This window comes from Arachis hypogaea, chromosome 13 (assembly GCF_003086295.3).
Source record: "Arachis hypogaea cultivar Tifrunner chromosome 13, arahy.Tifrunner.gnm2.J5K5, whole genome shotgun sequence".
Lineage (NCBI taxonomy): Eukaryota > Viridiplantae > Streptophyta > Magnoliopsida > Fabales > Fabaceae > Arachis > Arachis hypogaea.
Genome location: NC_092048.1, coordinates 5925668 through 6063906, shown reverse-complemented (window position 1 = coordinate 6063906; position 138239 = coordinate 5925668). Strand labels below are relative to the sequence as shown.

The following is a 138239-nucleotide window of genomic DNA, read 5'->3' as shown; positions in this document are numbered from 1 at the left end:
CTTTTAAGTTCCTGACCTTCACAAAACTTGGACGGATCAGTCCCTGATGGAGGCATTTGGACGGAGGGACTAATCCGTCCAAATTTTATAAAGGTCAGGGACTTAAAAGTATTTTTTAGTGGTCAGAGACAAAAATATCCGTGGGACAAAACGTCAGAGACCTATTTGTCCTTTTCTCTTTTATTTAATATTTATTAATTATTATTATGAATATTAAATAAGGTAAGTTTTAGATTTTTTTCTCTAATATTATTATTATTATTTAATTTGCTCATAAAAATTAAATTATTTATGTTCATGTCTATATATATATATATATATACTAAAGAAGAAAAAAAAGTTAGAATTTGTTTTATTCAATATTCATTAATTATTGTTAAAATTAAAAAATATTAAATAAAATAAATTTTAATTGTTTTTGATTAATTTTTTATTATATTACCAAATATTTATGATAACTTTTATGATGAAAGTAAAAGAATTGTTTTTACAGTCATTTTGAAGTTATCTGTATTAAAAACTTTCTAGTATAAACAATAGGTTTAGCGAGGGTTGATGAAAACGGTATATGAAAGATTATTTATGAATTAATTTGGTTTTTAATGAGAGATTTTAATGTCTTTAAATTTGTTCATTTTGTTAACTCGCGTTATTAAAGTATTGTGTGGTACTTAATGTTGACACGTTAATAAAATGTATTAGTAGATAAAGAACTAATTTGACTCGCATAGATATCTTTTAAAAACCAAATAAATTGAAGTGTTAATTTTTTTAGGAACTAAATCAACGGTGTATTGTTTTAAAAAGTAATTTAAATATTAAATTATTAACTAATAAATAATAATTTATAATTTTAATTTTAAAAGTTTGTGATTATTTGAAAAAGTTGTGTGTAAAATTAAATAAATTAAAAAAAAAAGAGAGAATGAGCGAGATTCATATCTTGAAGATATTTTTTAGTGGACAGATTTACACCAGGCATATTATTGTGAAATATATATTTGAACAAATTTATTTATTTAGTTTATTTTTGTCAAAATAACATTGCTGAGAAAATTTAAGGGTATGGTACGGTTGAAAACTGGAATCTTGAAAAAGCTGTAGAAGCAAGTCAAGCTACTCTCTTCTATTAAAAAACAGCTGTTTAATTTTCAGCTTAGCAAAATAAGTTGATAACTTAATATAATTTTTTTTCTTGAAAGACATAATGTAATTTTTTTTTTCAGAAATTTTATATATCATTGTGAAGAGAAATCTGTTATTTTAAATATTTTATAAGTTTATTGTTAAAGTAATTTAAATATTAGGGTTAATAACTGTTTTCGTCCCTAAGGTTTGGGGTAAAAATCAAATTCGTCTTCGATATTTTTTTGTTATTAAAATCATCCTTAACGTTACAAAATATTTTAAAATCATCTTTTTATTCATAAACAAAATTTTTTGGACAATTTTATCCTTTAAATAAAAATAAAAAATATTAAAAAAAATCACCCCACCCCACCCCTTATCACTACCTAAAATAGAAAAAAAAAAAGCAAAAGACAAACGAAAGAAGAGAGAAACAGAGGGGAAGAAGAAAGAAAAGGAAAGGAAGAAAAGGGAGGTGACAGCGGAAAAGAGTGCGGCCGCCGCCGTTGCTGTCGTCATTGTGTCGTAACTAGAGAGAGAGACAAAACGAGGAGATGAGAGAGAGAACGAGAGAAGAGAGGAATAGAAGGAGAAGAAAGGAAAGGAAGAAGGAGGAGGTGACGGCAGGGAAGAGTGACGGCGGAGTAAAGCTGCTCTGTCGGCGTCGGTTCCATCACCGTCATTGAGCTTTTGGTGGTGAGGGACTCTCCTCTTCCTCTTTGCTCGATCTATCCTCTCCTCAACCACAACTGCGACGGTGGCGGCGACGGCAACTTTGCGGTGGTAGTAGCTTCCATGCCGTCGCTTCTTCCTCCTCTTTCCTTCAACCGCGATAGCGACGGACGGCAACAACACCACCCCTCTTCTCTGAGTTTTCTGCTTCTCTCTTTTTTCTCTCTTCTGTCTTCTCTCTTTTCTGTGTTCTCTCTCTTGAGTTTGAATTATTGGAATTTGAAATTTTCTGTCTTGAATTTTGAAGGATTGCTATTATTATTGATGAATTTTTTAATCTGAATATATTGTTGTTGATTCTGTGTTAGTTTTGTTTGATTTTCCCTTTGTGTTCATCAACATTATTATTGTTTGTTTGTTCATCAACATTATTATTTCTCCATTACTGTCTTAGATTTAATTACTGTCTTGGATCTATATAAGGCTTGCAATTCTTTCTCTCATGTTGCATTTAATTGTTTATTTTATTACAAATTGGTTGATGAATATATAGTGAAATTTTAGCTTAATGATTATATAATATTGTTTTGTCAAATTTTTTTAGCTTAATTTTTAGTTTAATTGAGTTGTTGCTATCAAGTTTTTTTTTTCTCTTTTTTCACTTTAAAATTGAGTTGCTTTGTTATTGTTGGTGTTGTGATGGGTTTAAGGTAAATGGATGGATGAAAAATGGTGTGGTGGTGGTAATAGTGATGACTGATGATGCAGGGGATAGTGGTGATAATGGGGGAGGATTTTTTTTTATTTTTGTTTAAGAGTAAAATTGTCCGAAAAATTTTATTTATGGACAAAAGGATGATTTTATAACGTTTTGTAATGTTGGGATGATTTTAATAACAAAAAAAGGTAGGGGACGAATTTGATTTTCACCCCAAATCTTAGGGACGAAAACAGTACTTAACTCTAAATATTATTATTTTTGTATGAATAGATATCATGATACCATTTATCAATAAAAAAAACAATATGAATATTTTTTTATTTTTTTTGTATTAATTTTTTTTTGGTTCACCAAGATATATAGAGTCAAATTTTAGATATATTAGATACAGAATTTTTTTGGTGACATTAGATACAGAATTTTGATATCATATTATATAATACTATTTATTCTAAAAATTTAAAATTAATAAAAAAATAATATGAACGGTTATATCCCTAACAATAAATTTGTTGATGATGTATAACTTGTCTGATTTAAAAATAAAATTGTCTTCACCTAAAAAAATGATATGCGTTAACTTTATAAGAACACGACAGTATTAAATGCTTGCAAAATTATTCTGATGTTCAAACAAAAAATATATAAATGAGTCAAGTATATTCTGAATAATAAATAATTTATATTTTTTTCTTAAAATTTTATTATATTTTGCAGGGATATCAAAATTAGTTATTAGTAAATTTGCTGTCATGATTAATTATATTGTGTTATATCAAATACAATATAAAAACTTATATAATTTAATCTTTGTCTCTCTCAACTTCTGTTTTCTAATATTAATTTTTTAGTCACCGTTTTCCATTCAAACACAATCTTACTTAATACTAAAATTACTCAATTTTTTCTTTCTAACTTTCTCTCTACTAGTCACTAGGCACATCACTTCTATCTAAAGTTTCATCACATCGTCTGATACGTAACACAATAATTTATCAATTAATTATGCAGCCATGTTCATTCATAACGAGATCTCATAATTTTTGTCTGAAAGACTCCTACCATACAAACTCTTTATGATGCAATTAAATTCTGATTATATGGGATTGAAAACTATTTGGCACAATTTTCACCTTTATAATAGGGAAATGGGAGCATATTTTCGACATTATTCAATTTATTGTTGCTTTATAATATTTTTCAATTTAAATTATTAGATACCACTTTGAATTGTATATTTGAACTATTATTATTACTGTCCACACTTCACACGTTGTGAAATGTAAGAATTGAAGCATGTGCCAATAAACGAATTAGCAGGCTAACTTGCTACGGAATTTCAATTCGACAAGATTGTGTTTGTTGGTTTCCACGTGGCACAATATGGAGTTATGGACCATCTTATTCTGTCGTTGGTTTTTTATGGCTGCTGCTGCTGCTGCTAGTGCTATCACGTTTTTACTATTTTAAGCATGTGACATTGTGACAATATCTTTTACTGTTTTATTAAAAATATAATTATTCTTATATTTTTTTATTTAATTAATTTAAAAAAATAATTTTATAATATTGTATTAAAACTTTATTATTAGAGATTTAGTATTCGATCTTTATTAATTTAAAAAAAAATCACTATAAATCCAATAATAAAAAAATTTATGCAATTTCAAAAAAAAATTATGTAAAATAATGTATTAGAGATATAATTTTTTATGTATTTTTTTATTAACTTAAACTTCTAAAAGAAATAATTTTATGACAAATTTTATTTATTAATAATTTATTTTCTTTAATATTAAAATTTTCTTCTATTTTTAACTATACTTTCAAATATTAATAGAATTTTATAACCATCACCACCTATCTTATAAGCATTTTATATATACTCAAGACTGGGACTATCAATTGATGTGAAATCAAACATGTCACGTATAATAAACGTGGATTAACCAAAAATCTAAGAATGAAGATGGCTCACTTCACCCAAATAATTAAATAAATACAATAAAACGAACGGATAGCAAACCTATGGTGGAGTATGGCCTTTCATCGTTGATATATTTTCCCCCAGCTCACATAGTCAAGAGAACATGTGTGTATATAATTTTTTTATGATATATTTGCCTCCGATAGATATATGATGGAAACATCTATATTAATATTATAGAAGGATAAAGTATTAAATTGGTCCCTGGTTTTTAAGATTTAAAGTGTCTTATTTGAATTAAAAAAAAGTTTCATTTAGCTTTAATATAGTCCAACAGTGAAGTCAAAGTTAAATAATTAACGGAATGTCTTACATGACCGCAATACAAGAACAAAGTCGATAATTTGGAGAATAAATACAAGTTCTAGAGGCACAAAATCAACCGTGAATACATCAATACATTTATTTATTATTTTTCTTACAATTTAAATGAAATATTTTCTATAGAACTAAGGAGAATGATAAATAAATGTATTGATGTATTTAGGATTGATTTTGTGCCTTTGGAGCTTATATTGTTCTCCAGATTATCGACCTTGTTCTTGTACTTCTGTCATGTAGGACATTCTGTTAATTATTTAACTTTGACCTCACGGTAGGACTACATTGAAGTTAAATGAAACTTTTTTAGATTCAAATAGAATACTTTAAACCTTAAGGACTGATGCGTGAGCATCTTTCCTATCTTTTCCTAGTGAATTTGCATCTAACTTATTGAGTTTAATTAAGAATTAATTATATTTTACCCACTATGGATGCTATTTTGAGTTTTGTGCAATTTTATTCATTTTAGGTAGCATTCGGATGGATTTGATGAAGTTTCTGCAGAGAAAGAGAAGAAACCAAGGAGATGACCAGCGAATACCGACGCAGACGCATGGCTCACGCGACCGCGTGGAATGGAGGAAATCGCAATGACGCGATCGCGTGCCTGACGCGATCGCGTGCCTGACGCGAACGCGTGGACTGGAATCTGTACAAATGACGCGAACGCGAGACCGACGCGTACGCGTGACATCCGCCACATGCAGAAAACACAGAAAAACGCTGGGGGCGATTTCTGGACTGTTTTGACCCAGTTCTTAGCACAGAAATCACAGATTAGAAGCTGCAGAAGGGACAAATCAAGTGGTCCCCACCCATCAGCTGAAGACTTGTTAATTAATTCGAATTTAAATTCAAATCTTATTTTAGGAAAAGATATTATTTTAATTTTAATTTTAGAAATTTGATTTTTAAATTATTAGGATTAGTTATAAAAGGGATCCCAATAGGGTGGTTTCATAAGAACATTCCACAACATTATTCCATACAAATTTACATTCCATATTTCATGAGCAACTAATCCTCCATTGTTAAGGTTAGGAGCTCTGTCTATTGCATGGATTGATAATATTATTTTTCTATTTTAATTTATGTTTTGATTTATATTTCAATAATTGTTTTCGTTCTTTATTTTATGAATTTAGGTGGAACGGAAGTATGACCCATGTTCTATTTGAGTTCTTGTATAACTTGGAAAAGCTCTTTACTTGAACAATAGCTTGAAAACATATTATCCTGAATTTCTAATTGTTCGTATTTAACGGGATACGTGACATATAATCCCTTTATTTTTGGATAATTAGGATTCTTGTGGCATATAAACTAGAATTTGATCATCACCCTCTAATTGGAATTAATTGACTAAGGAATTGGCAGTTGATGAATTTTAGAGGAGACTAGGAAGGTCTAAGGAATTAGGGTCTAGTCACAAATAGTTTGCCATAAATTAAATCTTACATGATTAAAATTAGTTAATAAGAAAAGTCAATCCAGAAAATAGATAACTCTGAAACCTTAACTGCTTTTTCAATATTTTATTCCTCACCTATTCACCTGCCTATCTTCAAACTCTTCTTTATTGTTTAATGTTTTTGAACTCTCAATTACTCTTTTCTGTTTGTCTAACTAAGCCTATCAAATACTATTGTTACTTAATCCATCAATCCTCGTGGGATCGACCCTTACCCACGTAAGGTATTACTTGGTACGACCCGATGCACTTGCCGGTAAGTTAGTAAGTTACAAATACCGCACCAAGTTTTTGACGCCGTTGTCGGGAATTGACTGTGATTAACAACTATTAGTTGTTTGATTGTTTAGATTAGGCGTTTTAATTTTAATTTTATTTAAATATTATTTTCTTATTTTTCGAAAAAAAATTCCCTTATTTTCTTTTTTTTTTCCCCCCTCTGTTCGTTTATTTTTTTTACTTTTAAAGATTTTTTTTCTTCTTTAGTCCGTTTTAATTTTTTATTTATTTTATTTTATTTTTATTTTATTTTATTTTATTTTTTATTATTTTATTTTATTTTTATTTTATTATTTTACACAGGTTACCTCACAGGGACTTCTCTGCACTCTGACGTAGAGAGTCCCATTTTTTCTTGTTTTCTGCTTGTGTATGCGCAGGAACAGAGACAAAGAACATCTTTTAGACTTTGATCCTGAACCTGAAAGAACTTTCAGGCGACGTTTACAACAAGCAAGACTTTGTAAGACTGCAGAATCCACTATGGCAAATAATAACGCTAATGCCAATGTGGTAAATCCGAATGGGGATGATCAACAGAGGAGAGTGCTTGGCTCTTATTCTGCTCCTACTGCAGATCTTTATGGAAAGAGCATTGTGGTGCCTCCTATAACTGCAAACAACTTTGAGTTGAAGCCACAATTGGTCACCCTGGTGCAACAAAATTGCCAGTATCATGGTCTTCCTCACGAAAATCCGAATCAATTTATATCTGATTTTCTACAGATATGTGATACTGTGAAGACAAATGGAGTGAACCCAGAGGTGTACAAACTCATGCTTTTTCCGTTTGCTCTGAGGAATAAAGCAAAGCTATGACTAGATTCACAACCAAAGGAGAGTCTGAATACTTGGGACAAGGTTGTTACAGAGTTTCTCAATAAATTTTTCCCACCAAAGAAGCTGACTAAGCTTAGGTTAGAGGTTCAGACCTTCAGACAGAAGGAGGGAGAAACACTTTATGAAGCCTGGGAGAGATACAAGCTACTGACTAGGCAATACCCTCCGGACATGTTCTCCAAATGGACCCAACTTGATATCTTTTATGAAGGCTTGGGTGAGATGTCCAAGATGAGCTTAGATACCTCTGCAGGTGGTTCATTGCACAAGAAGAAGACACCAGAGGAGACTATTGAGCTGATTGAATTGGTTGCAAGCAACCAATATTTATACTCATCTAACAGGAAATCTGTGAACTCTGAGACCCCCAAAAGAGAGGCGTGTTGGAAGTAGAAACTGTTAATGCTCTTTTTGCTCAGAACAAGCTGATGTCTCAGTAAATAAATCTACTTACTCAACAGATGGGTGGCATGCAAGTCTCAGATATCAACACCCAAAATCCACCACAGGAAGTCTCCTATGACATGGCAGGTAACTTTATGCAAAATGATAATTATGATTAGGCTCAACCCTCTTCTGAATAGGTGAATTACATGGGGAGTGGTCCGAGGAATCCCAACAATGATCCATATTCCAAGACATACAATCAGGGGTGGAGAAATCACCCAAATTTTGGGTGGAGAGATCAACCTCAGAGACCTCAGAACTTCAACAATAGTTCTCAGGGCGGTTTTCAACAGAACAACTATAATAACAGCCAATTTCAGTCTCAGCAACAACAACCACCTCAGCAGGCAAGTTCTAAATCCCAAGAAGATTCTAAATGGGAGATGATGATGAGTTTCATACAAGAAACCAGAGCCTCCATTAAAAACTTGGAGGTGCAAATGGGTCAAATGAGCAAGCAATTACCTGAAAGGTCTTCAAATACATTCCCTGGTGATACAGTGGTGAACCCAAGAGAAGATTGCAAGGCTATTCAATTGAGAAGTGGTAAGGTAGCTGGTTTTGAGACCAAGGTCAATGAAGATCTAGTTGAAAAGGAAACTCCAGAGGAGAAGAAGGAAGAAGTAGAGCACGCCCCTCCTAAGCGTGCAGACAACCCGTTTTCTGACTCTCTTGACACTTATCCCACCTTACCAAAGGCCCCTGAATACAAGCCAAAAATGCCATATCCTCAGAGGCTTCAGAAGGCGTCCAAAGAAAAGCAATTCTCTAAATTTTTAGATGTTTTCAAGAAGCTGCAGATCAACATTTCTTTTGCAGAGGCTCTGGAGCAAATGCCTCTCTACGCTAAATTTATGAAAGAGTTGTTGACGCACAAGAGGAATTGGAAGGAGCAAGAAACCGTGGTGTTAACCAAGGAATGCAGTGCTATTATTCAACACGCCCTTCCTAAGAAGATGCCAGACCCAAGAAGCTTTGTCATTCCTTGCACCATTGGAGAAGTCGGCATTCAGAGAGCTTTATGTGATCTTGGAGCTAGCATCAACCTCATGCCACTTTCAGTGATAAAAAAGCTTCAAATTGAGGAGGTAAAACCTACTTGTATTTCTCTTCAACTTGCTGATCTTTCTATTAAATTACCTGTGGGTGTGGTTGAAGATTTACTTGTTAAAGTAGGACTATTTATTTTCCCTGTTGATTTTGTTATATTAGACATGGAAGAGGAGATAAAACCCTCTATTATACTTGGTAGACCATTTTTAGCTACAGGTAGAGCTCTAATTGATGTGCAAAAGGGTGAATTAACCTTGAGGGTCAATGAAGAACAGGTGGTCCTAAATGTTTTTGAAGCCCTCAAGCACCCCAATGATTCTGAGGGGTGTATGAAAATAGATGTTATTGAACCACTTGTTCAAGAAGTACTGGAAACTGAGGTACTTAATGATGTTCTAGATCCTATTTCTAAGTGTGACTTAGTTGAAGTTGACAATTCACCACCCCAAAAGGAGCTGATGAACACGCCAATCAAGGAGGAGAAAGCCCCCAAGCTTGAGCTCAAACCCTTACCCCCTTCTCTGAAATATGTGTTCTTGGGTGGAAATGATTCATATCCAGTAATTATTAGCTCTTCCCTGAAGCCTGAAGAGGAAGAGGCACTTGTTTAGTGCTCAAGAGCCATAAAACAGCTCTTGGGTGGACCATTAGTGACTTGAAAGGGATTAGTCCAACCAAGTGTATGCACAAGATCCTCCTTGAAGATGATACCAAACCAGTTGTGCAACCACAAAGGAGACTCAATCCAACTATGAAAGAGGTGGTCCAAAAAGAGGTAATGAAGTTATGGGAAGCAGGTATTATTTACCCTATTTCTGACAGTTCTTGGGTAAGTCCTGTGCAGGTAGTTCCTAAGAAAGGAGGGATGACAATAATCAAGAATGAAAAGAATGAGCTTATTCCTACAAGAACAGTCATAGGATAGAGAATGTGCATAGATTACAGAAGGCTCAACACTGCTACAAGGAAGGATCATTTCCCCCTCCCTTTCATTGATCAGATGCTTGAGAGGTTAGCTGGTCATGCTTTTTATTATTTTCTAGATGGATATTCTGGATATAATCAAATTGCAGTGGACCCTCAAGATCAAGAGAAGACAGCATTCACATGCCCCTTTGGAGTATTTGCCTACAGGAGAATGCCATTTGGACTTTGCAATGCTCCAGCAACTTTTCAGAGGTATATGCTTTCAATTTTTTCTGATATGGTTGAAAAGTTTATTGAGATATTTATGGATGACTTTTCTGTTTTTGGTAATTCTTTTGAATCCTGTCTTAAACATTTATCTCTTGTCTTGAAACGGTGTCAAGAATCAAACCTTGTTTTAAATTGGGAAAATGCCATTTTATGGTTACAGAAGGCATTATTCTTGGACACCGGATTTCAAGTAAGGGGATTGAGGTTGACAGAGCAAAGGTGGAGGTAATTGAAAAATTTCCACCACCAACTAATGTTAAGGCAATTAGGAGTTTCTTGGGTCATGCAGGATTTTATAGAAGATTTATAAAGGATTTTTCTAAAATTGCTAAACCATTGAGCAACCTGTTGGTTGTTGATGTTCTTTTTGTCTTTGATTCTGATTGTCTGCATGCTTTTGAAACTCTGAAAGCAAAATTTACCTCTGCTCCCATTATAGCTCCCCCTGACTGGGATTTACCATTTGAATTAATGTGTGATGCTAGTGATTTTGCTATAGGAGCTGTTTTAGGACAGAGGCATGGTAAGCTTGTACATGTCATTTATTATGCCAGTCGTGTGTTAAATGATGCTCAAAAGAATTACACAACTACAGAAAAGGAATTATTAGCTGTTGTGTATGCTGTTGATAAGTTTAGGTCCTATTTACTTGGTTCTAAGGTTATTGTTTATACTGACCATGCTGCTTTGAAGTACCTTCTAACTAAGCAGGATTCTAAACCAAGATTAATCAGATGGGTGTTGCTCCTTCAAGAGTTTGATATTGAGATAAAAGACAGGAAAGGGTCAGAAAATCAAGTAGCTGACCATCTCTCCAGAATTGAACCTGAAGTAGGAGTACAACCACCCACAGCTGTAACTGAGACATTTCTGGATGAGCAATTGTTCCTCATTCAGCAGGCTCCATGGTTTACAGACATTGCAAATTATAAAGCCATGAATTTTATCCCAAGGGAGTATAGTAGGCAACAAGTGAAGAAGCTATTGACTGATGCAAAGTACTACATTTGGGAGGAACCATACCTTTTTAAAAGGTGTTCAGATGGAATTATCCGGAGGTGTGTTCCAGATGAAGAAAAACAGCAGATTCTTTGGCACTGTCATGGTTCTGAGTATGGAGGCCACTTTGGTGGTGAAAGGACAGCTACAAAGGTCCTTCAGAGCGGGTTTTACTGGCCGACTCTCTTCAGAGACTCAAGAGCATTTGTAAAGCACTGTGACAGATGTGAAAAAGCCACGAATCTCCCTGCCAACCATGAAATGCCACAGCAGGATATTCTTGAGGTTGAGTTGTCTGATGTGTGGGGTATTGATTTCATGGGACCTTTTCCACCCTCACATTCAAACAACTATATTCTAGTGGCAGTTGATTATGTGTCCAAGTGGGTGGAAGCTGTGGCTCTACCTACTAATGATGCCAAGGTGGTAATGAGCTTTCTTCAGAGGTATATCTTTAGCCGATTTGGCGTTCCAAGGACACTCATTAGTGATGGAGGAAGTCACTTTTGTAACAGACAGCTGGATTCTCTTCTGCACAGATATGGAGTCCGTCATAAGGTGGCAACCCCCTATCACCCTCAGACGAGTAGACAGGTTGAAGTTTCCAACATGGAACTTAAGAGAATTCTAGAGAAGACCGTCAGCATTTCAAGAAAGGACTGGTCTAGGAAGCTTGATGATGCTCTCTGGGCATACTGGACAGCGTACAAGACTCCAATTGGCATGTCCCCTTATCAGTTGGTCTATGGTAAAGCCTGTCACTTGCCAGTTGAGTTAGAGTACAAGGCTTACTAGGCAATCAGATATCTGAATCTTGATTCAGAAGCTGCGGGAATTAAGTGGAGGCTTCAGTTGAATGAGCTTGATGAATTCAGATATTCAGCTTATGAGAATGCCAATCTCTATAAGGAAAGAACCAAGTTACTGCATGACAAGAAGATTGCCATCAGAATCTTTGAGCCAGGACAGAGAGTGCTTCTATACAATTCAAGGCTCAAATTCTTTCCCAGGAAGCTGAAATCCCGGTGGTTAGGACCATTTGTGGTTACCAGAGCTTCACCGTATGGTCATGTGGAAATACAGGAAGAGAATTCTGACAGAAAATTTACAGTGAATGGCCAGAGGTTGAAGCACTATCTTGGAGGCGAGATTGATCGCCAGAGGTCCACTCATCTGCTGAACTAGCAGAGCTGACCGTCAAGCTAGTGACGTTAAAGAAGCGCTTGTCGGGAGGCAGCCCGATAATTTCGTATCCTTAGTTATTTTTTGTAGTAGTAGTTTTCTTACTTATTTAATTTTTATTAAGTTCTCACTAATTTTCTGATCATGCAGCTATGTTATTCCAGGAACCGAACACCTCAAGCTATATTTCAAAAAAAAAAAAAAAGCGGGGGAGGTACACGACGCGCAAGCGTCATTGACGCGAACGCGTCAATCATGTGTCTGTAAAAAATAAAAATTGACAGAGAGTTGCGCGGGAGTGGCGCTGGACTCATGCCTTTCGCACGCGAACACGTACCTCAGGCGTTCGCGTCGTTTGTGATTTTTGCTTTGCACGCGGGCGCATCACCCACGCGGACGCGTGACCCGAAAAATCAACGTAAAAGGTGTCTGGACAGAGAGTTATGCTGGCTTGGGGATGGAAGTATGCTAAAAGCACAAATTTTGTCACGACGCGTGACTGACGCGTTTGCGTCAGTTGCACATATGGCTATCCACGCAAGCGCGTGCACGACGCGAACGCGTCGTATGAAAATTTGGCTCCCAAACCATGCGAACAGAAAGTCACGCGGGCGCGCAGCTGGCTTCGCGCGAATTGCACAAAATCCAGGGCACGCGAACGCGTGCCTGACGCTAACGCGTCATTATGAAGAATGTGCGACGTACGCGGTCGCGTGCTGTACGCGAACGCGTCATTTGCGCCGCCTCTTTCTCTCTCTCTCCCAATCCCTATTCTCTCTTGTTCTTTTATCCTTTCCTTTTTCTTTCATAAAAATATTTGTCTCTTTCTATTTTCAGTTCTTCTTTGCTTGAGGACAAGCAAACCTTTAAGTTTGGTGTTGACGCTTTGCTTAAGGGTTTTCTGTTTATTCCTATGGCACCAAAAGGGAGGCGAATCATCTTCACAAAGGAGCACAACCTGAAGAATAAAATGACCGCTCAGATAACTAAGGTGGTTGAGTTCCTTTCATTTTTTTTCCTTCCCACTTTTATTATATATGTTCCGGTTTTCTGCTAGTTTGCTTTGTTTGCTGCATGATCCTTTATTAGTAGATTCATAGGTTATAGTTTAATTTTTCTGTTAAGTGCTTTAATTCTAAAAGATGTCTCATGTATTGCCCACTAAGCTTGAAATCAAAAAGAAAGAAGAACAGATGTAGTGCATGAGAATTTGAATCTAATTTTTAGAATAGTCTCACTTACTTAGATGTGGTGGTATTTTCTGTGATTCTGAATGAATGCTCGAACAGTGCATATTTTTTATAGTGAAGTTTATGAATGTTAAAATTGTTGGCTCTTGAAAGAATGATGAAAAAGAGAAATGTTATTGATAATCTGAAAAATCATAAAATTGATTCTTGAAGCAAGAAAAAACAGTGAAAAACACAAAGCTTGCAGAAAAAAAAATAATAATAAAATAAAGAAAAAAAAAAGAAAAAGCAAGCAGAAAAAGCCAATAACCCTTTTAACTAAAAGGCAAGGGTAAAAAGGATCTAAGGCTTTGAGCATTAATGGATAGGAGGGCCCAAAGGAATAAAATCCTGGCCTAAGCGGCTAAATCAAGCTGTCCCTAACTATGTGCTTGTGGCGTGAAGGTGTCAAGTGAAAAGCTTGAGACTGAGCGGTTAAAGTCGTGATCCAAAGCAAAAAGAGTGTGCTTAAGAACTCTGGGAACCTCTAACTGGGGACTCCAGCAAAGCTGAGTCATGATCTGAAAAGGTTCACCCATTTATGTGTCTGTGGCATTTATGTATCCGGTGGTAATACTGGAAAACAAAATACTTAGGGTCATGGCCAAGACTCATAAAGTAGCTGTGTTCAAGAATCAACATACTGAACTAGGAGAATCAATAACACTATTTGGATTCTGAGTTCCTATGGATGCCAATCATTCTGAACTTCAAAGGATAAAGTGAGATGCCAAAACTATTCAGGATTGCAGTTGTAAACCCCACTATAAGAAGAGACATGAGCTTAATCGAACTCTCATTCTCATGCAAATTCACATCCTAAGCTTATATTAGTTTTTGGTTGCTTGAGGACAAGCAACAGTTTAAGTTTGGTGTTGTGATGCGTGAGCATCTTTCCTATCTTTTTCTAGTGAATTTGGATCTAACTTGTTGAGTTTAATTAAGAATTAATTATATTTTACCCACTATGGATGCTATTTTGAGTTTTGTGCAATTTTATTCATTTTAGGTAGCATTTGGATGGATTTGATGAAGTTTCTGCAGAGAAAGAGAAGAAACCAAGGAGATGACCAGCGAATACCGACGCGGACACATGGCTCATGCGACCGCGCGGAATGGAGGAAATCGCAATGACGCGATCGCGTGCCTGACGCGAACGCGTGGATTGGAATCTGCACAAATGACGCGAACGCGTGACCGACGCGTACGCGTGACATGCGCCACGTGCAGAAAACACAGAAAAATGCTGGGGGCGATTTCTGGGCTATTTTGACCCAGTTCTTAGCCCAGAAATCACAAATTAGAAGCTGCAGAAGGGACAAATCAAGTGGTCCCCACCCATCAGCTGAAGACTTGTTAATTAATTCGAATTTAAATTCACATCTTATTTTAGGAAAAGATATTATTTTAATTTTAATTTTAGAAATTTGATTTTTAAATTATTAGAATTAATTATAAAAGGGATCCCAATAGGGTGGTTCCAGAAGAACATTCCACAACATTATTCTATACAAATTTACATTCCATATTCCATGAGCAACTAATCCTCCATTATTAAGGTTAGGAGCTCTGTCTATTGCATGGATTGATAATATTATTTTTCTATTTTAATTCATATTTTGATTTATATTTCAATAATTGTTTTTGTTCTTTATTTTATGAATTTGGGTGGAACGGAAGTATGACCCATGTTCTATTTGAGTTCTTGTATAACTTGGAAAAGCTCTTTACTTGAACAATAGCTTGAAAACATATTATCCTGAATTTCTAATTGTTTGTATTTAACGGGAAACGTGACATATAATCCCTTTATTTTTGGATAATTAGGATTCTTGTGGCATATAAACTAGAATTTGATCATCATCCTCTAATTGGAATTAATTGACCAAGGAATTGGCAGTTGATGAATTTTAGAGAAGACTAGGAAGGTCTAAGGAATTAGGGTCTAGTCACAAATAGTTTGCCATGAATTAAATCTTACATGATTAAAATTAGTTAATAAGAAAAGTCAATCCAGAAAATAGATAACTCTGAAGCCTTAACTGCTTTCTCAATATTTTATTCCTCACCTATTCACCTGCCTGTCTTCAAACTCTTCTTTATTGTTTAATGCTTTTGAACTCTCAATTACTCTTTTCTGTTTGTCTAACTAAACCTATCAAATACTATTGTTGCTTAATCCATCAATCCTCGTGGGATCGACCCTTACCCACGTAAGGTATTACTTGGTACGACCCGGTGCACTTGCCGGTAAGTTAGTGGGTTACAAATACCGCACCAAGGACCAAAACGGGATTATGTCCAAATGTAGAGGACCAATTTAGTACTTTACTCTATTATAGAAATTATGTACCATATTGAAATAAGATAATTGGTTGGAACTAAGATTGAGCTAATTATCTCTCGTAGTTAATTTTTTTAATAGAAATATTATGAGATTATATTTTTTTTTATTAATATTAGTCAATATTTTTTTGGGTTTTTCATGGTATCTTTTAACTTGGAATTCGTCGCAGATCGAAACTCCATTTAAAGATTTGTCATTGACCAATGGATTACTGTATGCACAAGGCGAAATTTGAATTCTGGACATTTACTTAAACGAACTAATGAACTAATCACTAAACCAACCTAACTTGGTTATATTAATCAATACTTTTTTTTTGTCAAGGTCCTGGCCAACAGACAAGCCCAAATCACAGCAAACCGATCCCCAATCTTATTAACCGACCCGGCGTTGGAAGAGCTCTCCTTCCCCAATCTGCAGCTGTAGCTCCTTACCGGTACCTTATCCCGTTTCTGAAGACTCATTCCACGCCGTCGCCATTCTTTCCTCCGTCTCCTGCATCGGCACTTTAGCCTGGATCTTTGCCGGCGGACCTGCTGCTCTCCCCATCGTTCTCGCCTTGCTTTAGTTGCCAAGAGGGAAGTGCAGCGCCTTCACTTCAGACTTCGCTGCCAAGGATTTGTATATGAAGCATGCGATTCACGCCGCCGTCGCCCACTTCGTTGCCTTCGCCTACCACTTCGACGTCGCCTGCGTCACTATCGTCGGCCATAACCTCACCCGCGCCTGTGTCATGGTGCTTGCCTTCCATGCCGCCATCACCTGCACCTCTGTTTTCGCCCGCAGCGCCGTCGTAGCCTGAATCACCGTTGTTGCTTGATGCCTGAACTTGCCGACATTGAAGAGGTCTTCGCCGGATGGTATCTGTCGTCATCAGTTCTTCTGAAATGCTTGCTGCGATGCCCACAACATATTCTTCCATTGTCGCCCCTGTTGAAGGCATCTTGCAGTCGAGTTTCAATGAAGCTTCTTGCTCATCGCCCGGCCTGAACGAAGTGATTTGCTCCCTCTCTTCCTGCGCCGCCAAACTTTGCATTGCGTGAGGTCTTCTTCCGTTTTCAAAATTCACCTGTCCTGCCAACCCCGGACCAGTCCGCTGCCATCCTCTTCTGTCTCCGACGGCCAGATTTTTTGTCTTTTGCTGTATTAGTTGGCCCTCGGTTCGACCCCGATGGATACAACTATTCAAGCCCCGAGCCTCTAAAAATGCAATTTGTTTTAGATCTCCCTTCAAATTCCATGTCCAATCTGCCGTTAGTTCATCCTTCAAGCACTTCTTCGCTACTTGATGTGCCAAAAAATTTCCTTCCCTTGAAATCCATGTGAAACCACTTTTTGGAATTTCTGAAGCGAAGCATTGAATATCTTTAAGAATTCGTTCTATCTCCCCAATCCTGGCCTTCGGTTTCACAGCTTGGACTAAGGTGAGACTATCAGATTCTATTATTACTTGCTCTATTTGAAGATTTTTTTTGCCAAAATTAGTGCTCCTCTAACTGCATGTGCCTCTGCTGCTAGACTAGACGAGACCTTGATCTTCTCTGTTGTTCCGGTGATGATTCTTCTTGTGTGATCTCTGACTACTACCACTAACGCACCCTCTCCTATTTGCTTTTGGTATGCTGCATCAACATTTGCTTTTATCCATTCTCCTTTAGGTGGTCTCCAGGTAGCTTTCTTATCCCTTCGTCTTGATTGAACTGTTGTTTTGGCTTGAGTTGTTTCTTCTGTTCTGTTGGCTGCTCTGAATTCTGATTCCATCATATTTACTTTTATAATTGTTACTTGTGGGTTGATTTCTGCCTGTTGAAAAGTTGCATTATTTCTTGCTTTCCATATCTCCCAGCACATGAATCCAATCCTAGCCATCCTGATTTCATTGTCCTCTTTGCCCTGTGTCTTTATTTTTCTAAACATCTCCATTAGCCATGTCCCAAAGCTTGTCACTGATTCTTTGGTTGGAAACAGTGAGATTGTCCCCCGAACTATACTATTCTTGTCCATGGACAGAGCAGCAGAGCATGCTCAGTCGTTTCCACTTCTTCCATGCAAATTTGACATTTAGGATCCTTAGCAATTCTCTTTTTACATAAATTATAATTGACAGGAATAATATTATGTACTGCTCTCCATAGGAATAATTTAATTTTTTGTGGGATCTAAAGATTCCATATATCTTTCCATAATTCTCTAAATTCTGTACTGGTTGACGAAACATCCCCCTCTTATTCTGTTAGTTCTTTTTTGCTGCATAGTAACCCGTTTTAATTGTGTACATTCCATCCCATCTGTAAGGCCATATAAGTGTGTCTCCACTATTAGTTAGGCTGATTGGAGTTTGCAAAATCTTTTTCTTTATCTCGTGTGGAAATATCTCACTAATCTTTTGTTCATTCCACCGTACATCTTCTGTTAAAAGATCTCTCACTAAGTGAGAGTTAGGATTCCTTCTACATTGAATTCTGTCTAGCCCTAATATCCACTTGTCTTCCCAAATTTTGACCCTGGAACCTTTCCCAATGCTCCATCTTCCTTGTCTCTTTAAGAAACCCCTTCCGATTAAAATGCTCTTCCAAGCCCAAGATGCCTCTCTTATACTTTTAGTCTCCCAAAAATCCTTCTTCTCACAATATTTAGTTTTTAGAATCTGCACCCATAATGCTTCTGGATTCTCTATAATCCTCCATGCTTGTTTGACAAGATGCGCAATATTTTGACATTGAAAATTCCGGAAGCCGAGCCCCCATCAGCCTTACTTTTACTAATTCTACTCCAACTTTTCCAATGTATGTTCCTATCCTTATCTCCTGATGTCCACCAAAACTTTGCAATTATAGCACTTAATCTTCTACAAAAATCCTTTGGGAACAACACCACATTCATTGCATAAGTTGGGATAGCTTGAATGACCGACTTGATTAAAACTTCCTTCCCTGCTTGATTTAACAGTCTCTCCTTCCATCCATCCATTTTAGCTCTAACTTTTTCTTTAATCCACGCTAAAGTTTTATTCTTTGACCTTTCCCATTGTGCTGGAAGTCCTAAATATTTTTTCGGATAATCCCAAGCCATTATACCCATGATGTCTTCTATGTCCATTCTGGTTTGAATAGGCACTTGTCGTCCAAAGGTGATTCCTGATTTGTCTAAGTTGATCCTCTGCCCTGAAGCCTCAGTGTATTTATTCAAAATAAGAATAGTTTGATAAATTTTCTCCTCCTTTACTTCATTAAATATAATACAGTCATCTGCAAATTAAATAGAAGGTGGGTAATGACGGGGTTTAAATCAACACTTTGGCATAAATATTTATTATGAGTCCATATTTTTTAGTAGATAATAAATTTTATTGGATTGGGCCACAAACTTTGGCATTTCTCCATATATCTATTACACTTGTTATTTTCTTGGACAAAATGTATTACACTTATCACTTTTTTTTTTTTACGCGGTATGGACCTGACAAAATTCTGAACTAGAATCTTTTTTTTTTTTTTGGTGAACTCTGAACTAGAATCTTTGATTCTTGAGGATGTTAGTAGGGTCTTAAGACCCATTAGCTAGTTTTTCTTCTCTTTGGACTTAGGCCCCATTGGTATAAAAAGAAATTACTGATTGGGTGTACCGTGTATGCCATAGAGAAATTAAACAAATCATTGAATGTTTTACCAAAAAAAAAAGTCAATGAATTGTGATTCAGATCCCTTAACTTAAAAATTATCTTGGTGCCCCGTCCCAAAAAAAAAAAAAAATTATCTTGGTGTGATACCAACTAATCAACTATGATACAATTACTTCTCTCTTTCTTAAGGTGTCTATTAAATTAAATTATATAAAATCGTGTCGCTAATTAATTAGGGGATGGATCATCTTGGTAAGTGAAAATGAACTGTATTTGGATTTCTCTATTTAACGGAACAATTAGCACTGCACTCCAATTTATGTAAACTGTAGATTTTCCCCAGAAAAGAAAAAGGAAAAGAAAATGTTGCCAACACAAGTGCCTGTGCCACACCGACCAAAATCCTAGCCTCGGGTTCATGTCCCAAAAAATAAAAAAGAACATAGACATAAATAAGTAACTGATCCACTCGAAATTATTAGATATTCATGAAACACTAATGCTTAGTGGAAACCATCTGGTGCATAATGCTCCTATATTAGGTTAGTCAAATCAAAAAATAAATATATAATTATTTTAAATTAAAATAATAAATTTCATTTATCATAACCCTCTTTTTATTTATTACTTATATTTGGATATAATTATATAAAAATATTTTTTTTGTTTATTTATTACATAAAAAATATTTTTAAAATTTTTAAAAAAAATATATAAATTATAATTTCTTAAAAAAAGATATATATTTTTTATTTTTTAGTATTTTTATTTTTACTACTAAAAATTTACTAAATATACTAAAAAATAAAAAAAATTATCAACTCAATGACACCCAAACAAATACTTAATCTCTCACTTATCACTTTACCAATTTTTTTATTTTAATTTTTCCTCCATACAATATTTAATAGTATAAAATTAATAACTAGAAAAAAATTACTGAATTGGTGCGAGGAAACACCAAAGACCAAACATATAGATGTAGATGATTCTAGTAAAGTAGTACTCAAATAGTCGGATAGTATTTTATTTGAAACCCTTATCATTTATTAATTATTATAGTGAATTACTATTTTATATGTGAAAATTTGGAACGATAATAAGTTTATTTTAAATAAATTATTATAATAATGTGAATATTCAAAATATTAATAAATCTTCTTATAAATAAAATTAATGTTAAAATACTTCTGTGAATTTGTCACATCATAATTATTTTCTGAGTACAAAATTAATTTTATTTATTTATAAATAAAATTATTAATATTATGAAATTTTAAGATGAGAATAATACTTTATTCTAATTAGTTTTGTTTTTATCCCCAATATTTGGGATAAAGTCTAAAGTTGTCCCTAACGTTTAAATCGACCTATTTAAGTTACTAACGTTTCAAAATTAGTTCAATATTGTTCTGTGTTAGAGATCTGTTAACAGAATTGAGGGTGGGACAAAATTGAGACGATTTTAAAACGTTAGGAACTTAAATAAGACGAAAACATTGAGGGACAAAAATGATATATAGAAATAAATTTTAATTTTATCCTTTAATAATATCAATTTTTTACTGTACATAGTTATTAAATTATTTTTTAATCACACATAAGTAAATTACATTTAATTACATTACTTTCATTCTAAATAATTTTTTTTTATAATTTTACTCTTAAAGATGTTTACTCATCATGAAATGTTTGTAGAATGATTAGTACATAAACTTACAAAAAAATAATATATATACAATAAAGTATAAATGGTATCTTTTGTCTCTAATGTATCGAAATTCTTTAATGTTTAATTTAGTTAAATTTTATTTTTAATAATTTTAATATTTTCTTCAATAATTTTAATTTTTTTTACGATAATAATTATTTAATTTATTTTTTAATTTTGCTCTTAATAAAAAATAAATTCACTTAGAAAAAATAATATGATTAAGAATAAAATTTATAAAATAATTGAATAATTATCTACCGTAAAAATTTGATATTATTGAAGAATAAAATTAAAAATAAAGTTTAACTAATATTTTAAAATCATCTCAATTTTGTTCCGTCCGTTAATTCTGTTAATAAATCCCTAACAATAACACTAAACTAATTTTAAAACGTTAGATACTTAAATATGACGATTTAAATGTTAGAGACAATTTTGGAACTTACTCCAAACAATAATTTACTCTTCTAATTATTATATGTACATTTAGTTGGGAGACTTTTTCTATTTGGCATAAAAAATATAATTAATATTATATTTATTATTTCTAAAAAATATAATTATTAAAATAAAAATTAAATTAATACTACTCAAATACGATAAATACAGAGAAAACAATTTTAAATGCTTAATCAATTAAGAAGCATATAATAATTTGACATGAGCTGATCCAGGTCCATTTTTTAAGGTGCTGAGATAGATTCAGTTTTCACAGTATTTTATTATTAACATGTCGTTCATAAATCATAATTCATAATCATATTCATATATTCATACTCTGTTTTTACCTAACGTCCAAAACCGTACCATACTTATGTTAATGTGACTAAGCACCATAACCTCATAATTAATCACTTTTTTTTCTTGATATTGTTCTATATTATTACTTGGTTTTACACCTCACTGAAGAAGAAGAAGAAGAAGAAGAAGAAGCAGCAGCTTGTGAAGGTTACTTAATAGAGTGGTGTAACGTGTGAGTGTGAACTTCTTAACTAACACACGCGAGCGATACTCCTTCGTTTCGGTTCAAGGTTTGGTCTTGCATTTTTATTTTATTATATTATTTTCAAGTATATTTGGTTTGGTTTGAGTTGTTGTACAAACAAGAAGCCATGATTTTGTGACTTGACATTAATAGTGGTAGTTAAAGCTGCTGAATGCCATGTTTCTTTTTATTTATATTTTTTCTTTTTTTTTTTCTTTCTTCCCCTCATTTTCTTTTCTTGTAGTTTTCAACTTAAATTGGAGTGCTTAGTTGTGTTGCTGATTTTCTTTTTGATCTTTTTTTTTCTTGTATTTTTGTAATGTGTTAGGTTAGATCTGTGATCCTACAACTTTGAGGGTTAACCATTTTTGTAACATTGCCTAAAACTTTAAATTAAGAACCATTAAATTTTTTTTTTTTTTTTTTCACCTTGTCTTGTTGGTTTGATTTTTACTGCCTTTTCTGGTTGCTGAGAAATTGGGTCCATTTTGGAAACAAGCATTTATGATGCATAAGACTGATCTATGATTCACCCATCCATGTGAAAAAATTTAACACAAAAGGACATAAAAAATTCAAGTCTTGCTTTGCTTCTTCATTCTGTAATGCCACATGCATGATTTGAATGAAGTTTTATTTTGAGATAATAAGATTCAGTGTGTATATACATTTCAAGGTTTGAATTTTCTGGCTCTTCCAACTCTGAAGGTGATTGATTGTGCATTGTTACCGTTCTACTTGCATGTGTTTATTTCTTTCTCTTTGTGCTTAATCACCTTAAGAAAGATCATAGGATTATAAATTCATAATCAATTTCCATGTTTCTTATGGTAGTTACTTCTGAAATCCCCAAATTGATCATGCTTGTTATTTGTTAACTGTAGATAGTATTGTGATAAAGGGAAGAAGAAAATGCAGAAGCCGGGGCAGGCTGTTGATTTCGCCCTGAAGGAGACATATCCGAAGATAGGAGCAGGGGCAGTAACAGGTGACAAGCTATCGTGCACCTATGATCTTGTTGAACAGATGCAATATTTGTATGTTAGAGTTGTGAAAGCCAAGGATTTGCCTTCAAAGGATGTAACTGGTGGTGTTGATCCCTATGTTGAAGTGAAGCTTGGAAACTACAAGGGAATTACCAAGCATTTTGAGAAGAAGTCCAATCCTGAATGGAACCAGTGCTTTGCATTCTCCAAGGACAGGATTCAAGCCTCAGTCTTGGAGGTTGTTGTCAAAGACAAGGATGTTGTTGTTGATGATTTTGTTGGGAGGGTTTGGTTTGATCTGAATGAGATCCCCAAACGCGTTCCGCCGGATAGTCCTCTGGCTCCACAGTGGTACAGATTGGAGACTAGAAAGGGCGAAAAGGCGAAAGGAGAGTTGATGCTAGCGGTTTGGATGGGGACTCAAGCGGATGAGGCTTTTCCTGATTCATGGCATTCTGATGCAGCAATGGTTGGAACTGAATCTGTTGCAAACATAAGATCAAAGGTTTATCTCTCACCAAAGCTTTGGTATGTTAGAGTGAATGTGATTGAGGCTCAGGACTTGGTACCTGGTGATAAAACCAGGTACCCTGAAGTTTATGTGAAGGCTAATCTAGGACATCAGATGCTAAGGACTAGGGTGTCTCAAATTAAGACAATCAATCCAATGTGGAATGAGGATTTGATGTTTGTTGCTGCTGAGCCATTTGAGGAGCCTTTGGTTTTGACAGTGGAAGACAGAGTTGGACCAAACAAAGATGAAACCTTAGGAAGGTGTTTGATTCCTCTGCACCAAGTGCAAAGGAGGCTAGATCACAAGCCTGTGAACACAAGATGGTTCAATCTTGAGAAGCATATTGGTGCCGAAGGGGAGAAAAAGGAGACGAAATTTGCAAGCCGGATTCATTTAAGGGTGTGTTTGGATGGAGGGTACCATGTGTTGGATGAATCAACTCATTATAGTAGTGATCTTAGACCAACTGCCAAACAGCTTTGGAAGCCTAGTATTGGAATTCTTGAAGTTGGGATCATAAGTGCACAAGGGCTAATGCCAATGAAGACAAGAGATGGTAGAGGAACTACTGATGCTTATTGTGTGGCGAAATATGGCCAGAAATGGATCCGAACTCGGACAATTGCAGATAGCTTTGCACCAAAGTGGAATGAGCAATACACTTGGGAGGTTTTTGATCTATCTACTGTTATCACTGTAGGTGTCTTTGATAATGGTCATTTACATGGCGGTGGCGACAAATCCGGTGGATCGAAAGATTCTAGGATAGGGAAGGTGAGGATTAGGCTATCAACTCTTGAATCTGATAGAGTTTATACTCACTCTTACCCTCTTCTAGTGCTGCATAATTCTGGTGTGAAGAAAACTGGTGAAGTTCAATTGGCTGTTAGGTTCACAAGCTCATCTTTCATAAACATGATGTATCTTTATTCCCAGCCTTTGTTGCCAAAGATGCATTACATCCACCCTCTCTCTGTGATCCAGCTGGACAATCTGCGGCACCAGGCAACGCAGATTGTGTCGATGAGGCTGAGCCGGGCCGAGCCAGCTCTAAGGAAAGAGGTTGTGGAATACATGCTTGATGTGGATTCACATATGTGGAGCATGAGGAGAAGCAAGGCTAATTTCTTCAGAATAATGAAAGTTCTTGGTGGTTTAATAGCATTTGGGAGATGGTTTGATCAGATATGCAATTGGAAAAACCCCATCACAACAATACTAATCCATATCCTTTTCATAATCTTGGTTCTTTATCCTGAACTAATCCTCCCTACAATCTTCTTGTATCTCTTCTTGATTGGGATTTGGAACTTTCGATGGCGGCCGCGACACCCTCCCCATATGGACACAAGGCTCTCACATGCTGATGCTGCTCACCCTGATGAACTTGATGAAGAGTTTGATTCATTTCCAACTTCAAGAACATCAGATATTGTTAGAATGAGGTATGATCGGTTAAGGAGCATTGGAGGGAGAGTGCAAACTGTGGTAGGAGACTTGGCCACACAAGGAGAAAGGTTTCAAAGTTTGTTAAGTTGGAGAGATCCAAGGGCTACAACATTGTTTGTGACATTCTGTCTTGTTGCTGCTATAGTTCTTTATGTTACTCCTTTTCAGGTTGTGTGCCTTCTCAGTGGATTCTATGTTCTGAGACATCCAAGGTTTCGCCATAAGCTTCCATCAGTCCCAATCAACTTCTTTAGGAGATTGCCAGCAAGATCAGATAGCATGTTGTAAGCAAAATGGAATAGTGCTATTGACACTGCATTCAAATTACCTTAGACATTGTTAAATGACATTATCATTGTGTAAATTTTGTCCACATAAAGTGGGAATATTATTTCATGGTGTTGCAGTTGTTTCTTTGGAATTTCATATGATAATAATGGCATGTCCTTTTGATATATAACAAAGACAAAAAAAAAATGTTATATATACGTTAAAAACCAGCCATCAAATTAGTAGTTATGTATTTATATATATATTTTTATAAAATATCAAATACGTATTTTTTTATACAATAAATAGATAATAACTTATAATAAATTATAGTTCAAATGATATAATTTTTCAAATTTAAACGTACTCTAGTATGATAGTACTGCATGGTTTCATGATCACACTACTAAAGTAATTGATTGATTTTGGCATTTAGCTAACAAGCTCTAGTCTAGTAGCAGGTGCTATAAAATGCCAATTTTGTTATGATTATTACAAAGAAAGAAAAAAGAAAGAAAAGAAAAAGAGACACCTTTTTCGTATTTGAATGTGCAAATTGATTCGGTGGTCCAATAGTATATGATGCAATAAATGAATAAATACAAGTATTCATACAAATTTTCAGAGTTAAAAATTATTATTCAATTGTCAATTCAGTTAAAGAACCAGTATACTGACTGATTTTACTTGCCTAAAAAGTTTTTTGTTTTTTATTTTTTATTATTTTCCGGTGCTGCTGAGAATTAGACTGGATACATAGTTAACTGTCTCAAAATCATTCCAAATACAATGAGAAAATTCGAGTATAAACATAATAAAAATATATCAAAAACACTTCATTCCGATATTAAAATGCATACTATATATAGTGAATTAAACTCCAAAATGGTCATGAAATTGTCTATGAGATTCCAATTGCACCAATTACGTCCCTGAAATTGAAAAAAGTATACTATATTAGTTCCTGGCTCATTTTTCATTAACGATATAATGACATAACTTGATGATGTGGACTGTAAGTGACACGTGTCGCTCCATGATTTGGCTACATGTAATAATATAATGATGTGATGACCAGTGACACGTGGCATACTGATGTGGATGATTGTGCCACGTGTCACAATATTATTTGGCCACATGTCCGTTTGTAACACGTGTCGCAATAGTATTCGTCCACGTGTCGTCCATTATGTCATCATTGTAGATATACCAAATTAGTCCCTCACTTTGCATTAAGTGACTCATTTTAGTCTCTAAAATTGAATGTCGTGCACCAAACTAGTCTATTCACCTATTTTTTCTCATTTTTTTTAAATTTAAAATTTTCAATATCTTGAATACACTAATTTCATTTCTATTTTTTCATATATCGTTTAAATACACGTGCTTTCATAAAAAGTTTTAAGATTTTAGTTTTAATTATATAATTTTTTTAATAATTTAACATTGGTAAATTTTGTAATATATAAGTATGTTATTATAGAAAAAATAATTATATGATTGATTAGACACATTTTTTTCATCAAAAAATATGTGTAAAACAAGAAATCAATAATTAAAATAAACTTCTTTTTTGTTCTTATGAAATACACGTTTTCATTATATGTAAATGTGTTAGATTGAAGGTACTTTAAGCACCCTCATTATCATCTCCGACCTCTGCAGTCTAGACGAAAGAAGTCGAAGATGGTAATGAGGGAAGCTTGAAATGCCTTCACATCAACTCCAAAACGGCGGTTAAGGGTATCCACAAGAGAAAAAATATTTTATAAAAGCACTAAAAGAGGTCGGAGATGGTAGTGAAGGTGCTTGAAATGCCTTCACGGCTTCACCTCAACTCCAAGTCAACGGTTAGGATATTCGCAAGAGAAAAAATATTTTATAAAAGCACTTTTATTTGATTAACATGTGAAAAAATAGAATTGAAATTAATGCATTCAAAAATATTGAGAATTTTGAATTTATAGAAAAAAATGAGAAAAAACTGGTGAAAGGACTAGTTTGGTGCACGACATTCAATTTCAGGACTAAAATGAGTCACTTAATGCAAAGTGATGGACTAATTTGGTGCATCTACAATGATGATATAATGGATGACACGTGAACGAATACTGTTGCGACACGTGACACAAACGGACAGTGACCAAATAACATTGTGACACGTGGTACAACCATTCACATCAGCATGTCATGTGTTACTAGTCACCACATCATCATATCATTACACGTGACCAAATCATAGAGTGACACGTGTCACTTACAGTCCACGTTATCAAATTATGTCATCACGTTGTTAATGGAAAATGGGTCAGAGACTAATATGGTGCATTTTTATCAATCTCAAAGACGTAATTAGTGTAATTGAAATTTCAGGAACGATTTTAGTACATGATACCAATCTCAAAAACCATTTTAGAGTTTAACTCTATACATAGGAGATAAAATGTACTCCCCATAGTACTCTAATTCTTACCTATACTAAGTTATTTTATCCCCCTCATGAGATTTTGCTATACACCTTCATTTCTCAAAAAATATGTATAAAGTTGATAGAGTTTGTTATTTAGATATCTAAAAGGAAATTCAACAATTTATTTCCTTCAAAGTTAAGTCTCTATTGTGATTTTACATTCTTCAATTGTCATTTCATCAAGCATTGGTTAGATGTTTTTGTTCCTAATTTCTCAAGAGGTCCCAAAACTTCCTCAAGTAGAAACTGGACTATGATTTCAACATCTTTAATGATAGCCATCAATTAAGAATCTGTACCAGGGCCTCTTCTTTCTGCTTCTAATTTTTTATTTAAGGCTAATAGGGTCGAAAAAAAATTGAAAATTAATTTTTCTTTTTTTTTTAATAAATATTCAGTTAACTAACATTATTGTTTTTTTTTTTTTCTCTCCTTTTATAATAAAAATTCTAGACAAGTTCGAGTGTTCCACACATGTATTAATCTACCATAATTAAGACATGCCTTCAAGCTTAATGAATAGTTACAAAAATATTTACAAATTATTTACAAAAGAGTTTTCAATTTTTAAGATGATAAGAAATCAAAATCAATTTTAGTTTGTCTACAAATTGGAAATAATGATACAAGTTAGATAAAGAAAAATATTATTACAAGGTGTATAAGTTACAAAGTTTAATTATATTCAAAGGTAAAAGAAAAAAAAAGTTACTTGGTCAAAGATTTTAAATCAACTTACACCCTATGAACTATGCAAATTAATAATATACCACAAGTTGTCATGTTTATAATATAATTTAACTACATATGAATTAGTACAAATAAGTAGTTTAACTAGCCTAATTTAATATGATAAATGAAAGTTATTAAATAGAGAAAAATCCAAAACAGCCCTAACAATTATTTTGAAAGACAACGAGGCTCTTGACAAAAAAAAAAATTAATCCGGGCCCTGACAATTACCTTGAAAGGACAACGAGGCCCCTGTGCTAGAAAAAAGTCAATGTTGTTTTTTTTGGTACAGGGGCTAATCTGTCGCAAAAAAAAAGGCGAGGGGTTGGATTGGATGTTTTTTTTTTCTTGGGGACCTTGTTGTCCTTTCGAGATAATTGTCAGGAGTCGGATGGAATATTCACCCTATTAAATAATATAATAAGTGTTAGAGAGAAAATTATAAAATTTGTTGTATGTATACAGTGTCTGTATATTTATTTTGTAAACTGAGTCATTAATAACTTTTTTTTAGTTAGAGAAGATTGATATTGTACTTTGTGGTATCTTTGTATTTTTATTGAGTGTTTACATAATTTAATTGAGTATTTTATAGGTATTGTATGTAAATGTAATTGAAATTTGATTTCTTAGATGTAGAATATCACAAATTACCATTTTGTATTTTTATATCAAGAATGTAGTTTGATCAAAGTGGTTATCTTTTCTTTTGAAAGAATTTATTTAAAATAAAATATTTTTTCCAATTACCACTTCATATCCTATTAGATACTTGATTAGACTAAAGTGGATATTCAATTTTATAATTTTATTATATTATATTTTTTAATAAAATATTTAGCATTTTTTATACAAATTTTACACTTTTGTTCACACATACACTGTGTTTTTTAATAGAAGAGAATTCTAATATAAATTCTAAATACTAAATTTATCTATGAAATTTATTATTTTTATTAATATTTAACTAATTTTAAATATTAAATATTAAATTTTAAATTTTAATAATATAAAAATAAAATATTAACTAATATTAGAGAAATTCTCCACATACAAGTATTTTTTTTATACAAGTCTTTACAAGTTATCTATATTAACACGCTTCGAACTGTTTTCAGTGTACCTCCTCTTTTTGCTGCACGTTCTTCTTCCTCTTCCTCTTCCTCTTCTTTTTCTTTTCTTTCGTTTCTTGCTTTCTCTTTCTTCTTCTTTAATTTTACTGCATCATCTTCTTCTTCTTGCTGCACGTTCTTCTTCTTCTTCTTCTTCTTCTTCTTCTTCTTTTCTTTCGTTGCTTGCCTTCTCTTTTTCCTTCTTCATTTACGTGCTTTTCTCTCTGTTTTCTTTTTTCGTTATTCTCGATTTTCATTGTTTTTTGACATCAAGCTCTGAAATCGTTTTTGAAGAAAAAGAAGCAGTAGAAGATAAGGAGGAAAAAGAGAAAGAGTTCTGAATTATGCATAAGGTATACTTCAACGAATTTTGGGTGTATTTCTTAAATCCTTTGGGTGTAGTTTTTGTAATCCTTTGAGTGTATTTCTATAATCATTTGGGTGAATTTCTATAACCGTTTGAGTGTATTTCTGTAATCCTTTAAGTGTATTTCTGTAATTTTTTGGGTGTATTTCTGTATTTCTGTGTAGTAGGCCTCTATTAACTAATATTAATTAAAAATATTAGCCCCCTAATATTTTTCACTAGATATTAGAATTTGTGCATCCATTGTTTTCACCAACACCATTGTATTGTATGTAGGGCTGGAAGTGAGCCGAGCTGAGTTGAGCTAGACCAAGCTCAAGCTCGGCTCACGAAAATTGAGCTTGACTCACGACTCGACTCATTAACAATTGAGCTTATTTCTTAAGCTCAAGTTCGACTCACCAAAAGCTTACGAGCTGGCTCGAGCTCACGAGCTGACTCAAATAAGAGAAACATAAATACATAATCTATAATTTTATATCAATAAAATATAACTTATATATTTTTAAAAATATTTGAAAAGATCAATTTTATATATTGTTTATCTATCAATAAATTATAAATTTTTTATTTATGTCCTATATTAAAATTATATGTAAAAAATAAATATAAATATTAAATAATTAAGATTGTTATATATATAATCGAGCCAGCTCACGAGCTAATGAGCTGAGCTTATCCAAGCTCAAGCTCGCTCATTTAATTTATGAGCTCAATTTCAGGCTCAAGCTTGGCTCACTAGCTCACGAGCTTAGCTTATCGAGCTCGAACTGGCTCATGAGCTGGCTTGACTCACTTCCAACCCTAATTGTATGTATATAATACGATCACATCAAAATTAAACAAGATAAATGAATAACAAAAAATCAAAGGGTAAAAACTCAAGTGTAGTTAACTTTATGTAAAATTGATAACTGAAAATTGTTAGATGATAATTTAGTCAAATCTATCAAATTAATTAACAGTCATTTATCAATTTCATATCAAGTTAATTGTAGTGCTGCACATGATAATTTAGTGCTGCACCTGAATTTCCACCAAATCAAAGACATAGACTTGTTGGAAGTTCCGCTTGATAACTATTATGCACCTCGAAGAGGCAGCAATTATTCGCGGTGATTCGTATCAAGAAAAAGCATAATCCCACTCTTGCAATTAAATTACTACTTGTGCTCTTTCATTGCAAGCTAATAACCTAATAATAAGCTGCATTTGAGTGTAATTGTGCGTGTGTCCCTTTGTGAAACCCTCAAGATTATGGTCTGCATGCAAAAAATAATGTTACGTATATAAATACAATACTATATATACTATAAAATATATATGATACTTCGACGGTTGTTTTTATCTTTTTCTTTTTACAAGAATGTTTAAACGTTACTATTGAAATTACATGGATGGATATACATGAAAATTATAATACTAAGTCGTTGGTATTTCTTCAATTCACATGATGAAGACGGATTCTTAAATGTGTTAATGGGGAATCTATGGAGGAATATTCGTATGTTCCTTTATGTGGAGACAAACGGTGATTGTATTCTTGGAATCATCGTTATTAAAATTGAGACAAAAACATATATAACATATCAAATTTGTCAAAACTCTAAAAAAGATTTTGTCAAACTTATTTGGACCCTTGTTTTGTTTCATATATATATAAATTAAAGAGCAATACAGTGTAACGAGTTCAGTATCTTCTACTCTGACACTTTTACACTTCCCTCATTAGACATTTAGAAAACTTAAATGTGTTACGTTGCATTGCATGCAAATCACTCAAGGTATAGGTCTATATATATATATATATATATATATATATATATATATATATATAGCTTTTCTTTTAAGCTTTTCATGCATGCACATGTTGTTCAAGATCAAAGAGTTTGTGCTGACAATGACATTGTAATTAATACAGTTAAGTGTTCTCCAAGCTGATCAATACTAGAAGATTGATAGTAGAACATTGCATACTTCTTAGTTCTTACCACTAAGGGATGTCAACTTTATTAAGACTCTGATTTAATTTTGTCTGTGTTGTCAATCTTCTAATAAGTTCTAACCATAATGTAGCTCGCTAGTATATACTTGTGATAATGTGAATTAGTTTGAGTTGATCTTCTTTTAAATGATTTTGATATGTGTTAAATACTCATACTACATATTTGTGCCGATTAAGGACTAAATAAGCATTTTTAGTTTTTGATATTGCATCTTTTTGCAATTGTTTGAAGGCAGTTTTGAACTAAGTTGGTTCAAGAAACATGGATCCTAAAGTACCAATAGAGGACCAATTTTCCAAGTTGCACCCTTCCTTCCCAGAAGGCATAAGAATTGGAATAGTTGGTGGTGGTCCAAGTGGCTTATCAGCAGCTTATGCACTTGCCAGGCTTGGTTACAAGAATGTCACAGTCTTGGAGAAGCATCACACAGTTGGTGGCATGTGTGAATCAGTAGACATTGAAGGTAATATTTATAGTTATAATATATATCTCACAAGTCACAATAAAAATACAAACCTTCTGAAAAAAAAACAAATAATTTTTATGTCACTGTTCTGAGACAATATTTGTCTATTTTTCTATTCATAGACACTTACTAAGTAAACATTGCCTAAGTGACAATTTTGACTATATTTAAATATGTACACAGGAAAAGTATATGATCTAGGTGGGCAAGTTCTTGCTGCAAGCAGTGCTCCAATCATTTTTCACTTGGCAAAAGAGACAGGCTCAGCACTAGAAGAATTAGACTCTCACAAGCTTGCTATTATCAACCCTTCCAATGGAGAATATCAAGATATTAAAGTTGCTGATGATTATGTATCTGTTATGTCACTTACATTGGAAATTCAGGTTAGTTTGTTGTCTCTAATCTCTACTGTTAGTTAAAAACTATTGAGTGAAACTATGCTTTTGCTTCTAAAATATTTTCATTTATCACTTTGAAGATTAAGATATATAGATGTCAATCTTCAAAAGATTAAAGTATCTTTCAAAGATTTTAGTGCTAAATGAATATTATTGAAGACTAAAGTCTATACATTTTATCTTTCAAGGAATATAGAATATATTTCAGGATCTAAGAATGGATTTACTTAAAAATAATATGTAGTACTTTAACTTGAAAATTAAAAAGTAATGTTTTTACTTCTCCTTGTGAAACCAGGAAAAGGTGAAGAATTCTGGTAGAATTGGGGTGCATGGAGTGAGTGACATTGCTCCAGAGTTGGCTCCAGAATATCTTGAATGTCATGGACTCAAATCTGTTCCTAAATCTGTGGCTTATGGCTACACTGCCTCAGGATATGGCTTTGTTCAAGATATTCCTTATGCATACCTTCATGAGTTCACTAGAACCTCCATGGCTGGAAAAATCCGAAGGTTTCGAGACGGATATACAAGTCTTTGGCAGAAGATTGCTCAATCACTTCCTTTGAAACTTTGCTGCAACACTGAAGTATTGACACTTAGAAGGAACTCTGATGGTGTCACAGTTAATGTCAAGAACTTAAATGGAGTTGAAACTTTGGTATTTGATAAGATCATAATCTCTGGTTCATTTCCATTGAAATATGGAAGAACTTATAGATCATTGCCTTCAACTTGCACAGGTTTGTAGAGTTCTCACATTTTCCATGAGTAACATTGTTTGTTTCTTTATCTGATATAGTAACTAAGTAAACAAATCTTGTGGCAGATTGTGAACCTGAAGTAATGGATACAAGTGATCTTGAAAAAGATTTGTTCAGCAAAGTAGAAACAAATGACTACTACACTACTGTTTTGAAGATTAACAGACTTGATCATTTGCCTGTTGGATTTTATTATTTCAATGAATACATGGAAGATCCTAGCACAATTGGACATCCGGTTGCAATTCAAAAATTTTATGCAGACACTAACATATTCTTGCTTTGGTCCTATGGCAACTCTACTGATATTAAAGGACCTGCCGTCACAAAGCTTGCAATCAAGACAGTAGAATCCATGGGGGGAGAGGTTCAGAAAGTCGTTCTTCAACGGCGCTTTAAGTATTTTCCTCATGTTAGTAGCCAAGGTATTTTGTTTATTTGATTTCTTAATTCACTTTCCTTAGCCTAACAAGAATTCTAAATCATGGAGTTTTGAATGCAGCTATGAAAGATGGATTCTATGAAAAGTTGGAATCAGGACTTCAAGGTTCAAGGAATACTTACTATGTAGGTGGCCTTATGGCATTTGAGCTTACAGAGAGGAATTCATCTTATGCCATGGCTTTAATATGCAAGAACTTTGCAAATAGCAGTGATTTGCCAATGTATCCTTATACTAAGGTAAATTACCATTTATGTACATTATGACCAATCAAATTTTTATTTTTATTTCTTTTCCAAATAGAGCTGCACTTACAAGAAGATTGTTTTATGCAGAGTTTGTTTCCATTGAGAACTGAGTGCCAAGAAATGGATCCTAAAGAGTTAAGTGAATTGCCAGGAGTGCATTTTCCTAATTTGCCTACTTTGGATGGCTATTTAAGGCAATGGGGAACTCATCCTATCACTCAAGACAGAACACTTTACACTTGGATTAATGAAGAAGGCGCACCGGTAGGCCAGAGGACTTATGCAGAACAACATCTTAATGCATCCTGCATTGCTCATAAGCTCTTAACATGCCAAAAGCCGGTTATCAAGCCTGGGGACAAGGTTCTTCTTGTTTATGTGCCTGGTCTAGACTTCATCGACGCCTTCTTTGGATGCCTAAGAGCTAGAGTCATACCAGTTCCAGTTCTTCCTCCGGATCCAATGCAAAGAAGTGGACAAGCACTAACAAAAATTGAAAACATTGCCAAGTCCTGCAGCATTGTGGCAATTTTGTCAACAGCTGCTTATCACTCGGCCGTCCGGGCAGGTTCATTGAAAAATTTTATCTCATTAACTGGGAAAAGTGGGAAGTCCTCAGCTCGCTGGCCGAATCTTCCATGGCTGCACACTGATACTTGGGTCAAGAATTCAAAAAGTTTGGCCTTGAATGGTCTAGATGATCAATGTGAAGAAGCTCAGCCTGGTGATATTTGTTTCTTGCAATTCACGTCTGGTTCGACCGGTGATGCTAAAGGAGTTATGATCACTCATGGTGGCCTTATTCACAATGTGAAGTTAATGAGAAGTAGATACAGGAGCACATCAAGAACAGTCCTAGTGAGTTGGCTCCCTCAGTATCATGACATGGGACTGATTGGGGGACTTTTTACATCTCTTGTCAGTGGTGGATCGGCGATTTTGTTTTCGCCAATGACATTTATCAAGAAACCACTCTTATGGCTTGAAACTATGAGCAAATATCAAGCAACTCACAGTGCTGGCCCAAACTTTGCATTTGAGTTGGTGATTAGAAGGTTGGAGTCTGACAAAGACAAGCTTTGGAATTTAGACCTTTCATCCATGATTTTTCTTATGGTTGCTGCTGAACCGGTGAGACAAAAGACTTTGAAAAGATTTGTTGAGCTGACTAATCCTTTTGGATTATCCGAAAAGGTGATAGCTCCTGGATATGGCTTGGCAGAAAACTGTGTCTTTGTTAGTTGCGCATTCGGGGAACGAAAGCCTATCATTGTTGATTGGCAAGGAAGAGTTTGTTGTGGATATACTCAGCAAGAGAATGAAGATATTGACATAAGAATAGTTGATCCGGAGACATGTGAAGAGCTTCAAGAGGATGGAAAGGAGGGAGAGATTTGGTTTAGTAGCCCAAGTGCTGGAATAGGATACTGGGGAAGGGAAGAATTGAGTCAGAATACTTTCAAGAACAAACTTCGCAATCATCCTGGCCGTTACTACACAAAAACAGGAGACTTGGGAAGAATCATAGATGGAAAACTGTTCATCACTGGAAGAATCAAAGATCTCATCATTGTTGCTGGAAGGAACATCTACTCTGCAGATGTTGAGAAGACAGTTGAGACTTCCTCAGAATTGCTTCGGCCTGGTTGTTGTGCTGTCATTGGTGTCCCGGAGGAAATCTTATCTGCAAAGGGGATTTCCATGCCAGATGGCTCTGATCAGGTTGGCTTGGTTGTGATTGCAGAGGTTAGAGATGGAAAACCAGTTGGCAAAGATGTTATTGAGAAGATTCGGACTCGTGTGGTTGAAGAACATGGAGTTGGTGTTGCTTCTGTTAAGCTGGTCAGGCCTAGAACAATCAGCAAAACAACATCTGGAAAAATCAAGAGATTTGAATGTATCAAGCAGTTTGCAGATGAATCTCTGAACTTGGTTCCACAAGGTCCACAGACTCTATTGAAGAAAACTTTGCTGAGATCATATACTACCGGAACATGTGGCGAAGGGAATACTCCGAGGCCCCGGCTAGTAAGAAGAACACTTGCAGCCAGCAAAAGGATCAGTAAGAATGACATTGTGGAATTCTTGAAGGGCCTTATTTCTGAGCAAACTGGAATTCCAATCAACAACATCTCAGTTACAGATAACCTAACATCCTATGGAATTGATTCGATTGGTGTGGTTAAAGCAACTCAAAAGCTCTCGGATTTCCTTGGAACACCAGTTGCAGCCATTGATGTTTTCACTGCAACAAACATTCTAGAATTGGCAAACTTCTCTGAGGATCTGCTATCCAAGATTCAGCCTCAGCTTTCAAGCAATCCAACCAATGTTCCAGAAGCTGAAACTTTTTCTACTGAACTGGTTGAAGAGGTATCTACATCTAAGCGATTTGGTATCCATTTACTTCAAGTTATAGCACTTGTTTATATTTCCATCATGCTAGCCTCACCAGCTTATATATCCATCAATGCTTTCCTAAGCTTCATCCCAAGTTTCAGTATATCAGTAGATGGAATACCCTGGTCAAATTATTTGGTTTCCCTTGCTTTAGCACCTATTGCTTGGATTCTTTGCATTGCTGTTACTTGCATTTGCATTTCATTATTTGGAAATTCTTTCTTGAGGCCAAACTATGCTCTTGTCTCCGAAATCTCCTTGTATTCAATGGACTTTGTCAAATGGTGGGCATTATATAAGGTCCAAGAGATTTCTTCTAAAGTTCTAGCAGTTCACCTCAGAGGAACTGTGTTTTTGAAGTACTGGTTTGAGATGCTTGGTGCAAGGATTGGATCCTCAGTGTTGCTTGATACAGTTGACATTACCGATCCGAGTCTTGTTTCGATTGGAGATGAAGCTGTCATTGCAGAAGGTGTTTTGGTTCAAAGTCATGAGGTAAAAAGCAGAATTCTAAGTCTCCGTGCTATCAAGATTGGCAGAAGTTCCTCAATTGGACCTTATGCAGTTATTCAAAAAGGAAGTGTTATTGAAGAAGGTGCTGAGGTACAGGCCTTGCAAAAGGTTGAAGGAGGCCAGCCTGTGCTCAAATCTGCTAAGCTTAGTGATGTTGATAAGGTATGTTCTAATAAGACCCTGCTTACAAAAATACCTTATAGTACTCTTCAAGTATGCATTTTCTATAATGTTTTCTCTTATTTTCTTGGGAATACAAAATGATGATCAATTGTCACACACTAATATCTATAACAATTTTCATATTGAATTTCAGAATGCAGAAGTTCCTAGCTTTTACCACTTTATTGGGATCTATCTTGTTAGCTTTCTCAGTTCACTAGCTGCAGCTATTACCTACTTCATGTATATATGGTTCTCCAAGAAATCTCCATCATTCCTACACTTTTCATTTGTTTGCCTATGTGGTGCATTCCACTGGATCCCCTTCACCATTATTGCATATGCTACCATGTTTTCTGATGTACCATCAAATCCAATAACCTTTGCCATTTCATTTGCCGGCGCCTACTTACTTCATGGTCTTGTGCTCATAGCTCTCAGCAGCGCTTTCTCCCATCTCCTCATCATGTCCGGTATAAAGCAAAACCAATACAGAACTTGGCTTAAGCAACAAGTCACCATGTCATGCCACCTTAGATTCGCGAAGCTTCTCTCAGGAACAGGAGCCTTCTGTATTTATCTACGACTCTTGGGTGCGAAAATTGGCAAGCATTGTTCCATTAGAGCAATCAATCCCATTTCAAAGCCAGAATTAATGACAATCGGTGATGGTGTCCATCTAGGAGATTTCAGCAAGATAATTACTGGTTTTTACTCTTCCAGTGGATATACTTCTGGAAAAGTTGAAGTTCGGCATAATTCAGTTGTTGGCAGTCAAAGCCTAATTCTCCCAGGTTCTATTGTCCAAAAGAATGTCATTCTAGGTGCACTTTCAGTTGCTCCAATGTACTCTATACTCCAAGAGGGTGGTGTTTATATTGGATCACAATCCCAACCAGTTATCAGAAACACAATGAATAATTCTGATAAAAATATAGAAGAGATGGACACTGAATGTAACGAGAATGCTAACAATTTGGCGACAACATTGCATAAAAAGGACTCAGATAAAGTTACCTTGACCAGAACATGGTATCAAAGTTTCTCAGTACTCTTCATTCAACCCTTGATGCAAACATTTTTGCCTTATTTTGTGGTTGGTTTATCAGTTTTTGCACCTTTGGACCTTATTGTTCACAAAAAGAATGCCATGAATCTCTCGTTGCATTGGTTTTTCCCTATGGTTTGGGTTCTCTCTGGCACTCTAGCTGCATTGGCATGTGTTATAGCCAAAAGGGTTCTTGTAGGAAAGAACAAATCTGGAGAAAAAGTTCCCATATGGAGCACAAGGATCACCATGGACAGCACTTGGCAAGCCATAAGAACACTTGTTGGAGACTTTTTCATGGACATGACAAATGGCTCATATTTTCTTGTGTTGTATATGAAGCTGATGGGTGCAGATGTTGAAACGGATCACGAAGTTTATGTGGATAGCAATGGAGCATTGTTGAATCCTGAAATGGTGAAGATTGAAAGAGGTGGCTGTGTGGGAAAAGAAGCATTGCTGTTTGGACACATATATGAAGGGGAAGAAGGAGGAATGGTGAAGTTTGGAGATATCAAAATTGGAGAAGATGGTTTTGTTGGTAGCAGGGCTGTTGCCATGCCTGGTGTGCAGTTGGAGAATGAGGGAAATCTTGGTGCTCTATCTCTTGCCATGAAAGAAGAGATCATAAGGTCAAGGTGAAATATTAGTACTGTCACAGTTGTCCACTTTCACTTGGTAATTTGTGCAAACAGTTGGTGCTCGTATTTAGAGCTACCTTAGTCATGAGATTCTACAATAAACAATTTGGGGATTTCTAACTTAGGAACTTGTTTGTATAAGTAATTTACATTATGTACCACTGTTTAATTGAGAGTTGATACATTATAGAGTGATTCCAATCGGGATCACATTGTACTATTAAGTTTGTAAGAATCTCAATAATGCTTCACCCTTCAATATATGCCAGTCCTATTCTACTTTGAAAAATAGTTTATTGTTAGCAATGAATTAAACCTCATATTGTAACTTGTAAGTAGTGTTATTTCGCCAACTAAAATAATATTATGGATTAAACTAAGAGTTTATCTAATATATAATAAAAAAATACACGTTAATATTATTACTATTATTTTTATTTTTACTTTAAATTTTAATATATGTTTTTAAGATGAGAAATTCTAGGGACCAATTATAGTATAAGCCAACTCAGTTAACTCTTCTTTGTTTTTAATTTTGAAATCCCAGAAAATAGGAGTAGTGGGAAGTTGTTTTATTTTTTTTTGTAACTAGTATAAAATATATGTTAAAATATAAATACATATTAAAAATAAATTAAATTATATATATATTTATACAGAAATACATTGATAACTGATTTTAGTATATGAATAATATTTTTTTAACTAATTAATTATAATTGATTATACTATAAGTTGGTTCCTTAGCAGAATCTTTTTAAGATACATGTTAATTAAAATTTGAAATTAATATTAACTTTTTTAATTTTTAAGTTTTTTATTTTTATTTTCCAATAAACGTATTATTTTAAAACTAAGAAAATCATTTGTTAGTTTTAATCATTACTACTGTTAGTTAACTGTTATTCTTAAGTATAAAATTCAGAAGAAAAACTAATTCAGTTAAAATAAAATAGCATCATGCAATTTATCGCATGTGACATGTATCCATTGCTAGTTGGAAGCTAGAGCATTGGGTTGAAGAAATTTATCAAAAAAGACAAACATATACTCTTATGTAATAAAAATTTAATTTTAATATATTAATAGTATAAAATATTTTATATAGTCATATAATTTTATTTTTTTTAATAATCATTTATATAATTAATATAAAAATAATTAAATAATTAAATATATATGTAAAATGTATCAAAATTAAATTCATATGATAATTTAAAAAAAAGGCGTTGGCCATTTGAAGGGTTCAACTTCAAAGAGAGAGCGAGAGACACATAATAGAAGAAAAAGGAGTAGCAGCACGGCAATGGCGTGATGAAACTGGGCCCACCCAAAATGATTGGAGGTGGGCCCACACTAGAACAAACCAAGCCTTTCTAGCCTTCTTACCAATAGAAAAGAGCCACGTGTCCGTTCATTTCACGCCGCCAACAATCCTTCGAGGATGTCCTTCCGACACGTACCTGACTGTCAAACGTCCCGTATTACCTAGGAATAGTGTTCAGCCGCGTAGCAACTAAAAATGACACGTGGCCCAAAGTTTTCCAATTTTACCCCTAAAAAAATATCTCTTTCAATTTGTAATTTTGGAACATCAAGAGACCTAAAACCGTAAATTCACCTCCAATCACTGTGGAAAACACTAATTTCTACAGAACCCATTTTGCCCCCGTTCCTTACACAGTATCAACATCACATCCCTGAAAACTGAAAAGCATCCCCTTATTTTTTGCCCCAAAGAAAGGGAATAAAAAAAGAGGTTTAAAAAGGAGGAATTTTCAAAAAAGACACAACAAAAAAAAAAACCTTCATTTGTTCTGTGCTGTCTAGTAGTAACGTTTGCTACTACTACCACCACTTTGAAGAGGTTGTGTCTCTTCTCATAAAAAACAATGTCTACAAACATGGCGATGATCCTCACTTTGGTGATTTTTTTACTCTTTGCTCAACCCTCTACCTCAAGTGAGTTCAACAACCACTACTCACTCTTCACTCTTCACTCTTTTTTTTTTTCTTTTCAGGGTTTGTTATGGTTAAAAAATAATTATTGTTTGATATTCAGGTCGTGTATATGGAGCAAACTTGGCAGGAGGCAAGACCATATCAACAAGCATAGAGGTAAAAAAATACATATATGCAATGATGATTTTAAACTTTCAAATTTTTGAACACCTTGGCCATAATTTTTTAATTATTATTATTATTTAGGTTGGAAGATTTGGGAATAATGGAGCTGATCCTAGTGTTGGAAGAGTAGTAGAAGATTCAACAAGAAAAGTCCCAACGGGACCTGACCCTCTTCATCACAACAACAACCCTTTACGCCCTTAATTAAAGTTAGCTACTAATTTTTTATTAAGTAAAAGCTTAACTTTGTTATATATCTCTCTTTGATGGTGAACACTACTGATTATTATTATTATTATATTATTATTATTCTACTTGATGTACATTTTGCTGAATGGCTTCTAAGGCATGTTTTGTGCAATATGCTTAGCTTGCTTGCTATTGTAAATAATCAGAAATAGATATATATATATATATATATCTTTAGTATTGTAGAACACATGAAAAGAATATTAATTAGTAATTAAAACCAATGAATGATACTATTAGTATTAATTGTTTTTTTTTCTGGAATAGGTATGGACTGAGAATGATTAGTGATGTTGCGTGGGTTGTACAGTGAATAGGAATAGTAGTGGAAATTAAAAGGTCACCTGCAAATTAGTACAGTTCTCAGAATTGTTCTTTTGTTTCTTTCATTTTTTGTGAAATATCATGTTCTGGATTTGGTCCAGCTTTTCCACCGCCATCAAATACAAATGACAAATTACAACATCATTTCCTTCAATTTCCAAAACTTTTTTTTTTCCAAAAAATATATATATATATTTTACTACCTAAAATTAATTCAAAATCATATTAACTAAAATTTTTATTTAACTCTTATAATTTTTTAATATTATAATTTTAAATTAATTAACTGATTTTTAAAAAAATATATACTCTGATAATTTTGTAGTTTATATTTTGTTATAAATTGACACGTGAAAATAGTATATGTTACGAATTGTTAGGTAATTTGATATGTTTGGTTAAATATATTTGACTAATCAATTAACAATTCATAATATTTTTATATAAAATATTTTTATAAAATCAAATACTTTGTTATAATTTTATATTTTATGTGTTTAATTTATTCTTTTAATAATTTTATGTAAAATTTTGATTTTTTCAACCTTTGTTATAATTTTATATTGTGTGTTCAAATATGTACAACGTATTCATGAAGATTTAATTGTTGTCACTCATGAAGTTATGATAACACTATTACTATATATATGGAATATTTATTTCTGGAGAAAATATATATTGTACGGACCCTTTTGATTTATGAACAATACGTGAAAAATCTTGGACGAGATCGAAGACGGAGTTTTGATATCTTGAAGAAAGCAACAGCCTCTTACAAAATATATCGTTTTGGTAATCATGTAAATGATATTTATTAGGAAAAGTATAAGGCATCATCATATTATCTGTCAATTTATTGTTAATAATAATTAATTATTATATTTTAAAGATATATATAAAAAATATATTTAAAAAATATATTTATTAAATACAGTTATAAAAAAAGATATTTTAATTAGACATATCTATAAAAATACTTTTATTAAATATAAATATAAATAAAAGTGGGCAGAAATACTGTTAGTAACATAGCAGTAAGATTGTATTTATTATTATCTGCATATATAACATGAATAATAATCAAATATCGGCAGAGTTTTTTGCTTTCTTTAGTAGTATTATTGTACAAAAGAAAAAGACACATCACTCATGAATGTGATTCATTCATTCGCTAATAATGAATGAGTAATAAATGGACACCGTGTCCCGTATTGTGTTCTCCACTACCTTAATATTGCAATGCTAGCATTTCGACAAAAATAAGAAAATAACACCAAATAAGAAAATATCTTTGTACCTGAAAATAATAATAATAATAATAATAATAATAATAATAATAATAATAATCTTGAATAGACTAGGCCATCAAACTGGTGACGGTGCTAAAATTTATTAAAGTGATACTACAATATACACATAATAGTCTTAATTGAATATTAGTATAATAAATTTATGAAATTAGATCAAATTAAAATCTAAGTGAAGGAATAACTTGAGGTATTAGAATTTCTCAATTTGAAGTTGATTTAATTTAATTTTATAAATTTATCATGTTAACTGCCAATTAGAACTACTAGATATGTGTTGCGACTTGTGATGTCACTTAAAAAATGTCATATCAACAAATTTCGATGTCATTTGCAATGGAAGTGACGGAAGAATTAAAGTGACTAATTTAAAATATTTGAAGGAAAAATTTGATTAAAAAATATTTCAAAAACTAATTTAAAAAAATGAGTAATATTTTGGGAACTAATTTAACCATTTATTCAAGCTAACTCATTTATCCTTTTATTCTATTTTTTAAAAATAATATTTTAATAAAAATATTATTTTTAAATAAAAATTTTAAACAAATAGTATCTTTTTAGTTGATAAATTAAATTTTCAGGACCAAATCATGAAAAATATTGGCTGAAAGTTTTTTTTTAATTATAAAAAGAATTAAATGAATTACCCGTTTAATTTGTTATTTTTTGAATTAGTTAGTTTTTTTTAATTTGAAAGAATTAAATGAATCACCGGTTTAATTTGTTATTTTTTGAATTAGTTAGATTAAATATATTTAATTTAAAATTTAAATAAACTTAATTTTAAAGATAAAATTTACTTATTTAAATAAATAAATGGACTCACCTAACAAATTTAGTCTATCTTAACCTCGGTTCTCAAGAATTAAAGTATGTCTTGCTAGAAAGTTCATTCGAATTCAAATCCTAAATAGACTAAATAATTGTGATATAAAACCTATAGGAAAAAAAAAGGGATGGTGTGTCTTCAACGCACAGAAAAACAAAACAAAAACAAAAATATCTCCATTTCCACTATTCATAGGAAAAAGTAGAGGAAAAAAATATCTCTCCATCTCCACCAATTTATTTGTACGATAAAAATTAAATTAATTATTAACGTAAAGATATTTTACATGAATATTTATATTATTATATTAATAAAACGATTATATTTCATATTTATCAGTTGGATCATTATTTAAAAGAAATAACTTTATTAAAATATTTATATTTTAAGTAATCAATATAAAAAATTATTATCTTTTATGATATAATATTATATGGTGAAAACTCAGATGCAGTCGACTTCACGTAAAGTTGATATCTGAGAGTCGTTAGATGATTTGACTGATTTAACTAAATTTTCATCTAACGGCTCTTAGATATCAACTTCACATGAAGTCGATTTAACCTGAGATTTTACCATATTATATAATTAAATATACATGTAAAACTATTTTAACGATACATTAAAATTAAATTATTATATATTATTATATTAATATACACAAATATTTTATTAAAAACATTATATACACAAAAATCAACATATTTGATATATATATACATAAATTATTTATTTTTATATTTTAATATATATTTTATACATATTATTAATTTAAAATTGATTTTTTATGTAAACTAACATGAATTTTTTATTGAAAAACAGTGTGAAATTTTTTTATAAGATTTTTTTGGTGAGTATAAGATGAGATTATATAAGAGTGTCAATAAATAATTTAGAATAATTAAGATTTATGAGTCTTAAGATACTTAGAGAAATATCTCAAAGTTGTGTCCAAATATCAATCACTTTTTGGTACACTCAGACACACCACAACACTCCTATAAAAACCACGCGCCGGAGCTTTTCTCTCCACCGCGTCGCCGCCGCAGACTATGTCGTCAACCACCACCCCTCACGGTGGAGACTTCGACACGCCGACACTGGACATGGAGTCAGCGGAGCTCCTCCAAACCATATCGGAGCACGGCGGCTACGCCTACGTGAGAATGGCATCGCTGGCGGCGACCGGTGACGTCCGGGCCGCGGAGGCGGCGCTGGAGATGGCGTGGGAGCAGCTGCACTCAGGTCCGTGGCAGTCGGTGCTTCCGGTGTGGCGCGACGCGTACTCGATGGCATGCCTCCACGTGGCAAGGCACCACAACGGTAACGGCGAGTTCAAGGAGGCGCTTAGGGTTCTTGACATGGGGATCATCATGGGAGGGACGCTTCTCAGAAAGGATTTGGACTCTGCGATCGAGAAGGTTTCAGAGAGAGCCAAGAGTTCCCGTAGGGTTTCTGAGGGAAGCTTCCAAGAAGGTTCGGTCAACAACTCCGAGCAACGAAGCCTTGTTCATCCGCAATTTCATGTGTCTCAGGTGAGGTCCTTCCTCCAATTTTTATTTATTTTTATCATGTTCTTGCAAATGTGCAGTATTTTAGTATTTGAGAATCTAAAATGATCAATGTAGCCCTAAAACTATTTTGCAGCTAAAATAACTGCCAAATACAACTTAAGCAATGTAAAAAAATAAATAACAAAATAAAAAATGGTGCCAGAATAGTGGTAGTTTACACAACGACACATCGTGCTATTTATTTTTGTAATGTGAAATTGGTCTCCCCTGAACCCCTTCAAGGGGAAGTTACTATTATGTTTATAGGATGTTTAGTGCTATATTTACAAACATATAGGTCCCTAGAGTATTATTGCCTAAATTTTAGGAAAAGTCGATGTATATTTTTGGAGATAGAGAGGAGAGTAGGGTTGAATTTCACCAAATCTTAGTGGAATTGAGTGTAATAATTTGCGCTTACGTATATAGTGTGAGCAATTGAATACAAATCTTGGATACTAATCCTTTAGTTTGAATACAAATTTCGAAATTTGGCTTTACATTTGTGATATGGCTTTTCTAATGTTTATGTTATAGCATTTTACTCTGTAGGTGCTCCAACTTTTACCTATCAAGTCCCTTTCTTCTAAGATTGTGGAGAAGAGATCTGGTTTGTCGCTGGACAAGTTCTTGAAAGATCATTACCTGGCTGGTTCACCGGTTATCATCAGTGATTGTATGGTTCACTGGCCGGCCAAGACGAAATGGAACAACATAGACTATTTACTGAGAGTTGCTGGTGATCGTACAGTTCCCGTCGAGGTAATTGCTCATCTTCCATTTATAGGTAAACTAAAATAAATATCTTGTTGATGATCCTTTGTACCCACTAGGAATTTTCATGCAAATAATCTATGTGCATTGCATATGGTCCATTTGTATACTCTGTTTTTCTAGGTCCCAAATTGCCTTGTTCAAAATTTCTAGGACCATTTTCAAAGTTCCCTGTTATGCATCTCATGCTACATGCATCTCAAACTAGACTGTTGAAGTTATTTAGCTGTCTACAGGAATTCCACAGCCAAACATGTAAACACACAGAGGGTGGGGGTTTGGAGTGGAACTTATGTATGTATCATACATATTTTTTTCAATATCCATAAATATTGAAAGAAAAAGGGTAAATGCAAAATTCTTTGTAGGTTGGCAAGAACTATTTATGTACAGACTGGAAGCAAGAGCTAATCACATTTTCAGAGTTGCTTCAGCGTATAAAATCCAATGGTGGTTCTCCAGGGGGTCCTACATATCTTGCCCAGCATCCATTATTTGATCAAGTACTTATAGATGAATTTAGATTGTTTCCAATTCAGACTTTTGCCATATTGCATACTAATAATGAAAGTAAATGACATTATTGAAATGGCAGATAAATGAGCTTCGGAAAGATATCTTTATTCCTGACTATTGTTTTGCCGGGGGAGGGGAGCTAAGATCTCTCAATGCTTGGTTTGGTCCAGCTGGAACAGTAACGCCATTACACCATGATCCACATCATAACATACTAGCTCAGGTAACTTATTATGTCATTTATATACTTGCATTACTAAGGTGATGTTTGTGATCTGTGAGATTTGCTTTTCGTGGGTAAAAGAGGGAAGGGAAGGTCTTGATTTTCACTCTTCAAACTCTTCAAACTCTTCCCTTCCCTTCCCTTCTGAACTCCAACTAGAATCACACCCTAAATAAAGTTGTCTTCTGGTCTTCTGGATCGTTGGGATGGACTTCTTGATGTGCCTCTCGCTAGTTAAAGTATGATTTTTAGACTTACTATGGTTCATTTTAAGAAAAACCTTTAATATATGTGGATGATATCGGGGTTTATGTAATATCCTTGTTATTTAAATTGTTTGAGGAAATGTTCCTTTTTATTAATGGAAAAGAGAAAATTGCCTCATCTATAATTCATACTAATAGACATATTGTTCCAAGGATTACTGCGCACCACTTTGAATGTATTTATTGTCATGCTCTATGCTTTCAGGTTGTTGGAAAGAAGTACGTTAGGCTTTACTCAGCATCTTTGTCTGAGGAACTTTATCCCTACTCGGAGACAATGCGTACCAATTCCAGCCAGGTATTTTGTTTGTTGAACTATATGACTGATTGACCTTCCATGCAGTCTGCTTATGACTTTTGCTTGGAAGCATAGCACTATGACTGCATCCCAATCTGAATGGCTGAAAACTCTAGAAGTATTTCATTAATGTAATTCTCTTCTTTTTTGTCCTAACTTTTCTTTTTCTCTTCTTTCTCTGTTCTCACATTATGTGTCTGAGCTTTTATCCTTGCACAGGCCACAGATTGCCCTGGCAGTCAAGTGATGTACTTGCATTTTTTAACCGCAGATCTACTATGAAAATGGATAATTGTGAATGAAAATATTCCTTTTGTAAATCCGATGCTTATTATTCATTAGACTTCTGCTACGAAAAAGTAATATAGAATTTGGATTGGATGGGGTTGTAGTATAAAGAAGGATTTCCATGTTGATTTCCAGTCAATCGTGCTAAATGTGTGTATGGAAAATAAATTTTGTCCATGAATCTTCTATGTTGCACAATGGATACAAATATATCAGGTGTTGATAATTCTTTTTCTTATAATTTTATTTGTGTTTATTATTGTTGCTATTTCGAAAAATGTCTCCCCATGTTGATTGGAATTATCTCTTTGTTTGAAGGTTGACTTAGATGACATAGATGAAAGGAAGTTTCCTAAAGTGCAAGACTTGGAATTTGTAGACTGTATTTTAGAGGAAGGTGATATGTTATATATCCCACCAAAGTGGTGGCACTATGTGCGGTCCCTAACTACAAGTTTCTCAGTTAGCTTCTGGTGGAGTGAGGGTGAATGTTCAGATGCACCCTAATTTGGCCTCACTTTGATGTTCTAGAATTTCATTCTTTCTTAGTGTAAGAACTGAGCTTGTTCCTCATGCATAGACATTTTTTGGCACTTGGTTCTGGTTCTCATCTTAATGATGAGAAATATTTGAACAATTGACTTTGCATCAAATGCTGGGTTGAGTCACCATTGAAAGATGCAAAGTGAATATGCCTATGATTGCACCAATGATATAGTATTAAAGGACAAACGTGTAATAGAGGTCCCCAATTGGGTGTTATGCACTCTAATGCCCTTAAATTATTGATCATGAAAGTGTGTGAAACGCTGTACCAAACCTAAACTAATCTAATATTTTATTGATTGACGTTAATCATACTCTCCATCTGTACTTAAAGCAACTAGTTCGTAGTATTAAATTCCTAAACTAATCAAGCTTTGGCTTTTGCTGCAACATCGCTTCTGGCTATGTTGTTTCTGTTAGGAACTTTGGAAAGCTTCTTTTTATTTGATGATGGGAAAAGATAATAATGAAACACGTCGAATTCTGAGTTCCACGTGAATCACAGATGATTTTTCCACTTTATTTTTAAGGAAGTGTTTGTTTCATTAATTTTTACCCAGGAAATTTTTTTTTTAGTCGTATAACTGAAAATCCAAAATTACTGTGTTGAGAAAACTTGAGAAGTGAAAAATAAATGAAGTTTGATCATCACATTCAGTTTCCTAACATGGTTATTGTACATTCTTTATGACAGAAGTGTATACAGTAATATACTAATATGACATACATTTGACTGAATATTAAATCAATTTGAACAAACCATTACTTATACATTTAGCTACAGTTACTGAAAATGACAGAGATTAAATAAAAAAGCAAGGGGAAAAAAAATTCAATGTGAAAACAAAAACTATTTCCAAACTGTTAACTTAGGCTACAGATTTGTACCTGCAAATAACTTTACACCTCAAGACCCTATCCTGAACAAAAAACCCTGGCATCACCATGATCTTAACCCTGCTTGGACCCTGAGATCTTGGACACATATCTTCCATGTAATGAGGATCAAAGTTTCTATTCTCTTCAACCCTCAAAATTCCCAATGGTGGATTGAAAGAAAATGCAAGCAAATGCATCAACCACATGCATTTTGCTGCCACAAAGAAAGATTGAAGGAGTTGTTCAGGCCAAGGTCTAGTCCAATTTAGAGTTGTGTTAATACAACTCATTTTTTGGTCACAGAACTTGCTAAACTCTTCACTGTAGTACTTTGTTCCCTTTCTTAGAACTTCATTCCAGCTCAAGTTCCTAAGGGAAACAAATGATGAGAACTGCACTCGCTGATCCTGCTGCGGATCCAGCAGTTTTGGGCAGCCATTCTTTTGGAACACGCAATTCTCGAAGTCTTGGTAGAGACATTGGTTTATGAAAGCTTCAAAGTGGTATAATACTGCCTTGGAATACTTGGCACTCAAGGAAAGCTTATATGGTTGAAGAAGCAAGTTCAAATGTTGTGTCAAAGATTGATCAGTTTCGTCGATGTTGTTTATAAGAGTCTTACAGAACTGCTTTACTGATAATCTTGACTCTGATACTATCTGCAAGAATCCTTCTACCATTGCTTCCTCGCTCACTGGCATCAAATTTCCTCCCTTTTTATCAAACTTTTTCTCCGTTTGAGGATTATTGAGCTGTTGTTCACAAAGATGCTGAGAATCCCTTGCTTGCATTGCTTGCCTTAAGGCTTTCTTAAGCTCCTCACAATAACCCTCCAAGTACTCCAGTTTCTGTTTCAGCTCGCCGAGCGAAGACCTCATCTCAGAAACCTCCATTAAGGCCACATCTCTATTCTCATTTGCTTCCATCAACTCTTTCTTCAATGACTCAATAGACATGATTCCCAAGTCCTTAAGAACCTGAGAAACATCCTCAGATTCTGCGCGACTCGGGGAATTCTCATTCTTATTAGTCTTCTTCTTTAGCCGAGGAAACAACCAAGAAATCATCCCCTTGCTTTTCTGTTGAGATTGAATAGACGAATGAGAATCCGTGACCGGGACAACACTAGTGGAACTCTTGCTGGTCCTTGCAGTCTCAAATTCGCTTGTTATGACAGCCGGCTTACATTGATTGCACGACGATACAGAATTGAAGTCCTCCAAGCTGTTCCTTCTACACTGCAAGTATTCATTGGCAGGTGATGATGCTTGAAGAACAGTTATGTGATTTGCACAAGAACTGGTTGCAGATTTGCTATCATCAGCGCCTGCGCATATGTGAGATTCTATGTTGGCAAAACCAGAAGGAAGTCCCTTTCTTGAACTTGATTTCTCCTTGTAATATGGTACAATTGCTTCCATGGTGTGTTCTAGAACATTCTCATCCCAACTATCTGAAATTGTCAGGCTTTTCAAGTGGTTCTGATTATTATAAGCTGGTAGTGGATCATCCTCATAGCTCTGTCAATGATTTTTCCAAATTTAGAAACCCATCATCAAAATTGAAAAAAAGGAGAACAAAAGAAAGAGGATATTAATTTTGAAATTACACTAATTATCTCATAGATATTAAATTAGAAAAAAAAAAAAGAAAAGAAAAAGCGAAGTAAGGATTATGTATATAACTACCACAACAGTGGCATGTTCTTTTATCAACATCACAAGTGACATAGTTCAAGTCTTCAAGAGAAAAGAGAATGATAAGTAGTAATAAATTATAAAACCAAAACAAAAACGAAATCTGGTTTATAATTATTGCTAATTCCACAAATTCTAACACGAAGAACAGAACAAACACATTTCGAAAACACTGTCAAATTACTTTGAACAAAATATCTTTGATAGCATGAATTTGTGCATACCCAATTGAGAAAAAGAAGAGAAGAACAAAAAAAGAAGGCAACTTTACGAATTGGAACATACTGGGGTGAAAACAGGGTAATCTTGAGCAGAGAAATGAGAAACAGGGCGTGAAACAGGGGAAGGTGAAGGGAATCTAGCATTGGATGTGGTGTTCCCTCTCATCAAAGTTGCATGAAGTGCTCTTAGCTCCACAGCTTTGGCTATGGCGTTCTGAATTTCCTGCCTTGACAATTCAGGGTTTCCATTCTTGTCGTTGAAAGCAGTTGAAGCCATCAAAACAGAACACAACAGAGTGGAACATGTACAAATTCTCACAAAGATAATAATATTAATATGTTATTTATATGTGTGCACAAGATAATAATAACAATTTATTGAGGAGCAAAAAGAACAAAAGTGGGGTTATTAAGTGTTAAATAACGGTTGGATTTTACTTTAAAGGCTGTATCAAATTTCGATTCGAGAAATTATTAGGAAAAAGATATTGATACTCTTATTTTTAATAATAGTATTCTACACATGATATTTTTTGTATTATATACTTACATGAATTTATTACACTATCTGTGGATTGGACAAATTGATAAAAAGAAGTGTTTTATCTAAGTGTATTTTTTCAGTGATCAATAATTTTCTTAACGATGTGTTTCATTGATTAGTAACTGTACTATTTGTGTTAAGTTGTAATTTTTGTTGTGTAAAAATAAATAATAAATTTTGAGAGCTAGGTCCTAAAGTTAGAACCTTGGAGAGCCAGAAAAAATGAGATATAGAAGAGGGGGTTACCCCAAAAGTCCAACCAAATTTTGTCTTGGTTGTAAATGGAAAGTGAGCATGTGAAGAGTAAAAGAAAAGGAATTTTAAGACTACTTATTATGTGGAGTGTAGCAAAGTGTACCAAATTGTCCACATATTCCCAAAAAAATAGATGAAATTACAACTTTAGGAGGAGGAGGTGGTGGTGGTACCACTGTTTCACATGATTGCTTTTTGGTACTAAGCATATGAAATTCCATGCCACTATGTTCCACACCACCACCACCACCATATCCCTTTGCTCAAGTAATTTCAGCTTTTAATTTTATTAGGATATTGTGAACCAGATATTTGTTTTGGTGCTCTTCTTATGTACTTGTGTAATCATCACACTGAATGTCATTTAAGTTTATGCAATAGTTTTGTCTTCTAGAACTTTGTTCACTTATTCTTCAATGTAGATTCACTACTTTTTCTTTTTTTTTTCTATTTCATTAGTGAAATATTTTTCTAATAGTTAATTTTTTGTGTATATATTTATAATATTAATAATAAATTATATAATTTGTTCATTCTATTTTCATTTATGTATTTTCAAGTATTTTTGTTCTTGTTTTTTTTTTTTTTTGGTGACAGTATTTTTGTTCTTGTGTATCAATTACTTCGTCCTTGAATTTTCCTCTCTATTATTCAAATGATGCCTAATGCACAATGTAAATGTAAGATCTTAAATAATCCATTATTTGAGAAGCTTGAAAGAAGAAAATAACTTATTTTGATTTTCTTTTTTAATTCATGGATTTGAATTGAACTCAAACTAGACAATAATAAAAGCTTTTAGTTCACTCAAATTGCAAAGGTAACTTTCTTCTTTATTTTTTCCCCACTTTTGCGAATCCCAAATTTAATTATGAAGGTTACTTTGGATGTGGTCAACATTGTCTAATAAAAAAAGAGAGTAAGAATAACAATGAAGCGTGCAAGGTGCAGTTTTTTTCGGCAAAAAAGAAAAAATAAATGAAACGTTCCAAAATGTTGACACTTATCAATTTATTCAATTATCATAGATAGGAGACAGAGTGTAAAAGAAGGGATCAAGTGTTCAAGTGGGCACTCCCTACTATGTTTTAAATTTACATAAAAGCCCGTCACATGCCATATACAAATAACTAACTTCCTTAAGGGTACTTTTGAAATCGGAGAATCTTCAAACTTTTTTCAAATAAAAATAAAAAATTTAAAATTCAGTTCTTCACTATGCATTTTTTTAGTTAGTCTTCATCACTATGTATTCTAGTATCTTTAAACAATTGTTATTTTTTTTTTTTTTGACTTAAATCAACTAAACAAAGAAAAAGAAAAGAAAAATAAAGGAATTACAGTATCGTTTAAAACTACTCTTAAACTTCTCCCAAAAAGAAAGAAGTTCTACGTGATGAAATTGTAACCTCATCGTCATTTTTGCTTTGTCACCGTGTTTGCATCTCTCAACACGCCAATTCCAATGCATGATATCCCTTATTTTGAGTACCAACAGATTAATAAATCCAAAACTATCTTGGTGATTCCGTCTCACAAATAACATCTCGCTGACGCACATCCAAGGCTGAGAGATATCTTCTCCAAATAGCAAATAATTCCCCTTGAAGAATACTATTACTTTCAATCATTCCCAAATATCCCCTTTGCCAACTCCTATTACAATCTCTAATAATGCAAGCAAAACCAACACTATCACCCGAACCAGGATAACTAGTATCACAATTAATGTTAAAAGTACTAATAGATGGGGGATTCCAAAAACCATTTAGAATAGAGGGAAGGGACGTAGGTTGTAATTGAAAAGTATTCCTAAGCTTTGTTTCTGAAGATAATGTCAGACAAATCACTTTTTTCGGAGGCCAAGTCTTCATGAGAATCAAAGATGTCATTATTCCTTGCTTGCCATATTTACCAAAGTCCTGAAAAAAACCTGAATGGAACCAGTTCTTCAAGTCTAGGGGATGACAAGAAATATACAACCTATGCCATACAAGCCGAGCTTTTGGAGTATTTTTTGAAAGAATAATTATAGAAAATTAATTTTTTTTATAAATTATTTTTTTAACATTTTTAGTTAAACTCTAAATGCTTGACAATTTTTTTTTTTTAACTTATAACATTTAGTTTAAATAATCTCTATGCAAGATGATCAGAAATAAAAAAATTGAATCGACAAAAAAATATTTTATAAAAAGTGATTTAATGATATAATGAGATTAGTCAATTCCAGGTTAAATGCTTGACATGAGAATATGAGATCTTATTTGTTTATTTGATAAAGAATTCTTTACCACTCTTCTTACATGTGAAAGTCATACATAATATTATGGGAAACCAAGATCCCTCAGCCAGAGCTTAGGTGGAGTTCAGTAAGATTTTTCAAACTACCACATGATAAGTGTCTTTTCTTGCTTGATTTATAGCATTTGTGGACAATGCTTGAATTAAATTTTGTTTTTATTATGTACAGTGATAGTGATATTGATAGGGCTCAAAGAATGTCACAACTTATTGAACAACTCTTACAAGTATAGGTAGTTTAAAAGCCAACTCATTAGGACATTGATGTTTTTGGTTCTAACTGTAAAAAAGGATCAATGAAGTGATTGAGATGTTTTAGTCTTCTTCTAACAGATTAAATAATTTTGATCCTCCCACCAAACAGATAATATGATTCTTTCTCTATTGTTTAATAATTTTCTATTTATTTACTCTTCAAAATGTTCATCATTTTATTGTTGCCTAAATTATTATCATAAAATTAGTCAATGCTTTTTGGATTTAGTTACTACTTGCACAGAATAAATTAAAACTTTCCTCAACAATGTATTTCAGACAAACTTGCATAGGAGAATAAATGACAAATATTAACATATTAAGATAGACCTCTCTTAAAATAATAAATGTCCCCTAAATAAGGAAGAAATTAAAGAAGACTATGCAAGCATGCATAACTACCTATAAGGCTATAAAACCAATAATAAATGATATTCTGATCATAATTTGATATCTACCCTTTATTCTATAAGTAGTTCCATCTTAATTACAAATCAATATAATCTGAAATTCTGAAGGGAAATAGTCAAAATATAATACTGCATTCTCATTTTATAAATTATGTTATTATTATGGATATATAAAAAATCAGCTACTAAATCAACTATTCAATATAAATAAAATACATGTTGAAATATAAAATACACATTTTTTTTTTAAAGATAATAGGTTATATTTCATTAATTATTAAAAAATGAAATACAAAGATGTCCAAAAGCAGGACAGCATAATAAAAGGTGGGGATTTTCCAAAAACACTATATAATTTAAGGAGTCACTCAGATAAAGACGCCTAAAACGTGTTTTTTAAAGATGTTTTTCAGTAATTAAAATTTAACATATATAATCGATTAAATCATGTTATTTTTGTCAAAATTAGGCTAGACAAATTGATTTAACCGAAAAAATGGTGAATCAAATCTTGAATTGGTCTAAATTAATATTATTTTTTTATAAAAAATTACTACAATACCTTTATTATAGAAAATGATTAAAATACTCTAATTATATATATATATATATATATATATATATATATATTTATTTATTTATTAATTTTAAAAATTCTAAATCCTAACCCTACAATAGAAAAATAAAGGACTAAAATTTAAGATTCTCAAAATTAATATATATAATAGAAGTATTTTAGTCATTTTCTATAATAGGGTATTGTAGTCATTTTCTATAAAAAATAATATTAATTTAGACCAGTTCAAGATTTGATTCACCATTTTTCGGTCAAATCAATTTGTCTAGTCTAATTTTGACAAAAATAACACGATTTAATTGATTATATGTGTTAAATTTTAATTATTAAAAAATATTTTTATAAAAAGACATTTTCAGCGTCTTTATCTGAGTGGCTCCGTATAATCTATATATGCTTAAATGACAAATATTGTAAATGTATAGTAGTGCTAATCTAAGGTTGAATACACTATAAGTCACCTTATGAAAGAGTTTAATTTAGGGAAACTTTTCCCTTGATATCATGTGTTTCTGTCTTTATCAAAGGGGGACCAACATTTATGTGTTACTTCCTCTATCAAATGGGACCAAAATAAGATACATCATTGTAAATAGGGATCAATTTAGGTGTAAGGTTTTTCTCAAGGAAAGCTATATTTATGTCTGTTCTTCCAATAATTTATTTCATTGGCAAGGAGAGTAGGGGACACCAAACAAACCCTTAAATAATAAGTTGGATGAGGGAAGCCCTATGATCCCACACTAATCAAATTCAAACAAAACAAATCCCTTAACTTCTCTTCATAATTCAACTCATCATGCATACAACTTTACTTAATTTTGCTATCATAGCCTTTGCATGGTTATGAATTATATCAAAGTTAGCCCCTCTTTGGAGAAACAAGGACAAATAAATATGGGACCAAATTGTCCACAGCTATTAAACAAAATGTGGCATTGTACTAGAAATAACTATTTGATGTTATAACATGAATTAGAAAAATCTTTCTTAAACGCTTATTAAATTAGGTGATATTGGAGAATCGTTAAGTGATTTGACAAGTTTAACTAAATTATTATCTAATGATTTTTAACTATCAACTTTATACAAAAACAACAGCATTAAATAGTCAAACTGTTATTTTTCATTTTAAATTATACCATGTTCAATTAGTATAATGTTATTGTTAACTAAGTCTAATCAAATTGGTCTAACATCAATAAAAATCAATTATAGGTAACATTATTCCAAGTCTTATTGTTTAACTTAGTTAGATTTGGGTTCATAAAATGACTTGGATGTGTAACATTACTCAGTTCAATTAACACTTTTAGATGTTTGTATAGTATTACTTTAGAAAAATACTTTGCATAAAAATCTAGCAAATTCATTTTTGTTGTTTTGCACACTCTTTTTGGAACAGAACATGGGGTGTACCTTGGTTGTAACATTGTGTGTTCTCTATCATTTTCTCTCGAAATCACAGCTTAGCTTGAAAGAAACAAGTGAAAAGAATTCGGTGTCTCTTTCTGGGTACCCTCAAGGAACAAAACCAAGTACAAGGAACATCACAGCAATAAGTGTGGTTCACTTCGTCTAGCATAAAATGACAAGATCAACATATCATCTTCGATGCATGGGATATAATATAATATGCTGTACATTTCTTGGTTGTCTTTATCAATAATTTTGACTGTTATTTTTCATGCTTTCTTTCTTATAGATTGATTCTGTATTTCTGTCATTCGGAAGAAGTAATTAATGGTGTTTTTGGTGAATGATCTGATTTAATAAAATGGGATTAAGAAAAGGAAAATAAGCTTGGTTTGATTGATGCAAAGTTTACACTATTCCTTTTATGATTTTCCTCTTAATATTCATCAAGATTGGTTTTCTTTTTAGTGTCACATTTAGTTGATAAAATGAAATGGTGGAAACAAGAAAGAAGAAAATTATGGCGAGGGAGGGATGACCAGATAAGAATCTTAAGCCAATAAAAATAAATTTAAGATTTGTTTGATATAAATATTGTTTATTTTAATTAATTTTTATACAATTTTAAAATAAAATCCTTGTATATCATGAGTAAAAGTCTTATGAATTTAAGTTTAAAAAGAAAAGGAAAAATAATGAAGGATGAATAAAAATGAAATAAAAACCAAAGTCATATGACTTGTAAACAATGGAAATCTGTCAATAATCAAATAAGAAATACTTTATTATATCTTAAATTAACAATCGTGATTCAATTTGTACAACTAACTTCCAACAATAAATCAGGTTTGGACTAATCTTCTTCACTGTTTGACCTTCGTCTTTGTGAAATCACGAGCAAAGATGTCTTCTGAAATCAATTATCAATCAATATCAGTAATAATGAACTTGTAAGTCTGTGATTCTAAAAGCAAAAAGACAAAAAGAATTTTACCCACAAACCTTTGTTCCTACTACGATGGCATTATATAAAGGATGTGCAGCACATGAAATAACTCCTTCAGATAAAGGAATAAATCTGTTTTGATTATTTTGACTCCTATTCATCTTGGAAACATTATCAGTATCCTCTCTACAATGAAAATTACTAAAACTGTTAAGAAAAAGTATTGATAGGTAAACTTAACCAAATGAATATTTTGTTATACACATATGTTGTAAATCTAAGCACTAATATAAGGTTATCTCTACTTGTTAGCATTTAAATCAAACTTATCAAGTTTGAAGTCATCACCGGCTCTAAGCATTCGAGTTGATCAAGCCTCTGCCTCCTCATCCAAGTTGTCGCCAATGATAATCAAAAGTTGCTACTGGGAATTATCTTGAAGATTAAGATCTTCGACTAGTCATAGATATATCTTAGTTATTAAGACAAACCTACAAACTACTACTTGCTTCTCGCGCCGCACATAAGTTTTCTTAGACATTAAGAAAATAGTTGTTTGTTAGTAATATCATCCTTAGTTATTAAGATACCTGGAAAAGCTTTGCCTGTAAAAGGTATGAACTCATGTACGCTTGATATGTGTGTGCAATGAAAGAAAAAGTTCCTCTGTTCTTTTTATTGTCTCCAAGAGATTATAAAAGAAAAATTATGTTGGATCATGTTGAGTTGTTTACATGAGTAAGTGATCTTCGGGCCAAATTATTTTTGGTGTAAACTTACACCACTTATATGTGTAGTCTTAACTAAGTGGTTTAGTGAAATAAAAAACAGGGAATTTTCATGTCCATATGCATCAATGTTAGTGCCTTACTTGTAATGCACATGGCTCGGCGAGCTGGTACTAGGGTAGAAATCTAAGAGATGAATGCCACTATCAGATGATGAACCAACCAAATAGATCTGCATCAAGAGAAAAATGTTATTCCAAAGATAGAATTCCATTTATTACTTACACAATAGGGAAAACAAAATCTTACCGAACATGTAGATAACCATGAAGGTTTTCTTATATATGATAGATCTATAGGAAGATAGGAATCATTTCTAACAAATAACAGGAAAAAAATTGGTTAGATGTAGTTGTAAAGTTCATGACAAAAAAAATGTAGTTATAAAGTGATATTGTAAATAATCAACAAAGAAACTATAAGTTAAATGAACTTACAACCAAGCTGGGGGAGGGCAATGAATGTGTGTAACTTGTAAAGTATTAATATCTAAAACACCCGACCTACATAACATAATATTAGCTAGTCATGTGTTAAGTAACAATTACAAAGAGAGAATTTCAAAGGAGAAGTCATGGAAATGATGAAGTGGAAGAAGGCCAGTACACTTGGCAACCTACCAGCCATCATCAAGATGGAATGCTAGCTGATATGGGCAACATGGATTGAATCGAATAGAATGAATCTCTTTGCAAACAATATTAGCTTGTGCCTACATAGCAACAAGAATGAAGGAGCATAAACCACAAACTTATAAAATTTAATTGTCACGTGTTGCAATCTCATAATATGGCCTTTCACAAATATTCAATAAATCAATAATCTTACATGAACAAGAATGAGTGTTAAAACCATCCATAACTAAGATAGATTTCGCAATTATTGTTGAATAATTAATGATACATTACAGATGCAATGATTTGAAGGTTAATAGGTCATAGTAGAAATAGAAATAGAAATATAAACCAAAACGCTAGTACGATATCCTCGGCGGCAGATTGTATAATTCATGTCAAAATAGAAATCTTAAAATTTTATTTAAGTTTCATCAAAATAATTTAAGGAAAAGTCCATCTTAAACAAATTCTAAAATGTAATGACAGATTTTACTAAACCTGTTTAAGTGAAGTCAACATTTTTTTCAACAAATAACAATCATTTATATGCAGATCATGACATTTAGTAGAAAGTATAGCCCTTACATAAAAGAGGAAGTTTTGCTCAATTGTATTTTGTACAACAAACCGATTGGAGGAGAAAAGATAACCACACCTTCAAAGATCCAATCTTCTCTAGTAATGTTGCCAACTTCAACGATGTTATAGGAGGATGACACATCTAGAAAGCAAAATAAATTCCAAATTTTTAATAAAAAAGCTGAGAATTGAAAGATATATCTTGCTTTATTGAACAGGGCATGAAGTCATAGTTTATTAAACAAAAGTAGCTGCAACTGCGAGTTCTGTCAGTCCAGTTAGTGGAAGGCAGTAATGACAGTTGGGAGAAACAGTGACAACAACAAAATAAACAGATTCATTGAAGAGAATCTGTCCATGAATGAAACCTTGATCCTTTTGTATTTTTAGATGTATTTTTCACAACATAATAGCAAGAAGAATTACCAAATACATATAGTTATGAATTTACGAGAATCTAGAGAGACATTACCTCTTTGTGACTCTGAAAAGTAGTAGATGCTCTTCCGCCACGAATGTCCCACATGTACACAAAGCCACTCTTCCCAGCACCAAAAATAATCTGGAATGGATAGAATACAAATTGTCTGTTACTTCTCAAAATATTGACTGAACACAATAACCAAGAGCTCCAGAACTCATTGAAACCAAAACTAATGCAAATACATTGTGAATTCACTGCTGTTTTACCGAGTTGCATGAACCATGAAAAAAAGTGCCAAGTAACCTATTAAGTCAAATAGCATCATAACCCACAAGCAAGGACTTGAAGTGTCTGAATATTATGTATATTCAAATGTACAGAAAATAATCTCTTTATAGAGGAATTACAGAAATAGAAATAACTAGAAAATGGAAAATATACTAGCCTAAAATTAGGAAAGATTTCTAATCATAAAATCCCTAAAAATAAGCTAAACTAAAACCGGAAAGGATATTATAATTAATTCTATTTACAGAAAAGATTCATGAAATAAATTAGGGATCTGATTTTGATTTGATCTAGTCAACACTCCCCCTCAAGCTGGCTTGAAGATATCCTTCATTGACAGCTTGCTTATTATGCTATCAAAGGTCTTCTTGGGTAATCCTTTAGTTAGAACATCTACCAATTGTTTTGTGGTCGGAACATATGGGATACAAATCTGTCCTCTCTCAATCTTTTCCTTTATAAAATGCTTGTCAACTTCAACATGTTTAGTTTTATCGTGCAGAACTGGATTATGGGCAATAGAAATTGCAGATTTGTTGTCACAATACAACCTTATTGGTGGAGAAATGGGAACCTTTAGTTCTTGTAGGATTTTCTCTACCCATAGTGCTTTACATATTCCATGAGCCACTGCTCTAAACTCAGCTTCTGCACTACTTCGTGCCACAACACTCTGCTTTTTACTCCTCCAACTAACCAGGTTTCCTCCAACAAAGGTGCAATACCCAGATGTTGACCTTCTATCCATGACATTCCCAGCCCAATCTGCATCTGTATAGGTTTCTACTTGAAGATGTCCATAGTTTTTGTAGAGTAACCCTTTTCCAGGCGACCCCTTCAAGTACCTTAGGATTCTAAAGACAGCATCCATGTGTTCTCGGCCAGGTGAATGCATAAACTGGCTTACCATGCTCACAGCAAAGGCTATATCCGGGCGTGTATGGGATAAATAGATTAGCCTCCCCACTAAGCGCTGATATCTCCCTTTGTCCATTACATTTTCTGGTTCAGCTGGCTTCAATTTTAAATTAGGCTCTATAGGTGTTTCAGCAGCTTTACAACCAAGTAATCCTGTCTCTTTTAAAAGATCTAGGATGTATTTTCGTTGGTTCATAAAAATGCCTTCCTTAGACCTTGCAAATTCAATTCCAAGGAAGTATTTTAATGAGCCAAGTTCTTTGATTTCAAAAGCTTTGGCAAGCTTTTCTTTCAAGTCTTTTAGCTCCAAGCTATCATCACCTGTCAGAATAATGTCATCCACATATACAATTAAGATGGCAATTTTATTAACTGCTGAATGTTTATAGAAAAGTGTATGGTCAGCTTGGCTTTGAGTATAACCAAGTCCCTTCACCACCATTCCAAGTCGTTCAAACCAAGCTCTTGGGGATTGTTTCAATCCATAGAGAGATTTCTTTAGTTTGTACACTTTATTCCTCCCTAGTTCAGCCTCAAATCCAGGTGGAAGTTTCATGAACACCTCTTCCTCTAGCTCCCCATTCAAGAAAGCATTCTTTACATCCAATTGATGTAAAGGCCAATTGTAATTCGCAGCAAGAGATAAGAGAATCCGCACAGAGTTGAGTTTAGCAACTGGGGCAAATGTCTCTCGATAATTTATTCCATAGGTTTGTGTAAATCCCCTAGCTACTAACCTAGCCTTATACCTTTCTATGCTTCCATCAGCATTGCACTTGATGTTGAAAACCCACCTGCAGCCAACCAATTTTGTATTCTGTGGAAGATCTACAATCTCCCAAGTTTTATTCTTCTTGAGTGCATGCCACTCTTCCATCACTGCTAATTTCCAATTGGGATCATCTAGTACTTCCTCTATATTCCTAGGCTCAAACAGATTTGTAATTTTAGAAGTAAAAGTTCGATGTTTTTGAGAGAGATTTTGGTAAGAGACATAATTGGAAATAGGATGGTTGGTGCTGGTTTTGAGTACCCTTTTGGTGCAGGTTCTGGTTTCTTTCCTAAGGGCTATTGGCAAATTATTATTAGCAGTAGCAATATCAGATTTACCTGGAAGATCCTCAGGTACTATAGTTGGGCCGTCTTCCGGGTTTTCAGATTGGGTTGGTGCAGAGATGATGGGCTGGTCTCTATTCTTCTTGGGATATTTCCGAACATAACATCGAAGCTCCTTTGATTGTGGTATTTCTTTTTCTGTTTGTGTTCCAACTAATTCTGGCACAATTTCAGAATTGATTTCTACATCTTTTTTGGTAATTATTTTAGAATTTGTTTGATCAGTGAAAGTTGTATCCTCAATATGTAAGATAGGAGTGGGTAAAGGTTCATGCAAAAAATTTCCTTCACTTAAACTCTCCCCCTGAAGAAATTTTTTCTGAAAAAATGTTTCATGTTCCAAAAAAGTAACATCCATGCTTACATGACATTTCTTTGTGTGTGGATTGAAACATTTATAACCCTTTTGACTTGGAGAATAGCCAATAAAAATGCATTTTTCTACCCTTGGATCAAGTTTACTTCAGGAGGAAGGTGTATGCAAAAATACAGTACAACCAAATACTTTTAAAGGTAAATCAGAATGCAACCTACATGCTGAAAAATTCTTTTTGAAAATATCCAACGGTGTGCAGTAATTTAACATACGCGTAGACATTCGATTTATGAGATAGGCTGCTGTTAGGACAGCATCTCCCCATAAATACTTTGGAACATTACCCTCAAATATAATGGCACGTGCTACTTCAAGAAGATGTTTATTCTTCCTTTCAGCAATGTCATTTTGTTGGGGTGTATTGGGGCATGTAGATTGATGTTGAATACCTTTTTTTGAAGAAATTCACCAAGATTTTTGTTAAAGAATTCAGTACCATTATCACTTCTTAATATTGAAATTTTTGTGTCAAATTGAGTTTCTACCATTTTTGAAAAATACTGAAAAATCTTAGAAACCTCAGATTTTTCATGCATGAGATAGATCCAACATAGTCGTGTGTGATCATCGATAAAAGTCACAAACCATTTCTTTCCAAATTGAGTTGTTATTTTCGATGGACCCCATACATCACTGAATCAATTGGAAAGGTTTAGATGCATGATAAGGTTGAGAGTAATAAGGAACTCTATGACTCTTTGCACGAATACAACTTTCACATTTAAGTAAGGAAGAATCAATATTCTTAAACAAACTTGGAAACAAATGTTTGAGATATGAAAAATTAGGGTGTCCTAGTCTATTGTGCCAGAGCATTATTTGGTCCTTTATAGGCATAGAACTAATACCACTAAATCCTTGAGCTACTTTATCTTCCAAAATATCCTCAAAATGATAGAGCCCGTCCATCATTTTAGCACTGCCAATCATCTTCCCCGAGGTCCGGTCCTGAAAAATACCATGAGTGTCAAAGAATGTCACAGCACAATTGGAATCCTTGCAGATTTTACTAGTAGAGAGAAGATTACAGGAAAGTTTTGGTACATGTAGGACATTTCTTAGGTCAATATTTTTGGACAACTTAATGGTACCTTTTCCAGCAATGGATGAAAAACTACCATCAGCAACTCTAATTTTCTCATTTTCAAAAGGAGAATAAGTTTTAAATAAAGGAGAGAGGCTGGTCATATGGTCAGATGCACCTGAATCGACAATCCATGGTGCATTCAAGTTTGAGGTGCAGTTAAGGGACATAGGAATACTAAAATTACCTGTTTGAGCCAAAGAACCACTAGGAGTACTAGATAAAGAAATGGAATTTAACAGCCTTATGAGCTGTTCAACCTGTTCCTTACTCAAGGATGATTTTTCAGCCTCATGAGCAGTTGGGGTAGCACGTAATTTGGGACCAGATTTGCTACCTTTAAGATATGCTGGTTTCCCATGAATCTTCCAGCAGGTTTCTCGGGTGTGACGAGGTTTATTGCAGTGGTTACACCAAAGATTGGAGGGATGCTTCTGATTTGATGAACTTTTAAGTGCAGCAGGTGCCACTAAGAGTGCATTAGACTCCAAAGTCTGTTCAGTCTTGCCTTTTCCCATCATCACAACTCTACGAGTTTCCTCTCTTCTAACCTCAGCAAAAACTTCTCCAATTGAGGGTAGGATTGCTCTTCCAATAATTCTGCCACGAACTTCATCTAACTCCACATTGAGGCCTGCAAGAAATTGAAATATCCTCCCTTCTTCCACTGTTTGTTGGTGGTGTTTGGCATCAGCGGCTGAAATCCACTTATAGTTATTGAAGTGGTCAAAGTCCTGCCACACCCGCTTCAATGTGTGAAAATATTTGGTGACGTTGTCACTCACTTGTTGAATTTCTCTAACTTTTAGAGTAAGTTCATAAATCTGGGATTTATTCCCAAGATCAGAGTACATCTCCTTGACACTATCCCACAATTCTTTGGCAGTGGTATAGTACATATAGTTACTACTGATATCCTCCATTGAGTTCACCAGCCATGTCATCACCATGGAATTTTCGGTATCCCACACATTATATTGTGTGTCAGTGACGTTAGGCTGACTTCGCTCACCGGTGAGATATCCAATTTTCCCTCTTCCACGAATGTACATCTGAACTGATTGAGACCACCTAAGGTAGTTTGACCCATTGAGTCGAAATGTGATGATCTGAATTGAATGGGAGTCACCACTAACTAGAACCCGCTGCTCAGATTTTAAATCTGATGGAGTAGGAGTAGTATTCTCCTTTTGTTCATGATTAATGACGGAGGAACTGTCAGCCATATCTATAAATCAGAGGCACAGTGTAGAGATTCTGCTCTGATACCAACTTGAAGTGTCTGAATATTATGTATATTCAAATGTACAGGAAATCATCTCTTTATAGAGGAATTACAGAAATAGAAATAACTAGAAAATGGGAAATATACTAGCCTAAAATTAAGAAAGATTTCTAATCATAAAATTTCTAAAAATAAGCTAAACTAAAACTGGAAAGGATATTATAATTAATTCTATTTACAGAAAAGATTCATGAAATAAATTAGGGATCTGATTTTGATTTGATCTAGTCAACACAAGGTTTAAACATTTGGTAAACAGAAATGGATACTTCGAAATCAATATATCATTAGTCACCTAAACTAAAATGGCTAAAAGTCAATGGTGCACATTGACAGAGCACATGCAAAACTTCTAACCTGATTTTCAACATTTATTTGGATGCTGTTTAGGGTACTAGATGAACCAGATGTAAGCTCAAGAGAAGGTAGAGCTTTCACTCTTCTATCCCAAACATTGATCCCACCATGTGTATCAGAGGCAAGTATCCTGTTATAATTCACTGGAAAATTAAGAAGAGGATGATGATGGGAAATACATTCACAAAATGAGCATAGTATAGGATGTTATTTAGGATCAGGTGTGTAATGCAACTATACTTAATGAAACTTAGACAACAGCATATGAACCGCATTTTATCATCCTCAACTGAGCAAAAAAGTGTATAGTTAGAATAGTACATTATTTTGCTGTGCCAAAAGTACAAGTTAGTAACTATTGGAATAACATATCATTATTTACTGCTATGTTTTACTTCTCTAAATTTTTCCATAAATTTATCATGTCATGTTAGTTTGCGTTTCCCAGAAAAGAAGTATCTGTTCAGAACCATTATTGTAGAAAAGTCCAGTTTACATTCAATATGTAGGAATATATGTACATTAGGCATTCGCTAACTTGTTACTCAATATTAGGCAATCAACAAATTCCTGTTGCTTGAATTTTGAATCAAAATTTTATAACCCACATTTCATAGGCTTAGACAAGCACTGGCCCTTGGTAGAAAATGAGTACCATGTGTTAGGACTCATCACTCTCATCAGGGAAGGGAGGGGAGAAAAATAAAGGAGGGAGGGGGGGGCTTTATTGTTCAAGGCTCATCTACCAACCATGAGTCATTTGACGTGAAGGCAACATCAGAGAGACCTTTGTGTCCGTTGTACCCATGAACTGTTGCTGTATTTCGTGTCCTCAACACCTGCATTACATAAATCAAGGGGCAAAAAAAGATTAGGATATACAAAATAACATCAGTAAAAGGCTATATAACATAACATCATTGAAGAAATACAATGATAAATTATGAATATAGCAATATTGGATGACATAAGCAGATAAGAATGGAAAGTTACTTCAATTGGCTCTGATGATACATATCCAACATCAAATATAAGTACTTCACTACTTTTTACAGATGCACAGACAACCTGAAATAAATAAAGTAACAAGTAAATCACGGGGAAGACAGAATATTGAATCTTGTTCAAACTGCAACAGCAAAGCAATTATTAATAAATTTTACAAAGCACTGGTTTTACATCAAATGCACACCACTTGTATAGGGAAAAAGCACCCAAAAATTTTAACACTGTCCTTGACATGTAACAACAGTTGCACTAGATAAAACTAGAAAGGAAAAACCAAACCATTTTACACAATACACGTGGTAGACAACATCAAACTCTAAATTTGAAACTACAATGGTGAATAGGAACACAATTATAGTCAGTGAAAACCTCATCCTGGTTAATAGGATTCCATCTAACAGTATCAAGTTGTCGTTTTAGTGAGAGATGCAGTAAATGCTTGCTTTCGTCTTCTTTCAAGCCTGGCATAAAATTAACAAAAACTAAGTTAAACTCGGTATCACTTCTTTCGAAATGCCCTCAAACCAAAGGAGATCATAAATAAGAATGCTTCCGAATAAAGTAACCAATAAATCAATAAGTGAATGAAGCCCAAACTAGAGCCTTATTAAACATGTTCAACAGCATAAAATCAGAAACCATTGTCAACTCGGTGTACCAAAATTCGTTAAGCATGCTAGTACCAAATCCATACTTACAAGTTTGTTTATGTGTCTGACAATAAAGAGCTTCAAAGTCATGAACTGTTAAGCATCCCAACTTTGTCACAGATGCCAAGTATATTCCCTAGAATATAATTCAAAATGGAGTTTAATGAAAAGAAATACAAAACAATTAATGAAATTATTTGAGTTTTCACATAAACGAAAAGATAATTGCATAAAATCATTCCAAGATAACACAAGAAGAGTAACTAATTATACAAATTAGAAAGCACAAATGACCAAACAGAGGGCAATAAAGTCCTTGAACATGCAAAATTTGTCTCACTAGTCACAACTATTAAGCCGCAGATAGAAGTTTCACCTGAAAGTATATCTATGTGTACATGCCAAATATTTACTCTAAAGGCACTATAGTGGCATTAATGCAGAAAACTTCTCATTTGAAACATGCAATCTATCACCATAAATATCTGTATACCTTGTTGTCAAAGTCCACTGCAGAGATGCCTTGCCTGTTAGTAAAGAAACATAAGCTTTTGTATAATAAAAATCCTAATGAAATGAAATCAGATGTAAACCAAATGAAACATTTCACATCCGACAGCACATGCCATTGCTTCTTTTGATAAATCAACGGCAATATGGTTTGAACTAAAAGTTTTATGCAAACTACATAACCCTATCATGATTAGCCAACTTCTACTGGCAATATGGTTTGAACCAAAATAATAATTGCATGATTTGCATTTTTAATATCAGTTCATTTGATCAAACACAGAAGTTGAAAGACTAACTTGGATGGAAGATTTCCATCACCATTTGCTCTGGTAATAGCCCGTTGGATCTGTACGGCAAGCAAGCACAAGTAACTAAAATCACAGACTTAGGAAACTCCAAACCCCAATTTTCACACACATGATTATACCTACATGCGATTCGCAAGGCGTCTCATCTGCATGATACAGATGCGGAAAAGCACCCACCTATGACAAGATATAAAGCACATCATCAGAAGATGTAGATATCAGATGAATCATCATTGAAATAAGTTTAATCTTTTCTGCACTTCTAAACACACCTCAGAGTAGGAACGACTTAGCAAATCCAGCATCTCATGGCAATAGTTAGGTTCAAATCTTCCATTCAGTTCAACATTGCTCCTTTTCCAACGGCACCTTGCAATTCTTACCAAAACTGATTTCAACACCCATAGTGAAAATATATAAATCCATTTTTTCAAAAAATAAATAATAAATTTACCTAGGAAGAGGATGAACCTTTTCCGCTGAGGGTTTCAACGGGACCAAGTATTTATCCATTTCACGCACTTCCCCTTCTCAGAATTTAAGCTGCTGAATTTCTAATTCTAATGTCTCAAACAACAAAGGTTAGATAGATGCAGAAGTGCAGAACACTGAGAACAGGCCTTTCGCGCAACATTCACTCTTTTCTTTTCCCGCCAAAATAAAAATGGGCCGCAAGAAAGGCATATCGTATTTTGGGCCAAATGAAAAGCCCAGACCAGCCCAGCCCAATCCAGAAGGACAACCATCTATTCATTCTCTCTCGCTCACTCTCCTTGCGATGAATGTGGATCCGGAAAGAAATTGAGCAAATTACTTTACTTTAGATAGTTAATTAATTTAGTTTTAGTTTTAATTTTATAATTTATTTCATTTTTTTATCTCCCTAAAATATATTGACTGGTATCGCTGCTTGTTTAGAGGAGCTTCAAATTCTTCAGATGTTCTTCAGGTTGCGTTTTGCATCTTGCAATTTTTTTTTCCCAATTTATATGAATTGAAGTTTGATGTTGGATTTTAGTGGCTGAATGATGATTATGAACATGCTAAGTTAGCAACTTGGGATGCTCCACTCTGAAATCTTTATAGTGGAAAACGCTATCTGTTGGTTTTGCTTAGAACTTGAATTTCTTTTGTACTTTTTTTTTTCTCTTCTAGTTTTTATGCTTTACCTTGGAACTTCTATTTGTGGTTTTGCTACAGCCTTGAATTCTCTTCTGCTATACATATTTTTCAGTCTAGATTATAGCTTTGCTTTATATATCTTTTGTTGATAGTACTGATATACTTGTGTACAATAGTGGATTAATGGAGTGTTGTGATTTAACTGAAATTTTAGCCCATAAAAAGTTTACACTTCAGGTCTAGAGAGTAAAGAAGAGTTAATATATGGTACTCAGATTGCAAAGTTGAAAAGATCATTAATATACTATGATTACAGAAGTAAAATATTATATGTGCATGTCTCTTAAGAACCCAAGTGTCTGAGTGAAGCATATTCTTATTGTTCGTTGTGCAGGCTGTTGAAGAACGCTGGTGCTTGAGCAATCTGTAATTAGTTTCAAACACATATTAGTCTGGGTTGTAAAGTTTTCTAGATTTAAAATAAGTTATTTGTTAACTATGGGGTGTTTGTTGTAATCTCATTCTTGTGGCGTTAGTCTGAATGCCAGATACTTGTTAGTTATTACTCCGTAAAAGATTAAAGGAAAAAAGAATATTAGAATAACAGTTGAAAGTGGAATCGAATGCAATTCTGTCACAAAACACTTGGAGGAATATATAGATTTGATTACAGTACAAGAAAACCCTAGGAAGCAGGCTTATCCATAACCTTCTACATACATCTTAGGAAAATAACCCTAAGCCGCCTCTGTCCCGATCCTTTGAGGTACCTGAATACCCTTTGTTGCCATCCATCACTGGTACTCATGAAACGAGGATATCCGGATTCTCCTTCATCCTCGTTTGGTCCACCACAATCTAAAAGACCGCATACTCAAGGTGACTTTTTGATGCTATTTTTCACCACCTCATTTGTTCCTTTACTTCAAGTTCACTGTTTTGAAGGGTGATATTTATTGGTTTTTGATCTGCGTAGCTTGGTTTAGATGCTCTAGGCTTTTGTTTGGTTGTTCATGAATAGACCTTGTGGAAAAGTTATAATGTGGAGGAATGGTTACAGAAAAGGAATAAGTTTTGAGCTTATTGGAGTCCGAATTTAATTAACAAATAGAGTGTGGTTGAAGGTTCACCATAATTTTTGTGATGCCATGTTTTAGTTGGGAAATATAGGTAAAAAAGTTCGTGTTGACTGTGTAATGATACTAATCTAAGTTAATAGCATGTGTGTTTTCTTTCCTTTTATAGTGGAAACTTCAAGGGATTGTATAAAGATCATGTCTATTTTTCTAGCAGAAAGCTTGGTTATTGTGCTCATGTTATTTTCATTTTTGCTATGTTTAGGTGATGCACAATTTCTGGAGGATGAAAGCACAAAGATTTTTGCTAGGAAAGTAGCTGATCATTACAGTGCAAGATCCAACCAGACTCTAGAGGAACGGGAGGCTAGTCCTATAATACATTTGAAGAAACTTAACAACTGGGTATATGGTGTATTTTGCAATAAATATTTTATTAATGTAAGAATATTATATGACTTTTTATTAATAGTTTGGTCAATTATTTTATGGAACAGATTAAGAGTGTCTTAATTCAGCTTTACACCCGTCGGGGAGATGCAGTCCTTGACCTCGCCTGTGGCAAGGTGTTAGTGTTTTTTTGTGGTTTTTATAGAACTCATTTGTAGCTTTTGAGCTGAGCATTCTTTTATTTATTTCATATATGTTCATCAGGGTGGGGATCTTATCAAATGGGACAAGGCCAAAATTGGATATTATGTTGGTATTGACATTGCTGAAGGCTCAGTAAGTGTTTAAAATTTTCTGAAATTTGCTGCTTTGGTTATGCATATGCCTCTTAATGATAGTCTTCTTTTTTGCTTTTTAACAATATCCCAATATAGTTTCAATTTCTACCCAATTGCATTTGGAGAATTTTGTTTTTGGGACGTTAGGGGCAAACCTTTTGTAAAAATTAGTCACTTCTTTGTTCTAGGTAGAATTCAATCTTCACTATTCAAATTTTATACTAGAAACTGATAGCATTTTCATGCCATTGTGAGTAGTAATGAACTTGTCATTGCACTCTTATACTTCCTGATTATGAGCTTATATTTGATAAGCTCAAGTCCTTGCTGTTCATTGAAACGTTATTTACCTTATCGTGTCAAACTATCTGCAACTGCATTGTATTTGTAGCCATTAGTGTCAGCTCACTGAATTCAACAATCTATATAGATCAAAGACTGTCGCACACGATATAATGGAGATGCTGACCATCATCAGCGACGTAAAAAGTTTTCATTTCCTGCTCGCCTGTTATGTGGAGATTGCTATGAGGTGATTAATATTTATGGCTATTAATGTTTTGAAGTACACTTCACATTTCGACTATTGTCATTCTTGCATACATCAAGAATTTGCTCCTTTAAAATTATGTTTATAAAACAGCATGTTATTCTTGGCATCACTTGATTATAGTAGAGGAATGTCACAAAAATTGTGGTAGTCTAAATTAAATGTTTAGAAGTTAATTATCTTTCATAGAAAGTAATCCGAACTTTATGAAATTCTCTGTGTTTTCTTTTTTTTTTCTTTTTTGGGTAAACAATATTTGATTTAGGTTTCATTCTTCTTGTCATTAACATTTTCAGATTCGCTTGGACAAAGTTCTTGCAGATGATGCTCCATTTGATATTTGTAGCTGCCAGGTAAATATGCACCGTGAGTTAATAATAACCCTCCAAGTATATATAGAAAAATAAATGGACTTTTATTGCTGAATAAATATATTTAGAGAAAAGTATGGTTTTTGTCCGTAATGTTTGGGCTAAGTTTTAAAATTGTCCCTAACGTTTAAATCTTCTTATTTAAGTTCCTAACGTTTCAAAATCGTCTCAATGTTGTCATTAACGGTGGGACAAAATTGAGATGATTTTGAAACGTTAGGGACTTAAATAGAACAGAAACGTTGGGGACAAAAACAGTACATTACTCTTAGAAGAATTACCAAATCAAATAAAATAACAGTGAATTTTAATGGAATGAATTGCATTACGAATTCAAGATTTTTACTCATACTTATAGAATGGCTAGTATATAAACTTTTAGGAAAAAAAAGTGCATGATACATATATAATAAATTATACCTTTTACTCTTTAATATATCGAACGTTTTTAATGTTTAATTTAATTAAACTTTATTTTTAATTTTTAAATAAATTTTATTTTTTTTCCTTTAATAATTTTAATTTTTTTACTATAGATAATTATTCAATTTATTTTTTAATTTTTCTCTTAATAAAAAAGGTATAATTTATACTTTATTGTATATGTACTTTGCTCTTTTTCTGTTTCCTTCAAGTTTATGTACTAGTCATTTTATAAAAATTTTATGATGAGTAAAAATCTTTAAGAGTAAAATTAAAAAAGATAAATTTACTTAGAATGAAAGTAATGTGATTAAGAATAATTTACTTAGATGGAAGCAAAAAATAATTGAATAACTATGTATCATAAAAAAATTGATATTATTGAATGATAAAATTAAATGTTATTTCAAAAAGGTATAATTTATACTTTATTATATATATATCATATTCATCTTTTTTTTTTTTCGGAAGTTTACTACTAGTCATTCTACAAGTATTTTATGATGAGTAAAAATCTTGAATTCGTAATGTATTGTTTTTATCCACAACGTTTTCGTCCTATTTAAGTCTCTCCTAACATTTTAAAATCGTCTCAATTTTGTCCCACCGTCAATTCTGTCAATAGATCACTAACGACAACACAACATTGAAACAATTTTAAAATGTTAAGGGCTTAAATAAAACGATTTAAACGTTAGGGACAACTTTAGGACTTACTCCAAATGTTGGGGTGAAAAACGATACTTTATTCTATATTTTAAGTGGCCTATCATTGTAATTGGCATTGTTTCTTTTTGTGCATCATATTTTAGTCTAATCTTATTCAAATTTATTCGCTCTTTTTTCCTTTTGTTACGCTTAATATGTTGCCTATATATATATGGTTGATTTCTGCCCTTTTTTTCGTCAATATATGAAACTAAATTGTCATACTGCTTAACACTCCATTATGCCACTTTATAAATATTTATGGATTTATTTCCATATTAAAAGTGTATATCGGTGCCTAATCTAGACTTTTTAAATACTTCAGTTTGCATTGCATTACTCCTGGTCTACGGAGGCTCGTGCCCGGCGAGCATTGGCTAATGTTTCAGCTTTACTTCGCCCAGGAGGCATTTTCATTGGAACTATGCCAGATGCCAATGTGATTATCAAAAAGCTTAGACAAGGTTGTTGGTGTCCTACAATCTTTCTGCTATTACTATTCTAAGTAAATTTAGTTGTTTATAGAGTCCTATGTATCAATTTACCCATGAAACCAACCTCTGATTGAAATAACACGTTGTGGCTGCTTTTGTTTTAAATGAATGAATCTGATGGAAATAATTATTACTTTGGTTAAGATTTCTGGTTCATAAATGTGCCTTTGGTTGGGTACGGCAGATCATTTTCTTTTTTAATTCTTGATTGGAGATGTGATTTTCACTGTGAATATGCAGCTGAAGGGCTGGTATTTGGTAATAGTGTCTACTGGATCCGTTTTGATGAAGAATTTGCTGACAAAGTAATTCATTTTATAGATTCTGTAACTGCTTTAGTTTTATTTTACTTTTTAAAAATATTTTTGTGAATTTTTCTAACTTTGACTCTTCCTATTTGATTCAGAAATTCAAATCTTCCAGCCCCTTTGGAATAAAGTATACATTCCATTTAGAGGTATCATGCTTTACATGTCAAGTTAATGTTAGATGTATGACTTTGTGTATGCACATCTGCAGAACCTTTGCATAATCGGTGTTATCAGTATATGACATGTCTTATGTTTAAAGTCCTTCAACTCTTGGACACCGAGAGTACGAATTGTTTTCTTTAAGATGTGGCCTATTGTTGCAGGACGCTGTTGATTGTCCTGAATGGATTGTCCCCTTTCAAGTATTCCAAAAATTAGCCGAAGAGGTATCACTGCCAGATGTTACATAGATCCTTGCATATTTATTGCAGCCCCCACTTGTTACATTAAGATGAATCTTTATGTTATTTTACAGTAAGCATTGGATTAGAAAGCCTTGCACTACAAACTTTACTGATTTATGTTTTCCATTTACATCAGTATGATTTTGAGCTCGTCTTTGCAAAGAACTCGCACGAATTCGTGCACGAGTACATGAAAAAACCGGAATTTGTAGAGCTCATGCGAAGGCTTGGTGCATTGGGTGATGGCAACCAAGATCAGAGTAAGACGTTGTGCCCATGCTATTTCCCATAGAGACTCATGAAAACGCAATTGTTCATATCTTTATGTTTCCCTATCAGGTACACTATCAGCTGATGAATGGGAAGCAGCTTATTTATACATGTCATTTGTATTGAGAAAGGTGAGTAACTGTTATTTTTTAGTGCTCATACTGATAATGGTCCCATTGTTGGTTTGTAGAAAATTGGTTGCAAGTCGCAACATAGTTTAAGTGTTTAACGGGGTTTTTTTATTTGGAAACTAACAGCGAGGTCAACCGGACAAAACCCAAACAAGTGATCGAAAAGAGCGAGGATCAATGCACATCGAAGAGCAAGACATAATGTATATTGGCAGTGATTAGTGCGAGTGACACAAGCAATGGCCAGGTTATAAAGAATGCAATCATGGAGGTGAAGCTGCCTGTGGTTGCCATGTTCTCTAATGATGATTTGATTTAATAACAAACTTGAGTTTTGGCAAATTTTCAATTTGTAATACATTTGGGAGTTTTATAACTTAAATTTCAAATTCTCTTTAAATTTCAAATTCTCTTACATATTCAATATTTTAACAAGTGAAACCTCACCCGTCCTTAATAATTTCACAAAATCCCTTTCTGCCCCTTAACAAAAGCATAATTTTATTGAAACTCCTAACAATTTACTTATGTGAACAATTTAATTGGACAAATTGTCCCATCTCCTTTTCTTTTCTCCTCTCCTCCGCAATGTGAACCAGAACATCACTAGGCCAACTCTTTTCTCCTCAATATTATTTTCAGTCACCTTCATCACCAACATTCATTACTACTCTCTGTTTTCGCAACATCAACCCACTATCACCTTGCACCAACTCACTACCACCTTTCAATTGTATAATTTTATTTGTTTAAATACTTGAATTTGGTTTGGAATATGATCTTTAAGAGTTGTCTATTTCTAAATTTTGATAATTGAATATAGAGATTTACTTAAAATATTAATTTTTATGCGCAAGAGTAATTTGGTAATTATGGAGGCATCGGTGTTTTAATTTATTTAATGTAAAATTCTATACTTAGAGTAATTATGGAGGCTTGAGTATTTTGATTTGTTTAAAATATGTTTAATGCAAGGTTCTCTACTTGAAATGCAAATTTGCGATTTAATGTGAAACCAAATAAAGACCAGAGCAAGCTAGTGACAAAGGGATTGTGCAGATAAGGGACAAAATAAAAAGGGAGAAATAGTAGCTGTGGCAACACTAGGATTGCCGATGGTAGACAAAGAAGTAAGAGAGATATGACTTCTTGATTTTGGTTCAGTCAAAAAAAAAGAATGATGACAGTAGAATGGTGCAACAAAAACAGAAAATGATGGTAAATGTTGATAATGATGATGGCCAAAAATAATAGAGAGAAGAAAAAGAAAATGCAGAAAATGGTAGTAGATTAACAGATTTTGCTCTCGTTAAGTGGCGGAAAGATTTCATAAAATTGTTAAAGGCCAAGGTGAGATTTCAGTCGTATTTTAGCATATTACTCAAAATTTTCATTTAATTTAGCAAAATAAAATAGCTTCCGTTGACACCATGAAAAGAAAAACATGGTCATTCATTCATTTTAAGTTATGAGCAAATTCCATTCTTGTAGAAAACAACATGGATCTTCATAAGAGAAAACGTAGATTCAATTACAAAAGATGAGGAACTCTAAGAGTTAGGCACATATAAACCCTAAGCCCTCTCACCCCTGATCCTGCGAGCAAGCTGAATATCCTTAGGCATAATAGTGACTCTCTTGGCATGAATGGCGCAGAGATTGGTGTCTTCAAAGAGACCAACGAGGTAGGCCTCGGCAGCTTCTTGGAGGGCAGAGACGGCACTGCTCTGGAACCGGAGATCAGTCTTGAAGTCCTGTGCGATTTCCCTAACCAGCCTCTGGAACGGAAGCTTCCTTATCAGAAGCTCAGTGCTCTTCTGGTACTTCCTAATTTCTCTCAGCGCCACCGTCCCTGGCCTGAACCTGTGCGGCTTCTTCACTCCACCGGTCGCCGGAGCAGATTTCCTTGCAGCTTTTGTCGCCAGCTGCTTCCTTGGCGCCTTTCCTCCGGTGGACTTTCTTGCGGTCTGCTTTGTGCGAGCCATTTGGGAGTATCAGGGGAAAAAAAGTGGAGATTTGTTTTCTTTTTTTTCTAGTGAAAATGGAGGTTCTGAAAATAACTTGGAGATGTTGGTGGTTTGGGAGGTGTATTTATGGGGTGTGCGGGCGGGAACTTCTTAAATGTTTTATGCGTTTGTGAAATTTTTGTGGCGCCATGGGATGTTGACCGTTGATTTGTTTAGTGATCAACGGCTGATGTGTTTTCTCAGATGAAGCCACGGATTGTGATCCCCGTCACTATGAGAGAACCAATAGCATCATTCTAAGGCGCAATTCAACAAGCAAATGCTAATCTACCCCGAAGTTTTTTATTCGTTGAGACGGGAGATAGATATCATAACAAAAATAATAACAATTTGAGTTTCAACTTTTAAATATGAATAATCTATATTGAAAATGACTAAATGAGTGTTGAAACAAGACTAATTTTATCCTAAAGCGATTTAATTTTGGTAATTGCCACGGTACGATAATAAATTCATACGTACCGATATATTTAAAATAAGGACAAATAGTAATAAGTCATGTGGTATTTTTTTTTCTACATCAGCATTTAATTTTTTTTTAAATATATATTATATCACCAATTTTACTAATATACCATTTTAATTAAATTAAAATAAAAATATATATTTTATTTAATTTTATAAAAAATCTTAAACATCATTTCTTTATTTGATTAGACAAAAATATCCTTTTAAATTAATCAAATTTTAGAATTTAATTAACCCTAATTTTATAATTTCAAATAATTGAAACAACAAAACAAAAACATATTAAAAAAAACAAAAAATCAAAATTATTCTTCATCTAGGTTAAACATATTAAAAAAACAAAAAACCAAAATTATTCTTCATCTAGATTTAGAAACCCTCTCGTTCACGCCTCTACAGGTTTCAGTGTTCTTCATCTTCTTCTCTCCTCTTCCCCTTTTGCTCTTGATATAGCACTGGGAATTGGTGGACTTCCAAAGGTATCTTTAAATCCTTGTATAACGAAGTTTCTTACTAATTTATTCTGCATTTGCAAACATTGAACCCTTTTTATAAATTAATCTAGTTGGTCATTGGTGAAAAGATTTTCTACTTTGCTCCGATTTTTGGTTTTCCTTCCACGTTTAATTTGCTATGTTAATTTGGCAACTGCATGACAATTATGCTTCCACAATTTTATCTGATATGATAAAAGATAAATAAAGAAGAAATCTGTCTCTTAGTTCATGGTTCATTGTTTCATTGGGTGATAGTTGTAAGCTGATTATTATATATAACTGTTGTAGGGACGTGTTGTGGAAATATATGGTCCAGAAGCTTTTGGAAAAACAACTCTTGCTTTACATGTGATTTCAGAGGCACAGAAGCAAGGAAGTTATCTATAGATGCTAATTTTTGCCCCTGATGATAATGTCTATATTATTTTTGGTTGTAATGTGACCATAACTCTTATAGTTGTCAACTTGTCAATATGTTATTGTCAATCACAAGAGTCATTTGCTTTAATCTCTCTCCCTTTGATTTTCTGTATATATTGTGATAATACAGTGGATGTATTCTGAATCAAGTTTCAATGAATTCAAAAATTTTAGCAAGGTCTACATCTGAATTAAGAAGAACATTAGACACAGGAAACTGAAGTAGCATTAGCCCATTTTCCACAAGTTCGTGAGCTCTAGCATAGAGGAAATTCCCCATGTCTTAATTATCAGAATCATTAACAATGGAGTAATTCACAGTAAAAACAATAAGATTTACAGATTAATTAACACTTATTCAACAATTATTCAACCCATAACAAGTTCACAAATTAACTAACAACAATTATTCCATAATTGTTATAAAAAAAATTACCTAAAAGCTATAAGCCCTAGAATAGAGCAGAGCAGATCCTGAGCAAGAGGGGACAAGAGCACGACCGAAGAAATGACAGGTGGAACAGAGATAGCGCCAGCGACGATGAAACAGAGCTACTCAACAGAAAAAGGAGGCGAGCCCGGCGACGATGGAACCGAGCTGCGCGACAGTATTTTCAAAGCTGAAACAGTAGCTGCACGATACCGACGGTGGCTTCGAAGCTCGTTTCAGCGACGGCGGCGGGAGATGGACGGAGGTGAGGGAGTGAGATCGATGACGGAGAGAGGAAGGAGGAGCTCGAGGGTGATGGGAGGGATGGGTTTGCGTTTAGCCGTTGTGTGGAGCTAAGGTTGCTGGGTTGGATAATTGGCTAGGGCATCCCAGCAAAACGATGGCGTCTTACGTGCGACGCAGAGACAGATGAGAGAGATCGAGGAGCAGAGAGAGAGGATAGGAAGAGGAGAGAAGAAGATGAAGAAGACTGAAACCTTCAGAGGCATGCACGAGAAGGTTTCTGAACCCAGATGAAGAATAATTTTGGTTTTTTGTTTCTTTAATATGTTTAACACAGATGAAGAATAATTTTGATTTTTTGTTTTTTTAATATGTTTTTGTTTTGTTGTTTCAATTATTTGAAACTATAAAATTAGGATTAATTGAATTCTAAAATTTGATTAATTTAAAAGGGTATTTTTGTCTAATCAAATAAAGGAAGAATGTTTAAGTCTTTTTATAAAATTAAATAAATAAATATTTTTTATTTTTATTTAATTAAAAAGGTGTTTTAGTAAAAGTGGTGATATACTATATATTTAAAAAAAAATTAAATGCTGACATGGAAAATAAATTCCATATATCTTATTGTTATTTGTCTATATTTTAAATGTATCGGTACGTATGAATAAAAATAATATAAAATTTTAATTCAATCAATTAATTAAGTCCAAATATTAAACTTACAAAATTTAGTTTCAAATCACTGTCTATAATATACATTGACATGTCATTTTATAAAATTTAAGTAAAACGGAGTATTGAAAATACACTCATTTACAAATTGCTACCATTAAAATTTAAAAAAAAAAAAAGAAGCCCTGAAATACAAAGTAGAAAATCATAGCCAATTGCTAGAGAAAGAAAAGTCTTGGAATCTAAAAGAGAGATCCCCAACGCTGTCCCTCTGGAGCTTCAATGGCTGATGAGAACCATCATCAGTTTCAATTGGCTTATTCTGATTTGAATGCACTACCTTGGGAGACATGTTTGCAGCACCAATGGAAGAGGCCAATGCACGGTCCCAAAGGAAGACATGAAGGAGAATTGGAACTTTGGTGTGTCTGTGCAATGAAAGTTTGTGGCTCAATGAAACAGTGTCATAACACCTTATGGCTCCTGTTGAAGACACCATCCATGGAAGCACTCTCTGATTCGAAACCCGAGAAACCACCAACAACCTACATGTATCTCTTGCTGCTCTGTATACATGGTTTAGCCCCGACCGTGTTGCTGGTGCGTTTTCTTCACTGTTATCAATCACTGATGAGATGAAAATGAAACCCTGTACAAACCATACACCAAATTATAAGTTAAAATTGTGATCAAATAAATCATAATCACACAGACTGTCTTGGTTCTGACATAAGAATAAGATATTGAAAATAAAGTACAAAGAATAAAAACATAAAAATTATTATTTTTATTTTTTATTTAATAATAAATTAAAATAAATTATGAAAATATAATAATAAAAAATATAATTATAAAAAATAAAATATAAATTATGTCTCTATATTCTTTTTATCAAGACATTAATTCATGATTCTTTTTAGAAAAAGTCTAGGGCATCAATTTTTGTGTTTTGTGGCCAGCACTTAACCATCAAGAGAAAAGTTTTTTTTGAAACAAAGAAAGCTCAACACGTTAAAGTGGAGCAAAGAAAAGCAAGAAATAAACATAAAAAACAACCCACAAAGCCATCAACCCCTGGCATCTCCAGTGCTGCTCTCAGCCTACCCCAGGATCACAACCACGCCCTTCTTTATAACTCAACACCGTCCTTGTGTGGATTACCTCAATACTTGTTCTGTTATTCTTGAATATTCGTGCATTACGTTCCAACATGATGTTCCAAATCACTACAAAGAACGCTATCATCCACATCTTCTGCTCTTGTTGTCTGTGGGGCATGCCACTCCAGCTCTCAAACAACTCTTTAATGGTTCCTGGAAATACCCAGTCTCTACTAAATGACATCAACCACTTACACCACACCTGCCATGTTACCTCACACCGAAGAAATAAATGCTCAGCAGATTCTACTTCCTTGGTACACAGGACACACATACTATCACTCAGGATGTTAACTCCTAATTTAATCAACCTCTTCTTGGTGTTAACTCTACCAACTAGCACAAACCACCCAAACAGCTCAATCCTCAGAGGTACGAAACCTTTTCAAAAGGAACTCGTGAAACTATAGCTTGTGATCTCGGCCGACAGCGTCTCCGATTGTATGGCCTGTAATCTATACTAAATGAGTTATAGCTTAAATGGCATAGACTCCCCATACTTAATTAAGAGGTTGCGGGTTCGAGTCTCCTATCTTACCATCAAGAGAAAAGTAAGTAATCTCCCACCATTAGATGTAATCTCACACCATTAAAAAAACTATTGATGACCAATTAATGATTACAAAACACAAAAATTACTGCCCCTATCACTTTTTCTTTTTATATCTTATCGGTCAAGTATATTTTTGTGTTTCTATTTTTAAGGTCTTGAGCCGTTAAAAAAATGCAGTCATAATTTAGTGGGAAATTGAGAGAGAAAGTACCTCTTCGGTGCGACTAATGGCAAAGCCAAGTTTTGTGTCATCATCTTTGAGTTTGATCTCTATTGAGAGCTCTCCCCCAATTGGAGCGTACCATAGCCTAACTGCTCTAACAACACCTATGTCTACTCCATGATAGTCCTCAAATCCATAAAGGCTTTCATTTGCAACGTTTGAAAAATCAGCTAATGACCCTGAATTCACCGTTGAAGATGCTGTCTCTCCAGATATCTGTCACACAAGAGGTAAATATTAAGAACCATTCATCGCAATTGAGATAAATAATAATTAACAACATTGTTTAACCTTAGTGAGTAGTGACTCAGTTTGGATGTTCATAAAGACAAGAGGAACCCCTGAAGCCTGAGCTGCATTAAGCCATGCATTTGCCCTGGCTAGAGTGTCCTCCACGTCGTGGTAGCGAGACGCCACTCGGTCGGAAGCTTTGGGAAGAAATAACATGGAGATGAAGTTGCCAGAATTGGGAACTGAAAGCATCTCCTGCATCTTCTTCTCCCATGGATATGATACATATCCATCTTGTGCCTTACTCCTTGTTAGTGCACTTACCATCCTACTCGCCCTTGAACCTGCAAAGTGAACAAAATGCACTCATTTTTTTTTTTTACCAAAGATAGAAGACTCGAACCGCAACCTCTTAATTGAGTATGGAGAGACTATGTCATTTGAGCTATTACTTATTGGTAACAAAATGCACTCATTATTGTCTATTTTTTTATGTAAAATTGATAATTAAAAAACAACTGCATACGAATTTTATTTAATTAATCCACGTTATTGTCATAATTAAGCAATTATAATCATAGCACTTTTCCTTAAATTAGTTGAACCAAATGTCTTCGTCAGTTAGAAAAGGAAGTCATGTGTATCACGCATCAACTTTGTGCTTCAATGTAGCAAAAAGGTTTGCCGCTTTCGTATGACAATTTATTGCCGCAAATTACTTGGTATACAGTAATGGGAATTCAATCAAACCCTTGGCTAGTTGGCTCAAATAATGTCAAAAAACATTTTAGGTAGGAAAATGTGAGAAGCTGAACAAATAAATAAGATACTTTTTTATTTTCTATATGATTGGGTGACTTGCGGACAAATAATAGTGTTTGGGTAGATGCAATTCTTCATCCTTGTTTGTAAACGTATTCCTAATTCCTAATAATATAAAGAATTTTAAAAAAATAAATGAATTCTCAAAAATATAATTTTAAAAACTAAATTCATCACTTCCTGGATTTTTCTGTAATTACAAATGGCCCACGCAAATTCTTAGGCCCCGGATTGCAGAAAATCACCTAAATAGTTAAAATTTCCTACCATATCTAAATGTTTTTTTAGCAAGAAGATGATATTAATAAAAGGAACTAGTGGTACCTTATCTAGCAGTTATTACATGGTAACCTCAAATGATCATATTATAATATAGTAAGTAAACCTGAATTTTAACACGATCGTGCGTCTATTCATTCGTTTTATGTATAGCTTAATTAAAACTAACTAAAGAGAACTATAACTCAAATGACATAATCTCTCAATACTCAGATCGCGAATTCGAGTTTCGTTCTTAACTTTGGAACAAAAAAGTAACTATAAAATAAAATTGAGCAGAAAATAAGAGAGAGTAAAAGACCTTGTAAGCGGTAGCATTCACTTTCGGTTGTGTCCAAGAAGCCAACGACGTAATTGGCATCGGCGATGGACCTCAAGAGGTAGTTCTTCTTGCCGGAGGAGGAGTCTCCGGGGAGGACGCAGGCCTGCAGCTCAACGAACTCATGAGGTCCACGTCGGACTCTTACAAGGACGGACGTCTCCTTCTTCTTGTATGCATCATGAAGGATCTTGTTGAGTCCGGTCCGACCGTTCTTGAAGGGTTGCCTGAACCGGACCAAGGAACCGGCCGATGAGCCAATCCGGAGCTCCTCTACTATATCGCCGCTTTGAAGCACGTCGGCGGCGCTCCATTCATCGGATTTTGAAGTTGCTCGTAAACACTCTATGGAGATAACTTTCAATTCCCTTGTTGGTGACTCTGAACTACTGCTCTCTGAACCTCGATCCATGGTCATATTTTTCTTCTCTTTCTCTCTCTCTTTCATTTCATTTTCATATAATATAAGGGTATAATGACTCAATTTTTTATCACACAGTTTCTTCTTACACTGTTCAACATATGAAGTGAAAATTGATAATTAAATAACCTTAAAAGAGGATTTAATTAAATTTATCACAGGTGGGTCTTCATATAATATATTTGATTGATATTTGATATCATATTAACTTCGCCCTTATATTATATAGTATACACAACAAGTTGATTTGAGAGAAATTAAAGTTGGTTGGTTTTTGGCTTTTGCATTGAAGAAGCTGTTTTGTTTTGTGTACGTGTTTTATACGGAAAAGTTTAGGAATTAACTCCAATAAGAACCAACTCAATTAATATTTTTTATTTTAGAAAAGTATAAATAGACAAATAATGTGGACAATGAATATATTGGATATTCAATTTATTAGATGTGTGAATAGTTATTCTACTATTAAAATTTAAGTTGATAATTTGGAGGTGCAGTGTATTTTTATTTTATTGAGTTAATTTTAAAATTTATTATTCACAAAATTTATTATTTATCTAACAAAATTTATTTATTTTTTATTTTAAAAATTAAAAAATTAGCGTAGTGAGTTTTTTTATAATAAATTTATTTTTTTAACTAATTAACTCCAATAGAGTATATTTTTAGTTAATTCCTTAACAGAATCGGCTTTATATACGCTGCTTCAAACGTGATAAGTACGTCTAAGAAAAATAAATTGCTAGGATTTGGAAACTTCGGTTACGAATTATTATCTGAGGTAATGTGCGAAATGTGTACTGTGGTGAATGGATCTCTCTGTGGACGAATAAATTAAATAATGGTAAATAATATTCTACTATTCGTGTGTTTTATTTGACAAGCTAAAGAAAAGGAAGTCAAATGAATAACCACGTAATGTGAACCCAACTTTCCGTGATTTTATACTTTATTTTTTGTTTTCATTTGATGTTGAATAAGTATGTGTATTTATATTAACTGATGAATTAAAATAATTTAATTTGTTATTATCTATTGAGCTGAAACCATTCTACTATAGCTATGAATGGAATAATATTATGTAAACAAAATAAGGCACGAAACACTATACGTATTTATTTCGTTTTCCGTGTAAATGAAATGCGTATATTTTTATTTTGTTTTCACTGTAAACGAGATATATTATTACAAATTTTTATCAGCTATAAAATAATGTACAATTCTTTATATTTTTCACAAATATATCATTTTTTTTTTCGGTTTTCTTTCGAAAAATAAGCCAAAATGTCTAGTGGTGGTGGATATATGATTGTAAGTAAGAAGGGGTGAGATAAAGGTTGCTAGCACTGATGGAAAATGAAAATTTTTTGTTTCGTCTGTTTTGCCTTCATGGCGACGAACATGTGCAGCTCATATTTGATATCCATAAAAAAATCATATCAGAATAAGTTAAGAAGCTTTCGCACCACGACTGATACACGTTGCAAGTCCAGTGGAAGACATGGACGTGGATGGTGAAGAATCCGATGAGGAGTATGTTGCGGATAGCAACGATAATGGTTCTTCTGAAGATGATAAGGAGGAGGAGTTCGTACCCGAGATGCTGGTTGAGGCATCACTTCGGTATTTTCTTCCTGCCCTGCAACTAATTCTAGCCTTATCAGCTGTACCCAGTCACTATCAGATGCTGGATCTAGACTCGATGCACGAAAAAATCCGTTTTTCAACACAGGTGAAGAGGATTACAACTTAAACGGTGGTGTAGAGTTTTGGGTTAGCCACAGATTCAAGAGTAGGGATGCTGTGATACAGTGTTGAAGAATTACAGCATCTGCAGAAGTGCTAAGTACCGAGTAGTGGGGGATCGATTAAAGTACCATATTCATTGCTGGCAATATGTAGCTGGATGCCCATGGAGTATACGTGTTGTCCTCCGACAAAATCTCGGATATTGGTGAGGCCTCGTTTAACTGTGGTGTAATTAATATCATTCATCACTGCTATATTTTATGTAAATGCCAACCATGTACGTGTTATTTCGTTAGGGAGGTGCGTAGGGTTAGAGGAGCGCACACGTGTTTAGCACCAACCATGTCTCAGGACCATCGACAGTTAGACAATAGCCTTATCTGCCGTGTCATCTTGCCATTGATACAATCCAATTCATCCGTTAGCATCCCTGTACTATACGGTGCAGTTAGATCTTCGGGTGTCCGGCCGAACTTCCTTGGCCCGGTGCCGATGGTCAGGGACGTCCTGGGGAAGGTGTAGGACGTCCCTCTGCTGGCTGGCAATAGGTTGCACGTCTCCCGCTAAGTCCAACAGCTTGGGGTCATCAAGCACATTCTGCCCCGACAAGTGTCTGACATGGCAAGCCTGCTAATATCAATCCCAATACTCCTGCGTCAGCCAATAACCTGTGCACGGTTGAATGGATACCTGGTATCCCTCCCCAAACCGGGTCCTCCACCGATCGTAACACTCACGAAGCTTGGTAGGCCACCAAACATCCTCGCCACGTCCTATGGTAGTCAGGAACCTATCAACGTTGACCGGGTCTCCTATCAATGGCTGCTCGCCAATAAACTGGCGCTTCACCCGATTGACATAGTAAAATTCAACTATATTGAAGCAAACGAAGGGAACAATAGAAATCCATGTTCTACACTCTGTCTCTTCCTTCAGCCATAGCAGGCAGATGTCCTACAGTGCAGGGTCATCGTAGGGCATCCACATAAACTATAATGTACGTTGTGAAATAATCTTCAGTGACAGGTGTGTTGAGTTTGAAAAACTTGAATTATTATGATAATCAAACATTATTAATTAGAAAATTGTAAAATTATTATTTGTTTCAAATTGTTGGGCTTATGTGTTTATTAGTGTGCAGAATTAATTTTGGGCCAAAAGGAAATATAAGCCCAGTGTGATCAAAATGTGATCAGCCTTTGTGCAAAAATATTCCATACTATATGGCTAAATTATTTAAAGGGATAACAAAAGCTAATTGGGCCAAGAAATATGTGCACTGTCCTTGGTCCAAATTGAAGGAAGAGAGAAAGATTCCAAACAGAGCCACGGTTGCCTACTACATTGCGGAATGGAATTTAAAATTCAAATGAATTAATTGCTTGCATAGGTAACTGAAACATGAAATTAAATTGAGTTAATTTTATATTGAATGTTTGTCTCTTCTCTCTCCTCTCTCTCTTGTTTTCGGTTGTCAATCAATCAGAATAAGAAAAAAAGAAAACAAGCTATCAGAGAAAAAGTTAACAGTGGCCTATGAAAGAAGAAAAGGCTATGATGAAGAAAGCCAGTGAAGAAGGAAGATCCGAAGCATGGCATGGCTAGATTTTTACCATTGAAAGCAAGATTTCAATAAAAGCTTCAAGATCTTCCATGCTAAGAATAGGAAAGATCCGCTTATGTCATAGAAGAAGATCTCAGTTGCAAAAGTTCATTTCCATTTTTGTCCATCAAAGAATGAAGATAGCTTCTGGAGCTACCAGATAGGAGGAAACAAAAATGGAAAGCTTAGAGCTGTCAAGGATCAGAGGTTCATCAAGGGTCAGAGTTCTTTCTTGGAGCCAAAGTCAAGATCAATGGCTTAGAGTGAAAGAACTTGATGAGAAGGGTTGAGAGAGGTACATGCATGTTGGTTTTGTTTCGGTTTTTCCTCTCTCTTCTCTCTGTCCGAACCGCTGCTGTTTGTTGGAGAAGATGTTACTGGCTTGGTTGAACTAGTTTCAACCTTGGAAGCTTCCCCTTCTATAATAAGGGTGAACGGCCAAGGATTGAGACAAGGAGAGAAAGTGTAAAGTACAGAGTTCTCATAGCTACTCAAACTTCTTGAGTTCTTATCCTTCAAAGATGTTCATTTTGTTTTTCTTTTTCTTAGTATTGTCTGTCTGGGTCTCATGGTAAAAGACAAACACGGTGAGGTTTGTAAGAAAAAGCCAGTAAGAGGAAAAAGGCAGTAATCAATATTAGAGAAAAAGCCATAGATGTCTCAGAGTTTCTTTGTACATCTGTTTGTTGTGTTTCATGATCCTGTGAGAATTCCCTTGTAAGTTGGGTTAGCACTTTGCGGTTGAAAGCTTGGTAGGAGTCCAAGTGAAGTTTAGATTTGGGGATAGAATCTAGATGTGTCCCATATAGGAATGAGTAGTTCCTAGGGAAGAATTGGTGTATGTAATCTGATGATTATAGTGAAATTTTGTCAGTGTCGTGATGGAGACTGGATGTAGGCTGCATTGCACTTAGCAGCTGAACCAGGATACTTCTGGGTGTGATTCTCTCTTTCTCTTCTACTCATATTCTGATTCTGTTGTGTTGGAGACAAAAATGAAAAATATCTCCTAACCGTTTACAAGACAAAAAGAAAATGTCTCTTGACTTGTTATGAGACAAAAAGCATAAATATCTCCTGAAATTTCTTTGAAAAATAAAAATTAATATTCAACAAAAAATTGGCTAAGATTCAACCCCTCCTTCTCTTAGCCACTGATTACCATCAAGGTGCTAAAAATGTATGAGTAATTTATGCAACTATGACCAAATAAAAGGGTAACTCTCTTACCTCATCCAATTTTAACTAATCCAATGCCCGATGCCATTGCAGGACTCTCTGCTTGTGCTGGTCCTTGCTCTACTGTGTCATACATATCTACCTGTGAAAATTTGCAAGAGTAACCACGATTCAATTAATTGCAAATCATATTGAATTACGTAAACGAAGAATAATAAAACCGTAGTGAACAGTTACCTCGCAGCCATGGGGTACATGTAAACATATCGCTCAGGTGGATACTATTGGAAAAATCTCTGGTATATCCAAGATATTAGCAAAGGAGTGCATCATGCGATGTCTGTGGTGGAGCAATGTGCTGCAGAGCATAGAAAATGGTACATCCATGCTAGCACCACAGATCCCCAAGACAGATAACGGCACCTCTGAGAGTAGGGATGGCAAAATTTCCCGAGACACGGAGATCCCTGCGGGGACTGCCCCGAATGGGGATCCGATTGTGGGGAATTTTTCCCGCGGGGATGGGGATGGGGGACAAAATTCCCCTGAAGCAAACGCGGGGACCCGAGCGGGGATCCCCGCCCCGTCCCTGCTATTCCCCGAAATTTATGAATTCCCTGAATTATCCTTAATAATTTATTTCTCATATATGTTTTTTATTCATTTCTCACACAGACATATATATAGAAACCCAAAACTTCTAATCTTTATTTGCATAACCCTTCTTCAATTCAGAGATCTCTAAGGTTGTCCATACTTTATCCAACCTCTCTGCAGTCACCCCCTCGTCACCCTTCTCATCGCATCATCGCATCGTCACACCTCACCGTGCCATCACCCTTACCGTGTTGTAATTTCTATTTGCGGCGTTCCTTTTCGTAACTCTGCCGTCGTGTTCATTCTCCTCTCTGTTGCCGCGTCTCCCACCTCGTCCACTGTTTTGTCCTTGGCTCATCGTTGCGTCCCTCAATTGTGTTATTTCGAAAGAAGTCATCATCGTGTCATTTAGACTTTTTGTATAAAATCTTGCAGTTTTTGTATAAGATAGATACTTGCAGCTCTATTCATATGGAAATTAATAATTAGTTAGAACTATTATGTAGAAGGGGAATGGGGTCCCCGCGGGGAATGGGGATGGAGAGCAATATTCTCCCACGGCGGAGAATGGGGCGGGGATGGGGAGCAAATCTGAGGGCGGAGATGGGGAGCAGGGAGGCATCCCCGCCCCCGCCTTGCCCCATTGACATCCCTATCTGAGAGTCATCTAGTAGTGGGAGCCACCGGAGATGGACCTGATTATTTGACTTATCAGTCATTCGGTAACCCTCAATCATCAACAGTATGTAGCTCCGCATACCGTCAGAGGATGGCTGGATCATCAGTATTGGACATCTGTCGGAGTCGCTCCTGAAGCCATGTCAGCTTGAGGGAGAAAGACTCCTTCCTCTGCTGATCCTGCTGCTGGACTGCAGGAGGCCTGGCACTGAGTACCCCTCCACCAACTCCCAAGTATCGGTCCCCTATCATGTATGAAAATCACAGAAGCACCCACCGACTAGCTCTCCATGTGCGCATAGCTCGAGGTGGTACGCGACGTCCTACATGGTGATGGTGCACTCACCCCATGGCAGGTGAAAAGTGTTGGTCTCAGGATGCCAAGACTCCACAAATGCTGATATCAGGAAATTGTCGAACACGAAATCTTTGAGTGGCACCGTGTCGTCGAAGCCAGCCTTCCTCAAGTAGGGGACAATGGCATTTCGGTGGTGAAAGTGTGTGACTCACTATCCTAGAAAAAAATAGACGAGACATTTGGTAAACAACGAAAAACACAAATAAGTAAAAATATTTATTTAAATATTTACTTAAATAACTAACCACAAATAAACCATCAACTTAATAACTTAATTTAAGTAATAACAAAATTAAAAAAATCATTTACTTAAATATTTAATAACTAGAAACATAAACATCTCGTTACTTAATTAAGTTAACTAAAAAATATTTAGTTAACTAACTAATAACTAAATTTATTAAAGAAAAATAAACCTAAATAAACATTTAACTAACAAATTCATGTCAAAGTATGTTTAAAATCATACTCTATCAGTTAAACTATTACTAACAATATATTCATTCATATAACATATACTGCATACTACTTCTATAAAAGTACCATAAGTTTGGGTACACATGTATGGTTTAACATAAATATAAAATAAAAAATAATACCAATTTTAAAGTTGGCTGCCTCAATGATGTGCCAAGTCGCAGTTGGTTAATGTCCGCATCATGTGCATTTGCGCGTGCCATAATTTCGTAATAATTCAAAAATTTGATTAGAAAATAGCATAAATGGGAGAAAAATTGAAGACATAGATGAGATAAGGACTAAAACTGGTGATGTGGACAAAATACATATATACAAGTTTCTTCCACTCTTAATGAAATAAGAGTGCATGTATCTCGTTTACATGAATGTAAATGAGATAAGGTCGTTACACGCTATGTGTACAAACATGATACGGCCACGTCGACTCGTGTCTTATCTCGTTTACAGTGTAAATAAGATACGTATATTTTTATTTCGTTTACACGGTAAATGAGATAAAAAAATAAAATGTATTTTAGTAAAAATGCAAATTATATATTTTAGGAAATAAAATATTTATTTTATTTATTTAAAATAATTCCTTATTTTTCTCTCTCTCCGGCATATTGTATACTTGGATTTGAAATTTCCACTTTTTTGTTTGTTTGTTTATGTGATATGAAATAATTTCCACTCTCTTTTTGTTTGTTTCATGTGATATGAATTTCTACATGCAAATTTGATTATATTATTATAGTAGTAAAATATTACAAAAGATATATGTGGTTTAATTTGACGTAACTAATAAGTAATAATAAGAAACTTCTATCATAAGTGTGTATGATATATATGAAATAAAGTATTATTTTGATCTCTAATATTTAAGTTAAATTTTAATTTAATTTTTAATATTTTAAATATTTTATTTTATTTTAAAAAATTTTAAACATATTTAATATTGTCCTACCATTAAATTCGATACTAATAGTTCGTAGAATGAGTGATATAGATATTAATAATATTACTAATTAAATTATTTTTTTTTGTATAAAAAAATATAATTAAAATTTTTTTATAACACATTTTTTTCTTAATTTTTTTTATATAAAATTTTAAATTTTAACCATCAATTATTAATATTTTAAAATTAAATAAAATTTTTTTATTAAAAATTATTAATAAATTAATTTTATTTATTTATATATTAAAATTAAATATTATTGACTATTCAATATATTAATTGTTCGTGTAAAATTCAATAAGCTATCTAAGGAGGAGATAGGGTCAAATCTAAGATGATATTTGATAAACATTTTGCAGAGAAAGACGACTACTTCAAATATGCACTTTAACCACCAAAGAAATGTTTATAATATGAGATGGGATAATAAAGCTCTGCATAATACCTACTGAAAATTTTAGGTTAAAAACAAGTTGGATCCTAAAAATAACTAAAATTAGAATTTCAAACAATAATTTTCAACGTTTGTGTGAATGTATGAAGGGGTCCAATAATATCGTGTCACATTAATTTCTCTCACATGCATTACTTAAATTTCTCAAATTATGCTATTACTATACACTATACAGTAAGAGAGACGTCACAATATGCTTTAGTCACGCTAATGCGGTTGGCATTATGTTATTTATTATCTTCAAACTCGCACCAACTAAATGTTTCGTTGTCGGCTTAATTAGATTTCAATAAATATTTTGTGTGTGTATAATAAATTTAATGATAATCAAGTAAACCAAGAATGTTATGGAATTTGAGTTGAATGTTTTCACTTGAAATATGAATATCACTCTAAAGTCGTAGCACACAGGTTTCACAACATATCAATAAGTCAATACCATCATCACATATTCCACTGAGAAAACTGGAATATAATGTTTCATGGCCGAAAAGTTTGCTAAGTAATTATTTGTCTTGTATTGACTAGGAACATACATTGTCCGATCCGGACCGTAAACTAGACTCGGATAATGTTAGGTAAACAAAAAAAAAAACAGCCAGAACTTGCTATATTTAGCATAAATTAATTGTCGCAACAATTAATGAATGTTAAATAAGGCAAGTTATGAATGTTTTTAGCTAATTTTCTTTGGTTACCAAACATTTCCGTGATTTTATTGAATCTTAAATCGGATAAAGATCTCAAAAATAAATCTGGTCATTATTTATGCCCAACTTCACTTAGTTTATGTGTATTTTAAAGGAATAAAAGGACTAAAAAATGTATATATATTTTAAAGTAATTTTAATATTATGTTATATTAATTATAAGCTTATTATTTTGTTTTTAATCACACTTGTTGAATTAGAAAATAGATCAAAGAAACTTGAAATTAAAATTTATGAATAAATTCAAGTTTAAATATGGATATCAATTTTTCACTAACAAGTATATTTTTTCTTCTTTATAAATAAGTGCATCATAATTTTTTGACGTAACATTTATCAAGACTCGAATTTTACCGGTTTTAGACCCAGTTTTAGTGCGACTCGAAAGTAATAAGATTTTACCGGGTTTAAAGTTGGGTAAGGGTCTCAAAAATAGACCAAGCCATTATTTAAAATCGGATACGAGACAAAGCGAACTCGACTTCACCTGACTCATGTATATCTTAGTAGTGACCTCCACAATTTCATTGGCCCCAATCAGAACCTTCAAATTGCGTGAAACCAATGCGCCGTCGTTTAAGTAATGTCCACCATGTCATGTAATTGCGTCAGATCAGCATTCTGGTGACAGAGATGATCGCAGTGGCAAACCGGAGCCACAATTACAAATTTGGAGGTTCTAATTGGAGCCAACGAAATTGTGGGGGTCATTCTGAACATCGGACTAAATTTCATGGGTCAAATTGAGATTTAACTCGTAAAACCACACACTATTTAACAGTGTTAGATGGTTTCTGAGAAAGTGACAGGTGTCTCCCAAACTTTTTCTTTCTTTTGTGTTTCGCTCCTCAACAAAAAACCAAAACCTTCTTACCTGGTGGAAGGTTATCGAAAAATATTTTTGTCCAATGGATTGAAGAGAGTTAATCTGGCAGCAATCCCAAAACCACCATTTAGAAGAAGAAAACGAAAATGCTAGCTTCTAATTGGATGATTAGGGTAAACAATGGATTGAGAACTCATTGTCCCTCAGGTAATGAAGCAGATCTCTCTTCTGCATCAATTTGAGCGCGATCTTTTCCTTTCAAATCAGGATTTAAACACGAATTTTGAGCGCAATTTTTCATTTGAAATCAAAGTTTAAAATGACATTCTCAAGCGCTTCTACCACACCAAAGATGCTCCTCAAGGTCTTTTCACTCACAATTTCCATTTAATTTTTGTTTTACTTTAACTTTTGAGGGATTTATTATTAGCATTATTAATATTTTTTTTGTGGGTTTAGATACGATGGAGATGAGGGCAGAAGTCGTGGCGATGCTGAAGTCGCTGTACCGCTGGAGGTGCAGGAATTGAGGGCTAACAAGGAAGAATTGCAAGTAGAAAAATTGAAGAACAAATAGGAAGTAGAGAATTTAACTCAGGAAATGGCTGAGCTGCGGTATCGAACTTTCCTTCCTAGATCCTTTATTTCTACACATGATTCTTTGAGGCCAATTTTAGCCATTTCCCTCCATGATATATATATATATATATATATATATGATTTGAAATTATTTTATTGTGTTGTAATGACTCTAATTCTTTTTATCATTTAAAATGTATATGTGTGCATTCTTGAAATTTTTTTCCCTTAAGAGATAAGATATTTTAAGGAGTACTTGGCTATTTTATAGAGGCAAAATATTCAACATTTATGAAAAATATTTCACTCATTTTTTTTTGTTTTGACACTTTCTTTTAAACATTCTTTAATATTTTCGTTGTAACACTTTTTCTTTGTGAGAGAGTAATTAAATTAATTACATCCAAAATTTTTATTAGTTCTTCTCACAATAGCTTAATATTTTTCCTTTCTTTCTTTTTGTTTAGTGTTTTATTTTTATATTTTTTAGTATATAAAGTAAATGAACATGATGAGCTAAAGAAAATTTATATCTTACCCTGTGCTACAAAGATAAATAAGATAAGTGAGATGAAATCGAATTTAAAAGAGCAGAATCTGTTATTCACAAAAAGTTGAACATCCTTATATTGATAAAAGTGACGTTCTTTATCCTAATTAACTCCTAATTTAAAGTCAAACATTAAAAGAGTTTGCAACTGGATGGTTCTTTTCATTTAAACTCTGACGAAAATAGCTTCCATAAGTATCATGGAATTCCTAATTCTAATAATTCACTTGATAATTTTTATTTTCATTTCTTCAATTAAAAAAGCAGAAGAAATATTTAGCCTTTTTCGTTTGAGAATAACTATTGTATGACTAAAATTCAAGTGATAGATTGCTGACTAATATTAGAGCAGGGGATGCCTTTATCTTGACCATAGTAGTTAGTTGTTCACTGTCCCTTTTTTCTTTTTCTTTATATTGGTTTATAGCTTTATTGGATCAGTAATTGAAATTGGCCAAACTTATAACGTATATTACTATATGCTTTTTTAATATAATCTGAATTCACCAATTTAGTAAAAGTTGGCCAATAACTCAAAGGTCAGTCCATATTTTTATTTTCATTTCTTCAATTACAAAAAAAGTAAAAAGGATTTAGCATTTTCTACTTCAAAATAACTATTGCATGACTATAAGTGGTAGATTGCTGATTAATATAGGAGCAAGCCAGCGGAATGTCTTTATCTTGAGTGTAACAGTTAGTTGAACATGGAGTCCTTTTTTTCTTCTTTTTTATATTGGTTTATAGCTTTATTGGATCAGTAATTGAAATTGGCCAGAACTTATAATTAATGTTTATTATCATTTTTTTTAATATAATCAGAATTTACTAATTTAGATTAGCGTTTGATTCTGAGTTCAACTGCTTCTTGAGTTGCAGGTCTTCTTGCAGAAGGGGAAACGGATCGGCCAAGGCGAAAGTAAAAGTGACGGCAGTTGGAAGTTGAGAAACTATGCAGTTTATTATCTACAATTCTTTAGAAAGCTATATCATTTGACATCAGGTAATGACTTTAAAAATTTTGACTCCAATAATATTATGTTTCTAATTCCAAGTTGTTCAAAGTGAGTTTATAATGAGATTTTTTGGCAATTTTAGAGCAAAGAGGATTACACGCAAAATATATATAGAGAGAGAGTAAAGATGATAATGTATTTAAAGAAGGTTACTCATGTACAATTTTATATTTAAATTCTATGTTTTTATCGTATATAATTTGTCATATTCTTATTTTTCTTCTTATTTTGACTATAAATTGTTTTCTTAAATTTTGAATGATTTCCTTTTTTATTATTAGCTTAGGTGATTGAATATTTACCTAATTTACTTTTAATTAATCTAAATTATAAATAAATACTTTGTGTAAAAAAATTTGTTATTATGAATAAATTGTTTATAAATTAGCTACAAGAGACTCTTATGATATAGCAATGAGATTAAGTAACAATTTAGATATTTAGAATAGTTTTACATTCAAGTGGATTTCTATTTTTTGTTATTATTTTCACTGTTATGTACTTATGTTGGACAACAATTTTCCTTCAAATACTATTTAATATACTATTATGGATTTATGATTCAGAATGCCGTGTATTTAACTATTTATTGTTTTTTAATCTATAAAAATAATAGATGGATGAGGACAACTTGGTACTAACATAAAGTGGTGACTGTGACCTTTTATAATTATGATGAATGTAACCCATGCATGTACAAACTAAAAGCACTAGATTTTTTTCATAAATTCATCTTCAATTAATTTTAGGTAAGCAATAAGTCATATAGCTTTTGTTGAGATGCTGATAAATCACGTTAAATGTGAAGGCTATTATTTCTTTTAGTTGTAAATTTTACATACGATGATGTAAACACCATCAAATATTTATTATCTGTAAGGGTGAACGTGAATCATATTAGATAGAAAAAGTATAGGAAATCAAGTGTGTAACCAGCCAAGAATTGAACAACTCAATTAATTATAATTATTAATAATTAATTTTAAATTTTTTAAATTCAAAATTTAAATAATTAAAAACTGATTAAGTAAATCTAATTAAAAATTATAAAAATCTTTTCCATTTCTTCCATATTAACCCATACACTCCAACAACAACACACACAGATTCTCTCTTTCACCGTCAGGTCCTCTCCACTCCTGCCCTCACGTAAGACGACCTCAAAAAATTTACTGCCGATAAAATCGTCGAGTATGTCAAGTCCGGCGTGGTCTTCGGCAACAAGTTATGAGAACGATAATAGGTTGATTTTTTAAGAAAATACCATGAAAATGATGCTTGTCCATCTCCTTGGATTTTGCTGTATTTGTGTTACTTCCTCTTTGACGCCGGGGCGTGACAGGTGGCGGAGAGACCGGAAAGACGGAGGCGGAGATGTTTTGTAGTTCAAAAGGGTGAGAGCCGTGAGGACTTGTTGTGGGATGGCTGGCTTTGTTGCTCGGACTCCCACTGAAAGCCAATAGTTTTTGGTCGGATCTTGGTCTGTGGTCAGCAGGACTGAGTAGCTCTCTCCGGAGTAGATGTCTATGTCATCCACCGTGAATGGTTCCACGTAGTTTCCATCGGCTTCCACCACCGTCACTTTGTACAAATACAATAATGGTTACATTACTTAATTTCATGTATGTATAGCTCAAATACTTATTCAATTCAAAAGTAGTGAAAGAAAATATGAACGAATAATACTGGATGTAAATTGAATTTATTGTTTTACATAGAGTTAATATTTAATTTGGTTATTGAAATTGAAATTTAAAGTCAAACTCAAATTAATCTCTAAAATTATAATTGACTTAATTCGACCCCAAAATTTATAATAATAACTCAAAGAAAAAGGAGTGATGGAGCACGGGCTGTTTTTGAACAATTACAAAAATATATAAAAAAAATATTTATTTAATATAAAAAAAATATCCTAATACTTAAAAAAAGAAATGTCCAGCTATAAAACTTTAAAAAACCCATATAATTCTTAAAAAAAAATAGAAATATCCACATCTATGATACAAAAAATTCAAAAAATATATTAAAAAATATCTATTTAGTATGAAAAAGAAACATCATAATGCTTAACAGAAGAAACATCCATGTATATTAACTTACATTTATTAAGACGGATTTCGAGAATCAATCCATTACAAAGTTGGCAGAAGTTGGCTAGACCCTAGTTGGTTTCCTAGCGGTACTCTTTAGTTTGGATCCAATCCGAGTTACACATTTGCGGATCGGATCGGATATCAGATATTTGATATATCCGCAAAACATAAAAATACTTTTTAAAAGCTTATTTTTATTTTGAAAAATCAATAAAATCTCTTTTTTTACTCTTTTAAACATGTTTACTTTTAAAATAATATTAATATATTTTTCTTAAATAATAAAAATAAAATATTATAATATATATGATAACTATTAGTTGAAAAGAAACATAAAAGAATATTTACTTATTTATTTATTTATTTTTACGGATAAACGGATATATGGATACCTACATAAAATCTGCAATGTGATCCTATTAGTGTGTGGATCCGATCCGATAGCCTTGCGGATCGGATCCATATCTGCAATTTTCGGATCGGATTCGGATAAATACCGTGGATATGCGTATCAAATCCGATCCATGAACACCCCTACAGTATTTTCTATGAAAATAAAAAAATATAAAAGCACAATCAAATATAAAGATATTTCATAAGATTTTTAGACCATTATACTATATATTCTATTATTTTAATTTTAGGTTTTATTTATCAATGTTTTTACAATTTAAACTTTGGAGTATTTATTTGTGATTTTAGACTCTTGGTATAAATCATGATCACTTTTTGCAAATAATATCTATTTTAATGGTTTGCTTACTTTGTAACTATAATATTACCCTTAAAGCTAAGTTGAGGCGAATGGTAATTATTTAAAAGGTTTGGTTGATACACTTGAAGATCTAAAATTTTATATTGATGATAGTTATATTATTGTATTGTCTCTAAAATCTATACAAAATTAAGGCTTATATATTCAATAATTACTATATTAAAAAATTTCATAGATGCTACAAATTTTAAAAAGTTATCTTTTAAAAATATCCCTAACTTTTAAAAGTTGCAAGTATAAAGAGTCCGTTTGGAAACTCCAAAAGTTACTTTCTTTTTAACTTTTGGTACAATTTTTTAGATAAACATTTAACTTTTTAAAAAGTTATTTAAGAGCTTTTGAAGAAGTTAAAAAATGTGACTTCTCTCATTTTTAAAAGCTATTTTATCACTCCTATTTAATGCACAACTTTAAAATAAGGACTTATATAATAACTTCCCAAACACAAAATAACTTATTTAAAAGTTGTTATTAATAAAAGTCCTTATATTTTAAGCTCATTTTTTAAAAGAACTTATTTAAGAAGTTTAAGCACATGAGTTTTTGATTTATCAAACGCAAAATGAGGTACCTATACTTTTGAAAAGTAGACGCATCTCTTCAAAAAGTTTTACCAAACTAAGCCTAAATCCGTTCAAAATTATATCTTCAAAAATTTCACAAATACAAAATCAAATTATTAAAATAAGTATTACGTTACATTATCATACGTTCAAATTCTTCCCGTGATAACAAATAGATCTGGACAATATATTATTATTAATGCATCAATTGATTCTTTTTGTTTATGACATAAATATAAGTTATTAACTTTAACTCAGAATATGATATTAAGGTCTTCAATAGAAGATGAAAGCGCCAGAGAACGAAAATAATTTGTATAATGGATCCTTAATTTAGGAGATAGAAAGCTTGCACATTGAAAAAATAAATATGATGTAGTACCTACACTACCTGAACTCTTAATTATAAATTTTGATGACTCAATTCATGCAATCGTTGAATTAAGCATGTTTAATTAAGGAGTAAGTATTGTTTTGGTCCCTAAAGTTGAGTGTGAAAATCGAAACCGTCCCTCATCTAATTTTCGATTTAAAATCGTCCTTAACGTTTTTTTTTCGTATTAAAATCGTCTTTTTAATTTTTTTGGACAAAAATACCCTCATCACTACTAACACAATTACCTCAACCACCACCACCACCACCACCACCAACACCACCGCCACAACCAGCACCAACACCAACACCAACACCAACACCAACACCAACACCACCCCCACCCACTACCACTCCATCACTATCTGCATCACACCAACCAAAACTCAGAAAATCAACATCATCATCGTTATCCTCATCAGAACCCAGAGCTCAGATCCAGAACTCAAACTTAGAAAAATAAACCCAGAACTCAAACTCAAAAAAACAAGAACTCAACTCAAAAAATCATCATCATCATCATCAGAACCTAGAACTCAAAAAATCATCATCATCGTCGTCATCATCAGAGTTCTAGAGGAGGCGGCGGCGATGACGAGGGCGAGGAGGAGGAGCAGAAACGGCTCGACGAGGAGGGCGAGGCGGTAACGACGAGGAGGGCGAGGCGGTAACGACGAGGAGGGCGAGGAGCGGCGTCGGCGAGGAGCGACGAGGAGCGGCGGCGGCGAGGACCCCTTCTCTCCCCCCTCCTCCCTATTTCTCCCCCCTTTCTTTCTCTCCCCACCCCCCGCTTCTCTGTATCCCTTTCTCTCCTTTCTGTCGGCGACGGCAGCTCCAAGCTTCGCCGGCGCCGTCCCCCTCCCCCTCTTCCCTTCCCCTCCCCTCCTCTCCCCATTCGTATACCCATTTCTTCCCTCCCTCCTCCCACTCGTTTTCTTCCCCCCTCCCAAACACACGTTTTTTTTTATAACTTTTATTATTAAAATAAGAATAGGGGTAGTTTAGGAATAATATAAAAAAAATTATTAAAAAGGACAATTTTAATACGAAAAAAACGTTAAGAACGATTTTAAATCGAAAATTAGATGAGGTACAGTTTCGATTTTCACGTTCAACTTTAAGGACCAAAACAGTACTTAACCCTTATTATACATAATTTAGAATTATTAGTTATATCATTGTGTTTATATTTCTAAGCTCAATAAATGTATATAACAAATATATTATTATTCAACTTCTATTTGTTCTTTTTATATTTTTATTTTTAATTCCACAAACTCAATCATCTACCCGCATATACGCGAACCTCTTGCTAGTAACTAATTAAAATAATACTAGTTGTAAAATTGATTTGTCACAAAAAAATAAAATAAAATAAAAAAGAACGTTCCTAGCTCGTGACTAACAAGTAAAAGTTTAATGGTGAAAAGGTTACTTTGCAGATATTGGCCCATAAATGTTTTGTTCAAATCAAATTAAATGAGATTAATTAAGCATAATCTTTTTTACATTACAATGTTTTTAATATCGATATATATTTTGAATCTCCCTTGTCCTTTTTTTTTTTTGTCATTAATCTCCATTGTCCTTTCAACAAGACTTAACCAATGAGAATGCTATATAATGAAGATGATGGATATTTTTTTTGGTCAACGATCAGAGATAGTTGATGAATTGATTATAGATAATGAGAAACAGAAGGGAACGAATAAAGGAAGAAGTCTCATAGAGGATTTTGCAGGTTTTTTTTTTTGGGATATAGTTGCTATATTTTTGGTGTGGAGGGTTTTGCTAATCAAGGCTAACATTTTGATTGGGTCCTAGGCCCAATCAATAATCGGTAACCCATCTCAACATGCTCCAGAAAATTAGAGTTAAATCGCAAAGCCCAACAATACCAAAAGTCCATGAAATGAAAGGTCACTGAAAAGTACCAAAAACACGTATCTTCACTCTAAATAAATTAGTTCTTAACAAACTAAATTAATTCTTAACAAACTTTTTATTCAATATTTTAATTCTAAAAAATTTTGATTATTCTAGATGTTTACGAAAATATCTCTCGTTATATAGATTGGTTTATTTATTACTTTCAATAAATTTTTAATTTTCGTATTGAACAAAAAAATTTAATAAATTTTATTATAAAACAATTATATCCTAAAAAATTATTAAAAAATTAATTAACCCCCTTACAAAAGGATCAATTCGTTTCAGAAATTTTTTAAATAATAAATTTTTTTTAAAGAAACAAATCATCTAATTTAAAGTTTATTTGAAATTAATTTAAGAAAAATTCTATGATACTAACAGTCAAAATAAACATAGCATGCGAAATATGCATGTTTAAAGAGGAGAGTGACATATGGGAATTTTTTTTTTTTTTTACAAATGCTGTTTTATTTCATTTTCTTTATTACAAAGCTAATTATTAATAATTCATGTTTTGAGTAACTCTTGGGCAATAACTGCTTTTGGTATTGGGTTGGAAAATTTTTTTGAATGACTAATAGGGGGCTAGATAACATTAAAAATAGTTGATAATAATACCCAAAAAAAAAATAGTTGATAATTTATTGACCTTTTTTTTAAAGTCTAGTTAAAAATGACTTTTTTTCCCCTTCCACACACCAAAAACTTTCGCTCACCGTGATTAGTAAATAGACAATTATACCTGTCCAAAAAAAAAAAGACAATTATACTTACGATTGCCAAAAACAAAAAATATAGCTATGATTGTTAGTAATACTTAATTAAGTTTTGGACTATATTATGATATCTTAGATTAATGTTTTGGATTTTTTAAAATAAATAAATTAAATATTTTATTTATCGAATATATAATTTAAAAAATATTTATTAATCTATGTAATATTATTTATTTCATTTATAGTGAAAAAAATTACACATACATGTATCTCAAAATCATATTTTTTTACCCTAAACAAGATACATGTTATTATTATTATTATTGATTTGCCATATACCTATTATGTTCCCATTGTAAAGGAGATCAAACTAAAAAACAACAAAAAAGGGTGTTTGTAGTATATTTTTAGTCTATTTAAAAGGTAATTAATATATTTTGTTGAAAATAATAAATATTTAATGATTTTTAATTATAAAACTATTAAAACCTAAAATTTGGATGAATTATATAAATCGATACGATCTAAATCGTAATAAAATTATATTAATTTAAATTTAAATAAATGTGTAATATAATGTAAAAATATATTGGTTTAATTTTTTTTTGAATTTAAATTATATTTTTTTAGTTAATAAAATTTTAAATTTGAATTAAATTCATCCAATCAATAACTATTCATAGAAATCAATAAAATTTCAAAACAAAATAAATTATGAACTGAAAAATAAATTCTTTCAAAATAAGTAGAGACATTCGCATGCACACATTACCATTTTTTAAAAACTTAAAATAAATAAAAATAAACTTCTATACTTATTCACCATAATTAAAATAAATGAAAACTATTAGAATCAGTAAACATTCTTAGTTTATAATCACGGTGAGAGAGAGTTTGGTCTTTGGAGAGAAACAAAAAAAAAAAAAAAAGACATTTTCAACTAGATTTAAAAAAAGGATCATTAAATCATCAACTATTGTTATCCGGTCCTTATTAGTCATTCAGACAAATTCTCAGCCCAATACTAAAAATAGTTATTGCTGAAGAGAACATTAATTAATAATTAGCTTTGTAACAAATCAAGTTAGGTTGGTCTAGTGGTTAGCTCACTAGTCCGCTTAAGCAAGTGTCGAAAGTTCGAATCCCGCCTTGTGCATGCAGCAACTCAAGCAGATTCTTTTCAATGAAAAAAATTGAATGTGTCAATTGTTTAATCTAATTCTTCATGCTATGTTTACTTTGGTAATTAGTACCATAAAATTTCCCTTTAATTTAAATGTTATCTCGAAATGTTATAATGCCCATCTATCGTTGTCCATCATGTATGTATATAGCTTGAGTGTGACCCACTACAAAAAACGGAAAATGTAAAAAAAAAAAAAAAAAAAAGAGTGATTATGAATTTTATCATGTTTTGGCCAATTACTTAAATTAAATGTAGTTGCAAAATATATTTTAATTTGTGGAAATGATGTTTATGATGGGTACTTTTTTATTACCGAGGGTTTAGCATGACCCTTGGATATCACTAAGGGTTATATAGGGATATATATGTCCATGCATATTATATTATTTATAAAGTCTGCGACTCAGGTTTATGGGAGGAATCTCAGCAACTTTCCATCTCCATTATTTAGCTACTACGGAGCTTTTCATATCCAATTGCTTTTAGGCTTTTAGTTATTGCGCAACACATATGATTAGTACCTTCTAATCAACTTATTTGATTTAGAAAATCTGTCCCGTATTTAGATTTATTAATAAACTTTGTATTATTAGACCCAATATCCTTGGAACTTTATTTTCTTTTTCTTTTAATCCCCATCAATATTATAGGCATAGCATATAGCCGCCACCATAAATATTACTTTCACAGTACATCTTATAATATTAATATAGACGCCTTTTTGCTTGGGTACTTTGGGTTGAAATAATTGTTAATTCTCACTCTTGATTTACATTTAGTTCCTGTAGAGACCGAAAAAGTAGACTAAATGCATAACCTTATTAATTGATTTTGATACTCCAACAAGTCAACAACCTTATTGATAACTGTAAGGATTTATTTATATAATTTAGAAAGAGTTTTAAGTGTATCGAGAACATTAATATTTTAGTTATTTTAATCATTGATTTGAATTATAAAAATATATATAATATATATTAATTAAAATAAACGGTTAAAACAATTGAAACACTTGGTATTTTTTATACACTTCAAATTTTTGGAAAAATTTTAAATATACTAAAAAATGTCACTGTTTCAGTTATTTTAACTATTGATTTTAATTAATATATATTATATATATTTTTTATAATTTAAATCAATGGTTAAAACAACTGAAACACTTGTGTTCTCCATATATTTAAAACTCTTCCAAAATTTTTTCTATAATTTAAACTATAATACTATTTATTAATTTATCGTGTAAGGAATATGTTTGTGACTTTCAAGACAATGTACAACCCGTCTGAGGCACTATTTCAAGAGTTTTATAAATATAAACATTAGATTAGATAATAATGTAACATTTATCTAAACAATTAATGCAAAACACACGGGTATGAGAGAAATAATTTTTTTTATTATTATTATTATTATTATTATTATTAGTAATGCAAAACACATGGGTACGCGAGAAATAATTTATTATTAATTATTATTATTATTATTATTATTTGTTGAAGGGAACAGAAAATCTCTGCATCAGAATCCTGAGCATAGAAAAAGACAGAATAGTAACATAGGTTATAGCTATTTAGGAAGGTCCCCACTGAATGAACCCCGTGAGGTTCACTAACTTTCATTGTTTTGTTGTAGTTTCTTTACTTTACTAATTATTTTACGATGGAGAAGTGTTTGTGTAAAAAAAAAAAAAATAGTATGTATAATTTATTTTAAAAAATTAATAAAAATAAAATGACATACTTTTTTTAAAGTTATCAAACTATTTATAAAAATGATATATATCTCTTTACTATTTTTTCTTTTTTCTATAGTATGCACCTTCTATTAGCATCATAGGTATGTGAATGCATGTGATAGTGGCTGGTGTGAATTGAAGTGTCAATCATATTTTATGGGATGAATTTTATGATGTCTATGAATTAATATTTAATTATCTTTTATAATAAATTTTATTTTTATATTTTTTAAATTAAATATTAAATTTTAATTCTTCTTAGTAATTTAGACATTATTTTTTAGGCATTCTAGCCATCACCATTTTATGGATGCAATAGTGAGTAGTGAGTAGTGACATTATTTTTCCAACTAAGGCCATGCCTTTAATTTGTACCTTCACAAAGTAATCCATACTGAGTTACTTAACGTTTAGGGAAAACTTTGTCCCTTTTTGTTTATATTTTTATTTGTTGGCTTGGTAAGATAGCAAGGACTTTGCCATTGTGACATCATATGTGACATGGCCTTCACTTAAATGGATTTGGACCCACCATATTTGGCCCATTAGCTATTAGGAATAGTGACTCATTCATTACCCTCCAACTCTCTATTATCCATAATTCCATATGACCTTTCCTATCTTCAAAAGTAGATTAACTTCGCAGCTCGGGTTTTTTTTTTTTTTTTTTTTTTTTTTTTTTTTTTTTTATAGTATAGAGAAAGATTCGAATCTGCAACCTCTAAGTGAATATCATTTGAGTTATAACTCCTTAGCAGTTTAGGGTTTATTTAGATGACAAACAACAATGATATATAATCAACAAATATTATTATTTTAGATCAGTATTTGGCTAACAGTAATTTATATTTATATTTAAAGATATTTATATATAAAAAACATATAATTTATATCTATATTGATCAAAATTTGTACACATAAAATAATATAATTTGTACTAATATTTTTAAAATTTATACACATAAATTAATAAAATTTATTTGTTAAAGACAATTTAATATTTATACTGCTCAAATAATAACAAAAGATATTAAAAACTGTTAGTCTCTTAAATTTTAAACGAGAAATATATTGTATTTGGGTTTAAATTTTACCAAAAATCGTGAATGAATCGTTAAATAGAGAATGTATGTGAGTATGAATATGTGTGTAAATTGTATGACAAAAAAAAAAAAAAAAACTTCCAAAAGTAGAAAAAACTCATTCGCTTTTAGTTTTATATCTGCTTTTCGTGGAATAATAACTTTTTTTTTTATTTTGAATTTTAAACGGTTGAGACAAGTACCTATCATTCACTACTTATATTAAAGATGTGTATGTACACCTAGATTGTAATTAAGGATACAGAAATACTATACATGTAAGTGTTTTTGTAGTCTAAGTTTAATTAAATTGGTATAAATTTAACAAAATAAATACGCGCATGTGTTATTACTTTTTTTCGCGCTTTTTTAGCATAATAATTTTTGTTGGATGGCACAGAAATTTATTGACATAGTATAGAAATTTTTATACATATCACAAATTTTTGCTGCAAATATATTTTGTTGGTTAAATAAGTTAATTGTGGTCTTTCAAAAATTTGTTGTGTTTTGTTGGACATATTTTATTAGTTAATAGTCAATGTTGTAAGTATGTAATTTTTTAAAAATTCATATTATGTATTAAAATTTATGTGTTGTACATCAAAATTCTATACTCTAAGAGATGAAGAAAATTAAAAAGACATCGATGATGATGATAGTAAAAGAAGATAAAAAGAAAAACAAACAAAAAAAAGAAATCAAACAAGAGAAGATGTTGAAAAAGCAACAACAGCTTGAAGTTGTTGAAAACGACGACTATTGTTAAAGAAGAAAAAGAAGACGACGACGATGTTAAAAAGAAAATACGCTAATCTAGCTTGGTTAGGATTTGGTTATTGAAATTACTTGATTGCCTAGCTATATTGTGAAAAATATATAAAATATTTATATTTTAAGATGTATTGTTTTATATTATCCAGCTCAGATTTTTTTTTTATCGACCTTTAAATTGATCATATTTTAACTCTTTAAAATTTCTCCTAAAATAAAAATGTCCGAGTTAGTATGATGCCTTCAACACAACTAGAATTTATTTATTTATTTATTTATCTATTTTTTTACTCTCTCAAAAGTGCATGCATGCATAATCTTATTTATCTATTTTTTAACTCTCTAAAAGTGCATGCATAATCTTATTATATCATGGCAACTGTAGAAAACTCGAATTCCAGAGGGATTAATTTTTGACTTGTTAGATTAGAAGATTCAATAAAAAAACCAAACATAATGAAAAGAAAAAAAAATGCTTTGATATTGGCTTACAGGTGACCAACTTCTTACCAATCCATTAAATTGGAAAAGACAAGATATAATTAAGCTTTAATCCTTACGTAATTTAAAATTTGAATTTAATAACCTTTTTAATTCCTTCAACACTTGATGGAAAAATAACCCTCTTGTTTTTTACACTCTCCTAAGGTTAATTAACATCTTGGAACATACATACATAACATAAATCTATCAAACATGTCGAAACAGACTAAACCATATTTATTACATTAAACTAAGTTATAATAATAATAATAATAATCTAAAATATGTCAACCTAGATTCAAACATATTATAGAAAAGGGAGGGCAATCTATATATTTTTTCTCCTTAGAAAAGAAAAACAAATAAGAAAATAAAAAACCTCTCTCATTACAACAAGCTAAGTAAGTGTATGATGAACCAAGAAATTGAAACCATGTCATGTGATGCGAAGTTGGTCCCCCCATGCATGCATGCATGCTTGCCATGCCAATGCCAATGAACACCCGATCTTGACGTTCCTGCATTCATTGGTCCCACGATAATGAAGATGCATCATCATGCATGTAAACACAAATTTCCCTTTGGATTTTGCTTATGTGGCATTATCATCATCATGGTCATAAAATTTGGAGCCTCAAATGTGAACTCTTAGTAGTAATAAGAGAGAAAGATGCTCTCTTATGATGATGTTGTTTAGGCCAAATTATTACAAATCTGTACAGAGATTGTGTCTCTCACATATCTCATATCTCACTATCCCTTCCCTCTTCTCTTCTCTTCTCTTCTCTTCTCTTCTCTTCTCGTTATTGCTGCTTCTTGTGTGCACACGTACACTTGGCTTGACTGTCCGAAAGAGTCTATACACACACACACATGAACAATTATTAACTATAAAATGTGCAATGTTTCTCTATTAATCACACAATTTCACTAGTAATACAACATATTAAGTTAATGAGTTCAATTTCTTATACTTATTCCAAGTTGATTCTACTTATAATTATAGTCCATAAACATAAACATAGTGTAACGTAAAGGGATAATTGATTTGTTTATGTGGGAGTTAGTACCTCAACTTGGTTTTGAAGTTCTTTGATGTAATCAACAGCCAAGTCCAACATGTCTGCTGTGTTTGTTTGCTGAAAAGAGAAAAGAGAACAGAACATTGATCAGTTATGGCCTCCACAATGCACGTGCGTGCAATAAGTCAAATATCTTACCTTGTCCATGTTAGGGACGAGATCCTGTAGTTTCCTCATTCTCTCACTAATTTTAGTTCTTCTAACCTGAGAATGGTAATTCACATACAAGACAACATCATTTCTTTGCTGCTTTCCAAGTCATGAAAGAAATTGAACAAAATTGAAGTATCTATGCATAGAACTATCCAATTTGGCATCTAAAACTTTTAAAAAATGAGTTCAAATAGTGGGATGTGAGTTCTACCCTCTCTGCAATGCTTCTTGGATGAGTAGCACAGCCCCGCTTGGCACGAATCTTGCACACGACAGAATCCGAGCACTGGAGAAACTTCTCAATGGCTGCTATTTCCGATGATGTGTTTGGCATACTCAACTGGTGAGCCAATGGAGCACCAGGAGCCTGGCCTGCTTCGGTCTGATCGATACAACGAAAGAATTTTACAACAAATCATCATGTGTCCTTGAATTTGCATTGCCACAATGTAAAACTATTTTACAAGTCATCAAGTGAAAATTACATATTAAAATTGTCTCATTATGTAAGCTAACTTGAGAGCCAAGTTTGTAACCTATATACCAACATTAACATAGCTATAAAAGTACTGTACCTTAACCTGAGTGTCGGCCACATTCGCCCCGGCAAATGGTTTCACATCTTCGTCTCTGAACCTTTTCCGACCAGCAATGTTGTCGGACATCATCGAAGAAGAAGAATCGTCCCAAGAACCAACGGTTAAACCTGACATAAAATCGCTGCTCTGGCTTTCTGCAAAGGCTTCAGCACTCTCTGGATTGTTTATTGTATTGGATGTGCTCCTGATTTCAGCTATTGGAGTCATTAGTCCAGAGGATGAAAAGGTTGGTGGATTCTTCAACCTCGCCACCGGAGAAAAATTTGCATCCTCACTAGTGTTGCTAGCAGCAGCTCCCATAGTTCCCATGCCTCTTAAAGCAGCATAGCCTGAAAAAATAAAAATAAAAACAAATTAGGATTGTTCAGTGTCATTATCATTGGATATTTTTAAGTGACAAAGTAAAAGATTATGCAAAAAAGATCAAGTCTAAAACTAGCACAAAACAAAGATACACAAAAGTCTAAGACGACAATAATTATGTTTTTCACTTGCTCTAACAACAAAAATGTGTCTATAACAGAATTTCACTTTTGGGTAGTTTTACTTTGACCCTTATTAATCCAATCTGATTTGATTTAGACTAATTGTCTCCAATTAGGATTATTTACAAAGACAATTCAACTTCACAAGATTTTTTTTTAATTATTAGAGATAATTCTATTCGAGTAATTTCATAATCTTTTTTCCCTTTATGGGAAATTAGAAAGGATAAACAAACAGAGAAGAAAATTTTGGTCTCCAAAAAAGATGGGAGGGGAAAAAAATTAGACATACCAACACCCCACATACTATACCCAAAAAGGAAAGTTTTATTTTTTATTAATGAAAATAAGAAAAAAGTTAAAATTGTTGCAGTACATACCTTCAATGTTCAGGTTTGAAAAGAATCCAGCAGGTGAACTACCATGCCTAATAAGATTAGAAGCATTTCCACGACCAGTTTTCATCTGATTCGGCAAAGGTGGTCTTCCTGAACTTTGATAAAAACTCTGAGTTGGAGGATTATTACCACTCAAAGATCCATAATTATTGTTACTCATACTATTCATCTGCTGCTGTGGTTGCTGCACCAATGATTCATTATTCATTGAAGAAGGCAAAGGCTGAGGCTGAAGGGTATTATTGGTATTAATGGTATTAATACTAATCTCTTCTTCCTTCACTTGCGAGATTTGCTGAACTACTTGTTGTGGCGGTGACAGATTTTTATTATTATTATTATTATTAGTAGTAGTAGTAGCAGCTGCTACTCCAAGTAATGAATCATCTTCAGGTTCATCATTTGCAAGGCTATTCATGAAGCGTGCGAGGATTTTCTCAGTTTCTGGGCTTGAAGGTTTGTTGAAGATGCTTTCGTAGAATTCCTTGTCAATGATGCTAGAAAAATACGAACTTGGTGCCGATCGGAACCTCGTTAGCCCCGAAGAATTGCTGTTGTTGTTGGTGGTGGTGGTGTTCATCTGCTGGTGATGGTGGTGGTGGTGGTGGTGGTGGTGGTGATCCAGGAACATGGGAGGGTGCCGGTGAAGATCTGACTCCATTTTTCAGCTTCAAAGCTTGAATCTTTTGATGATTTTCTTCACACCCAACTCCTCAGATCACACAAAACTTCTCACAATTCTCGCTTTCAGCCCAATTCCTGTTCATCAGAGCAACAAATAAATAAAACAAGGCCAAAATAAAATAAATAAAATAAAACATTTCTTTTTCTTATAAGAAGAAAGAGAATTCTAGAGATCCAAGGGGTAATAAAGGAAACTAAAAATATCTTATATAGATAGATACTAACTTGAGAGAGTTACTTAGAAGTTAGAACTATGAATTGTGAAGTATGGTGCCTCAAAATCAGCAAGAGATCAAGCAAGGGAACATGGAGAAACCAAAAAAATACAAAAAAGGAACAGGAAAATTGAATATAAAAAAAAAAAAAAAAAGAGGGGTGTGAAGGAATGGAAGTAATGAAAAGATAAGTTGTGTGGTTTGAATCACATAAGCATCAAAAAGTCATGGAAACTAACGGCAACCGGTTCCTATGTTCCTGTTCCTGAAAGTGAATCAATCCACTTAGTTTCACTGAGACAAGACCAATTGCAAAGTTGCAACAAAAGCAACATCTGAACATAAACTAATGAACATAGAAACAGTAAATGCTTTTTTTTTTATTTGGACCGAAGTATATAAGTATATAACAATAGAAAAACCTACCTCAATAGCTTCACTTGTTTTCTTTTGTTAATAAAAATTACAAATAATAAAAAGAGAGGAATTTGATGTTATTGGGTTTATCCTTGGAAGTGGGTTTGGTGGTGAATGGTGATGGTGGGGATAGAGAGATAGATAGATGAGATGGGTCTTGGGAAGAAGGTTCAAGAGAAAGGGGTGCAAAAGGATTATATAATAAAATGGCATTCCATTTTGCTGCTCCCAATCAGAAGTGAACACAGCCATAAATCCCAGCTATCAGATTTGGTAATGTGTTTTTTCTTATTTTATTTGGCTCATGTGGTTTTACCATAACACCCCTCCAATTTTGGGAAAGAACAAACAAGGATAAAGAAATAAAAAAAACAGAGCTAATCCTAAATTTAGAAGCAAAGGTGAATAGACCCAAATGGGAATGAATACGAGGTGAAATGACTTTATTGCCTGCCCCTAATACCACTCTAATAATACTGCGCCATCACCACCAACTGCACCATGACACTTTGAATTCACACACAAATTGCAATGCCGGATTTGGATGACATTATTACACTCACCTGCAGCAGTTTTGGCCTCATACACTCTTCCAAGAGTTACTTAAATGTCACTGTATTCATTCATTCACCAATCCTTTAAGCCTTTAAGGTTACCCTATATATATATGTGCCATTAATTAACTAGTATGTCGCTCACCTCTTATAATTTATATTACAGGAAATTTTGTTGGTGTTTTAAGAATATTCGTATTCAAGTAATTTTATTTATTGCGTATATTTTATAATAAAGATTAATAGTTAAAAATATCAGAAATTATTTTTTACATAGAGAACAATGGTGTTTTCTTTAAATACTGGGTTGGCGTGATTTTTAGAATTATGGAGCCGTCAAATATGTTGGCAATCATGTAGATCCCGTATTGTTTACCACGTAGTTTGCGTACTGACGTGCTGTCCATGCGAGAGGGCAAGAGACAAGAGGCAACCATACATACTTAACTCATCAAGCGAAGGTGTCTTTATCCAAGGATCACGCAGGCCAACCAAGCAACACGTAGAATGCAAGTTGAGGATGCTACGACACGTGCATGCCACCAAGGTAGCACGCAAGTTGCGTGTTGATGTCGCTGCGCCACTTGTCTAGCATGTAGCAGCACGCGAGATGCGTGTTGTCCCATGTCGGCATGCAGGAGGCAGGCCCCCTCCGGAAACAAGCGTCATTAATGGTGGGAGGGGAGGTTGGTAGCGCACCCGTCTATACTAAGAGGGTGGTGGGGCTCATTGCTCATGTATTGTTGGGAGGTGGTGGGGTTGGAGATTTAGGGTTACCTTTCATTGTTAAATAAAATGAGGGTGGGATTTTCACTATCTGATACTTAGGATTTTGAGTTAGTTTTTTGGAAGTTTGACAAGGAAGGGATCTTTTCAACTAACTCTTTTGTGCAGGTGATGCAAGCAAAAACACTTTTTGAGGACATCTCCAGCTACAGTTTTACTAAAACAGTATGGAAAGGCTTGGTTCCACCACGAGTGGAGTTATTTGTTTGGTTTATTCTGATAGGCAAAGTGAATACCAAAGAAAGGTTGTATAGGCTAGGAATTATTATCCAGGGTGATCACGTGTGTATTGTGTAAAAAAGGTGTTGAACATATCTATCACTTGTTTCTTGGTTGCGAATTTACCTGGCAGGTGTAGGGTCCTTGGCTATCTGACCTTGGGAGGCAGTGGGTTATTCCGAGTTCATTGAAAGAACGGATCTTTAATGACAAGGATTCAAGAGTAGAAGCAGTGTTCCACAGATAAGATGAGAAGACACCACATCCAACTCAAAACCTTAAGGTGTCAAGTGTGAGCCTCCACATCAAGCGTCAACTCCCCCTCTTTCTAGCTCCTCCACCACGGGTATTTATCCATCACACCGCCGCAAAACACCGCGGGACACGCCGCCCGAACCACCTTTGTCGGGAAGACTTTCGATACTTCACCTTGAATACCCCTTAAAACCAGAGCTATTAAACCATCGGCTCTGATACCACTTGTTAGGCCAACCGTGGAGAGCTCTCGACCACCGGAGAGAATTCGGGGAGGAATCAAGTAAGAGAACATAAGATGAGAAGACACCACATCCAACTCAAAACCTTAAGGTGTCAAATTAATGGGTCTCTCATCTTATAAACTACTCACTCTTCCTTGCTTTCTTTGATGTGTGACTAACTTCAATACTTCTCACACTTGCAATACTAACACAGGGATTGGTGTAACTTGGATCCTTTTTATTGTTGATGGCAATGTTGGAGATAACATAAGGGATGGTTTGTTGGTGCTAATTTTTGGATTTTGTATTTTGGCTTTGAGACTGTTGAAGATCTTGCTGCTCCACTTTCTTGTGTTGAGCTCTTTTGTTCAAAAAAAGTTGAGAGTGAGATTAGAATACTCAAAATGGTACGTAACTATACGTCTCCTGAAGATCATGTGGTCAGTTATTTGGGACATCCTAATTATGTAAGTTTGTTATTTTTGTTTAATTTATTAGTAATTACTTAGTTAACATTAATTTAGTAGTTTATTATTATTTATTTGGGTATTATATTATTTTACGTGTAATGTTAAATATTAATATAAATTACAATTAATGTTAATTTTTTTTCTAAATTAATATATATTTTTTATTATTTATTAAAATATGGTATTTTATATTTTGTAAATATATATTTTGTGAGCCAATAATATATAGTTATATGTTATAGATAGTGAAACTAACAAAGAATATAGATGTGAGTAATAAGAAGTTATTAATTTATTCGTATTACTGTTTATTAAATTTCTTTTTGTGAGTTGAACTTTATCAGGTTAATAGGAATCTTTTGCCCCATAAGCTTGACCAACCAGAGACGTGGCATCCGGATGGTGATCAAGTCTTACGGACCACCGAATTTTACCAGCTCTCGATAGTTGGACTTGGAATAATCAGAGGATATTCTGCGATGCTAGCTGCTCTTGTGGAAAGGTGGCGGCCGAAGACACATATGTTTGTAATATCAGTGGGTGAGATTACAGTGACACTGGAGGACATGTTATACATATTCGGCCTACCAATCGACGAAGAAGTTGTGACTGGTTTGACCGATAGCAGTCACGACTTCTTGATCACGCAGAACCTTGCGATATTCGGCAGTGAACCCCAATTGAGCAGTTCCTCCAAGAATTAGATAAATCTTTCATGGGTTCGCCATATTAGAGACACACAGCCTTTGGACACATGAGAGTCTGTTATGCGCTATGTTAGGTGTCACATCTTTTGTTTGTTGGGTACCACACTCTTCGTGGATAAGTCGACGGCATATGCCCACGCAAAGTAATGTGATTCTAGTCATTTTACAAATATTTCATAATGAGTAAAAAATTTTAAGAGTAAAATTATAAAAAAATAAATTTATTTAAAATCAAAGTAATGTGATTAAGTGTAATTTATTTATATATGATTAAAAAATAATTGAATAACTATGTACAATAAAAGATTGATATTAGTGAAGAATAAAATTAAAATTTATTTATATGTATTATTTTTGTCCCCAATATTTTCGTCCTATTTAAGTCTCTAATGTTTCAAAATCATCTCAATTTTGTCCCACCGTCAATTCTGTTAATAGAACCCTAACGGCAGGACAATATTGAGTCAATTTTAAAACGTTAAAGACTTAAATAAGACGATTTAAACATTATGAACAACTTTAGAACTTACCTCAAATATTAAGGACAAAATCTGTTAGGATTTGGTTGAATTAGTCCCACATTACTCATGATAGCAAATGGAGTGGGTGGCCTAGGCTATAAATATGAGGCTAAGTTCTCCATTTGTTTTTGCACCAGTCAGAAACACTTTAAGCTTGTATCTGATTTTTCTTTTCTTTTGTACTCTTTATTAGAGAGTGTTGTGAGGTGTAGTTAGATATTTGCTTTGAGAGAGTGTGGGTGTACTGGGGTGCCGGTGAGAGAAAGAAGTCTATGTGTTGTAACAATTTTCACATAGTGATATTCTCTGGTTGTCATTTGACAATGGCCGTGGTTTTTTCTCCGGTAATTGGAGTTTCCACGTTAAATTCTTGTGTTGTGATTGTGTCTATTTTATTTCTCTGTCAAAGGTGTTTTCTCAAGGGGGAATGGTGTCTTATTCCCAACAAGTGGTATCAGAGCTTCGGTTTGGTGGGATTTATTCTTAGTATGCTCTGTGGTTGCAGCCTAGTCTGACCTTCCACATCAGAAAAGAATTTTGTCCTGTGACTTGAGGTTGATCTTTGGTTGCTGTTGTTGTTGCTGGAAGGCAGTGTGACACTGTGAGAGTGCAGTTTGGAAAGGTTCTGGCTAAGGAAAGACTTGGTATTTAAGTGTGTCCATTGTGACCCACCTCTCTTTCCTGGGGACCCTTCCTAGTGCACGGTTGCGTTATACTATTCCAGTATATGGTTGCAACAATGTCAGGATATTCAAGTGCTGTGAAGCTTGAAATAGAGAAATTTGATGGAAGAATCAATTTTGGCTTGTGGCAAATACAAGTCAAGGATGTGTTGATACAATCAGGTTTGCACAAGGCGTTGAAGGAGAAGATCTCTGGTTGCTCTCTCTATGAGAGAAGATGATGTTCTCTAGAAGACAAGAAGTATCCTCATGGTATTACCGCACTGCCATGGATAAGGATAAGTTGTGGCAATCGGGTCCACAATTGCACACGGGCATTGGTTGGCGTTGAGATGCAAGGTGTGTGGCGGAGTTAGGTCGATGGCTGAAGAACTTCCAGGAAAAGCCAATTTGGAAGTTGCACCATGAATTTTCAGCAAGGTTTCGATCTGTACCAAGGTGAAATGCTTTGAGTGGTCTAATTCCAAGTGAGTATACTTTCATGGTGGAGTATGATAGTTCTCTGAACTATGATTGTCGGTATAGACAATGACAGCAAAGAATTGTCGGTGTTGACAATGGAAGCTGAAGATGTGTGACTATTTCAATCAAGGTGGAGATTGTTAGGATTTGGTTGAATTAGTCCCACATTGCTCAGGATAGCAAATGGAGTGGGTGGCCTAGGCTATAAATATGAGGCTAAGTTCTCCATTTGTTTTTGCACCAGTCAGAAACACTTTAAGCTTGTATCTGATTTTTCTTTTCATCTGTACTCTTTATTAAAGAGTGTTGTGAGGTGTAGTTAGATATTTTCTTTGAGAGAGTGTGGGTGTACTCGGGTGCCGGTGAGAGAAAAAAATCTATGTGTTGTAACAATTTTCACATAGTGATATTCTCTGGTTGTCATTTGACAATGGCCGTGGTTTTTTCTCCGGTAATTGGAGTTTCCACGTTAAATTCTTGTGTTGTGATTGTGTCTATTTTATTTCTCTGTCAAAGGTGTTTTCTCAAGGGGGAATGGTGTCTTATTCCCAACAAAATCAATATTTTACTTTTTTTTGTATGCTGATGATATTATTTAGATTTATTATTTGAATATATATTATATATGGTGTTTAAATAGGTAAATATGTTGATTTTAGTACTGATAAGTGATGATAGATTTTTTTTTCCCTTAGTTCAACTCCGGGTTTAGCCCAAACCCTGTTTTAAAAAAAAAAAGTGTGACCAAGAGTATAAAAACTTTGTCGATTTTAAGATTAGATATGAGTTATCCAATTATAATTTAGAATGGAATATGAACCGAATCAAATCCTAATTCATCCGACCATAAACACCACTAACAGATTACTGCAATCTGAAAAGTGATGATATACCCAACAAATGAAATGACATAGAGGTACATATATAAGATGCACGATCTATATGACAAAATCTCAAATGATTAAAAAAAATAGATAGCTGCTACATGTCCTTTGAATTTTGGTGTGTGGGTAGAACTGGAATAAAAAGAAGGGAAATATTTTCTATGTTGTGCATTGGGACCACCGGTGCCACGTGGACGGTGGTGCAGTGAGATGTGTTAGAAAATTATTAGCGTGGACCCTTAATTGATATTTTTTAAGAGATTAAGATATTGATGAAGTTGACACACGTTCAGATTGGGACATAAATTAAATTTTACCATACCATTTTCTAACACTCTTAATTATACTTTTAGATATTTTAATATTTATTAAAATCAAGTCGCCAAAACAGTAACACGTAGTCAATATAGCTGTTAGCTGAATTGTAAAATACAGAAAGATAGTAATTTACTTCTTCTCTTAGCCATGTGAGTTAGAGTATGAAGTCGAAAGTACATATATAAGTTTCAATAAAAAAAAGGGGCCTTATAGTGTACAGATGTGGGTGTACAGATTTTTGTCTTTTTGTAGTTGAAAAGTGTGTCACTAAAAGTGTTGCTTAAAGAAAAAGTGTTACCCTTAATCGTTAACTTGGCTCTGATACCAAATTTTACCATTTTTATTCAATTTTTTACTAGTCCTTGATGTATATTGTGATTTCATTTTTATAGTTTTTAATCTTGTTTTAGTTTATAATATTCTTTTATTTCTGAATTTTCTTCTTTAATCTTTAACTTAGATAAACTTAAAGGGCTATTAATTTTAGATTCTCTTATTTGAAAATTTGATGAAAATAATTTTTCTGATGGTTCTTTTAATAATAGAACTGGGTTTTCAATAGCTTTATATTTTGGTATTTCTGTTTTTACAATTTTCTGAAATAATTCATCGACATAAATTCTTTCTCTGTTTTTAAATATTATACTATGATGGCTATTTGTTAAAGCATAATTTATTGCATATGTAATTGAAAATGGTTCATCATCTTGTTTCATTAGATTCTTTCTGTGAAATTTATAAGCCAAACTTATAGATCTTCCAAGATTTTCAGTTGATAAAGGTATAGCATACCCAAGATGGGCATTGAATTTAACATTTACGTTTGCCAAGTTTCCATGAACAATTCCAATTATTTGATCTATTGGGTCATCAGTAATTCTTTTGTCACAGATTGCTAAGCTTATTGGTGAATTAATTCCTTTCATATATGTAGATTTGATTAAGACTTGTATAGTACTAATATGAATCCATCCAATTTTAGATTTTTTTTTGTTGATCCTTAATTTTTCCAATCTGTTTACTTAATTCTTCATCATTTATTAAAGCTATTTCAAGTTCTCCATTGGCGGATTTTATCTTTATAGGGGCTTCAAGTTGAATTTTTCCATAGTATATTATATTTTTTCTATTAAAAACTTCTTTTAAAAGGTTTTGTTTATTAAAATTTTCATTTGATTTGAGATTTAATTATGTTTTTAGAACAGCCTGTTTTTCATTATCTAATAAAGCAGTTAATCTATAATAATCAGATTCTTCTGTTAATTCTAAACTTTCTAAATAATTCATAAATGAAAGACTAGGATGAAGATGTACCTTTCTGGAGAAAAACTTCCTTTATTTAGTATATTTTACATAAGATGTTTTTATCTCCAGAGGGGAGATTGTAAATACTAACTCCAGAGGGGAGTTTAGAACTATTTTTCCTTTAAGGGAATTCTTCTTCAGACTATAGAATCGCCTCGGCTGCTTCCTCCTTGCTCTCCTAGCATATGAGTACTCTTAGCCTCCTGCTTTCTATTTTCTGATATTTTCTACAATTGCCTAAGCAACCTATTTATAATGGTTGGGTCTGATGGACAATTCCCATCCTTACCCTTCTTATGACGTCATTGCTTACGTCATTGTTTATTATCTTGCACCAGCTACATTGTTGGTGCTCTATGACCTAAGCGCTTACGTCACTATGCAATAATGTTGAGAGATGCTTCAGATGTGCTGTCTTCCTCTTTCATTATGTGACCTTCAGATGCGTTGTCTTCTTCCTTTATCATGTGGGTTGATTCCGTTTTATTATTGCTTTCTTCAGATAGCTCTGAGACGCATAGCTGGCACTTGTGGTCTTCTCTGTCTTTTATCAAATAGCAGAGATTCCTCTTTATCCCTTTAGGGAGCTTTTCTAAGAGTCCAGATAAGTTGTAGAATGCTGATTCAAATTCCACTAAGAGTCTCATCTCTCTTTCTTCAATTTCATTCCTTTTACTAGACACAAGCAAAGTATTTCTGCTTTTATAATTAATTCTTGTGTGAGATTCCCTTGTTATCTTTTGAGTTCTTTCGAAGACCCTTGCTAGTGTGCTGGCTAGCCTTCCTTCATGACTGTAGATTGTTAAATCTTGAACTTGATCAATTGGTTGAAAATTTCCTGGGAAGACGGACATGAATATTACTTGGTGTGCTGGAACCAAGCATTCTTCTTCTTCGTTAAAAATAGGTTGACTGTTCGTAAATTTTAGGGATATATCCCTTGGATTTACGTTGTCAATCATATTTTTAAATCTCTTCACTGCATCAACGAATCCTGCAGGAAACTCACTAATAATTTTTAGATCATTAAAAATTAAAATTGTATCAATTAATCCATACTGGAAAAACTGATAGGTGTCCGATGGGGATGCATCTGGAAATATAACCAGCTTTGTTAGCTGTTCTTTGGCAATAGGATAATATCCCAAAATTGCTCTTCTTTCTTCAGTCCAGTTCAGGACTATATTAAGGGTTTCTCTGAGATTTGATCTACAGACCCTTTTCTTTTCTTTGATTTCAGCCCTTGTAGGAATGTTTCTTATTATCCCTGTTCTCTGGGTTTGAATTGGAGCTTTATCTGCTCTTTTTAGGGTTTGCTCTGGATGAAGAGCTTCATATTCCCTGAAAGATTCCTTTGCTTCTTCCAGTGTTAAAAACCCTCCTTTATGAATTATCCTTGATTGATGTGTAAATGGTGCTGCTTTTTCCCAGGCATCATATACTCCTTTCATGGGGCCATTATAAATTACATAATATTTTTTATCTTGGGTGGATTTTTTGATAATTTCAGCAATTGTTTTATTTTCTGGAATTTTTTCTTCACCTGATTTGTCCACCACGCTTAGCTGGCTGAGCTCTGATGGTTTTGGTTGTTGTGTTGATTTCATTGCTTCGATGGCCTTCTTGAGGGATTGGATCTGTGTCCTTATTTGCTGACAATGCTTGCATTTTTCGAGTTCTTGTTCGTATTTCTGAATTTCTTGATCTAATGCGTTGTAGACGAACTCCATTCTCTTGTTAATGTATCTGCAATAACATTTTTGTCACCCTTAATATATTCAATTTTTATTGGATATTGTAACAAAAATAATTGCCATCTTACCAATCGTCCATGATTATAATCAACTTTTAAATTATATCGTATGAAACCTGTTAGGTAGCTTGAATCTGTCCTTAATGTAAATTCTCTGTTCTGTTGGAGTAAAAGTCCCTGAAATATACCTGCAAAGTAGTTCCTTTGGGGAATTTTTAGAATCTAGTGATTCTTTTTCTTGCTCCAAACTTTTTATAGCTTTCTTAGCTTTTAGACATCCTGACCAGGTTATGTCTGAAGCATCTGTTTCTACTATTAAGTAGTCATTTTCTTCTGGAATATAAAGTTCTGGAAGTTTTTCACATAATTCTTTAATCTTTTGAATTTGCATACTATCTTTTTCATCCCATTTCCATTCTTTTTTAGTACTTATTTTTGGAAATAAGCTTTTAGTGTATTCTGTTATATTCTTTAAGAATCCTTGATCAGAAATATAATTTATACACCCTAAAAATCTTTGTAATTGTTTTCTATCTTCTATTTTATTAGGAAATAAATTTACCTTTTCTAGGACATTTGGCTGAAGTTTTAGCTTTCCTTGAGTGGATAGAATTAATCCAAGAAACTCTATTTCTTGTTTTGCTATTCTTGCTTTCTTTTTGCTAAGAACTAATCCTTTTTCTTTACATCTTTCTAAAACTATTAATAATTTTTGAAGATGATCTTCTCTATCCTGTTTTGTAAAAATTAGTATATCATCAATGTACACTAAAACAAATTCATTTAACTCTTTTAGATTTTCTTCCATAAATCTTTGATAAATACCTGGAGCTTGTTTTAATCCGAATGGCAATACATTCCATTCATAGAGCAACACACTTGTTGATTCTTTTGTTGGACAAGTAAAAGCAGTTAGTTTCTTTGTTTCTTCGTCTAAACGAAGTTGCCAATATCCTGATTTTGCATCAAGAGATGAAAACCAAGTTGCTCCTTTGATTTTTTCTAAAATAGAATCTTTTCTTGGAAGTTTATGAGCATCACCAATAGTTGCTTCATTCATCTTCTTATAGTTAATAACCATTCTTCGTTTTCCCCTTTTAATTTCATTATTGTTTTCGACATAAAAGGCTGGAGCCGCATGAGGACTTTTACTTAATCTTATAATTCCTTTTTCCAAAAGATCTCTACATTCTAATGAAAACTCTTCTCTATCTCTTGCGGAATAAGGGATTTTATTTGGAACATTTATCTCTTTTGTTGGATCTTTTAATTTAATGCTTACTAATTCGTTATTTGTATTTTTAATATCTAAAGGATTTTCAGCACAAATTTCATCCAAAAGTTCTTCTATCTTTATTTCAAGATTATTTTTTGGGATATTTATTTGAAAGTATAAATTTAAATAACATGTCTCTAATATAGAAAATATTTTAAATTTTAAGATCTTATCTATAGTAGTAGTCGGTATTTTTATACGTTTTGATTTTTGATTTATTGAAGAATCGTGTGGAGCTTTTAAAACTATATATGTTAGTTCTTGAATGAATGGATGATATAGCTTTAAAAAGTTATTTCCTATGATAAAATCCATTCCAGAATCTAACATGTATATAGATGGAACAATGAACCTATAATTTTGAATAAAAATTTCAACCATCTCTGCTTTTTGGTCAATTTTATGTATTGATTTGTCAGCTATTCTAACTCTTAATGGTTTCTTTAATTTTTTCCAATCAAGTTTTATATTTGAACTAGCAAAGCATTGTGTTGCTCCAGAATCTATGAAAGCATTTATAAATTTTTCTGTTATTTTTATAGTAATAAATGTAGCATTATTACTCAGTCTCTGAGTCTGTTTCTGAGACATATTCAAAAATATAGTCTAAGTTATCATCAGATTCTTCTAAAGGTTCCATGAAACAAGACTTAGCAATTTCTATTTGTTTAGTAAGATCCTTTTTATCTTTCTTTTTCGGACATTCATTTGCATAGTGTCCTTCTTCTTGGCAATACCAACACTTACAATTTTCTTTTTTTAAATTGATATTTTCTTTTTCTTTGAAAATTTTTATTAAGACCATATTTTTGAGGTATCTCTTCATTATCCTGACAGCAAATTCTAATTATATTTGCAAATCTTTTTTGAGTTGCTTCTTGCATACAACGTTCTTTTATTTCCTCTCTTATTGCAGAGGTTGCTCCACCAAAATTATTTTCAATTGTTCCTCTATTTACTTCTCTTATAAATCTTCCCATAATAAATTCGTTAGCAGGATATGGAAGTTTTGTTATATACATACTAAGATAATGATTTTTATCTTCTTCTTTTAATTTGTAATAATGTATTCTATATTCACATATATAAGACTCCACATTACATAGATCATATATGTGAATGTTAGCTAAATGGTTTTTTGCTTCTTGATATTCTTTATTATAGACTTCTTGTTTATGATCTATAATATTTTTTCCAAAAAATTCTTTATATAGAATCATCATTATATATAATATCTTATCATAAGCTGTTATTTTTGTTGCTAATTCTTCTATTATTTGGTTTTCTATTGATGTCATATAATCTCTTATAGCTCCTTTAGTATGAAACCCTATGTAATTCCAAATGTCTCTTCCAGATAATTCATTAAGTTTTGGATTAGTAAAGGCTTCTAATAAGAAGGAATTCAACCAGTTTTCGAAAATTTCTTTTTCATTCGTTTTACAGTCTAAATCGAGCATTCTTTCTCCTTCCATTTCCTGGATTTTAGGAACGTATCTTGATGGTATTTTTGTATATTTTGAATCTTTATTTATAAACCCTTTTTTAAAAGCATAATTATCAAAACCTGTTTCCCATTTAAATTGAGATTGATTATCCCTAGATGTTCCAGCTTCATTTTTTACTTGTATTGGAATTGCTGGTTCTTCGTCACTTGAATAATCTAGGATGTGTTCTTCATTTTCTATATTTTCAGAATTTACTATTTCTTCTTCTATCTGAAATCCCTGTTCCATAATATTATTTTCTTGAGCCATTTTTAATTGTTTAAAAAGCATTGTAACTTCTTCTAATTTTTCTTCGATATTCATAATTTTAGTGGTGGTTTTACTTTTAAATCTGTTATGTTGATTATATTTTGAAATTTTTCTTCTTTTGGATTTTCTTTTTCCTTATTTCTTTGAAATTTTATGGATACTAGTATTTCTTCAAGCATATCTACTATAGAATTTAATTGTGGGTTAAAAGTATGATAAAGATGTGGGAAATCATTTCCATGATAACATTTCTTAGAAATTCCGTGTGAAAAATAAGTTTTTTCAGGTTTTTGAAGTCCTTCAATAAAGCTTATAGTAAAATAAAGATTTTGAGAAAAATCATTTTGTATTGATTTTAAGAATTCGGTGTCATTACAGTTAACATTAGTTAAAATCATTAATTTTTGATCTATTAATTTTGATAACTTAATTATTTCTTCTCTTAAATCTTCTAATTTACTTTTTTCCATTAGGTGACGCTTTTCTTTGTAAAGAGTTACGATTTTAAGTGAAAAGTGTGGCTTTAGAAAGTATGGTTTAAATAAATCTTTAAATCTGTACAGATTTAGATCTGTACCATATAATTTTCTTAAAAAAAAATATCTTAATTAGTTAACATATTGTACTCTTGACTCTTGAGAGTATGTAAAATTAGTTATTATATTGCGCATACTTAACCAAAGTTATGTATCTATAAGTACCAGTTATTAACATAACTTTTATTTATTAATTATTAGCCTTTACTGATACTTAAAATTTTGCTAAAAACAGTGTGTTAAATTGTTAATGCATGCACGTGGGTTCCCATTAAATTGTGCCGAAGTTGCGGCCAAAATAGCAAATATTAAAAGTTAAAACATGAGTACCATTTGCTATGATGCACGGACACTGACATAGATACGAAATACGATACGATACAGGACACACCGACACTGCAAATTTTAAAATTTTACATGACACGAGACACGTATACATATAAAATATAAAGTATTTTTTAAATAAACCGTAATGATATTTTAATATTTTATTGATATTAAAATATAAATTAATTTTTAAATTATTTTTAAAGTCTTATTTTAATTATATCAAGTATTTAAAATATTTTTTGTTTTAATAAATAATAATATATATTATATCTAAATTTATTTTAAGAATATATATTAAAAATAAGACCGGACACACTGACACGTAATGGTATTTAGGTGTGTCCAAGTATGTCCGGAGAAAATTTTTTTATTTTTTATTGAGACACGATTTGGACATAGCAGACACGTATGTCGGACGAGTGTCGATGAGTGTCGTGTTCGAAATGTGTCACGACAACTCAGCAAAGTGTCTGTACTTCATATATCATTTGTTTTCTGAAACTAAAACTGATACTGGAACATTGATATTAGAGCATTTTTAATATTTAATATTTAATTTTATTTTATTTTAGATATTATATAATATTATATAAATATTTGTAAGATTATATATTATAAAAATTAATTTAAAATTTAATTTAAAATTAATCGCTCTAATACTTAACTTTAGTTTAATTTAACAACCTTATATAATAAGATTACAATGTTTATTAAAATAAACAAATGAGTGTGAATGATAATATTTTATTATTTTTTTAAATAATACGATATTTTCTAATCATTTCAAAAAGTATATTTAATATAAATTTTAATTTCAAATCATTAGTTCTAAAAATTAAAATTAATATCCAAAAAAATATCTCATTAAAATTTCTCTTAAATATATTTGATGATTAGAGATTAAAATTAAAATTTAGTTCCTTTCGTACTTTTAAAAAGTAAGGACACAAACAGCTGAAATTTCCAAAAACAAAAATTAAAATTTTTATAATATTTTTTTAAAAAAATGATCTCATTTAATCTTTCAAAATTCAAATTTATTTATCAATCTATATTTATCTTAAACCAAACATGATATTGAGACATAATTCAATCCAATATTTTTTATATTAAACATAACAATTATTATCCACATACAAGTCATTTTTTTATACAAGTCTATACAAGTCATTTATATTCACGTACACATGTTTTTATTCGTGCTGTTACTGCACGTTCTTCTTCTTCTTCATTTTCTTGTTGCACATTCTTTTTCGTTATTTTTTATTATCGTCATCACCAACACCGTCTCCTCTTCCTCCTCTTCCTCTTCCTCCTTCTTTTTTCATTAGAATTTCTTCTCCTCCTTCTCCTTCTCCTTCATCATCAGTTATCTCGTTGTTGAAGACAATGAATAAGTCAAGTTCTGATTATCAATTGAACCATAACGAAATTGATTATTTTCCTGAATTCAATCAAGTGGTTGAGGTGTGGTTCGATTCTAGTTAATTTTTTCGTTAGTAGTTTATGATTCTTGAGGTGAATAATGTTTCATCGTTGATTGTTTGAATTGAATGTAATGTAAAAGTTATGCATTAAAGAAAATATTTTTCTGTATTTGCAACAAATTTGGATATAACACGAAGATATTTGAGTGTATTGTTTAAGAAATTTTTGTGTATGTGTGCTGATAAGTTCTGCATAATTCAAAACTCTTCCTATCCCTCCTCCTCATTTTTTGCTGCTTCTTCTTCTTCTGTTTCATTATCATCATCATCTTTTTTTTTATTCATCTATTTTTTTGTTGTTTTCTTCTTGTTTTACTCTTTTAACAAGAATAAAAACAAAAAAATAAAACAAAAAAGAAGAAGAAACACATAATACTGTAAAATTACTTGGAAGAGGATGAACTTACATTCATTCAACTAAAAGAAAGAAAAAAATAAAGAAAAAAAAGAAGAAGAAAAAAAAATGCAGCATTAGAGGAAACATTTTTCTGTATTTGCAGCAAATTTGAGTGTAATACGAAGATATTTGGGTATGGTATAACACGAAGATATTCAAGTGTATTATTTAAGAATTTTCGGTGTATGTGTGCTGATAACTTTTGTATAATTCAAAACTCTTTCTCTTCCTCCTCCTCATCTTCTGCTGCTTCTCCTTCCTTTTTTCATCATCATCACCATCTTCTTCTTTTTCTTATTCCCTCTCTTTTTCTTTTTTGTTTTACATTCTCAAGTTTCTTCGTGTTTTACTCTCGTAACAAGAATAAAAAACAAAAAAATTAAACAAAGAAGTAGAAGAAACACATAATGCTCCAAAATTACTCAGAAGATGATGAACTTATATTCATTCAACAAAAAGAAAAAAAATAAGGAAAAAAAGAAAAAGAAAAAAATACAGCATTTGAGAAAATATTTTTCTGTATTTGCAGCAAATTTGGGTGTAACACGAAGATATTCGAGTGTATTATTTAAGAATTTTAATTGTATGTGTGCTGATAAGTTCTGCATAATTCAAAACTCTTCCTCTTTCTCCTCCTCATCTTCTGCTGCTTCTTCTTCTTTTTTTCATCATCATCACCATCTTCTTCTTTTTTTTCTTATTCATCTTTTTCTTTTTGTTTTACCTTCTCAAGTTTCTTCTTAAGAATAAAAACAAAAAAATCAAACAAAGAAGAAGAAGAAACACATAATGCAGCAAAATTACTTGGAAGATGATGAACTTACATTTATTCAACTAAAAGAAAGAAAGAAATAAGGAAAAAAGAAGAAGAAGAAAAAATACAGCATTAGAGGAAATATTTTTCTATATTTGTAGCAAATTTGGGTGTAACACGAAGATATTTGAGTGTATGTGTGCTGATAAGTTCTGCATAATTCAAAACTCTTCCTCTTCTTCCTCCTCATCTTCTGCTGCTTCTTCTTCTTCATCTTCGTATTTCATATTCTCATAATTTTTCTTGGGAGAAAAAAAATCAAACAAAGAAAAAAAATACATAATGTTGCAAAATCAATGAAAGAGACGGAGGGAAAAAATGCAGCAACAACAACAGTAATAAAAAAATAACGATGAAGATGAAACTCGCGAAAATAAAGGAGGAGAAACGCAAAAGAAGAAAGAGGAAGAAGAACGTGGGATGCAAAGAGGAACGTGATTTTCACACGCGCGTTATGCAAGTGGATTTGTTGAGTTAGGGTTAACTTGTATGACTTGTATACCAAAAAGACTTGTATGTGTAGCAGTACTATAAACATAATATAAAGAGTTAATTTAATCTCTGTCTTTCAATCTCAGTCTCCTTTCTAAACACAACTATAGTGTACAGTTTGTTACATAAAATATACTTTTAGTATTAAGCTATCAATGATATTTGAGAGACAATAAAAAATCAATTTAAATATTTTAAAATTGTCCTATTTAACTTTTATATCACTAGAATAAATATATAATTTTAGATGTAATAAATATATAATTACGAATATTATATGTATAAAATTATAGATGTTATATTATATATATATATATATGATATATTCTTTTGAAAATATGATATATAGTATATAATTTTTTGTACATTTTATCCCAATTATCTTATTTAACGAGTCATCTTTTTAGATGGTATTTAATTGTTATCTAAATAATAAAGATTTAGATATATATAGGTACAAATATTTATAAAGAAAAATATTAGTTTTTATATTGCTTTTGTTTTTATTTATGTTTTAAAATTATCACAAACTATCATACTACTATCATTTTTAAATCATACACAGAAGGAATAAAATTGAAATTCAATATATATACGTCAAATTAATAAGAATTTTTAACCTCATTCAAATTAAACAAGACACCCCGCTTCAAAATATTTTTATATAAAAAAATTCAAAGAGATCCAATGTAACAATCGCTCGCCCCTCCCCCAATTTGAATTTAAAAACTAGTTAGAATATATAATTAGAATTTTAAATTTTATGGATAATAGTCTAATTATCACTCTAATTTCTTTTTTTTTTAATTTAAAATACTCCAAAAATATATAAATAGGGATAAATTGACAAGTGAAATATCACCTCTCTCAAACACTAATTTTTCTCCTCCTTCTTATACTTTTTATGTGCAAACACAATAATCAATCCTATAATCAATCAAAAGATATTAAAAAATAAAAAATAAAAAATTATGTTTTTATCACTTTATATACTTGACATGCATTATATTTATCTTATCATTATCATCTATGTTGTTAATGTATGATGCACTTTATAAATTCTATTCGATTATTTAATATATTTTATTATCATTATATTCTTTAAAAAAATGTGATATTACATGATTTTTTTATTTATTTCATTTATGTTACTATTTCTATTTTTTTAACTAAAGAGTAGATGCCTACCTATGTCATATATCTATAATATTATTGTTAATATGATATCATTATTTTTCATGGCCTCTCTTATCTTCAGCATATATTTTTATATATATCTCTTTTGCTTTTTGTATGTGCCTAAATAACCTTAATTGTAAATTGAATTGAGAGAATGATTAGAGAAGGTAATCGACAAACTTTTGAGATAAAAACCTTCAATAAGAGAAGGGGACTCCCTGTTACCATGGTACAAAGAGTTTAGGAAAGAAATAAAGAATTATTTAGAAAAGTATTATTTTTGTTATTCATATTTCTCATTTTGTGATTATAAAGTTCTTACCAATATATAAACCAAGAGTACGCTAAGAGTACACTCGTTATGGAATAATATCCTAATAAATTACATTGATTTTTTTCTAATCCTCTTTGATATTTTTCTGATTTTGTTTCCTAATTATGATATTCTAATACTCCCCCTCAAGGTGAGTAGTGGGATCACCAATACTCAGCTTAGTTAGAACTTTAGCAAGGGCTTGTCTTGAAACTGTTTTAGTAAGAATATCAGCCAACTGGTCTTCTGATCTCACAAATGGAAGCTCAATAATTTCATTCTCAATTTTTTCTTTGATAAAGTATCGATCCACCTCAACATGTTTTGTTCTATCATGTTGTACAGGATTCTCTGAAATGCTGATTGCGGCTTTGTTGTCACATTTCAACTGGCTTGGCGATTGTGGTGGAAACCCAATCTCAGTCATCAATTGACTTATCCACAATACTTCAGTTATGCCTTTAACGATCCTCGAAATTCTGCCTCAGCACTTGAAAGAACTATAACTTTTGCTTTTCCAAGTTACCAGGTTGCCTCCAACAAGTGTAAAGTAACCAGCTGTTGATCTTCTATCATTTGGGTTACCCGTCCAATCTGCGTCAGTGTATGCCTCAACCTTCAAATGGTCATTCATTTTGAAAATGATTCCACTTCCTGGAGCTCCCTTCAAATATCGAACGATCCTCATAGCAGCTTCCATATGATCTTCTTGTGGCTTATGCATAAACTGACTTACTATTCCCACATCATAAGCTATGTCAGGCCGAGTATGTGATAAGTAAATTAGTTTTCCAACCAGTCGCTGGTACCTTTTCTTATCTGCTAGGGTGGCACCTTCTACCATCTTCAACTTGTGATTAACTTGCATGGGCGTATCTATTGGTTTGCAATCCACCATTCCTGTTTCTGCCAGAAGGTCCAAAATGTACTTTCTTTGGGAGATAAAGATTCCTTTGCTGGATCGTAGAACCTTTATTCCTAAGAAATATTTTAGTCCTCCCAAATCCTTCATTTCGAAGTCTGTAAATAGGTTCCTTCTCAATTTTGCAATTTCTTCAGCATCACTTCCCGTTATGATCATATCATCCACATAGATTTTAGACAAGTGATTAAATCTCCTCGTTTTTTCAAAAAAAAGGGTATGATCAGAGTTGCTTTGTTTGTACCCATACCTTTTCATGGCAACTGTAAATCTTCCAAACCAGGCACGTGGAGATTGTTTAACCCATAAAGAGCCTTCTTTAATCGGCAAACTTCATGTTTTCCAAATCCCGTTGAGAAACTTGGAGGAGCTTCCATGTACACTTCTTCTTTCAACTCTCCATACAAGAAAGCATTCTTGACGTCAAATTGATGGAGTGGCCAGTCTTCATTTGCTGCTATTGAAAACAACACCCTGATAGTATTAATCTTTGCAACCGGTGAAAAAGTATCAGTGTAGTCGATACCATAGGTCTGTGTATAACCTTTGGCCACCAACCTTGCCTTGTACCGTTCAATAGTGCCATCTGCCTTGTGTTTAATGGTGAAAACCCATTTGCACCCGACTGGATTTTTTCCTGTCGGTAGGATACACTTTTTCCAAGTATCATTCTTCTCTAGAGCTTCCATTTCTGTATTCATGGCTTTTCACCATTCAGCTTTCGCATTGGCTTCTCAGACAGTTCTTGGAATGTCTTCTGTTAAGAGTCTGACGGAAAAAGCCTTTGCAACATCTGCCATTCCTTCTCTAGCCACTCTTATTGGGTATCTTGAGTTACGGAGAACATGTTCTGGTGAGTACCGATCAGGAGGCATCCCTCTGTTTCTTCTTGGAGGAAGAATAAAGGTATTGGGCTCTGGTTCTTCATGTTCCAGTGCTATATTGTTATTGTTATTGGCCTCATTAAAAATAGGGAGTAAATAATCAGATTGACAATTACTTACCTCTTGTCTGACATTCTCAAAAGGACTCTCACTGGTTGTATGTACTGAGTTGTTTTCTACGTTGAGTGAAGTATGCTCGGTGGCTCCATCTACTTGCTCTGTTTGAACAGTTTCTGGGCAACAAAGGTTATTTAGCCAACTTGGTGGTTCTTTATTGTTCTCCCCCTGAATGCCATGTTGGCGGCTAAAGTAAAATTCGGATTCTAAAAAATCACAATCCATGGTCACATGAATACGACGAGTGATTGGATTGTAGCACCTATACCCCTTTTGGTGTGTAGCATACCCAACGAAAACACATTTTTCTGCACAAGGATCAAGTTTGGTTCTATTGGCTTTGGGAATATGGACAAAGACGGAACATCCAAATACTCGAGGTGGTAAGGTTAGAATAGGCGGGATTGCAGTTTGAGTAGCCAAGACTTGTAAGGGTGTTTTGTGGTGGAGAATTTGGGTAGGTAGGCGATTTAGTAAGTAGGCAGAGGTCGCTATAGCTTCAGGCCAAAAAAATTTTGGAACTTGTGCATCAAAAAGCATGGCTCGGGTCATCTCAATTAACTTACGATTTCGCCGCTCAGCCACACCATTTTGTTGGGGTGTATTTGGGCAGGAAGTTCGATGAATAAGACCATTTTTCATAAAAAAGTCGCGCATTGACTGGTTTATAAATTCTCCACCATTATCTGAGCGAAGTACTTGGATTTTCTTGTTGAATTGAGTTTGAATTATTTGGTAGAAAGCAAAGAACTTATCAGGTACTTCAGATTTGTGTTTTAAAAAATATACCCAAGTCATGCGAGAGAAATCATCCACAAATAATACAAAATATTGAAAATTATTATGGAAAATAGGAGCTGGACCCCACACATCTGAGTGTATTAGAGAAAAAATAGAATTGACTCTAGTGTTGGTTGGAGGAAAAGAAACTCTGTGATTTTTTGCACGAATACAAGTTTCACATTTGAGGGGTTCAGTACTACTTGTAAAAAGACTAGGAAATAGTAACTTAAGGTACCCAAATGAAGGATGTCCGAGACGCCTGTGCCATAACCAAAGTTGCCTAGTAACCGTTCCATGAGCAAGCATAGCATAACCCTGGTGTGCTACTTCATCAACGTAGTAAAGGCCTTTTCGCTCAGTACCACGCCCAATGATCTCCTTTGTAAGAATGTCCTGTAAAAAACAAAAGGTAGAGTACATGAGTACCACACAATTTAGTTCCTTTGTTACTTGGCTAACAGACAATAATTTTGATGATAGTGCAGGGACATAGAGGCAATTTTTTAATTTCAATTTTTCTGAAAAAGTAATGGAGCCTCCTCCTTTAACATCAATTAATTCTCCACTAGCTGTTTCAATATGATCTTTTGAGGGTATAGTCAAGCTATTAAAATCATGGAGGTCATGAGTCATAGTATCAGTAGCCCTACAATCGAAAATCCATTCATTTATCTTTTTAATTGGATTTTGATTTTGGATATCCCCTCTATATTGAGTCGCAGTCTGGGTTGAGCAGGCAAGGAGTTCAGTAGTCCTTGCCCTTACCGCCGCTGCTGCCTTGCCATAGTGACTTGCTTCCTCTCTTCTGGCCTCGTCACCGCTGCTGGTAACCTCTGGGATGCTCACAGCGGTGGCTCCCTTACTCTGATTTATTGATGACTTGGGATTATTTTTCCACCAATCTGGGTAACCCACAATATTAAAGCAGTTTTCTTTGGTGTTTCTTCTTTCTTCTTCCATCAATTACTTTTTTTATCAGAGTTGCCCATAATGGATAATCATATCCGTTTAGTTTGAAACCAATTGACAAATTGTCAGAATTGGTTTGTGATGATAGCATTCCAAAACTATTGCGTAGCATATTTGCAATTTGTAAAGAAATAGTTGATTTTGAGTCCCTAGAACCTAACTCTGCTCTGATACCATGTTACCATGGTACAAAGAGTTTAGGAAAGAAATAAAGAATTATTTAAAAAAGTATTATTTTTGTTATTCATATTTCTCATTTTGTGATTACAAAGTTCTTACCAATATATAAACCAAGAGTACGCTAAGAGTACACTCGTTATGGAATAATATCCTAATAAATTACATTAATTTTTTTCTAATCCTCTTTGATATTTTCCTGATTTTGTTCCCTAATTATGATATTCTAATACTCCCATCAATTTTATATAATAATATCTCTTAGTTAACATAAATCTCTTCTTGTGTATATCTAAATAGCCTTGATTATAAATTGAACTGAGGGAATTATGCTTCAATAAAGGAAGGTGACTCCAAAGACAAGATATCAATATGATCATTCGGTAAGAGAATGTGATCTCTAAAATATTTGGGATAAGAACCTTGGAAGGGGACTCCCACCTTTTATACCGGTTTGAACTCAATACCTTCCATAAAAGTTACGAGAAAAAATAACGAAAAAGGGAAGTATGACTGTGTTATTATTTCTAAAGTTCTTTCTGCTTTAAGTTATGATTATGTTGACTTTCCATAAGTTATTATCCTCACTGCTTGGATTATCTATGTCAACGTTACATGCTTTTCTTTTGTCCATTTATATTTTACGGTTCAGAAGAAAGGTTTATGTTGAGTTTGAAAACTTATATTCAAATTAAAATGATAAACAAACATTATTAAGGTATTGTTAAAGTATTTATTAAAATCATTACCAATTATTTGTTTGATGAATCTGGTTTAGTATGCATAAAAGAAAATTAATTTTTCTCTTGGCTAAGTTATTGCAAGCCCAATTTAACCACTAAACAAGTTTAGCTTAATGCAAATTTATTTCAAATCATGTGACTGAACTTTAAAAGGATAGAAAAACAAATTGGCTCAAAGTATTGAGAAGTCCATACTGCGATCACAAAAGGCATTCACTTTACAATTTCTCTCATTTATTGGTAGCTGAAACATGAAATTCAATTCACTTAAATTTGATCAAAACTTCCACCGAAAGCTATTATCTCTTCTCTCTCCTCTCTCTTACTTCGATCACATCACTTCATCTTCCAATAAAGAAAGAAAGAAAAGGAAAAGCACAGAGACTATGAAATTTTGAAAGGCAAAAAGATTGTTGCCATATCAAAGCAAAAAGGAGGACTTCAATCAAGAAGCAAATCTCTCTTGGTCAAAGTACATCAAAAGTTTGTTTCCTCTTTTGTGCTTCACTGAGAAACCAAGAAGAAAGCTTCAAGGCTTCAAGTATGGAAGAAGCAACAATGAAGAACGTGAAGCCATTTTGGGTCAAAATCAAAACTTGAGGCCAAAGTCAAGCTCAATGGTCAAGATTGAAGAAGTTTGAAGAAAAAGGATGAGAGAGAAAAGGTGAGCATGCATGCAATAGCCTTGGTCCTCTCCCTCCTCTCTGTTGAAGCCGCTGCTACTCTGATGTTGGAGAAAAAAAAGTGTGAGGGTTGAACTTGTTTCAACCTTGGAAGCTTCACCCTTCTATATTAAGGGTGAACAGCTAAGGGTTGAAAGCAAGGGAGAGTAAGTGAAAAGCACAGAGTTCACTTTCATAGCTACCCAAGTTGTTTGAATTCTTTTCCTTCATGTAGTTTATTTTGTATTTCTTTTTCTCATTTTTGATATGTCTGAGTCTCATTGTAAAAGGCAAACATGGTGAGGTTTGTAAGAAAAAGTCAATGAGAGGTAAAAGGCAGTGAGTTAAACAGTGAGAAAAAGCCATAAGATGTCTCAGAGATTCTGTGTACATCTTTATGTTTTGTGTCATGATCCTGTGGGGGAATCCCTTGCAAGTTAGGTTAGCACTTTGCTGTTGAAAGTTAGATTGAGGTCTAGTCAAATTTGGATTGGCTTTAGAATATGGATTTGTCTCAGATAGGATTGGGTAGATCCTAGGGAAGTATTGGTGTTTGTAATCTTGAAAAAGAGATAGTGAAATTTCATCATTGTTGTGATGGAAGACTGAGATACATTACACCTTATAGCTGAACCAAGATACATCTGGTGTTATTTCTTTTTCTCTACTTCAATTCTGTTTCTGTTACTTAAGGTAGCGTTTGGTGGAGAGACAGAGACGGAAAGACTGAGATTGAGAGACAGAGACAGGGATTGAAATAAATCTCAATATTCTGTTTGGTGCAAAATGGGAGACAGGAGTTGAAACAAGAATGAAACTCTAATTTAATTTGCACAAAGGGTAAAATTGGAATTAATTAATTGAAATATTAGTATTTTAGGTATAAAATGTTATTAAAGTTTCAGTCTCCATCTCTAAAAATTTCAGTCCCCTATGTCCCTACTTTTTGGAGGTATTGAAATACTGAAATTTTAGAGACAGAGACAGAAATTTTAGTACCAGTCTCTGAACTAACAAACACGATACTGAGTCTCAGTCTCTCAGTCTCTGTCTCAGTACCTCAAAACAAACGCTACCTAAGAGACAAAATAAAAATGTCTCTCAACTCGATACGAGACAAAAGTAAAAATATCTCCTAAGTTTCTGTGAGAAAGTAAAAGTACTATACAGCAGAAAAAGAAGCTAAGATTCAACCCCTATTTTCTTAGCCACTGATAACCATTAATTTATAATACATGTCATGTCATATTTTTTTAAATCCCATAAATGAACTGGGGATAGATATGGAATGATCACATAGCATTTCTACTGAGACCTTTTTAAATTCTCACCTCTTTCTCTTTTCCTCAAAGCACGCATAGGTAGTTACGATCACTACTACCGTATTCCATACTATCTACTTAGGTCGAATCCCTGTGGAGGAAACCCCCAACTGCCTGTCATAATCTTCCTAGATATAAACGCTCCAACGTCCAAGAAATGGTCATCCGAGGTGATCTACCTTAATTCAGATTCAGAGATAGGGGAGGATGAATCCAACAGCCCTAGCCAAGAAGAGGATCCAATGGAGGAGGACCGGAGGAAAAACTAACCTTTCGTGAAAAGTCTAAAGGTGGAATACGTGTCCTACTCTCCCGTTTCAACACCAGGTCAGATTCTAATTCATCCCACGCAGCAGATAGGATCTTCACCCCGCGAAAAAGTGTTGGAAAATTATTGTTGGTGTTTCGATTCGTGGAAGACTGAAGGATTCAGATGAAGGATGTAATATGATACAAGGATGGGCTTTTGTTCAACGAACAGTTAAGACACGTTGAGTTTTCTTTATAGTTATTTCTCGTTAAGCATCTCTTTTTTAATGAAAACAGTACTAACGAAAACTTTTTTGTTTTGTCCTTTTTTTCTTTTGCTCGAACCGCTTATCTGTGTTCATTTCCTCCTTTTAATAGTCATATATTTACTCAAGTTTTCTTGCATATTCATTCTCTTCCTTGGCTGACGTTTGGACATAATGTTTTTGTCAATATTTCATTTTCCAAACATAATTTTGTATTTCTGTCTTAATGTCTCGTGCTTGTAAACAAATGCAACTTAAATGATTATATCGTCCTTTATAAATTTATCTCTCAATAAATATATATAATTTTATTACACTATCAGTATAAAATAATTTTATACATGTATTCAATCATATAATACTACGTCAACAAAAATTTATTTTTATACTGAACCTATGAATAATCACTCATAGGAACGAATATGATTAGATAATTATGTAAAATTTTTTACAGTATTAAAAATTAGAATAATTTATTTATTATCTTTTGTCTGAGTTTTATTTTTAGTTTTTTTTTTTCATTAGTGATGAGTGGGCTAAAAATGTTAGACTTTTGATGATGTATTAAAAAATTCTAAATTAGATGGAATATTTTTAGTACAATTTTTTTATATATAAAATTTAATTATATTAAGTATATATTAAAAATAATTATCAAAATAAAATATATATTAAAATATAAAAATTAAATTTAAAAAATTAAATTATATATATTTATATATAAATATATAATAATTAATTTTAATAGTTAATTTTAATATATAAATAATATTTTTAATAAAATGTTTTGTATACACAATAACTCTCCATCCCCAGACCCCCACCCCTTCAGTGTGGTTCTAATAACGAACCCAAAAAAATTCCTCATAAATGTTATGGAGGGAAAAATGATCCCAAAAATGGCTGCATGATACCTAGATCTTCTAGCACGTTACCAGCACTGTTGCTAAAAGACAAAACATGTTTCGGCCTTTTCAGTTTAAGGGGGGGAAAAAATTCCCCAACATTTTTTGTGTATAGGGGGGAAGAACTTCCCTCTCGGATTCCGAGATAAAGAATCTTGTTTACATAATCACACGCACGCACAAAAAAAATAATAATAATAATAATAAATAAAGATAAAAATAAAAAAATTCCCAATATAGTTTATGTCTTCCCTATATAAACTAATGTTTAATGTTTAATCACCTCTTCATGGGCCATAATCATATGCATATGCCACTGTCATAAGGTAAAGTCAGAACATAAACTAATAATTATAGATTATAGTATACTATCCAATACTTCACAGTCATGTGAAAAAGATAAAAAGAAATGTAATGTTTGTCGTTTAAATTTAATACTAACTTTTATTTAAAAGTACATTACCAAAGTGTTAAACATGAACCATCTTTTTGATTTCCGAAAGATCAAAACGGCAATTAAACAAAACTCTTAAAAAGAGATTTTATTAAGTTATATGAGTAAGTTTCGCAAAAAGTCCTCGTATAAAATAGTAACACTTGTTAGTGAAAGTGTAAAACTTATAATATTTCAAAAACAGCCACATCTTTTTTAGGTGCTAATCCGGTAATGCCTGATATAGTAATTGTAAAGGTTACAGGCTTACAGCATAATGAGAAAAGTCAAAATGTGCATAGCAAAAGCTTTAGAACAGCTTTAATTAGTTTGTAGTTATAATAATTAATGATAATAACCAAAGACGGATCTATATACCTTGTAGTGTCTCCACTACCATTTGAAATTTTTTTAGCAATAATAATATTTATTTGTCTTTATTAAATTATTGAATTTAATTTTACAATAATTTTTTATTTAACTTTTGATACTTAATAATCAGTTTAAGAATTTCATATTAGATATTTATTAGAATGATCAATTCTCAATTTAAATAAAATTAGTGTTCTTTTTTAAAAATAAACTCAAAAGATATTATTTATCTTTTTTTTAAAATTAGTTTTATTTTTCCTGTAGCAACTATATTAATTGAAAAATTATTTTCAACTATGAATATCACTGAGAGTTGGCTTTTGATTGTATGAGAAGTGAATTTTTAAATAATTGTTTAGTGATATATATATATATATATATATATATATGAGATATTTCGATTGTATTGTTAAAAAAAAAGATTATTCAATTTTTTTAAAAATATGAAACCTAAAAAATAGAATTATAAATTATATATTATTATTTAAATTATTATTTTAGTGTTTTAATTTGTAAATTATATATTTTGAAGGCTAATAATATTTTACAATAACAATAATTATACTATATATACATAAAAA

At 32.9% G+C, this 138239-nt stretch overlaps 10 protein-coding genes and 1 non-coding gene across 17 annotated transcripts; 6 read left to right on the top strand and 5 right to left on the bottom strand.

The window, feature by feature from the left end:
- The first annotated feature begins 22022 nt into the window (after positions 1 to 22022).
- On the top strand, positions 22023 to 25542 carry LOC112736763 (multiple C2 domain and transmembrane region protein 5). Of its 2 annotated transcripts, none has more exons than XM_025786349.3 (2): positions 22023 to 22243; positions 23082 to 25542. In XM_025786349.3, the coding sequence occupies exon 2, from the start codon at positions 23110 to 23112 to the stop codon at positions 25432 to 25434; it is 2325 nt and encodes a 774-aa protein (XP_025642134.1). In that variant the 5' UTR covers positions 22023 to 22243; positions 23082 to 23109; the 3' UTR covers positions 25435 to 25542. The 2 variants fall into 2 exon arrangements, with proteins under 2 accessions (XP_025642134.1, XP_025642135.1); XM_025786350.3 differs by lacking the exon at positions 22023 to 22243 and adding an exon at positions 22576 to 22905.
- Positions 25543 to 32364: 6822 nt separating this feature from the next.
- LOC140177415 (uncharacterized) lies at positions 32365 to 34442 on the top strand. Its single transcript, XM_072210512.1, has 5 exons — positions 32365 to 32566; positions 32753 to 32955; positions 33269 to 33713; positions 33800 to 34159; positions 34237 to 34442. Exons 1-5 carry the CDS (start codon positions 32365 to 32367, stop codon positions 34440 to 34442), a joined length of 1416 nt encoding a protein of 471 aa, XP_072066613.1.
- An 86-nt stretch (positions 34443 to 34528) lies between these two features.
- Positions 34529 to 39472, top strand: LOC140178098 (uncharacterized). The gene is made up of 2 exons (XM_072213358.1): positions 34529 to 37499; positions 37654 to 39472. The coding sequence occupies exons 1-2, from the start codon at positions 34545 to 34547 to the stop codon at positions 39187 to 39189; spliced, it is 4491 nt and encodes a 1496-aa protein (XP_072069459.1). The 5' UTR covers positions 34529 to 34544; the 3' UTR covers positions 39190 to 39472.
- A 1348-nt stretch (positions 39473 to 40820) lies between these two features.
- On the top strand, positions 40821 to 41634 carry LOC112735717 (uncharacterized). Its single transcript, XR_011870168.1, has 3 exons — positions 40821 to 41150; positions 41251 to 41306; positions 41397 to 41634. It is a non-coding gene; the product is annotated as an uncharacterized protein (transcript).
- Positions 41635 to 44925: 3291 nt separating this feature from the next.
- Positions 44926 to 48800, top strand: LOC112736762 (lysine-specific demethylase JMJ30). Of its 2 annotated transcripts, none has more exons than XR_003168827.3 (6): positions 44926 to 45562; positions 46133 to 46342; positions 46723 to 46857; positions 46950 to 47093; positions 47565 to 47788; positions 48264 to 48800. XR_003168827.3 is itself a non-coding variant. In XM_025786348.3 (6 exons), the coding sequence occupies exons 1-6, from the start codon at positions 45080 to 45082 to the stop codon at positions 48450 to 48452; spliced, it is 1254 nt and encodes a 417-aa protein (XP_025642133.1). In that variant the 5' UTR covers positions 44926 to 45079; the 3' UTR covers positions 48453 to 48800. The 2 variants fall into 2 exon arrangements, 1 of the variants encoding a protein (XP_025642133.1); XM_025786348.3 differs by having other exon boundaries at positions 47565 to 47657.
- Positions 48801 to 49118: 318 nt separating this feature from the next.
- On the bottom strand, positions 49119 to 52311 carry LOC112736761 (IRK-interacting protein). The gene is made up of 2 exons (XM_025786347.3): positions 51353 to 52311; positions 49119 to 50890 (listed from the first exon to the last, which is right to left on the bottom strand). Exons 1-2 carry the CDS (start codon positions 51563 to 51565, stop codon positions 49361 to 49363), a joined length of 1743 nt encoding a protein of 580 aa, XP_025642132.1. The 5' UTR covers positions 51566 to 52311; the 3' UTR covers positions 49119 to 49360.
- A 5425-nt stretch (positions 52312 to 57736) lies between these two features.
- On the bottom strand, positions 57737 to 68911 carry LOC112736756 (uncharacterized). Of its 3 annotated transcripts, none has more exons than XM_025786342.3 (18): positions 68761 to 68911; positions 68579 to 68675; positions 68430 to 68483; positions 68295 to 68344; positions 67979 to 68012; positions 67534 to 67621; positions 67205 to 67296; positions 66821 to 66895; positions 66578 to 66666; positions 65828 to 65957; positions 60452 to 60541; positions 60056 to 60121; positions 59404 to 59495; positions 59221 to 59286; positions 59033 to 59099; positions 58867 to 58955; positions 58052 to 58181; positions 57737 to 57959 (listed from the first exon to the last, which is right to left on the bottom strand). In XM_025786342.3, the coding sequence occupies exons 1-18, from the start codon at positions 68817 to 68819 to the stop codon at positions 57903 to 57905; spliced, it is 1425 nt and encodes a 474-aa protein (XP_025642127.1). In that variant the 5' UTR covers positions 68820 to 68911; the 3' UTR covers positions 57737 to 57902. The 3 variants fall into 3 exon arrangements, with proteins under 3 accessions (XP_025642127.1, XP_025642128.1, XP_025642126.1); XM_025786343.3 differs by having other exon boundaries at positions 68579 to 68694; positions 68778 to 68903; XM_025786341.3 differs by having other exon boundaries at positions 68579 to 68684; positions 68761 to 68896.
- A 154-nt stretch (positions 68912 to 69065) lies between these two features.
- Positions 69066 to 75301, top strand: LOC112736759 (mRNA cap guanine-N(7) methyltransferase 1). 2 transcript variants are annotated; one of them, XM_025786345.3, is made up of 14 exons: positions 69066 to 69255; positions 69823 to 70307; positions 70770 to 70909; positions 71002 to 71070; positions 71159 to 71230; positions 71663 to 71764; positions 72079 to 72135; positions 73610 to 73748; positions 74019 to 74083; positions 74185 to 74235; positions 74413 to 74475; positions 74630 to 74753; positions 74833 to 74894; positions 75021 to 75301. In XM_025786345.3, the coding sequence occupies exons 2-14, from the start codon at positions 70235 to 70237 to the stop codon at positions 75114 to 75116; spliced, it is 1113 nt and encodes a 370-aa protein (XP_025642130.1). In that variant the 5' UTR covers positions 69066 to 69255; positions 69823 to 70234; the 3' UTR covers positions 75117 to 75301. The 2 variants fall into 2 exon arrangements, with proteins under 2 accessions (XP_025642130.1, XP_072069185.1); XM_072213084.1 differs by having other exon boundaries at positions 69247 to 69407.
- Positions 75302 to 76329: 1028 nt separating this feature from the next.
- LOC112736760 (histone H3.2) lies at positions 76330 to 78126 on the bottom strand. The gene has a single exon (XM_025786346.3). It carries the CDS (start codon positions 76877 to 76879, stop codon positions 76469 to 76471), a length of 411 nt encoding a protein of 136 aa, XP_025642131.1. The 5' UTR covers positions 76880 to 78126; the 3' UTR covers positions 76330 to 76468.
- Positions 78127 to 79658: 1532 nt separating this feature from the next.
- On the bottom strand, positions 79659 to 83975 carry LOC112736757 (uncharacterized). The gene is made up of 4 exons (XM_025786344.3): positions 83224 to 83975; positions 81882 to 82165; positions 81579 to 81806; positions 79659 to 80303 (listed from the first exon to the last, which is right to left on the bottom strand). Exons 1-4 carry the CDS (start codon positions 83687 to 83689, stop codon positions 79860 to 79862), a joined length of 1422 nt encoding a protein of 473 aa, XP_025642129.1. The 5' UTR covers positions 83690 to 83975; the 3' UTR covers positions 79659 to 79859.
- A 23338-nt stretch (positions 83976 to 107313) lies between these two features.
- Positions 107314 to 111571, bottom strand: LOC112736754 (transcription factor bHLH122). Of its 2 annotated transcripts, XM_072211110.1 has the most exons (8): positions 111142 to 111400; positions 110726 to 110980; positions 109799 to 110575; positions 108910 to 109262; positions 108546 to 108716; positions 108320 to 108385; positions 108170 to 108238; positions 107314 to 107956 (listed from the first exon to the last, which is right to left on the bottom strand). In XM_072211110.1, the coding sequence occupies exons 3-8, from the start codon at positions 110475 to 110477 to the stop codon at positions 107903 to 107905; spliced, it is 1392 nt and encodes a 463-aa protein (XP_072067211.1). In that variant the 5' UTR covers positions 110478 to 110575; positions 110726 to 110980; positions 111142 to 111400; the 3' UTR covers positions 107314 to 107902. The 2 variants fall into 2 exon arrangements, with proteins under 2 accessions (XP_072067211.1, XP_025642125.1); XM_025786340.3 differs by lacking the exon at positions 110726 to 110980 and having other exon boundaries at positions 111142 to 111571.
- Positions 111572 to 138239: the final 26668 nt, after the last annotated feature.

Coding starts and splice junctions, on each gene's coding strand:
- LOC112736760 (XM_025786346.3), bottom strand. CDS start 76,879: ATGGCTCGCACAAAGCAGACCGCAAGAAAGTCCACCGGAGGAAAGGCG.
- LOC112736756 (XM_025786341.3), bottom strand. CDS start 68,819: ATGGATAAATACTTGGTCCCGTTGAAACCCTCAGCGGAAAAGGTTCAT. Junction 68,345..68,429: donor AGACGCCTTGCGAATCGCAT/GTAGGTATAATC, acceptor CTTGCCGTACAG/ATCCAACGGGCTATTACCAG. Junction 58,956..59,032: donor CATGGTTATCTACATGTTCG/GTAAGATTTTGT, acceptor CTCTTGATGCAG/ATCTATTTGGTTGGTTCATC.
- LOC140177415 (XM_072210512.1), top strand. CDS start 32,365: ATGGATCCTAAAGTACCAATAGAGGACCAATTTTCCAAGTTGCACCCT. Junction 32,956..33,268: donor CACTTACATTGGAAATTCAG/GTTAGTTTGTTG, acceptor TTGTGAAACCAG/GAAAAGGTGAAGAATTCTGG. Junction 33,714..33,799: donor ATTGCCTTCAACTTGCACAG/GTTTGTAGAGTT, acceptor ATCTTGTGGCAG/ATTGTGAACCTGAAGTAATG.
- LOC112736761 (XM_025786347.3), bottom strand. CDS start 51,565: ATGGCTTCAACTGCTTTCAACGACAAGAATGGAAACCCTGAATTGTCA. Junction 50,891..51,352: donor ATTACCCTGTTTTCACCCCA/GTATGTTCCAAT, acceptor AATCATTGACAG/AGCTATGAGGATGATCCACT.
- LOC112736759 (XM_025786345.3), top strand. CDS start 70,235: ATGAAACGAGGATATCCGGATTCTCCTTCATCCTCGTTTGGTCCACCA. Junction 71,231..71,662: donor TTGACATTGCTGAAGGCTCA/GTAAGTGTTTAA, acceptor CAATCTATATAG/ATCAAAGACTGTCGCACACG. Junction 74,754..74,832: donor TGATGGCAACCAAGATCAGA/GTAAGACGTTGT, acceptor TTTCCCTATCAG/GTACACTATCAGCTGATGAA.
- LOC112736763 (XM_025786349.3), top strand. CDS start 23,110: ATGCAGAAGCCGGGGCAGGCTGTTGATTTCGCCCTGAAGGAGACATAT.
- LOC112736762 (XM_025786348.3), top strand. CDS start 45,080: ATGTCGTCAACCACCACCCCTCACGGTGGAGACTTCGACACGCCGACA. Junction 46,858..46,949: donor AGCATCCATTATTTGATCAA/GTACTTATAGAT, acceptor TTGAAATGGCAG/ATAAATGAGCTTCGGAAAGA. Junction 47,094..47,564: donor ATCATAACATACTAGCTCAG/GTAACTTATTAT, acceptor CTATGCTTTCAG/GTTGTTGGAAAGAAGTACGT.
- LOC112736754 (XM_025786340.3), bottom strand. CDS start 110,477: ATGGAGTCAGATCTTCACCGGCACCCTCCCATGTTCCTGGATCACCAC. Junction 108,386..108,545: donor CAAGAAGCATTGCAGAGAGG/GTAGAACTCACA, acceptor TACCATTCTCAG/GTTAGAAGAACTAAAATTAG. Junction 108,239..108,319: donor TCGTCCCTAACATGGACAAG/GTAAGATATTTG, acceptor TTCTCTTTTCAG/CAAACAAACACAGCAGACAT.
- LOC112736757 (XM_025786344.3), bottom strand. CDS start 83,689: ATGAAAGAGAGAGAGAAAGAGAAGAAAAATATGACCATGGATCGAGGT. Junction 81,807..81,881: donor CTGAGTCACTACTCACTAAG/GTTAAACAATGT, acceptor CTTGTGTGACAG/ATATCTGGAGAGACAGCATC. Junction 80,304..81,578: donor CCATTAGTCGCACCGAAGAG/GTACTTTCTCTC, acceptor TGGTTTGTACAG/GGTTTCATTTTCATCTCATC.
- LOC140178098 (XM_072213358.1), top strand. CDS start 34,545: ATGGATCCTAAAGAGTTAAGTGAATTGCCAGGAGTGCATTTTCCTAAT. Junction 37,500..37,653: donor AGCTTAGTGATGTTGATAAG/GTATGTTCTAAT, acceptor ATTGAATTTCAG/AATGCAGAAGTTCCTAGCTT.